Below are 140207 nucleotides of genomic sequence, written 5' to 3'. Positions count from 1 at the left end.
AATCTAAGCGAGATGAAATAAAAGCATGAATAACCATTTCTAACTCAGATTTAGACAGCAAAGTTCGCAGTTTGGAGGTGTTTCTTAGCTGAAAAAGGCAATTCCTAATCAACTGGCGAGAGGGTTGTTCTAGGGACATGGCAGAATCAAAGATCACACCAAGGTACCTGAGGCTCAGGTGAACAGATGAGCCAAGAGAACCAAGATGCTGCTTGATTAGAGATATCTGGTTGTCGGGGGCAATAATTAATGTTTCTGACTTCTCAGAGTTCAACTGTAAGTAGTTGTCACCAAGCCACTGTTCAACGGAAGCTAAACATTTAATTAAAGAGGACAGTTTATGGACTTCCATTGGCTTAAAAGAGCAATAGAGCTGAATATAATCAGCATAGAAATGATAACACACCTCAGGGAACTGCCTATATAAGTCCTAGAGGTAACATGTACAAAAGAAAAAAGAATAGGACCCAGAACTGAACCCTGCGGTACCCCACATGTCAGATCCTTAGAATGTGACATAAACCGATTTGCAAAAACACTAAAAGATCTGTTGGAGAGGTACGACCGAAACCACTCCAGAGCCAGACCGGACACACCGACTATGTCCCGGAGCCTGTTAATCAGGATGGTATAGTCAATGGTGTCAAAGGCAGATGTCAAGTCCAACAAAACCATGACCGAGGATGTTCCAGAGTCAGCTCACTAGAGACTTTAAGTAACGCGGTTTCTGTTGAGTGACTTTTACGGAAACCTGACTGAAATTTGTCATAAATTTCGTGTTTTGTTTTTTTTTTAAAGTGGTAAATTGATCTGCAACTACTTTTTCCAAAATTTTCGATAATAATGGAAGGTTTGAGATAGGCCTATAATTCTTAAACTGAGTTGGATCCAAACTGCTCTTTTTTAATATCGGCTCAACAACAGCATGCTTACAGAACCTAGGGACCACACCTGTTAAAAGAGAGGCATTGCATATCTCTACTACAGAGGGGCAATCTTGAGCAACTGACAACATTCCTGTAACAAGGTAGAAGCCGCAATCAGTTTTTGGCAGTGACTTTTATGTATCCTTTAATTATGCAGTTAAAAAAAATATTTTTGACTTTAAAAATGTATCTTTTAAGAGTAATCTAGCCAAGAGGACAGCTGAAATTGCAACAAATGCAAAAATAGTTGTGTAAACATAAATTAAATGGACAAAAGGGAGCTGATTGATTATAATGTAAGTACAATAACACAGTCACAAAGATACTTGAGAAACAGGTAATTTTTTAAATTTTATATATCACCCCTTTGTAATACCTGTTCACCAAAGTCTGTTTAGCATCATACGTAACGATATTACACATAAAAAACACACGGAAACATTGGAAATCAGTTTTTGGCAGGCAATCAGTTTTTGGCACAACACTGGCATCTAATAACCAGCTCGCAAAATAAAACTAAATAAAAACAAACCAACAAACAAGGGCTGTCAATTTTAAAGCCGTCATCACATTTAATGCGATTAGAAATTTTTAATGCAATTAATCCATTTTGAGCGCAGAATGACTAAAAATCCCTTAAATGTCTCTGTCAACGCATTTTAGGCAGTTTTTCCATTACGCATTAATGTGACAGCCCGACAACAAACACAAAAACTGAAGTTATCATGATATAGACTTATCATTTGCACCGATGTGTTTTCTAAATTCTATCACACACATATGCCCTCGGTGCGCCTGCTTGCATGCTGAAGCCTCACAACCTGTCTAAAGTGGAGGGGCCGAGCTGCTTTCAAATAGTGCACATTTCCTTCATAATATTGTCAATCCAAGCCCATTATTTATTATTTTCCTGAGTTACGTGAAAAAAAAACTTTATACAAGGTGTAGTTGTATTAGTCTATGTTGTGGGGTTGTGTTTAGTGGTTGAGAGGAGGCGGTAAAGAATACATGTTCACATTGGCACTGTGTGACTGTTACAGTGTTGATACTGGAGTGCAAAATTACTGATGGAAGATGAACAAGAAAAGGTCAAAGCCATCAGCCATCAATAGATGAAGTGTGTTCGCGCGCACTCATCTAATGTCAGCTTTATTATCTAGAACCCGAGAATTCAAACTGTAGACAGACTTTCGTCGTGAAGAAGTTTCAGCGGTTAATCAATACTTGGAAATAATTTGAAAAACGTGCAGTTTGCAATTGTGCTAAACGGTAAAGACATGACAGAATTTAGTGAAGTGAACAGAAGGAAATCTGTGGAAATCATTTCGTTGCTCCAACCGGATAAGGTAAAAAAAAACAAAAAGCGAAGGAAACAAAACAAAGTTGAGCATTTAGCACTTTTGGATAAATGACTTTTATTCCTGATCAAATAAGCTTCAGTACATTGCTATATAAAATGTCAAATTGTTAATATACTGTATATCAGTATACACTGGATACAGGATACTGGATACAGGATAACCACTGCTCATCTACCATCACAATGAACACCGGTGTACCACAAGGCTGTGTGATGAGCCCTTTCCTCTACTCCCTCTTCACCCACGACTGCAGACCTGCTGATGGTTCCAACACCATCATTAAGTTTGCAGATGACACCACGGTGATTGGTCTCATCAGTGACAACGATGAGGCCGCCTACAGGGAGGAGGTGGATCGTCTGGCTGAGTGGTGCGACACAAACAACCTGCTGCTTAACACCGAGAAGACCAAGGAGCTCATCGTGGACTACAGGAGGAATGCTGACCCACATCCACCCATCCACATTAAGGGGACGGCTGTGGAGCGTGTGAGCAGCTTCAAGTTCCTGGGAGTCCACATCTCCGAGGATCTCACCTGGACGACCAACTGCTCCAAGCTGGTCAAGAAGGCTCACCAGCGCCTCTTCTTCTTGAGGACTCTGAGGAAGAACCACCTGTCCCCAGACATCCTGGTGAACTTCTATCGTTGCACCATCGAGAGCATCCTGACCAACTGTATAACAGTCTGGTACGGGAACTGCTCTGCCTCGGACCGGAAGGCGTTGCAGAGGGTCGTGAAAACTGCCCAGCGCATCGCCGGAGCACCACTTCCTGCCATAAAAGATATCTACAGGAAGCGGTGTCTGAAAAGGGCTGGGAAAATCATCAAAGACCCCAGTCACCCATCACATGGACTCTTCACCCTCCTGCCCTCTGGGAGGCGCCACAGGAGCCTCCGGACTAAGACCACCAGGTACCGGAACAGCTTCTTCCCCACAGCTGTCAGACTCCTGAACTCTGCCTCCTGACATCTGACCCACGTTAAACTCATGGACTGAACATACACACACCCACAATGGACAACTGTACCCTCAAACACACAATAATAACATGGACTGAACCACCACTCACAACCACTAGCACTTTATATAGCCTCTGTAGAAACTATCTACACCCTCACTTATCTTAACTGCACTACTGTATAGCTCTGTGTAAATAATCATTCTGTACATTCAATAATCTTTAATCCTACAACTGTTTACAACTTGCATAGTTCCCATTTCTGTATAGCTGTATATCTCAGATTTCTGTAAAGTTATTTATTTCATATTCTGTATAGTTTTTCATATTTATATCCTGTTCATATCCTGTACTGTGGGGATGAACAAAAAGTATTTTATCAGCATAATATAATCTGCAGTATGATCATTGCTTTAACAATGTAACAGATAGCTTTAAGATGGCCTTAAGATGTTTATGATGATGTTAACTTTGTATTCCAGGTGCAGTTATAACTATTTTATACATATTGCATATCTGTGCTTATCTGAGTTGATGTTCAGGTTCATTAATGGTTGTGAGCTTCATCCAGTGAGAGTGTCTAGATGATCCATGTTGAGGGAAAACTAGAACATAGAAGGAATTGCAGTACATGCTTACACAACAGTTCATTTTAATATCTTTTATATGTTCATATTCTTGTATTAAGCTTTAAGTAGGGGTTCTTGATTGAAACATTTATTTAGTAGAGGACACATACATAGTTTCAGTTGTTGCATATCAGAGTGGCTTCTGTCTCTCTGTCTGGTTAGAGGTTAGGAGCTAGTCGCGAGGTGAAACAGGGTGCAATTGTGGTTAGCACACAGACACACACTTAGTTAGAGAATCATTTATAGGTGAAAGTTTAATCATGTTTTGCTGGGGTTGCAAAAAGAGTTTGTTGCAGAACTGCTGCTGAGGTGTCAGGATGACAAGCGAGCATCCGGCAGTGACAGGAAGCACCTGTTGTGAAGATAGGAGACAATTGTTCTTTTAAACGGTGTCAAAAGTCGTTGTGGTTTTGATTTGATCTATGTATAAAATGTATCTGTGACGTTGAAGGGGCGTCATTAAATTTAAGCCCTGATGGTATAAATATCTGTTTAATGCTTTGAGTAAGTTGAAGATCAATTGCTGTTTCCTTTGATCTTCCCACATGTGAATTAAAATCTTCGTTTGACTTCACCCGGCCGGACCAGTGTGGTTATTTTTCGATCACCTCTTGTACCCTTCCTCAATTTTTGAATCTTAACAGTACATAGCTTGTACTCACTACAGCCTGTACATACTTATAGTTATAGAATATTCACAACATACTTCATACCGTGTACATTATAACATACCATAATAGACCCATTTCTGTAATATACTTACATATCTATACTATTGCTAATATATATTGTAATATACCTATATCACTAAAGCACTTCTGGATGGATGCAAACTGCATTTCGTTGCCCTGTACCTGTGCATGTGCAATGACAATAAAGTTGAATTCTATTCTATTCTATTCTATATTGTTAGTGTGACATATCACACATATATTTTTGTCTTATCAGTTGTTGGATTTCATTAGTGAACTGCAGTGCAAAGCATTTAACAGTGACGATTTTAAAATCCCATTGCAGAACATTTTGTTATTGTGTCAAAGATTCCTAAAAACCTGACTGCCTTTTCTTTCTAGATGTTGGAATTGGATTGCAGGCATTTGAAATTGCCTCTTCTGACGCTGGAAAATCTTGGAAAAATCATCACCCCCTATGTGAAAGATGTTTCAGAGGAGTAAGTCACACATTTAAAGCCATCAAGCTTACAAGCAGCAAAAATGATCACTAATACACACATATACTCTGGTTAAATGTTTGTTTTCTCAACTATTTATCTTTTTTTCATCTTTTAGTCAGTGGGCGTCCTTAGCCAATGGTGACCCTGGATCAAAAGCTGTCATTCTGTTGTCCAACATGTGCCATGCGATTATAGAAGAAATTAGCGCCTTGGTCCTGGAGGTTGTAGAACCTCAGGTTCTTGCCAAGGGGCACAATCATGCATGTGGAGATAAGGTAAGTTTGCAGGATGGGTGCAGCTGCTGCAGAGTAACAGAAAATAATATTCAAGCCAGCTTCAGAAACACCCTTCATCACTGTTTTGGTGAAGCCCTGTCCACGGCACAAGGTAAGTCCCACAACTCGGATATATTAGTAAAGCTGTTTCAGCAGAAATTACTAAAAGAGTCAACACGTCGCTGGCTCGTATCACAGGGCCAGCTCCTACCCCACAAACCCATGACTCAGTGACAGGTATGAGCATTATACAAATGGTGTATAATGTGACTGAGAGTTTTAAATGCATCTTGAATGTCAGCAGAAAAATCACAGACAAGGCATCTGACAGCATGACATGCTCAGACTCTAACTGTAAGCAGACCTGCTGTCTAGATGTGGAGGAGGAGGAAGATGCAGAAATCCCACAAATAAGTGACTGTTCCTTAGAGAATTCATTGTGCACGGATAATCTGAGTCCTCCTCCAACTCCAGAGCTCCCTAAGTATTCAGAAACATTTGTCCCTTCAGCATTGATTTTAGCCTACCAGGAGAATTCTTCACCAAGTCTGGATGCTGTTAATTTCACAATTATTCTGTTTGTTGTTAATTAAAAAAGTAAATAATAATCTAACAGTTATAGCAGTATTGTGCAAAAGTCTTGAACTACCCCATTTTTTTAATAGAAACATAAACACACATACATAGTTACAATGCTATTATGATACATTGTGAGACACCATTGTGATCTGACATTCCATCCTATACTATGACATTGTCTTTGGTGCTCAGCTGAACTGTCAATAGTACACGATTGAGGAATTTATATAAAAATATTTGCATATAACTCATAAATGTTGGCACTCACAGTGGCCTAGGCATTGTTTAGTTAAAGTTTCATCTAGATTGGGTCACTTGTCTTGGAGGAAATAGGGAACATACAAACATATAAGGCTAAAATATGTTTTGAGACTACAGACAGAATTTTTGGGTCGAGAATTGCTTTAAAAGCTTTTTTAATAGTAAAAGACGACATGGTTTAGTCAAACAGTTTTGTAAGGATTATAACTAAACACTAGATGGAGACAAACACAAACTGAACTTCATGCCAGACACTGGTTTTATTAAAGTAAATAAAATTTAATACCGCGAAACTTCACATTTATTTGTTAACTAAAACACGGTTTGATTAGTGTCTAAACAACCTTAAAGTTTTGCAATGAGTTTTGGAAAAGAAGACAGCAAGATGAACATTATGAACAATATTTATGCTAATAAGATATAATGTACTTTATGTAACTGCCACTGAAGGATGTCAGAGAGGAATACCTCAGGATCTTCCAAACTCCAGGGATGCGTGCCAAAGCTCTGATGAAGATGATGGTATGACAGAGTTCAGACAGCAGTTCTGATAATAAGAATGTCTAATACACCTCTTCCTGTAGACAATGTTCCCTCTCACTTTTCATGTGTCTGAGCAAACACACAAACTCCCTGAGCGGTTGATGGACCTGATGGGCCTGGGTCAGGGCTCATGCATTGTTCTTGGGTTTAATGAATATTATAATTTCTATCTGACTATGTGGATTGTTTATTGTTGTTGTTGGTGTGATCTGCTCCTGGTCCCTTGTTTCCCTGTCTCTGTGTTTGGGTGTGTGTGTTGCGGTGTGTGAGTTTTGCTGCCATACCAGGCCTGGAGAGTCTTCAGCCTTTGAGCCAGCCACACCTGGTGTAATCAGCCACCTGTTGCCGATCGTCAAGGAAACACTACTCAAGAGAGGATCGGAGAGGCAGCCAGCGCGGGATTGTTAAACTAGGAACATAGTCAGTGCTCCTGCTCACAGTTACTGTGGTCGCTGAACTTCTCCTGTTGGAATGGTTAAAGTGTTTTTGTTGGCCGGTGGATGGGACGGTACTCACTGTGGACTCTCTTGTTTCCAGGTGGATTGTGGAAACGTTCTGACTTGTATTATGAGTATGAGCCAGTGTGTGAAGCTCCTGCTGTGGTCTGGGAGAGAGTCCTGTAACTCTTTATATACTCTATTTTGCAGAAAAAGACATGATTATTTGCATTTCTACTACTCATAAACTAGTGACAGTGTTATACTCCCTGAGTACTGCTGTCTTCCCAATCTGCCTCAAGGCCACCATCATCACTCCTGTGCCAAAGAAGTCCTCTGTGTCCTGCCTTGGTGACTACTGTCCCGTTGCACTCACACCCATCATGATGAAGTGCTTCGAGAGGCTCGTCATGAGGCTCATTAAGACCCTGCTGCCACTCCACTGACTATCGCCCCAACCGGTCAACAGAGGATGCCATTACCACCGACCTACATCTGGCCTCACCCACCTGGACAATAAAGACACATATGTACAAATGCTGTTCATAGATTTCAGTTTAGCGTTCAACACGATCATTTCTCAGCACCTGATTGGAAAACTGAGCCTGCTGGTCCTGCACGCCGCCCTCTGCAACTGGATCCTGGACTTTCTGACGGAGAGACCTCAGACAGTCTGGATCAGTAACAGCATCTCCAACACCACAACACAGAGCACTGGAGCCCTTCAGGGCTATGTGCTCAGCCCACTGCTGTTCACTCTGCTGACTCACGACTGTGCAGCAATGCACAGTTTGAACCACATCATCAAGTCTGCTGATGACATGACTGTGCTGTGTCTCATCAGCAAGAAAGACGAGTCAGCATACAGAGAGGAGGTGCAACAGCTAATGGACTGGTGTAGAGTCAACAACCTGTCTCTGAATGTGGACAGAACAAAAGAGATGATTGTTGACTTCAAGAGAGCACAGAGATATCACTGTCCACTTAACATCGTTGGATCCTCTGTGGAGCTCATTGAGAGCGCCAAATTCCTTGGTGTTCACAGAACACCAAAGCAGAGAACCTGTCCTGGTCCCCCAAAACCAGCTCAATAGCTACGAAAGCCCAATAGCGCCTCTACTTCCTGCAAAAGCTGAGAAAAGCCCATCTCCCATTAACCCCTTCTCACCTCTCATCCCTCTATCACTGACACCCGCTCCATCCACAAAGCCACCATTGTGGAGGACCGCACACAACCTCACACACACTCTTCATCCTGCTGGCTTCTGGCAAAAGGTACCAGAGCATTCAGGCCCTCGATGCCAAACTGTGAAACAGTTCCTTCCCCCAAACTGTCAGACACAGGAACACTCAGGTTCTGGACTGACACAAACACACATACCTTCATTCATGTCACTGGCTCAAAAACGTATCTGCATGAACACACACACACACACACACACACACACACACACACACACACACACACACACACACACACACACATACACACACACATCCCATTACTTCAAGTACTTTTTGCACAACCCGTTGTTGCACTTTTCTGCTGCACTGTTGTGTGTCTCTATCGTTCAATGTTTGAACACTTGCACTTCATGTAGTTCTGTGTGGACTGTCTATTATATGTAGCACCATTGTCTTGGAGGAACGCTGTCTTGTTTCACTGTGTACTGTACCACTGTACATGGCTGAAATGACTACATAGCCACTTGATTTGACTTGACTTAATTTTATCTTCATTAACTAATGTGTTAAACAACTAATTGAGTTCTTCTTCTTCCACCTGCTCCCTTTAGAGGTGACCTCAATCTCACCCCATCCCTTGCATCCTCCTCTGTCCCATCAACTTTCTGCATGTCCTCCTTCATAACATCCATGAATCTTCTCTGTCTTCCTCTTTTATTATTTCCTAGCAGTTCCATATTTAACATATGTCCAAATGATCTGAAATGTACCTCTCGTACTTTTTTTTCAAACCGCTCAACCTGAGCTGTCCCTCAGATGTATTCATTTCTATTCACCTGAGTTGGCTCAGGTGAATAGAAATGACTTTGGTGATGGGCTGGTGAAAAGTGACTTTTTGGAAAATAACTGTAATGTATTCACAACATTATTTTGCAGTGTCGCTGAGACAGTGCCTGATCTTACGTCTTTGTGTTAGTATTACACAATGCTGTTAGTACTACACACGTAAAGCAGCTGTAAGAGACCAGCACCAGACCACCACCAAACAACTTTTCTTTGTAGGGTAAACTTCTCAGGATGAGGCCAGAAAGTGTAGACAACTAAGTAAAAGTAATTAAACTCAAAAACTCTAAAATTTAAGCTATATAAGCCACTTAAAATACGTATGGACACTGTTTGCACTCACAAATTAACATGATCTAACTCATAACAGAAACACCAGTAATCTGGACAGATAAGGTGGTAGCCCCCTTTTTGGCACATAAGTTCCTCCTTTTTGTCCTCTCTTTCTTTACATCCTCCTAATAATCATTCATACTTATATATATATTGACCTCTATGGCAGAGTGAGAGCCACATAGGCAGTTAGAGTAAACCAGGCCCTTTACCTGTCACCTGCATATGTTTTCTATGTCAGTGAATGATCAAATATTCACATTTCTTGTGCCCCTCTACCCCCCACACAAACACTTTTGAAAATTCTCTAATCACCCCGATCTACGTAAACTTTAAATTAAGAATCAAGTCAGGATAATAATAAAAACTCATGTCAACTGAATTATTATTTTATTGCAGAGAACATGAACTACAGTGCACACACAGCCCATAAGGGGCATTTACAGCTTATGCAACCAGCGCAGCGTCATCCGTCAGATTAACACAGCTCGTTTCACCTGCTGTACCGTAAAACTCCCAATATTTAGAGCTAAAATGTAAAACGTAAAAGCAGAGAAGCATTTATTATTATTATTTTTTATTTAATGTTTTCAGAATTTCAATGATAATACTGACTGTCCTCTGCTGTGTGTCCTTCACTTGAACAGAAGAGGTCGGGCACGCTGCGGGTTTTATGAAAGAGGTGGAAAAAAACTGAGCTTAGAAAACGGGGAGGAGCGACGGTACCACAGGCATGACAGCGAGGGAGGGAGACCGTCTCCTGTGTCCAAACACCATCTACTTATAGGAGTGATTTAACAGCGAGCTATAAGGAATATTTAGTTTGTTGATCTTGGGATGCTCGTCGCTGTGAGGCTCTGAGAAGGACTCGCCAAAGGGTTTGATAAATATTCCGGCTTAATGGCCAGCTAGCATAACAAAGCTAACTGCTGTTAGCCGCTGGAGCCGGAGAAGTGTAGAGCCGAAGAGGGAAATGGCATGAGTTCCGTCGGATAGCCCTCACAGAAGAAACGACCACTGACAAGAATCAACCTGTTAACAACATTTCTTTACCTTTCTAAATCACAGGTAAGATCCGTTAATTTGATGTGTGTCAAGATAATATAATATCGACTTATAAAGTTAGGCTAGTCTCAGCGAGCGCTGTTTGTGTGGCAGCTAGCAAGCCGTCGTTTCAAATGCTGTTAACCACTATGAGTCAGTACCAAAATCCCCATCTTTTTTTTCTTTAAAAAATATTTGTTTAATATTTTTTAACAGTGTTGAAAATTGAGGACAAAAAAGTCAGTTTTGGATTAGTTAAAACTGTGACGTTACAAATAGTTCCTTTAAGCAGAAGACCAAAACAAGCTAGAACAAAAAACAAAAACGAGTAAACCGTGAGAAGAGGCTGCTTAAAATCAGTGGGAAGCGATCAGTAAAGATGGTTGGGTACTAAACTTAACGGGCATATCGGTCACTGAAGTCTCCTAATTAGCACGTTCTGAAGTCATTGTCTTGTTTGTGTCTTTGAAGTTGCCAACAGATCCTGAAGCATGACGGTAATTATGTACTGCAGTAGCAATCGTCAAGACATGTGGTATTTAGCAAAGGGATACTGTAGCAGTATGTATCCTGTGTGACCTAGACTGGTTATTATTAGTCTGTCCGCCCTGATCCCTTTATTAAGTAGTGCAGGGACGTTGGCTCACACCCCTCCTTGCAGACATATACCCATCAAAGCATAGCAGGAGTTATAGACATGTAGCAACACGCTGAGCAAAAACACATGAAATCCAAGGACTGATCTGTACTTTTTTTTTTTTATATATTTAAATTGACTCTCATGCTGTTCTCTCTGTGTTAGTGCTCTAAGTCAGGAGTGTCACACCCAGTTTGTGGGTCTCAAATGGGCCTGACAAATAACACAACAGAACTCCTGGGTCAGATTCAAACTTTAAAAAAAAAACAAAAACAAACTGCAACTATAAGCCCATGTGAAAGACCTCTTACCCTACTCCTCAGAAAAACAAATGCCAGATATCATTAGTTAGTACTTGTTAAATCCTTTTTTTAAAAAATTTTTAAAGCAATTTTTTTAGACAGTGGGAGAAATCTCAGGTTTTCCTCATGTCACAGCTGTAAGTTACAGTTCAAAGAAGTGGAAATACCCTGGGCTGCATATGCACCACTGCTCTAGTTGTTTACCTTACCTTGCTGTTTTGTATTTAAATGGACAGGATTTTTTTTTTCCTGTATTAAAACTGAACTGGACTAAAATATATTTTTATCCATCTTGGTGATTTTCCTTTGGAACCCCAAAGCTTCTCTGTTGTGTACAAACATTTTTGATGGGTAGGGAAAACCCTGTTAGAGTGCTGTCATGTGCAGCTTTGACCCAAGCTTCTGCAGCTGATGTTAGCATAGTTATACTCCTGTAGTTTGCAGTGATAAGCCATTGCAGCAGCACTGCTTATGTGATAAAGTAGTAAGAAATGCTGCATCCATTGATCAGCGAGGTCCTTGGTCAGGAGAGTTCCCTTCAGATAAGGAAACACACACACACAGCAGCACCTGGCTTCACTCGGCATCACGCCATCAGTCAGCCAAAACACAGCTCATCCTAATTGCACATCAAGCCTCTCGCTGAAGGACCAGATGCAGCTATAATGCTGTAATTTTAGCACTTAGCAAGTGGTTATTCTAAAGAATGACTCAGATACAGCCCCGCTTCTTAGATTTCTTCCCCAAATGTCTGTAATCACTGCTGATTGATTTTGATCTTATGTTCTTCTGTTCAGATCGTTGGCATAATTCCAATCATGGTGCAGAAATACCAGTCACCTGTGCGGGTGTACAAGCATCCCTTTGAGCTGGTGATGGCGGTAAGTGTTTTTATCTTTACTCGCTCTACCACCTGTCCACATGTATTTTGTATGCAATAGATGCAGTTATGCAATGTACACAGGTGGTTGCTTCAAAGGTTTGGAGTTAGTCACTGAATTATGCACCTTGCATGTGAGTAGCTCAGAGATTGAAAATGCATGCAGTCTGTTTTGTGTTACGGTCTTTAAGAAGCCAATGATTAACTGCAACGATAAACTGTAGCGTAGCTAGAAGAGAACATCCTCAATAGCCTGTTTAGAAGGTTTGTAGACCTCTCCGCAAGGTTTTTACAGACGTAGACTTGGTCGTTTCAAAGTAATCCTGTGAAGAGACAGATAAAAGGCACTAAATGATGCCTCCCACTCAGCTTTAGATTTGGTAGATAATTAGGAGGTCAAACCCATGCAAGGAACACTCACACTCATGGGCCATGCAGCCCCCCGAAACAGCTGACTGCCTCATATGGCTTGTCATCTTGTGGTTTAAGATCTGTTCATTTGTTCAGTAAGATGTAGAACCACTGTGCACACTTGTTGGTAGCTGAATGTACAACAAGACTGTGTTTTTATGGCAAACTGAAAGTCCCACCAGTCTTTGTGCCGGTAGTCTGCTTGCAGCATAAAAAATTCACTGCCCTGCTTTGCTTTTAGTGTGTTTTTTGTACACTGTCAGCCACGAGTGCCTGTGTCAAGTGCACAGAATGGATTTACTTGTTCCTCTCTTCTTTTTGCGCTTTTCTAAATGTCTTAGAAGTGTTCCTAGTGCCATTTGTGTTCTCCATCCCTCAAATTTGGACTTGTTCTGTTACCCTTTTTTGGCATTTAGCCTGTCTCACATATTCACTAATCTCTCCTTGCTGGAGAGCTGCAGGGGCAGGAGATGGTTGATGTAAGAGTTTGTTCACAGGAAAACAGAACTGACTAAACCCCTATGGTGTAATGTCTTTTACTGCTGTGGTGTAATGACAACTCTGGGTCTGTAACATGAATCAGATTCACTTGTCATAGCAATGGTCTGTCATTTAAGTGAGACCTGTTTTGCTTTTACACGGAGAAAAGAATGAGGCAAACTGCTCTGTAAAAACAAGCCCAATGGATGCTTTGCTCAGCAGTGCTTTGACCTCAGCTGCTGCTTGTCAGTAATGTGGTATCAGTACACGTTTGCAGGCACTCGCTCTGATTATACAACCACCAGTTTTAGACAAACAGCTCTACTGTGCTGATAACGTCAGCAATATGTACTTTTTTCTTAATTATCTATTTAAATTCCTGCATGAAGTTGGTTTGTAGTTTCACCTCCCTTCAGCACTGTGTTGTGCTGCAGGTGCAGTTTTCTTTAAATGGAAATCAGCTTTCGACACGGACAAGAACCAGGATGCAGGAACACTAAATCTCCTTAGCACAGGCTGGACTGAGCAGCAGGCAAAGAGATGGCTATAAATAGATGGCCCGTACCCACACCTGGTTGTACGCACGCAGCCAAAGAGGGGAAACGGTAATAATAGTGAAACTGACTTGTATGTAATTTGTAAGCCCCAGATAATCCACCCCGTGTGCTTTTTGAAGATGGGACAAAACTAATGGAGTAACCCCTTGATGTTTTTAAACTAGGCCAGCAACAGACGGCGGACCTCTTTAGCTTTTAATTTTGTATTGTGTGACATTATGACTCATGCACAATACGGTGTTGTTAATTTGAATTATTGCTGGGGTAAAATGGACATTGCAGTCAGTTTGAAGCTGAGTTTGCATTTGGAGTCTCTTCCCCTCCCTGTGACTTTTCTCTGCAGTGAGTGTTTTTGCAGACACTGCAGAGCAGACTTAATGGTGCGTCACAACCCTTGGTGGCTCTTTTTTTTTTTCTTTCTCAACCCAGTGAAACCTCTCCTCTCACTTCCGCTATAGTAGTAGGTCTGTCACCACAGCAGTACAGTTATGCAGCAATAAGAACATCCTGGGCTTGTGGGAAGCCAACATGAACACCGATGTCTACTTCTGATGCACTGTACCAACACAGACCAGGTTCTTTGTGTGAGGACCACTTTCATTTTTGGTTTACATCCGTGGTGTCAAACAAAGTGTGGGAGCCAGTCTAACAGATTTTTATTTGCTTGCATACAGTTGTATTTTTTGCAGCGTGGAAAAACTGGGACATATTTAACTTGAGATATGTCAGACTGCTCATCAGGTTTGTAAAGATAAAGACATGTTAGGGTTATCTGTGTGTACCTAAACATATTTACAGAAAGAGAATCAGTTTAGAGGGCTTTTTATTGGGTATTATGCAATGGATGTAGTGTGTGGCCCACTCAAAATCAAATTGGGATTTCTGTGGCACACAGATTACAATGAGTTTTACACCCATGCTTTACATGGAATTATGCAGGGTATGTCCAAATAACTAACATCTGTTCATTTCCCTGTATTGACCGTGCTATTCGTTCTTATGGTTCCTTTTGCCAGAGGCTTCTGAAAAATTTGCCAGTAATGGCTTATTCTTCTGGTCTGGTAGGGGATTTGACACTTAGCTTTGAGGAATTTGGTGCTTTCTGTCCACTTGAGTCTGTTGTTTGGGTACTGTTAGTGCTTTGAAAACCCTTTTACTGAGCTAAAAACTAAGGCTCCATGTTCTCCTCTGAAAGCCACACGCTGCATTCTTTTTGTCAAGATGAAATACCGCCTCTCTTCTCTTAACCCTGAGAAGCCACTCGGCTCACTGACAGGTGCTATCAGAGAGTTTCCAAGATCTATCTAACACTGCTGTGGCTTCATTGTGCTGTTGCATAAATCAGGCTCGAGTCACAGATGCCCTTTAGCTGTGTTTGTTCTGCAGCATTTACTGCGCCTTCTTCTGAACATGGATTCTCAGTATTCCCAGTGTTGGTGACTTGTGTTGCAGTGTCTCTGTTATTGCACGTATCAGCTCCTGCAGCTCCTTTGGAGCTGGAATGCAATGCAGTTGACCTTAAATGTGCAGTCATGCCCAACTCTGCTTGTTGTTGTTCAAATCTGACTTTAAATCAGTCATTTGAAAGTAACTGTTAAGGGAATATTGTGCATCGTAGAGTGGTGTTATACCTGTTTTGATTTGTTTTGTTGGCGCTGTGAAGCACATTGCAGTGTAATTGCCAAAGATTATCCAAATAAACTTGTCAGAACTACACATGGCAAGTAACAAAAGCTTCAGCTTTATTCTCCTCCCTGATTTTTAAGAAATTGTGAGTCACCGGTGAGAAATGTTCAGTATGCATCCTAATAAAACATAATTAACTTCTTTTTTAGGTAACTCAATCAAAAAACCTCTTGTCCGTTGGAAAGCACAGCTCAGTTGGTGGCTTTGTATCAGCAATTGCCTACTGGGTTTGTTTGAGCTGTCTAAAAGTACACAAACATTGATGTGCATTAGTATTGACCTTGATAACCTTCTTATCTCTCCACAAAGTTGGTCTGTTTTTCTATTACTGAAGTAAGGAAATATATCAGCTTTTTTTTTTTTTTTTTTTAAATTTCCCTTGACCACAGCAATCCCTTGTTTCTCTGTCCACATCTCAATAACAGGAAATATAGTTGTTGCTGCTGTTATCGCGCCAGTCCAGTCTCAGAGCCTCCAGTTTATCCTCAGGGAGTCACAGTGGAATGTCAAAAACGCAACGCAATACACCCCTTGCTGCTGTTTTATGCCTGCGGGGAGGGTTGTTTCTAGAACACATCCACAGATGAAGAATGACTTCAACAGCCACAGGAGAAATAAAAATTTGGCTGACCCTGGAGTAGTTATTATCCACTAAGTCCGTGCTGTTATAGTTGAGCTTAAAGGACAATAACTATTCCTGAAGTCCCTCAGCTCCCAGATTAATACTCATGCTACAGAGGGAGAGAGGGTATTAAACGAATGAAAGCCCTTCGTTAGCCTGACCTGCTCCATGGAAACACATGTGTCTGTGGCTAATCCACAAAGACAAAGTGCTTTGGTCCTGTTCTCCAATCCCAGCAGAGTTTCTGTGGAGAAAAAACAGGATGTTCCATGTTGGTACAATACCTACTGGAATTACAGGCAGCAACGACGGGGGAAACGTGCTTCTTAGTGACTTAACTCTCCTTATTAGTTAGAGCACCAAAAAGATACAGTGTACTTTAGATAATTAATGTTTTCACGGTGAGCTTCAGAATGAAATTGGATTGTTTTAAAGATGATCAGAATATGAACAAGACATTTTACAATTGTCAAAATGTGGCATAAATGCATTACAGAAAGTTTTGTAAACAGATCATACAAAGGACGAGAGGTAGCAGGGTAAACTAAACTTGCGGGTCTTAAAGGATGCCACAAGAAGAAAGGGGGGAAGAGACTGAAGAGAAAAATGAGGGGCCCGGATGGTGTTAACTACTTACTAAACTGAACTTGACCTACAAATACAGTCACCTAGGGCTACAGCAGCGTGACGGCCGATTCTCTGAATTTCAGTTTTTGTTTTTTTGCTCGTCTCTCTCTGTGGGACGAACACTGTTAGAGTCGAAGGTTGAGGTTGGAGAGTGAAAGCATGTATCGCACACTTACTTCACTGGTACTCACAACACAAAGGTACACCGGAACCTGGTGTTTGTTGTGTGAAGCTGGTACCTAATGCTCCTTAATGAGGCCCTTCGTGTATGCCCGAAAGTGCTGTTTATCTATCTCTTTGGTGTTAGTTATATACGGGTTAGAGCCAGCAGTGTGACACACATGACATTTAAACAGAAACCTACTTATGAAATGAGTACCCCCTCTCACGTGCTGAGCGGTGCGATCTAAGGACCGTAGACTGTGATGACCTGGATGACTGAGAACCTTCACACACACGAGTGGTGCGATGTTATTTATTTTTTAATACACACTTGGGGATTTTGCATATAGTGGCTCATAATTAACTCAAGCCTATACATACATTTTGTTTATCAAATGGGCAAAAGCGTCAAGTAAATGCACAGAATTGCTGTGCACCCAAAGAAAAACCAGAGTAGCTCTGTGCAAGTCGAATACTTGCTTCCCTTTTGGTGTCCCATATTTTTGCTTTCCTCCTTCTCACCGTCTCTCCTTTTACTGTTTTTTTTTAATTTTATTTTTATTTTTTTTATTTTTTTTAGGGCCTTTCTCAAAAACTGGTTCACGAAACCTTTGCCAACAGGGCACATGAGATGAGCTTTCAAATTCGATGTAGGAAATAGTTCAGTCAGTCTCTTCTTCCGTTATGCAAATTGGAAATAAAAACGTTTTATTCAAGGATGTCCACTGATGGTTGCATAACACCACCAAACCCACATGTTTGAGATAACAGTGCTGCAGAGTGTGAACAAAGCAGGCGTTGTTAATGAAATGTTATAGCTTTTAATTCCCTGCAAACAGGTGATTTATCCTTTGAGCATCTTGTGCTTCCTCTCACAGTCTGGATGTAGGTCATTCCTAACACGTTTTTCCAGACTTGCCAACACACTGTTTAGTGAGTGTTTGCTCATCCTAAACTTGGCTCATCCTACTGTCCCCCTTCTCTCTGACTAGCCTGGCTCGTTGCAGGGCAGCTCTGCCAGGGTGGTGTCCTATCCTACCATGCTCTGACCCATTTACGATCAGTTGTGGTTAAAGGATTTTTCACCCCACTTCTTTTTTGCAGAAGCATCCTGATCTTTAGTCTATTGTTTTAATCCCTGTTTGAGCCATAGGATTGACTGTGGCTTCTATCACTTAATGGTCTCACATGTAAAGGAATCTACTTGTATAACAAAAGCCCTTCTTTTATGTCATAGTTGAACAGAGGAATTGGGTCATTTTATTAATTCACCCGTTTTCTTTCTTTCTTTTTTCTCACATGACATATTTCTGTTGAAAACGAGAGCACAGTTAATTCATTCATGCCGGCAATTTAGACAGTATCTCAAGGGAGATGCATCAGAACAGAATTTAGCCTGCACTAGTGAAATGTTTGATTATTGAGGTATTTAAAAATGCTTTATCATTAGCTTTTCTCAGCATTGCGCTTCTGATTCAGTATTTCATCCACTCCTACAGTGTGTAATTCAGTTACTCGACTAGATGATGTTTGCCAGAAACAGTGAAGAGTTATGGCCTGCGTTGGGCAGAGGCTCTTATCGTCCGGTGTGCTGCTTCAAACGACATTAATCGAGGACCATCAGGCACCACCATGTGACCGTGTGAGCCAATGAGAAAACTCTGCCGCTGATTTCATTCACTGATCATCAAGACACTCATTCACCCTCTTTCCTGCTGCAAGGTCGAGATGCTGCCCCTGTAGCTTCCCTCCCCCACCCTGCTCTCCTTTGCCAGATGAACGCGCTCAGTCATACTCTTATACAATGACCCTTTTGCCTGTTTAAAATGCAGTCATCCTGCAGTATGGCAAGAAATTGTGACTCAGATTTGTGTGGCAGAGATGTGACATTAGGAGTATTTGTACAGTATATTATAACATTTTTATTATGTTTGTGTTCACTGCCATATTTCCTCATAATTTTAGGGACTGGGTAAAGCTCCTTCTCACTTGCAAATTACATAATTTTAATGTTTAGTAGTCCCGCCCCCAGTGAAATTACAGACAAATAGCCCAAGAAGTCTTGCTGTGAATGCCTTTTAGCTTTCTTAACACGCACTGCAGTTATTTCAGCCATGTCTAAAATAAATCAGTGATGTTTTTTCAGCATTTACAGAAATTGCCTAATAAAATGTTAATTTGCATCTTTCACCCATGATAGGAGAATGAGCAATGGCAGCAATAAATATAATGTGCCAGCACTTCTTTCTTTTACTGTAAAGTGGGATGTTAATAAAGCTTCAGTTTCCCGTAACCCAGTTTTAATGATTTCTCATAAGCCTTTATGCAGTGCTTTCTACTTCAAATAGTTGGCACAGGTAGAGGCAGATTTCGTCATCTTTTCACTCTTCATTTCAGAGTCAGCTGCTTGTAAATTGGTGTGTGTGTGTGTGCTTGTGTTGGGGGAGGAATGACCTCTAAAAATAATGTGTGCTTCATATTATAATAGGGGTATCTTTGGCTCAGGAGGTAGAGCAGGCCATCCACTAATCAGTAGTTGGTCTGCCAAATATCATTGGGCCAAGATGCTAATCCCAGGATGCTCTCTGATGCATCCATAGGAGTGTTAAAGCACTTAAGCATAGAAAAAGGGCCTCTTTTACAAGTTGTGTTAAGCACTTTGAGTTCTCAGGTAGAGCAGAAAAGTGCTATATAAGAAGCACTCCATTTACCATTTACTTGTAATGCAGGGCCAGTCAATTTTAATAGAATTTTTAATTTAATTTCTCATCAAATAAAAGTTGATGTATCAAATTTGGCTAACAGTAATCTTCCTATATCTGTCTACCCGTCCAACAATTTGCAACAATTGCTGCTCCTCCAATTAAATGATGCTCATTGAATTTAATCAGACTTGAACACACTGATCACCTAATGCGTCTTCACCCAAACTGCTTAAGGTCAATGTCTTTAGTTAATTGCAATCTGAAGAAATGGGTGTAGGAAATCATTTCTTTTTTTGGTCAGGGTAACTGTTATTGTTTTTACATAAGTTATAGTCTACTCGTAACGTTCAGTGTAGACCAAACACGGAATACATTGTTGTGAAATGTATTATCATTTCACAAAAAAGTCTTAGTAAGGGGTTTTTATAATTTGACACATAATTGTTTCAGCACTTTTTGTATCTCTGAGTTGACAGTGTTGAAGCTTACTTGACAGATTTGTGTCTCAGTAATTCTTACACAAGCAAAATATGCCTATAGCTGAGCTTTTCTTATTTTTTTACAGTGATGAGTTTTTGATTACAGACAGATGGCCATCTGCTGGTTCCTCTTCCCTCGTGCACGCATTTAACAAGCCATGCATGCACACCCTGGCAATACAGTTTAGCATATTATTTAGGCCGGCAAAAATTTAGGAGCTTTATGTAAGGTCTGTGTACTTGGCAGATTTCCCCTCCTCCCTCCGAGTTGGTAGTTCCAGGCGGTTCTGCCATTACAATGCACACAGTGAGATCACTGCAAGGAGAGAAGTGGGTGGTATGGCATGCACGGACCAAAGGCTCTGCTGTGTTTTCAGTCAACAGCTTGTTCTTGCTCCTGCCCCTCATGAGACTATACCTAGGCTCAGACTTTTAACCTGGCAATAAAATAAGGTAAACAAAATCTTCATCAGCATCGGAGACTGAACTCATGGAGGAGGTTAGGAAACTGCAGGATAAGTTTCCAAGAATGCTTTCACTTACTTGACCTCTTACAAACTATTCAAATGCTCTATCTGTACATATGCATTCAAAGGGTAACGTGAGTCATATTTAAACCAGTCTCACTGAAAGCTCTGTTTCACCAAACAAAAAAAAAAAAAGTTTTACTAAATAATAATTAAAAAAATAAACTTTTTTGTTTTATTTTTTCTGTGCTTTTCAATGTCATTGATATACACTGGACATATCTTCTGTACATCTAAGCTATTACTCACATGCACAGAATTGCTGTCTTGTGATCAAGAAAGAGGCACCTGTTGAGTTATAAGACCCCATCAAGTAGCAAACATGGCTGTTATTGTTTTCGTTAGTCTCAATTTATACCAGTCCAGACTAAAACCTAAATGCCTGTGGTTTTAAAGTAAGAGTCAAAAATGCTTCGACAAACCCTGTTATTGCATACATCAAATTTTGAAAGTGATGCCTTTCAGCAAATTTACATGTTAGATAAAATGGTATAAAATCTCTAAGGTGAAAGTGAAATTTACTCTAAATTCCAATCATAACTAATCATAATCTTCTTTCTCTTTCTTTCTTTCTTGCTTTCTGAGCTTCCTGTACTTTGATGTTTCTAAATAAACTGAAAGATTTAAAAGCAATCACATTGCAGACATGAAAGAGATTCTCACCTTGGTTTTACTACAAAAAAAATTAAGCTTCTGTTAGCTATTATCTCTAATCTGTGCATCCCTAATGCACACTCTGATTTATTGGATGTAAAGTATTTATCAGAGAAAATGATTTTTAAATATATTTTACATTGACATTTTTTTTCCAGCATCCCCTGTGGCTGAGTTTGCAAGAAGAAACCCACAATTTTCAGGCTGCCTCTTTCGTAACTTTCCTCTTTGGTAATGACCCAGTTTTAGCTTAAGCTTTGCTCTCTGAAGTAAAATCAGGATTTCTTTTTTCCCCTGTTTCCATTTTCCATTCTTCCTACTTCATTCTCCGTCACCTAGTCACCTCAAATTATATAAACGCAAGTCAGCAAGGTCTTGTGCGTCAGGGCCATTATTTTCAGGGGCAGGTTTTGGGTTTCATTGAAAACTTGTCTCATGAATGAACATGACGTTATCTGTCATTTGGCAGCACTGGCATTTCGTCAGTGCCCAGTAATAGCCACAACTGGAACACTCATCTGCATCCTTAATGGCTTTCATTCAAATGGTTTTTGGTATCCTCTTTGCAAGGAGCGGCAAACATAACACGACCACCCCAATTTAAATATATATGGATGTGGTGGGCAATGTCAAACAAAAGTAAAAAACACGGTTCTGGGCTAGGATGTGATGTCCACCGCTATATAATGACGTCCATAACGGGTCAAACCCCGGATAGCCTGGGGTGGTGGGAGGGAACCCTTAATGATTTTTGCTACCAAATACAGGCTAACCAACGTCACACCCGTGCCAGCAGCCCTCACACAAAACCAGGTTTTGTTTGTCTTACGTCAAGGGTGGTGTTTGTTATGCAACATGTATCGGGTCTTTAAGAGGAAACCTTTTGAGAGTGGGCCTCATAAGCGTGACTTAAATACACAGAAATGACAGAAGAAAAAACTGTGTTAGTCATTGTAACTGAAGAGGAAAAGAGCCACAGTTTACTGTGTGTACGCTTGAATGGCCCTGTGAATAAAACATTAAAGTGGTTCTTGTGAATTTCCTCTGAGGCAGCGCAGCCAGATTAGCTGCTGTATGTCAGCTTTGCTGTGCTGTGTGTGCTGGTTTGTTTTGACATTGTCTCTAATCTGTCGTAATCAAGTATCTTAATCTTAATAATGCAGCCCCCCACCGTGCCCCACCTCCTCAACGAAAATGTTCCCATTTTCCCAGACAGCTATTAAAAATAGCCGAGTCTGACCCTTGAGCGACTGTCGTCTCTGTTACACAACCATTTTCATAAGCTCCAGAGATGTGACACTACTGCTGAGGAAGCTGGAAGTGTTCTCTGATTAGTGTTAGTCCCCAGAGACCTACAGGCCAAGCATTTTCGACTTAGTCTTTAGCAGATTGACCCTAGTGTCTCTCAGGATTGACAAGGTGCCATTTTTATCTAAGACGCAGAACACCCAAGAAGTGGGATTAAGCCATGTAAAATCTGGCAGCTAAAAGAAAATGGTGTCAACCAAAAACTGGTCGCTAAGCCCTGAAAGCTTGATGAAATCCGATACACTAAAACATTTAACAGGAAATTAGCTCTTGCTTGCTATCATCTGTAATTTACCTTTATTTATTTATTTATTTATTTATTTTAAATTAGAGACTTAAGTAGTTAGAAACATCGTGCCAGAGCTATAAAAAATATATTAGCCAGTTGGTTAATTTATGTCTTTTCATCCAGTTCAGTACTAAGCATTTTCTTATGTTGTGGCTAAGAACGTGACTCTATGTCATCAACATGTCCTCTAGTCTGCACCTGGGCTTTCGCTGGCAGATAAAGTGATAGTGCTGATGTTTTTGCGCTAAATGTTCCCAGTCGTGTTTCTTTTCCAATCTTAAGAGCAAAACTAGGTCATTTTCTGCCACCCTTGATACTTATGCGTGGTTTCTGCTAGAAAAGTTGTTAGACTCAGCAGCTTTTATTGTGTGGGCGTTGAGAGATTTAACATGGCACTATCCACCTGCTGCATGTACAGTCTGTGTTGCACAGATTGAACTGCAGATCTGTGTAGGTAGAGATCTCACTGCTGATAAGAGGAGAAAGCGAATCTCTCTCTGGTGTAAATGCATCCGAACGGTCTTAAACAGTCAGAGGCAGTAGTCAGTTTGTGCAGAAAATAAAGGTTTTATGTGCTGCAAAACTTTCAGGCTTGAATTTATTAAATTGTTCCTGACGCTAACAACATACTGTAACAAGATATAACATGATTCTGTTTAGCAGTATTGTTTTAATCTTACATCTCCGATCGACCTAGGTCAGTAAAGGTAAAGATGTGCTAAGTTAGCTATTCATTTTCAGCATATCCGAAACTATGCACACTGGGCATAAAATGGGTCAGATGTCAAAACACCTCTTCAGCGCTTCTGCACAGTCGCTTGTAATTTGATTGTTGAAGATATTTTGGGAATTTTTTTTCCTGATGTTTATGTGCCAAATAGATAAAATTGTTTGAGGAACTGGAGCCAAATAAAAGAAATAAGACAACAACAAAGGCAGATTAGTCAGGTGGTTAACTACTTGACTTTTTTCCTGAATTTGTTTGGATTGGATTTGCAGCTATATTTAAGGGTTTTTTTTGTCTTTTCTTTTTTTTTTTCTATATCCCACCATTAAAGGCCAGATAATAGCTGGGCTACCTGCCAGAACTACTACTTCTTGCCTGGTATTATATTACACACACGCACTATGTGGTCCTTTGTAGTCTTAAAGTTGATTGTGTACTCCCCAGAACTCTTGGAACTTCCTGAATCTCCCTTCCTGTGCAGGATTAGCTTTATTTTCCAGACCCGTGCCTTAATCAACACTGCTGTTTTTCTCCAAAGGAGAAACTGTTTTGTGTATGCAGGAAGGATGTAAGTAACAGTATATTGTTATATATTTTCTCTCATTCACTCCTGGAAAGAACAAACAAATTCCAGGAACCATTACTCAGGGTTTGGCCACTTGAGGTATGTCTGATTCTCTAAACCGTGGAAGCTGGTGGAGGAGGGTGTCCTTAAACCTGTTCTTTAAAATACCTGGAGTCTGGAAACTTGGAAATATTTTGTTCTGTTATGTTCCAGGAAAGAGTATTGGCAAAGGGCAAATGAATATTTACAGTGGTGGAGTTTGGTTGCCATGTATGTTTGGCTTGATGTGTCATCAGTGCCTGCTTTTTATTTCAGTGACTCAATCGAGGGCGGGAAAATGTTTGTCTTGTTCCGGCTGGTTTGTTTTCTTACAGAAAACTTCTGGGTTTGGATTTCAAGTGCTGCAGGTATCAGCTTTAATAAAACACGCATCATGTTGATGGTTATACATTGTTTTTATACACTCAATTGAAACATCTAGGAAAGCCTCTTATCTTTTACCGGAACACTGGACAAGAGAAGCCCAATCTATTGTCTCAGGGATTACAAGTAGATACACTGAAACTACTTTAACCAAAACTTTAACAATATTTAATATAAGTGTCCACCGCTATAACAGCGTTGCAAAAATATATAGAAAAGCTTTTTCAGTCCCCTTTAATGGAATAACAGAAGCCAAACTATTTGTTAGCTTTCGATTGTAGGTTAATGTAGAGCAGAGTAATCATCAGGATAAATGCCAAATAGCCTGGATGTTTACTTCATGCTGGCACACATGTGCATTTAGCTGTCATTTGAGTCATGCGTGGAGAGCCAATCGTAACATGATGCATCATGTGGTGAGTTGGCACATCCGAGATAAGCTGTAGTGTTTGATAACCTCAGGCACTGGTTCTAGAAGAAGATGTTTTGGCCTTTGCCTAAAGTTTTTATTTTCAGTCCTGCATCTCATTGGTCATGGTAAAATCTTTAATTATTTATAGTTGCACCAGTGTCCAAAATATTCAGTGTATTACTGGCTTTCTGTTTAAGTATGTGATTTTTTTCTTTTTTCTTTTTTTGTGTTAGCCACACATTATTGTTGTTGTTATTATTATTATTATTGTTATTGTTATTATTATTATTATTGTTATTATTGCGATGCATAACTGCGCACAGAAGTGAATTTACTCACACTAGTGGAGTCACTTTCTTCTGTGCAGCAAATGGCTAACAACCAATAGAAAAGAAGCCCTGTTGTTTCATGCTTTTAGCAGTCAAGAACCATCAGCTTGAGCTAAGATGCTATCATGGTGCCAAACAAGCCAAGGAGGTATTTAGAATTTGAGGATTTCTACTGAGAGAAAATTGGCCACCTTGAAGAGTCCTGGAGCCTTTGTTGGACCATGTGAAAGTGTGATATGGAGCTCTATGCTAGGCGAGCTGAAGTGCTTTTACACATGGGCAGTAGAAAAGAGAGTTGCCATAATAGACCACTGGCCTATCTGTTTTTGAAACCTTCACATTTGTTATTGCCATCTTGGTGTTTGAAGCTGGACTTTATGAGCGAACGGTGGATTTGACTGAGACAGAAGTCACCGTGCACTCATTGTCTGATGACTTGTGATTTGCCAATAAGCACACCAGGGTAATCCTTTCTTCTGATTCTAATAATTGTAATTTACAAAACGAACTTCATGATTCATTTCATGACCTGAAATTAACAACTCATCAGTGATGTATTTATTGAAGTCGCAAAGAGAGGGTCTTTCCTTATCAGCCTGTACGGTCTTGGAGCCAAAGTGATTGCTTTTTTATTTTGACTCTTTTTTTTTTTTAGCTGTGGACGCTGGAACTATTTTTTGCACCGTCTATGCGCTCACATGCAATATCCAGGTGCTGATTTAATTTAGGATGGTGTCTGATTTAAAAACTATTGTATTTTTTTTCACAGATAAATCCAGGCCTGAATGTCCCTCAGTGAGCCTTGAGTTAAGACAAGGTTTGAAAAGCCCCGACTTACCCAGAAGGAAAAAAGAAAAAATGTTTTCAGGAATAACCTAGAATCACGACCCTTCTGTTTCCTGTTTTTAATAGTACAACAGCCTGGCTATTTTGGGAACACAAAGCAGTTAAAAGCTGGTTTGTTTCCGCATGAAGTGAAGGCTCTGAAGAAAACGTATTCCTCTTCATGGTTTGCTGAATGATCTGAACCATACAGGATCTAAGCCTGTCGTTGGAATGAAACCTAGTGCTGTTTGTGAAGACGTGACATTTGTGGTTGACTTTGTTGACGTATGATTTTTTTCTTTTCTTTTTTTCTTTTCTTTTTCTTTTTTAAAGGGATGAAATTGACATTTACAGTCAGTGATGTTGTGCTGACGGCAGGACAAAAACCAAACCCCCAGTGTTCCAGAGCATTGGGGCTGAAAAACAGAGCTCAGCATTCATGCAGTCAGTGCACGGTGGGCAGCTCCTCACAGGAATGCCAGGAGCTCCTGAACCCCACTGGCTGCCTCCTCCAACACAAAACTGCTGTTACTCGCCATACTAAACATTCAAAACCTCCTCTTTTGTATTTTTTATATTTTTAAATATAGAAAAGACAAATATTTTAATAGTGAATTTCGAAAGCAAATGGCTCAGTGTTTTAAGAATGTTAAACGTGAGCTTGAATTTAAAGCCTATTTCACACCAATTTGCTGTTCTATGGTTTTCAAAGGACCTCAGGGTTACTGGTTGTCCTTTGCTCCACAAAATAAAGCTCCTTTTGTCAGAGATTCAGCTGACATCCAACTCCACCAACCTCAAAAGTCTTGTGAGCAGCAGTTGATCTTCCAGTTGATCTTGTAAAGTTTGTCCACAGACTTGAATTTCACTCTATGCTTGGATATTTTGAAACCTACGGGCCATGTCTTTATGAAACGGTAAACATGCTGTGGATAGGTTTGCACCACCACATTCCCGACATTGTGTTTTCCCTTTCCCTTTGTTTTTGGTTCTTTCTTTCCTTCTTTGTGTCCTTTTAGTGTGTGTGTGTGTGTGTGTGTGTGTGTGTGTGTGTGTGTGTGTGTGCGCTCTTTGAGTCATAGATAAATGCTCCCATTCATATTTTAGGGAATTAAATTTCAGGATCCAGTTTCAGACAGTACAAAAGAGGAAATATCACGTTAGTAGGATACGTGACAAGGGAGTTTCAGGCTAGTGCAATGTTGTGATAAACTTGGACTGTCTCCAGCACAAGTTATCTGGAAGATCACTGTTTTTATTTTAGACTTGCCTTTCCAGTCGTCTGTTTGGACTTGCTCCTTGCGCAACCACAGTAATCATATCTAAGATGGATGAATGTTGACGATAGAAAAAGAAGTAATGTTCCTGCACTTTGTGCCAGCAGACTCAGTTGTATAACAGCTGGCCGGCCCCTGCAATAGAGCTGAATTTGCCTGTGTTTTGCATTTATGACTAAACGCATTATGGAGCCGGTGTTGTGTTCAAGTACAAAAACTGCTATTGTGTGTTCAACCCTTTGTTGTAAAACAACTGAAAAGCGCTTCATTTGCTTTGATGCCACTGTGGTTCAGCTCAAGTAAGAAGTTTGAAAGTGTACAAAGTTGAAGGAGCTTTATTTAGCCTCTCACCTCTGCTCTACCCGTCCCACCTATTTAAATTCCTCCCTTTTAGAATACATGAAGTGTTTTCTAATGGAGTTCATGTAAACTGGCTGGTGCCATTGTTGCTGAAGTTTTCCTGAGCCTCAGTTGTTTAATTTGAAACAAGCATTAGTGCTGTTCTCTTTCCAAACTGCTGTTTATAAGCCAGTCAAATATCTCTAGTTAAGATAAAAAAAATATTCAACAGATTTTGATATACCATGAGCCCTATAATAGATGTCAGGCACTGTCGACTAACGAACCTTAATCTCTAAACGTGCCGGTGTATGAATATGTCAAATCTGTAGGCAAGAGATAAGCCCTTCGGGTTTTCTATTTAAGTCAGGCTTCTGTTGACTAATCATGTCTAGATGTCAGTTTGGAGAACAACAAAGGAAAAACCCTTCTGAAAATTAACGAGTCAGCAGACTGGAATTATCCTTGGAAATCTAAAAATGTGTTTCCAGCTTAAAAGCTCTGGTGTTAACAGGCTATGCATTTCCTCTTCTCTTTCTCAGGCTTATGAGCGCCGCTTCCCTACTTGTCACCTCATCCCCATGTTTGTGGCGAGTGACGTTGTGAATGAGGAGACCAGTGAGGATGGTTCCACCCAGAAGATTGAGCGCCGCTGTGCCCTGGATGTGGATGCCCCACGCCTTCTCAAAAGGGTTTGTTGTACTTTAGATTTCCAGCAATTGAGTATCATAAATATAGCTTTAATGCTTTACTAATGACTTTTAATATTGTTTTGAGAACAATACATTTCCGTACTCGCCATGATTGTTTTCTTTTACAGAATGTATTAGTGTTAATTTTTGCAAAGGTAGTTTTATCTTTTATTTTCAGTGTCTGTGTTTCATGCCAGTTGCATTTATAATACAAGTTCTATTGTTTACAGATTGCAGGTGTAGACTATGTCTACTTCATCCAGAAAAACACGCTGAACCGAAAGGAGAGGACTCTGCACATTGAGTCCCACAATGAGACCTTCTCCAACAGGGTTGTCGTCCACGAGACATGCTGCTATTCGGTATGTAGCATACTATGGCCTGCATTGCATTTGTATAGCGCTTTTCTAGTCCCTAAGGACCCCAAAGCGCTTTACACTACATTCAGTCATTCACCCATTCACACACACATTCACACACTGGTGATGGCAAGCTACATTGTAGCCACAGCCACCCTGGGGCGCACTGACAGAGGCGAGGCTGCCGGACACTGGCGCCACCGGGCCCTCTGACCACCACCAGTAGGCAACGGGTGAAGTGTCTTGCCCAAGGACACAACGACCGAGACTGTCCAAGCCGGGGCTCGAACCGGCAACCTTCCGATTACAAGGCGAACTCCCAACTCTTGAGCCACGATCGCCCCTTACTATCAGCAATAGACATTTCAAGCAAAGAGCAAACTGTTAAAATCCCTCACTAATTTTAATGAAAGTCATTTCTCACTTGTTTCAGTGCAGCTGCTGTTTTTATCTTTAAGTAGAATCCACTCTCCTGGTTTTGCTCTACACCTAGCATGCTAACTTCTGGCATAGAAACTCAACCCTTTCACTGAAACTGCTGGAAAAATGCTCAAGAAAATGTCTTTCATGACCAGTACTGATCCTTACCACAAACACTGAGTTAGTTCAGAAAACAGACGTTTGAGGATTGTACAGGTGATCAATATGGGGCTTCCAGAGTGATCTAAAAATAACTGCAAGGATTCTTTAATCCACGTGTACCAGAACCTTGTGTCCACTTTTTTTGTTGGTCCTGTACAGCCAAGGTGCATTGCAACCAATTTACATTACCATTTCCTGGTTTAAAGTAACATATTCATTTTAAGGTGGGAGAAGTGTGTATAAATTATACAAAGCAGGCTGTAACATGAAAGTGTGTATTCCTGGGGCAGGTTTTACAGAGGCAAACTAAAACCCAGATCCTGGCAGTGTGACACGCTCAACCCGTTTGGCTATTTAGGCTGACTTGTGCATACAGACAAATGAGCAAACACTGACATGTTCTGTAACGCTGTTGTTCACCTGCTGAATGGCAAGCTGCCACCAGCACAGCCATGTTGATGTTTGTGCCTCCTTTAATCTCTTCCCTGCATCCATGATTGGACTACCACTGAGCCTGCTTCTGTTTGTCTCGGCCCATCTTTCCTTGTGAATTATTTAGTCGTCTGCATTCTGCTTGGTTACTCACAAAATACTGAAATGAAACCAGCATCTCTTTACTTTCTTTCTGCACTATGCGAAACTGTGACTCCAGATGAGCTTATTTATGAATGCATGTGTGCTGAGTTAATGAGGTCAAGCACATTGAGTTAGCCTCCAACCAACTGGAGTGCTAATTTTAGGTCTAAGGCCAAACAGAGGCTTATACTGTGTACTTTAACATGCTGTGATAACAGTAACCAGGATGGACAGTGCTGTTAGACTGAGCTAATGGACCGGGCTAAAGATGAAATATTTTGGTAGTCAAGGGTGAACACGTTACCATCATTATGGCTTTAGAAGCGTGTGACTCTTTATTTACTGATATTGTAGCTTGTGACAAAAAACATTTTTAAATGTATTTCAACAAAAATGTCATTTTGATTCAAGTGTCATCCTAACAAATCCTTCTAGAACCATCATAGATCTAAGATATATGCAGTGTAGAGTGCTATATACTGGCCAGCCAGTCCTTACTACTGCAGTTTGGCCTGAAAACAACACTTTAAGGATTGTGCATAAAAGTCTAGCGGACAAATATAAAATTATTCAAGTCACTGAATTTGATGAGTTTGTTTATGCTTATGTTTATGTTTTTTTATGTCCCTGACCCACAGAAACTAATGTTGAGTTTCTCTCCCACTCACTTTAATAACTTCAAAAAGCCATAACTTCAAAAAGAAATAAATTCCAGCTGCCGAGCATGATTGTAGAATGATTTTTGCTATTGCCGAAGATGACCTTCACACAGCACTGAGGGAAATGTGTGTATTTCAAGCTTCATGACTGTTCATGTGTGAAATGCTGGCTAATTTTAACATGGACAGACTGACACACAGACTCCCACTCACAGTGCTCTGTGTGAAAATTGCTTTCTTTGTGCGTCATCATGTAATGAAGCTGGGTGTATGGTTACCATAGTAACATGGTTATGCGGTTCTGTGTTGCTTACAGCTTTAATATAATGTGTGTGTGTGTGTGTGTGTGTGTCCAGGTCCACCCGGAGAATGAAGACTGGACGTGTTTTGAGCAAACCGCCAGTCTGGACATCAAGTCCTTCTTCGGCTTTGAGAGCACCGTGGAAAAGATTGCTATGAAGCAGTATGCCAGCAGTATCAAAAAGGTGTGTTTGTGTGTGCTTATTGTTTCATCCCGTCATTTATGTGTGAATGTACCGATGCACAGTAACATTAAACAACACAATGACTGCGTTATGAATTATTCAGATCTCACTCTGTCCTACGAGGTTAGATGTTTCTGGAACATGACTCAGTCCATCTCACACTGTAATTGCATAAATAAGCTTGTGTAAACCTTTAGACTGGACAGGGCTCTTTTGTTGTGGACCCAGTGAGTCATCCACCTTCATTAATGAACAATGTAGAATACAGTCCTTTCATTTTTTCCTTCTGTTTTCATTAGCTGATGCTTCAGTTTAAAATGACGCTTTAGTTGGAAAATGCTAAACGCTACATGGCCTTTCTTGGTTGAATAAAAACACATGTAGATCATGTTTTTCGGTATTCTCACACTTGTTTTCCTTCCTTCTAACAGGGAAAAGAAATCATAGAATACTACCTAAAGGAGCTGGATGATGAGGGGCTCACTCATGTGCCCCGCTGGAGTCCCTCCTCTCATTCCCTGCCTCTCTCCAGCCCCACCAGCCTCTCAACGAACCAACCTGAGCTTGGAATCGTGCCTGCCGATTCAGTCCCACTGTCTGCAGATGCCAGGGATGGACCCTCACAGGATGCAAAGCAGGACAGCAACTTGCTTCAGAACGACAGCCTCGCAGAGATTCTGCCGGGGACACCAGAAGGTCTGTACCTGAAGATTCAGAAAATGAATCCTAGAAGCTTATTTTAGAATTGTGTATATAATTATATTCTGCAAAAAATGGCTAATATTGAAATCGTATTGTGTAACTAAATTTGGAGGGACATTTTATTTGGTTTATACCACTGCCGCAACAGTTTGTCATCTGCAAGCATCGTTGGAAAAAAAAAAACAACCAGTTAGACAACTTTGGTGAATAATTTAAATAACTGAGGAAAAGTAGTTGCTCAAGAATGGGATGGGTGTGGGAATGGAATTCAGCGTCTTGAAAAGTTGTTTACAGTTATGGATGTAATTTCTGAAAAAACATATTTCTTATTGTGAATCGTGACATCCAATTACATATCTGTTGACAGCTAGGGCAAGGCCTTGTTTACAGAATCTAAGATTTTCATTAGAATTTGTGATTTATTGGTGATATTTCAGTAAGTTTATTACACATTAATTTACTATCCAGCAGTCTAACTTTTTGTGTTTTTTATGTTGCAGACAAGCTGGATGCAGACTATATCAAACGTTACCTGGGTGACCTGACACCCCTGCAGGAGAGTTGCCTGATCAGACTGCGCAAGTGGCTTCAGGAGACACACAAGGGAAAGGTACTGCACTGTTTCTCAAAAGGAATAATAACAAAACATGACTGGATACATTATTGATACATTTTGATACATTTGAGTTAGTTATTGCTAAAAGTAATATTTAGCACTACTACTCTATCTTAGCTAGGCTACTGATAATGTTGTATTTTACATTAACTATTCACAAATTAGCTTTATAATGTCTTTAAATAACAGTGATGTGTTTTATGGTGGCAAGTGTAACCATTTCCAACTCTGTTCAGATCCCTAAAGATGAGCACATCCTTCGTTTCTTGCGGGCCAGAGATTTCAACATGGATAAAGCGCGGGAGATCTTGTGCCAGTCTCTGACCTGGAGGAAGCAGCACCAGGTGGACTACTTGCTGGAAACCTGGAGCTCCCCACAGGTTCTTCAGGACTACTACACCGGCGGCTGGCACCACCACGACAAAGGTGGGTTGGTATTTACAGCCGCAACTAAAGATAATTTTATTAGGCATACTGAAATCTTGCATGTGCATCAGTATGGAAACACATGATCTTATGACTTGTGTAGAGCTAAACTTGCACTGTTCCGTAGAGGAGACTCCACTTACACAATCATGCAGTCGTGTTTGCAGTTTTTCAACATAATGTTTTCTTATGTGACTTTACAGTGTAAACAGATCTCAACCATTCTTAGCAACCCGCAGCTCTCAGCCAAGTGTGTAAAATAAAAATGATCTAGCTTGTTGGTGCTACTTGGTTACCCAAATAGTACACACACTCTCACAGTGACAGTCTTCTTTGGAGTAGATTCCTTGGATTCCTTATTTGGGAAAAGAATGAACGTATAAGTCAAACAAAGCTTTTATGTTGCCACACCAGAGCCTATTTAATCTTCTCATTTCCAATTTTCCACAAGTATTAGCCTTGTATCAACAGGGACAAAACATGAAAGCATTCCTCAGTGTACACAATAACTTGTCTTATGTAACAAGAGCAGATGGCCAGCAATGCTGACCTTTCCACTTAGCTTGTAGTCTTTGTGGAATGTAAATCATGTGATATACCATGTAAACATTTATTTAATTTTTAATTTTTCAGACGGCCGTCCTTTGTATATCCTGAGGCTTGGCCAGATGGACACCAAAGGACTGGTGCGCGCTCTCGGGGAGGAGTCTTTGCTCAGACATGTATGTAAAACACACTGTACTGCAGTTAAGGTTTTGTGTTTGTAGTGCAGGTTGATGAGTTTATAGGTCAGACAGGGTTTCTGCCACAATATTTGTTAACTCCTGCTTCTTTGAATTGCACAGGACAATTTGATAACGCACTCATTAATTTACCCCTGTTATCACCCTGATGCTTTGTTCTATTAGTTGCATTTCTACACACAGTTTGTGCAAGAGAGAGAAAAAGTGGGCAATTCAGGCCAGGCAGGCCGCTGGGTTTGTAATACACGGGCGGAAGCGCTGGGTCAGGTCGGTTTTGGATTACAGGTTAGGGAATTAATGTCCGGTGGCATTTCCTGACAGGTAAATTAACACCAGGCTATATACAGAACACAGGCTGTGTAAAGGGTGCTGATTTATAATGTTGCAGTCACTGTGGAGTGGAGTCTGGGAGCCAAGTGTGTCAAATGTACAATTCATGTCACTGCAGGTGCTTTCTATCAATGAGGAGGGTCTGAGACGCTGTGAGGAGAACACAAAGGTGTTTGGTCGGCCAATCAGGTAAACCTTTACAACCTGTCAATATGTTAGATTGTTGAAAAAATCTTGGACCTCTATTATTCACAATATTTGTAAACCAATATATCTCTGCCTCTCAAAGGTGATACTACGTTATATTCCACTGGTCCTTGCTTTAAATCTGCAGACTGTCTTTGAGTTTAGTTCAAGAAAAGAGTAAAACTGAAATGCATCACATATTCAAACAGGGCTTTGACTGGAAGCTCAATTCACAAGTTGTTCCTTGTGGAACAACTCAAGAAAACTGAAGATAAAGACCTGATATAAATACATATGTACTATATACAGAAACAAATTGCTCTTTCTTCTATTACTCATAACACCGTTGTACAATTTCCTGTTTTGTCTGTTTGTTTATTGTGATGTTTTATATAAATATAAAACCTACATTTGTTAAACTGTGCTGTGCTTCATCACAAGTGATACTTTTCTCGCTTGATGTTACATCATACAATAGTTTGATAGTCCTCCATAACAAACAGGAGAGTATCCCTGTGTGACGTTGACTTAAAAGGCTCTATTTCAAAAACTGTTATCTCTGCTCTCTGGTTACTTTTAAACACAGTACCTGGTCTCACATCACAGTATGACAGAGGCTGCGCCTCTTATTCACAATGACCTTAGAAAAACTGGTCTCAATTCTTTTGCTGCTTCAGAAAAGTAATGTACTACTGAAAAATAATTTATTAGAACATTTTAAAAGGTAACATTTACATGTCATCACCCACGATTTTCTTAATTCTGAAAATTATTATTTTTGTACTATTTCTGTGTTGTTAAGATTGTTTTTTTTTTTTAATTTTGTTTTTACTTTCATGTATCTAATACCTGTTTAGCAAAAATTGCTATTACTCTTTTTTTAATCGGTTGTTGCATATGAAGGAACCATTTCAGCATACTTTATTTCCAGCTTCTGGAGTTTCAGAACTTGCAGGTTTACTTGTTTGTTTGTTTGTTTTTTGCTGTTTTTATACATTATGCCAGTCTAAATTAATTTAGATGTTTTTGTTGTTTTTTTTGTTTGTTTTTTAAGAAGCCTCCGTAGTGGTTCAGAGTATGAAGACAGAATTCACTGCCTGTGATCTAGACAGTTAATATGAACTAATAACACAGTGTCAGTGTTGACAAAGAAAAATAATCAGCATCAGTGGTAGGTATAGTCCAGTGCTTGTGTAAAACGGCTTTGAATGTGGTCATAGGTGAATATAAATGCAGGTTAAAAGCAGCTTAAAAACATGCAAGCCGTTTTAGATTCGGTTCAGCAGTCAGAACTGGGCACAGGTACACACACAAACACACACACACTATGAGTGAGTCCAGAGCAGAATTTATCTCCCCCAAAATGGAAAGCGCACATGAGGCTCGACTTTCAGGGGACTCATTCAGATGGCAACTGACAGAGTGAGCGGGAGGGAACAGAGATGGTATCTGTCATCTGTCAGCTCTCTGAAGCAGCAGCAAGAGGAGGAGGAGGAGGTGCCTGGGATAAGAGCTGCGCAGGAAGGCATGTGAACTATGAGAGGCTGTCACGTCACAGCACTCTGCCAGGACAGATAGAAGGAAAGGAAGAATGTGCTGCAAGGGTTGGAGGGTTCCAGAATTAGCAAGCACTGCCTTCACCACTTAAGCTTCACTTCAGAGTGACAAGTGCTAAGTGGTCAAAAAGAGGCCGTAGCCCATTTATGGGTTTGTGGCTGTCCTTATACACACACATCCCTAATCCTCTCATGTCCTCTTCTCTAGCTGTTGGACATGTCTAGTAGATCTGGAGGGGCTGAACATGCGTCACCTATGGCGACCAGGAGTCAAGGCGCTGCTGAGGATCATCGAGGTCGTGGAGGCAAATTACCCTGAGACTCTAGGACGGCTGCTTATATTGAGAGCTCCAAGAGTCTTCCCAGTCCTTTGGACACTGGTGAGACCCAGGATAAGACTAACTCAGACCCTGTGGGGTCATCGTGTTACAGCACCGGATTATGCATACAGTGACTTTTCAGTCTGTTTCACACCCTTATTTTGACACATGCAGAAGTTGCCAGTATTCACAAATGTGTAGTATTTGCTAAGCAGTGGCAACAGCAGCATCGTTGGCCCCAAATGGAAATAAGAGCTTTCAAGTCCCGGAAGTTCTGCTGGGTTCTACTTAAGGTGACAGGATCCCAGCAAACAGAGTATGGTTGCATCTGGTAGTGTGGACAAGACAGTTGTGCAGATGGACTGAAATTTGTAGGTTACAGGTTTGGCATGTGAAGGATCGCTTTACTCTGGCAAAAATGAAGAGCCACCTCTAAAATCACCTTCTAGCTGTTTGACCTGTATTTCTTTTTAATTGGTTTTCCATCATATTGTGACAATACATGTCTAGGTTGTGGATTTGAATTGGCAGGAGTCAGTTTTCCCTGTTACACATAGCTTAGGCGGCAGAAGATAGGTTACAGGTTAGCCTGTACTTGATGCATGATGATAACGTTCCTGCTTTCTTTACAGTCTTTGGAAAAGAGCCAAGCTTTGTCCTGCAGTGTTGACTTTTAAAATGGTTCTACTTTTTAAATGTAGAGCACTGACTCAATATGTAGAATGAGGGACAAGGGATAAAAATGCTGTGCAGTCACACATAAAATAGGACACCTGGTCACCTAGCTCTGCTGCCTATTGACTGCTCATGCAAAAAGCACGTCACAAAAGACTTCAGTTTGTTTTATAGTGTTTACCTTCCTGACTTAATTAAGTCATGTATTTTAAACATGGGTTTGACTGGTTATTTAAAGGTAGAATTGTTGCATATTATTGCATTATTACATTATTGCTTTAATTAACCAAGAAACTGGTTAAACAACTTCCTTGTTTTAGCATTTATAAGGTTTAGGGTGGGAAAGGAATGTGGATTGTTATCAAACACAAGTTTCATATGCTGCACCAGTATTTCCTCATGTTACTGCAGGCATGTCATGCATTTAATATCTGCCTTCTCCCTCAGGTGAGCCCATTTATTGATGAAAACACCCGCAAGAAGTTCTTGATCTACGCAGGCAATGACTATCAGGGTGCTGGAGGTCTCGTGGACTACATAGACAAGGAAATCATTCCGGATTTCTTGGGAGGAGAGTGCATGGTGAGAGTCACTGTAAGATTTAAACTCAGAGTAAAAATTGATCCTAAAACATGACACCACCCACATCGAGTTTTCCTTTACTGACCCAGTGTACACGTGTGCTTTTTTCTTTGCAGTGTGAGGTACCGGAGGGTGGCCTGGTTCCCAAGTCCATGTACCGCACAGCCGAGGAGGTCGAGAACGAGGACATCCGTCTGTGGACTGAGATGATCTATCAAAGCGCCAGCATCTTCAAAGGAGCTCCGCATGAGGTGAGGCTGAATGCACGGAAAGTAAAAGAAAACGATGGAAGGCCTGTGTAGCTCTGATATGAATAGTAGGTCAGGACAACAGAGAACTGCACAGTGCCTCTGATGGAGGTGTTGTGAAACTTTCTGCCACCTAGTGGTTGTAACTTGTTAAACGCATCTTAGGTAAATTCTGAATTCAGACGACGAACACATGTAGCGTGACTTTGAAATATAATCTGCCTGCAGTGATGTGGCGTAACCTCGTGTTGCATGATTTATACCAAAGGGACACTGTCAAACATAATCACCCAGCTGGAAAGGGCTTTGCTTTTTATCTTAATGGTCTCAGACCGTCACGCAAATGAACCATTTTATTTCACTGCTTTTGGTAACTGAGTTCTCTAGTTTGCTGTTTACCTGAAGTTTGTATATGGAAAGTCATTTATAGCCTTTTGAGACCCAGACTATTCATGCATGTCCTCTGTAGTGGACACACAAACTGTTTTTTGTTTTCTCTGTTCTCAAGAGGATGTAGTATTTTTCTAAGCTTGATGTTTCAAGTTGCTTTTAGACTACAAGCCCTTAGGGGTCCTTGGGGACTAGTAAAGCGCTATATAAATACAGGCCATTTACCATTTTACAAGCCAGTTTCCTCCTAGTAGCAAGTTTGATCTTAATCTCAGCAGTCACCGGGCCTAAAAACTGCATTCATATGTCATATGTTTTAGATACTTCTCTTTCCCCTCTTGAAGTGATACCATTTTCCCACATATTTGAGTATATACATATTTTACATATGTGCACAGAGATTAATGGATGCTAACAGCATCAAAACTAGTGCTTATACCAGGGTGTCCAACTCCAGGCCTCAAGGGCCGGTGTCCTCCAGGTTTTAGATATCACATTGGGTCAACACACCGGAATCAAATGATTAGTTCATTACCAGCCCTCTGTAGAGCTTTAAGATGTTGAGGAGGTAATTTAGCCATTTAAATCAGTTGTGTTGGGTCAAGGACACATCTAAAACCTGCAGGACACCAGCACTTGAGCCCTGGAGTTATTATTATTATTATTATTATTACCGGTATTATTATTATTATCATTATCATAAGTGTGGTGTCCTGGGGTTGGACACCTCTGGCCTAGATCATCAAAAGTGACAGGTAAAGAGTTATTTTCCCACACGTCTTCACAGCCGTACTTCTTTTTGCAATCAGTCGATTCACTTTTAATGCCAAAAACATCATCTTATACAGCCCATGCACTTTATGTAAACCTGCTTAATATCTTCCACCCCCATCAGATTGTGATCGAGATCATCGATGCCTCCTCGGTTATTACCTGGGATTTCGATGTGTGCAAAGGCGACATTGTTTTCAACATCTACCACTCAAAGCGAGCTCCGCAAGTACCACGCAAAGATACCCTGGGAGCCCACGGCATCACCTCCCCAGGAGGCAACAACGTGCAGCTCATTGACAAGTCCTGGACGCTGGGTCAGGATTACAGCATGGTCGAGTCTCCGCTCACCTGCAAGGAGGGCGAGAGTGTGCAGGTTGGTTTATGATCGTGAACTTTTGATGTCTTCTTGGATCATTGTTACTTCTACAGATCCTCATTTTTGCTTGTTTGTACTTTGAATCCTTCCTCAGGGTTCCCACATAACGAGGTGGCCGGGTTTCTACATCCTCCAGTGGAAGTTCCACAACATGGCGGCCTGCTCGGCCACCAACCTGCCCAGAGTGGATGACGTGCTGGCCACCCTCCAGGTCTCCTCACACAAGTGTAAAGTCATGTACTACACTGAGGTGTTGGGGTCTGAGGACTTCAGGTTAGTGTGTGGGTGAACGATGGAGACATTTATATGCGTCTGTGATGTGTAAATATGTCATGTATTCATATTTTGTTTTGATAAGGTTTTTATTTTAGACATCATCCATTTATTACTGCTCATTTTCACTCCTGTCTTCTTTCAGTTTTCCCTCTCTACAATCCTCCACATAGTGCCACGTATGACATTTGGTACTTGAATGAATGAAATCTTTAATGTTGCTAAGATGACTGAAATGCCTTTGGAGTATAATGAGTTTTCCAGACCCACAGTTTTGAGATGAGGATACTGTTCCCTTGCTTGAAGACGACTTTAATCAAGCTTTTTCTTTCCAATCCACTCCTGTTCTATCGCTCACAACCCCCTCCTCCTGCTCTGTCTTCTTCCTGTGAAGAACGGCTTGCTGTGATGTGCAGAGTTTGTAAGTGGCTCGGTGTTTGCCCCTTTTTCTTTAGCACTAGCTCATCATCATCGCTGCTTTTGGCTGCTAATCTGAGTGCCCTTCTTCTTCCCTCCCTCCATGGCAGTCTTGCTTCTGATGCTGCAAAGAGATGCTAATTTGCATCTGTTCTTGCTTATGACTTTTGTTAGCGTTGGCTAACAGGATGTTGTTGCTTTCTTCACACTGAGGAAAGAATCCGGTGCAACCTGCTGGCATTAATCACCCTGCTTGCATAACTAAAACTCTCAGGATTACTTGATTTGGTTAACTTCAGCAAACAGCCGCCCAACTGACACGCACATACACACTGTCATTTTCTGACTTGTATTTGCTTTTCTTCACTCATCACATTGCACTACCAGCTCAGTCTCACTTTGCTTTCAATGCACATGCTGCTTCAGTTTATTTTATCTTCAAAAACAGACTTGGCGTGATCATCTAACTCATACTAGTAGTTTTTAACAAGATGTTTTGATAAAGGTTGATATTTACACTTCTGAGTATGTGAAATGCCTTCTTGAGTGAAGTAAATGTAGAATTTAGGGCAATATTTCTTCCCATGTCTGTAATGTATAATACATGCCATAACAGTAAGTCTCTACCTTTTTATGGCTCCTTATATTGTAGAGTTGGGAGTTAAAGGGTTCCTGTGAACTAAAGTCATCCTCGTTAAAGCTGCTCTTTTTATTCATTTTTAATTCTCTGGTGAGTCCCTCAGACTTATCTAGGTCTGTTTCAATTACTTAGGATGGGTTATTACGGTTAACAGTTAAAAGGAATCAAAAATGAATAACATTTATGCAAGTTGAGGTACCGCGGGTCATAATCATCCATAACCATTTTTATGGAGGATTTAATAACTTCATACAAAATGGATGAGGTTAATAAAAGTGCCATGTGTCATATTTTGTAAATTATTTTAATTTGGCTTCATACAAGCCAACCTTTTGAATGTATTCAGGCACATATTAAACCAAGACATTGGTTTTGTCAATGCACATAGTAATTTTATATTGCATCCATATAAATCCAAAACCAGTCTAGCTACTACATGGGAATTAATACCTAAAGTTTCTTTTATTCATTCAAAAGTAATAAAAGAAAAATGGTGCCTCATGCTTTGCCACAGGAAGCCTCATTGAAGTGGCCGGTTTCGCTCATTTCCAGCTGCATATTTTATTTTTAGATTTTGCTAGAGTAGCTTGTAGGATACGGTTTAGTTTTGTTTACCTTATACTGGGCCTTGCTGCTCCTCCCACTTTCAAGCAGCTTTGTTCTGATTGGTGCCTTTTGTAAACAGACAGTTTGAACAGCACGTGGGTGTGGCTTCTGTGCCTGAGATGACTGCTAACATTACAGTGTCTCGAGCTTCCAGGGATTGTTATATGGACCTCTCTTATTGGAAAATGTTGCCATATTTAACATGAACATCCACCCCCAAAACTTTTTTAACACAGATATGACAGGAAATGATAAAAGAACAATGGATCCCCTTTAAGTGGCTCCTGCCTTTAACGAAATGCCCTGACCTTTGGTTTTTTTTGTTTTGTTGTTGTTTTTATTCATTATAAAATTAAAAACAGTGGCTGGTGTAAAACCGTTCCCTGAGTTGTTGCAGCCTGTGGCAGGGCCTGTATGTTGTAGGGTCCAGAGTGATTCTCCCTCCTTTAGGTTTGCTCTGACCGCATGGTTCTGCATCATGAGCACGGGTCATGCACACATAGTGCGCTCAGTTAGTGCCAAGCAGTCTTAAGGCTGCACAGGTGTCGTGTACACATGAAATTAGCTGAAGTGTGAGTTTTGTGTGCATTCACGTGTTCACCGCATGTTTGTTTCTTCTCTCAGGGGGTCGATGACCAGCTTGGAGTCGAGCCACAGCGGCTTCTCTCAGCTTAGCGCCGCCACCACCAACTCCAACCAATCCCAGTCCAGCTCCATGATCTCCAGGTAGAAACTGGTGTCAGAGGACTTCAATTCCCCAAACCCACGTCCCCCCTCCACTGCCCATACCGTCAACACGGACGCCAACTTTTCCTATCCCCATACCCTTAAACCATCATCTTTGGACTCTGTTCCTATTGCACAGCCAGTCTCTGTGGAACTGATGCATGCTTGCACAAACGGAAGACAAAGAATTAAAAAAAATTCTGAGGCAAAAAGAAACTAAATGTACAATTTAAAGGGCTGATTTTTGCACAAAGGGTCATATATTTTCCATGCCTGGCATCTCAACTGGGCAGCAGTTTGAATAAGACCATCAGCAGAATGTTTTGTGCACGATGGAGCGGATAAAGGCCAGGAGGTGAGGAGTGGTGCCTTTCAGGCACCAGAAGCTGACAGAAAGCAATATTCTCATCCTACGGAACAGGATGACGACACTGGAGACGCTGTTACATATATGCATTTACACGTGCACACACATACACAGTACCGAGGCGACGCATACCTCATTCATGTGCGTCTGCTGATAAAGACTGGATGAGCTGTTACATACGAACGCCACTCGGGCACAAACGCACACGAGAACGTTTGACATGGAAAAAAGTTGACAGTGTTTGCCATATTGTTACTGGAGGGTTTATTGTCTCTGGGGAGCTGTATATAGGTCAAATGTGGGTGGGGTGAACATCTAATAGATCTGGGTCAAATAAGATGAGCTGTCTGTATCACAACAGTACAGGTGCCAGTGACTTCGGCAATTGACAGGTAAAATCTTCCCGGCGTGCTCCTGTGGCTGAGTTGAGCTTTCTGACACTCATTGCATTGCTGTACAGGTTGCATCACATCTTTTGAATATTTGACCCAGATCTGACGCTTAGCAAAGTAAATCCACTAGAAGCAATAACACAAGTTTGACTTTCTACTGTGTGAAATATTTCTATTTAACGTGAAAATGTATGAGGAGAATAATTTACGGTGGCCCCAAGGTGCAAAACGCAGTAACAAAAGTAAAAATGCTACATTTCAGAAAACAGGATGACAAACCTTATACCAGTAACATTTCTGAAAACGGGACATTTGATGCATTTTTTTTTTTTTTTTTGAATTGGCAGAACCAAAGTACCTGATGTTACAGTGATGTCATTTCCTGTTTCAGTAATACTTTCAGAGGTTTGATATGAATTTAAAGTTTGAAAGGATGGAATAAAAAAGTTGATAAAGGACATTCAGAAATGAGTATTATGAGAGTCAAAGACTTCAACTATCAAAGCGATGTAGGCCCAGTGCTGAATAACCAAAGATAAAAAGGCAGCACTCACAATACTTCAGGCGTAAGTTGACAGATCCCACATTTTCTGAGTCATTCCTGTCATGTGACTAAACTTGACTCATGTTTGACATGATTGGTAAAGGTGACTTATTCCTGAGGTCTTGTGCGAGTGCTACCTTTTTGTCTTTGGTTATACAACACAGAGACCGTACTTTGCTTAAGAAATGTTTGCGCTCTGGCTACAGTCCTAACCAGCATGCACACGCCGCCCTGTTATCTCGGTGTGTTTTCAGGGTTTGCAAGGACATTTTAAAGTCGCGTCAAAAAGTACATCATGATTGTCCTTTCACTTTGGTTCGGGTATTTCAAAAACAATGTCTTTACCTCGTCTTGTGCAGTGAAATGTTGTCTTTTTCTTTTTAAGTCTGCTTTGCACCGCTGGGCCAACGTCATCACTGGTGCAGATTGCAGATGAACTTTTTCTTGCGTACAGGCGCACAGACGGGCAAACTCGAGTCGGTAAACGGCTGAATTCTGTGGCACCACCGTTTCTCGTCTACAGACTTTTTGTCAGGAGTGAAACAAAAATAATTTGCCAGATTTTCTCCTCGACACGTGCTCTGTCCTCGTAGTAAGGGATGCACTGACTGTGAAATACTAGGCCGTAATCCAGCACTGATACTGACATTTTTTTTTTTTTTTAGTCTTTATATTGTTTTTTTTGTTCCAGGTGAAAGAAAAAGAAAAAAAACTTTATTTAAAAAAAAAAAATGCATGTGTTTTAGCTCTTCATGGAACAGTTTTTGAACATTTAGCCAGCGCAAAAGTCAGTAACGCCATCTTATCAGCTGATACTTGGCTGATTCATCGGTGCATCCCTACCTCATGCTTTGAAAATATATGTATAAAAATAATCTTAACGTGGAACGGCTGCAGTTCGTTTGCTTTCTGTCGAGCGTCTGCACATTTGAGGAACTCAAGTTAAATGAAGCAGTCAAGGAAATGCCTTGTCACTGATTGGTGAATGTGCTACTGATTGGTTAGCAAGCGCCAGCCAATGAAATGCCTGAATTTGGATGGTTGTGGTGAATTGGGCGGAACTGCCATCATTACGTTTCCAGAGTGATGTAGATTTCAGTGTGCTTTAGGGGTGAATGTTTCTTTTCGTGATTTATCATTTGACGGCGCGCCAGTAGACCACATTGATACTGTACAAGTGCTAGTGTTGGTTTGTTTGTGTTTTGGAGACACTTGATGGGTGAAGTCACGTGGTGATTGGGTTTACGGATCTCTTATTTAAGATTTAAGATATAGCCATTTTAAGAGCCATGTGTCAATAAATAATACCATTTTAGCCTTTGTAAGCATCACTTAGTCACCACTGTAACAGACAAGCGATCGTGAGTCAAATGAACATTTCATTTTCTTTTTTAAACGTGTTCTATTTGGTTGATGAGCATTGATGACTTCGCACAGATCAGACTCCCCGTCGAGGGCAGAAATGTTCAACTTTGCCAAGAGTCATTGGGTGCTGTTGCCATGGTTACACAGTGCAGCTGACAACAACGGCAAAAAAATAAAAGCGGGGGGTTTTTCCTCATAGATATATACACACAGATGCCACACTGGTTGTTGCTCCTCACTGTAATGACTCCACGCAGCACCACGTTGCTCGGGGGGAGCACACATCTGCACACGATCACTGATTGTTGTACCTCGCTGAATTTTCCACAGATTTTCGAGCAGTGTTTATGATACATGTGCTGAAACGGTTAATAATGCTTAAAATAACGTTACAGTCCGGCAGCTGCTTCTTTGTGACACTCTGCTGTAAAAAGCAACAGGATTACTCCATCACTTTAACGTGTCTACTGTCCCGTCAAAGTCTGACTTGAAAAGAGAGCTGCAGATGAGCCAGTGTTGGTCTTTCTCTCACTCCTGCAGTCTGTCTTTATTCTGTGGGACTCTTTAAACAAAACAAGTCCCACCTAAAGCAGCTCTGTAGGTTTCTGTAGCTACAGTTCAGGTATAGGTCACATGGGTTTCTAGAGTCTTTCTAGAGCATGTTGGAGCTCTCGGACCGAATATCAGATCAAATATTTAATGATAAATAAAATACGAATCTCCTTTTCTTTAGCTGGTATATGACAGTGTTAGCTTGGGACTACTTTTTAGTATACCAAATTAAAGACATTTGTAACGGTAAAACAAGTTCTCGTCTGTGGAAAGTTTTAGCATTTCTTTCAGTGAAACATCAAAAAGAAGCACAAAAATTTGGCGTAATTTATAGGACTGGATGACAGGAAATGCTCAGAGCTCGTGAGCAAGACAGCTGTGGCATCTGTGTTCATATGTGTTTTCCCTCCTATGGAAAAAAGGAAAAAAAAAAAAAAGGACCTTGCCTTTTTTTGATACACAAAACTGCTTTTTTTTTTTTTTTTTTTTAATAGTTACTGGTTAACTTGTGGTATCTACATGTCATTAACTGCAATAACATGAATTGTTTTACTGAGTGGCCCTCTTCGTGATGAGGGCTACGGGTGTGTGATGGGGTAAAGGGGTGAATGTTAATTACAGTGGGGGGAGGAAGATGCCTGTAAAATGTGTTTCTCCACTCTTCTCTCGGCACACTTGACTTCACCTGGTTATTCCTTCAGGCGATTTGATCTTCATCTCTTCACAGGTTTGACTGATGAGGCAACAGTTCAAACCTGACTACTGCTTTATATTCCTTTTACTACTCTCACACTTTCACACTCCAGTTTTGTGTGTAGATCTTAGAAAGCAGAGTGGACCTTTTTCTTTTTTTTAAATTGAAGCTGTAGGCATAAATAAGTGTGCTCAGATGGGATGGGTTTTCATTTCCATTTCAGTTAATTCTCTTGAACACAAGAAGTTTAACCTGCTTCTCTGACTTTAGCTGTTGGAGGGTGAGCGCCTCTCACCAACATCTCACTGAAAAATGAGGGCTATAACTGTCTGTCGTGACTGTTCATCACATTCGTCAGTCTCTCTGCTCCGTGTTCATCTTTGCATATCTTCTCTTTACCTTTGTGTGAGATATTGTGTAAAAAAGGATGTTTGGATTAATGAGAAAATGGTGGCTTTACATTTTTCAGCATTAAACTTGAATTATAAGAAACTGCAGACTCCTGTCACGCTTTTTTACGTTCTGTATCAAAATGTTTTCATTGCCTAGAACTAAAAATTGCTTTCCCATTCCTTGCAATCATCTGTTAGTGACATGGTTAATCTGTGAATTTACAAATACGGGCCTCATGCTGCATCTCCAGCTCCACTAATGATCAAAGGTTCTCTGCACTGAGTGACCTGCATTTCATCACTGACAGTTCATCATCTCAGATTCTGTAAAATGGAAAATTAACGTCATCACGTGGTGCTTGTTTCCTTTAATGTAAAAATAATGTTAGAAAAAACAGAAATGGATACATAAGATTTTAACAAGATGAAGGAATAGAAAGTGTAGCACACAAAAATGTCCTGGAGAAGGAAGACCAGATGTGCTGTAAGTGTGAGCATCACCTCAGCACATTGGATTGCAGACCAACTGCATCTAGTGGACATCTAGCATTACAATTGCTTTTAAAGAAAACAAAACTAAATGGAGACGCGTCAAGGTTTTCATGTGTGTTCGCATATTTGTCCTCAGCTTGCTCTTAGCCCATGACTACACATACATCATACCAACACCACTGTCACATTTGCTAATAATGGCACGATAGCAGGTGACGAGTTCAACCTCTGACTGTGTGATGTTGTCACAATAATCTGGACTTAAACCCAGTAAAAAGCAGAGAAGCAATGTAGCCTTTAGAAAACTGAAGCATACTGAGCACTTTGCTTCAGGCGTACAGGTGGAGGAAGTGGAGAGCTTTAAGTTCCTTGGTGTGCACATCCTGGTCAATCTCACCCACACCACACATATCTCCCATCGGGTGGGGAAAGGCTTTACATCCTTAGGAAGTTAAAGATCATCTCTCATCACCTGCTGACCAGCTTCTCTCAGTCAACAACAGCGGGCCTCGTCATCTAGTGCTGCATGGTGTGGTTCATCACAAACAGAAAAGACCTGCATGGGTGGTTCCAGACGTGTGACACTATCGCTCGGTGAGATTTACACAGGATGAGTGCCAAAAAAAAAAGAGCCACCTGTAAGTTTAATGGATTCATCATCTACATCACCTGAAGCGATGCCACAGTCCTCTGGAAATAGAGCTCAATCAGAAGCAGAACTCACAGATTACAAATTACAAAACAGCTTCTTCAAACAGGCAGTCAAATACATCCCCCCTCTTCTTCTCCTATTCTACCGCAATAAGCCCCTACCCCGAGAACTACAAGTGCATTAACCCCTGTCCCTCTCATTCTTCATTTTTTGCACTGTATATTATAATCATCATCCACTATTATTTTGCATATATTACCTCACTGTTTGTATCTTTATATTTTCATATTAATGCTCTTGTCTGTTTTGATGTTGCCGCGAAAACTAGTTGTTTTAAACATTAACAATAAGGATTTATTTATTAATTTCCAAATGTGCTGCTTTTATGTGCACATTACAGATTTATTGTTGTACAAGTGTTCATCCTGCAAATCTTTCAATTTCAATTCTGTTTAGCCCCTTAAAAAATAATTGTTATTATTTCTTATATTATAGAAAATATCAGATTGCCTCAAATGTTCAATGATAGAATAAAGGTTCATTAAAATAACTATGTTTGTCAAAAAAAATAAGCAGTTGTAAACATTAGAATGACACCATCACCTTTTCAGATCTGGCAGGAGCTCCTTTGTGTTACTTACCTGGTGATGTGAGGATTGTTCTCTTCAAAAACAGATCTTTGGTGCTCTTATTTTGAGGTTTTCCCCCAAACTGACTGTAGAGGGCAGCATGTCCCATCCCAGGATACAGCCTGGCGGTCTTTCAGCAGAAGAAGAAGAAACTATTTTTGCCCGGGTTGCTAAAACATCACTTTTATGTTATAGACGTCGATCAAACCAGCGCTAAATGATTTGTTTTTTGCTAACCTAACGAGTGTGAGATACCTGAAGGAGACGGTGGTCGCTTCCTTGTAAGTAAGAACGTGTTGCTGAACATTAATATTCAGAGATCGTGTGTCAACATTAGCCATCGTGCTAGCATTAGCGGCTCCGGTGTGATGCGTTTGTGCTCCTGTCAGATCCGCAGGATGAAGGTGAAAATCAAACAGTGGAACGGGGTTGCCTCCTGGCTCTGGGTGGCCAACGATGACAACTGTGGGATCTGCAGGATGGCCTTTAACGGCTGCTGTCCTGACTGTGAGTATCAGAGCTAATAACATAGCACTAAGTAACGAGTGGCTGCATTAAAGATGCAAACATAACAAAACAAGATTGTTCTTTGGTGGGTTTGCTTCTAATACATATAACGCTTTATGTATTATCCGACCGACAATATGCCAAATTTATCCTGGCCCTCCTGTTTATACAAACTAAGTAGTGAGAACGGTGGCAGAGACGGGCAAAAAAATCACCACTCTACAAAAAAACGCTTCTACAAGCTGTGGAACAATTTTAGAAAAATGTTCTTCAAGATAAAATTGCAATGCCTCAGAATATCGCATCGTCTACAGCACATAATATCTGTGTGAAGGGGTTATGGGCAAAAATCAATATTGGATACCTGTGATCATTGGGCTGTACTGCATTTAAAAACAGACCCGATTCTGTCATGGAAATCACTGCAAGGGCTCAATAACATTTCCAGAAATCACTGTCAGTGAAGACAGGCATGTCCAACTGGGAGGGGGCCCCGAGTTACGATGAAGAGCTTGACTGTATCACTGATAAGTGGTGGTGGAAAATGGATTGATGGCCGCTCCAGTGACCCATCTTGGAGATCAACTCCAGCTGCAGTATCTTGTGGTATTGCCCGTAGGTTCTTTAGGTTGATATTGAAGACCGCCACAACAGCAGCTAGGCCTGTGAGCCACTCACTGGAGAAAAGGCAACACGGGAAAGGTCACAGGTAGCTGATTAACAGCAACTGAACTTTCAAAATAAGAGCAAATGCCTAAATTGATCGGGGATGGCACTGATCACACAAATGGATGAAATGAGTTCTTAAATATACTTAAGTGGTCTGTGTGGGGAAACACTTGTATCCTGTTTTAGTATTACAAGAGGATATCTGCTAATCAGCAACTGAATGCAAAATCCTGCCCAGTCTCTCTAATGTGTGTTTTTGTTTGTTTGTTTGTTTGTTTGTTTGTTTGTTTGTTTGTTTGTTTTGCAGGCAAAGTGCCTGGGGATGACTGCCCGCTGGTCTGGGGTCAGTGCTCCCACTGTTTCCACATGCACTGCATCCTGAAGTGGCTGAACTCACAGCAGGTCCAGCAGCAGTGCCCCATGTGCCGGCAGGAGTGGAAGTTCAAGGAGTGAACCTGTGGAGGCGTCGCTGCCACAGAGACGAAAGGCTCGCTCGCAGACTTTTATGTAGACTGTAAATAAATCTGTGTTGGTACTTCTACTAATGCAGAACACACGCTGAATATGTTTTACTGTAGTGGATTTGTGATTAAATTAAATAAGAAAAAAAATGCGTTGTACTGAGTCTGTCTTGGAGGTCTGGCTGATTATTTCCTTGGATCGTGACGTTTATGACTTTGATTTCATGGCAGCTCCACACTGATGTATTATTTCTTGTTTGTTTGTTTGTGTAGCTTTTCATATTTCAGAACCTGTCTGGATAAAAATGGACAAAAAATTTACAAGGTTATCAAAACAATGCTACTTAGATATCTTCTATTCAATTTATCCCTTAACTCTTGAATGTCTCCACAAACTAACATAAATTGTTTAAGTAAGGTCTTAAATAACTTAAATAACTTCAGTGCTCTTTAACAATTATTTTCTAATTCTGCACATCTAATGGAGCCATATAGACCATTCTTCCAGAACATATCCTCTTATTTACTGACACACTGGGGTTGGAGACATGTTTCCTGTAGATGAGCTTAGATCTGGGGACAATGAAGGCCGTAGCAGATGATTCACATGATTTTCATCCTCATCAAACTATACAGTGACCTCTGCTGTGCTGCGGTGGGAGATGACTCCCATCCGGATCCAGTTGTTTTATCAAGAACAAAGGTCCAACATGATCACTGTGTAATGATTTGTACTGACTGTTCCTTCCAGTGCTTTTTATTTCACCCCTCATTTAAGAGCCCATATATTTTTTCATCAATGATTAATAAAATGTTTGTACTGAAAAATTACAGTCAGTCATTCTAGATTTGCTCCATATTCTCACCTGGCTAAAGTAATTTAGTTTTATATTTTAGCTTTTGTCCTGTTTTTTTTTTTTAAGTTTAGTTTCACGTAGTAACTAGAGAAATTTTTCAAATACCACATTTTGTGGAGGACGTGAACATGTCATGTAGTCATCATTTTTAGTTTCAGCTGGTTTTAGTTTCTATTTTAATTGCAGTTAACTGTAATAACCTCAGTCCATGACCATCCTGCATGGCGTCTGAGGTGGTAAAAGGCAAAATCACTTTTAACTTCAGGGATATTAATCTGTTCAGTTAGGAAACGGAAGCTATTGCGAGTCCAACTGCAAACCTGCTGTCTCAAGTATGTGGAGAAGGTACCGGAAGACAGCCGAACAGGGAACCTCTGAACTGCCACATGAGGAGCCATATTTCGGACATCCTGCTGCATGCGGTGTGAGCAGAAACCTGATGTAGTTAACAGTTTAAACCACTAGGTGGCAGCATTTACCGGGATAGTCCCAGTGACCCCGCCCTCAAAGTCGCGTCAGCAGTACGGAAGTAAACAGCCTGCTCCCTGCTGCTGTCAGTTGGTGTTTTCTTTTCTTAAAAACAGTAATTTCACAGCTGGTCGTGTCTTCATTAGCAGGCTGACAGATGTCCGCTTCTCCCGCAGAAGATCTGCTCCAGCAGTGGGAAAGGTCAGAGTGCTGTTCTGTCTCAGCTACTCACAGCACACCTTAAATACGACCCAGTTTTTATTCTGCAGTTAAGTCCATTAGACTCGTTTTTCTCCAAACGTTGCTGATTCTTTATCTTCAAAGTTTTCCAAAGTGTCCCATCCAGAAGAAGTCAGCTTCAGTGGATGGTGAAATACCAAAACAGCACCAGTGCCGTAGAGTGTAACCATATTAGGCTTTATAATCGTTTAACGCAAGGATACAGTTATAACGACCTCATCCATATTTTGGGATCCTAAAATGATAAAAATTCAGCTTCAAGAGTGATGATATCTTAAAATACCAGAGGTCTCTATTCTTTAAAAATACATATTTTCAGTATTTTCATTACCATTATTTAATTTCATCATGATTGTATTTATTTCCTGTTTATATTCTTCTTTTCTCTCTGTGTCTCTGTATCTTTAAGAACTCAGTGTTTGTTCATCCTACATTAGAGCAGCAGTAATTGTTTGACAGTAAATGGTTTTCTCACCTGTCTTACTAAAGTTTGTAAAAATGTCGTTTGTCAGTAAAAAGCAGCGACTGTGCTGACAGATGCTGCTGTGCAGGGGATGCAATTTCTGTCAGGGCCAACTGCTTTGGCACGACACAGGCAGCTCTTGGAGCTGAGCCACCTCCACACCTCATCAGCCTTTCATTGATTTACTTGTTTGTAAAGACAAGACCAATGATATCATCATGTTAGTCTGTATCATGTCCTGATGTCTCTGATTAATGTGAGCGTGTGGAGCTCCTGCTGTCCTGCAGAGAGACACAATTACAACATTTACAGATATTTACATTTCAACAGTACAATACAATCAGCTGACTGATTCTTCTTTTAGACATTATTAAAAATTCACGATGTGAATGTCACTGGTTTTGAAAGCTCTCGAGATAAGCCCTTGTTTTGAATAATTAAATTAGTTGCAGTTCTACAAACCACAGCAGGAGGCGAACCACCTGGGTTCATCAAGCCACTGTGAGAGTTTCAGATTTGTTGCTGTTAACAGCCCTTTTGTCTGCTATAGACTTTACATGCCGGCCTCATATTTTTTCATGAAGTAATTGCCAGCGAGTGTGTTTATATTTGTTTGTGTTTATGTTTATATATTTGTTTCCCGATGCAGTGAGCAGGCACGTCTGAGGCAGCAGGTGCTGGAGGACGACACAGAGGACTGGCAGAGGAGCCCAGACTTTTCAGGTCTGGAGCGAGTTGGTGGGGTGGACCTCTCCTTCATCAAAGGGGATGACGTCAATGCCTGTGCCCAGCTTGTGGTACTCAGCTACCCAGATCTGCAGGTGAGCTACAGAGATAAAATAACCCTGTAATGCCAAATGTATCATATTTCATAAAACATTAGTGTTATTTTATAACCCTAACCCCCTTTATATGTTTTTGTTTGTTTAAGATAAATAAAAGATTACAGATTAAAACTCATATATGTAAATTAAAATTTAATTTCCATTTTTCAACTTGTGAGAAAGTTCAATAAACACTTGAGTTAAAAACATCGAAGCTTTTCTGACCTCTAGTGGTGACAGGTGGGAACAGCAGCAGTGCTTCGTGGAGAAGGCTGAGGATCAGAAATTGAATTCCACAGGCTGCATTTTTTTCACCAGTGACACCTTTAATGAAAAGGAAACACATGACGATACAAAATGCTATCCTTAAAAAAATGCTTGGCCTTTGAAGGCTTTGTAATACGTGCAGCTGGAATATTGCGCAAGGCCAGCTGTTAACCTTTAAAGTAGTCTCATTTACTTTGTTTGGGCACTGAATACAAAGTCCTTATGGGCGTTTTTCTCCTCTTGCTTCCTCGCCTTGAAGTCACAGCTTTTTTTATGACTCCTGAAAGCTGGCGGCATGAGGAAGAAATTATTCTTGCTCTCGCCGGGGCTGTCGGTATGTTCTAGGGAGCCGCTGAAGTGATTTTAAATGTTTTACCCTCACCTTTTGATAACTTCTCCTGTGAGCTTCTGCCTGTGGGGCTTATGAACAGTCATATGCCAACAACGTTATTTTAGGCATATTAGAATGCAAACCCCGAGGAGCGCATATTTGTTTTCCTCAGAGCTGCTGCTTTCTTCTGTTGGCTTTCTTTTTTCCAAGACAAAAATTTTTTTTTTCTTGGCCTTCAGAAAAACATTTTGATAAATATATACGTTTATGTCAAGTAATTACAATGTTAAATATAATTAAACTTCATGCATAGATATAGCTTCTGATCCAGTTGTATAGAAGAAGACAATAACCTTTCGTTTCATTTATAACCTGAATAAAATCTTTCCTGATGAGTTCATGCACTCAGCCGCTCCTTTTAATTTTTCTTTAATGCAGCGTGATCTCTGATTTTGTAAATTATGATCTGATTTAAAGTAAAATAGAATTGTAAACACACAGAAAAGCTGTATGTAGCCTGTGTCCCTATTTTTAAAATATACACATAAATTGAAAACAGTAGTCTGGCAGTGAAAGTGTTAATATGCAACAGAGCTCCTCAAAGTGACCTTCCCAGTCCGGCTTTTCATTTCATTTACTTTCCCAGCAGCCTTTCACCAGCACTGCTCCTCGCAGTTATTTATCTGTGCATTAACACGGCCTGCTGGCAATTTCCAATTATAATTAATGACATATGTCACCATACATTGTTGATACATGGACCCAGTGAGGCTAATGAAATGTGTTCAGAAAGTTGTTCAATAATGTGATTATGTTCCCTGCTTGTTTTCAATTTACTTCAACATTGCCACCTGAGGCTATTTGGGGCTCAAAAGAATGCTAGTTCCACGTTCCACAGTGTGCTCACTGCTGCTGCAAGTCACACAGAAAAAAAGCAAAAGTTGTATAATTTTATTGTTTCTCACTGAATAAATATGCCTGTGAGGAGATGAAGGTCACGGCAGTCGACAATGTGACAATGACATATCCTGAAAGGTGTTCGGCATTTCTAAAGCCAGATGACAAGGCAGGTATTCAGAAACGTTTCTGCTGTGAGCCTCTGCGAGCTCGACTCGGCGGACAGCTTTTGTGTGTTTTATTTGTAGCTCATGCCCGATAACAGCCTCGATAACACGTGATGCTGTTAGATGTTACATCATTCGAGATGTGAGCACATCTCTTCGCTGTGAGCAGAACAGGATTTTATATGCCGGTCAGAAAGTTGCGACAGCTTGTGCACCTGTAATCTGCATAAGGTCTCAGAGGGTCTCCTGGACCCTGCTGGTACCTCACAGGATACTCGGAAGGAGATCATGGCAGACATGTTTACCTGCGGCGATGCTGCTTAAAATAGACAGGACAGCGAGGGAGGTACATACATGGATCCTGCCAACATGGGAAAGGCTGTTTACAGTATATATTGTGCTGATTTTACAACCCGCTGTGGTTCTAATCAAAATGTAGTCTGCATGGCAATACTAAGACTGTTAATTAGGCAATATTGATAGTGTTTTACATAAACAAAGGGGCTCTTTTCTGCTCCAGATTTGTATTCATGGACACATAAGTATCTTTGTATTATTCAGTTCAAAATAACCCTCATTTATCTTGTGCCGGTGCAGCTCTTGAGTTCAGTCTCCTATTAAAAACTAGTTTAGATCCTCTTCCTGTAAGCTAACTTTCATGGAGCATGGAGAAACAATGTTGTTGCTCTTGCTTGGCTCGTATGTGTTGAGCCTTATAGTTGTGTATTCTTCTGAGACCTCTCCATGTTCATGATTGGTGATCCCCGTTTATTTTGAACGGGATTTAGAAAATATGGGCTGACTCATTACAAGTTCATGTGGCCTCTTGTGGTTGTCAGACAATGAGTAGATATCCTGCTGTTGAACTCGCTCTGCACTACAGGCTTCCCGAGGATGAGATTAAAAATTAGATGTACACCAAAATTTTAGGAGTTTATACAGTTAAACTGTAACTGTGTCCACTTAATTGACCAGGTCACTTAAATGAAATAAATTGTCAGATGTTCAGAATATACTCACAGCCTTTAATCAACAGGGAGCAGATGTTTCATTTTGTGCCAGATGGGCGATGTTGGTGATTATCTTGTACAGCTTCTCTGTGCCTTTGGACTCACCCTTACATATACACTAGGGTGGACGCATTTGTCCAAAGCACCCTGACAGTGTCCCTGACTGACTCATTTATGTACAGTCATGCAATAATGTAGGTTTTCACAGGACTCTGTGCAGTGCTGTGAAAAGCTGAGTACAGACTTACTGCTTCCTTAGAACATAAAAGGCTGAGAAGCGCCAATGCTGCTAATCAAATGCAGCACCTCTGTTAAAGCAGAAGTTTGGGCGGTTTGCTGGTCTGTAGGATTCAGGTGTGTGTTAACACAATGCCATAAACATCCCAGGTGTGGATGTCACAGCAAATTCACCCCAAGGTCAGACCATGCAATCGTCAGTGAAACTGCAAAAGCCCAAGAGCTCCATCTCAGATTCTCAAGGCCTCAATTAGCATGCAAACGTTATGTTAAAAAAAATGAACAAAGATTTTTTTTTTCAAATGGTTGCCAAGAGAAATCGTCTGCTCTCCAAAAGTCCTCAAAGTTGCATCTGAACAAACCACAAGAGTTGCAGAACCAAAGTAGAGATGTTTGATTATAATGCACAGCACCACATCTGGAAAAAAAACAACATATCAGCACAAACACCCCATAACAACTGTAAGCACGGGGATGGAGGGGCGATGATTGTGCTTGGGCTTGTTGTGCAGCCACAGGACCTGGGCACTCCGCAGTCACTGAGTCTACCATGAACTTCTCTGTATACTTGTGGTCATCTGACTGACTGAAATATGGATATCCTGCAGAATTATCCAACGTGGCTTAAAGGTTAATAACAGTAACACACTCGTTATGTCAGCAGAAGTGGCACCTGGAAGATACTGGCCTGTGTCAGCCCACCTGTCAATCAAAGCAGCCATGCCCCTAACAAAATTTAAAAAAAGATGGGTTATTAAAAAAACAAAAAAAGGTTTTATGATGAATGAAGGTGATGAAGATGTTAGTGTGGGTGTCTGTGGAGACTTTGGAGATTGCTGCTTGCAATGGAGAAATGAAATATTGTGATAATCCGACGGTGTAGTAAAATTCAGTCATAAGAAATGAAGCAGTCTCTGCTCCCTCCTGCCAGGTGCTGTATGAAGACAGTCAGATGGTGACCCTGACGGCCCCCTACATAGCCGGCTTTCTGGCATTCAGAGAAACTCCTTTCCTCCTGGAGGCTCTGCAGAGGCTGAAGAAGAACCAGCCCACACTCCTTCCTCAGGTCTGGACGTGCTAGAACTTGAATAATGACCTCTTAGTGCAGGGGTGGGCAACTCCAGGCCTCGAGGGCCGGTGTCCTGCAGGTTTTAGATGTGTCCTTGAGCCAACACAGATGATTCAATGGCTGAATGACCTCCTCAGCATGTCCTTAAGTTCTCCAGAGGCCTGGTAACGAACTAATCATGTGATTAAGGTGTGTTGACCCAGGGGGATATCTAAAACCTGCTGGACACCGGCCCTCGAGGCCTGGAGTTGCCCACCCCTGTTTTAGTGACTACTGAAATGGGTTCTGTTCGTTTCTGTCAGATTAACTTCTCAAAGCTACACAGACAAAGGAAAATATATATATCTTTTTGCATTTTTATTTGACCAGGAAGTAAAACAAACTCTTTTTCCATTATTTTGTTGATGCTGATGGTTCATATTCACAATAGAGTGAAAAGAAAACATTTTAGTTTGTGCTTGTTAACCTTAGTTTGCAGTTTTGGCATAATTCCTACAGATAAAGTTAGAAACCTGAGGATTTTGGGCAAACTAAGTAATTAAAATTTCTTCAGTAAGATCTGAGTGTTATTATTGTGATAACTATTATTATTATATTTATGGTAGCAGTACTAGAAGAAGTGATATAATTCCCATCTCCAGGGCACAGTGAGCTGGAAATGTTTTAATAACCGATAAATCCTCCAAAGTGGAAAAAGTTACTTATGAATCCAACAAGACCGACAACCTGCTAACGTTACTGGATTTGGACAAGTGCTTTAAAACCTCGCATCACGTTCATGCACATTAAGTGAAGCTCCTCTGTTTGTCCTCTCGGTTTTTTGTTTTTCTAAAGCGACGCCTCTTGTTCATCTTCACCCACTCGCTTCTGTTTGTCGCAGCCCACACGCCTCCCACTCTGTCCCTCTGTCGTCCTCGTGCACGCAGGTGTGCAGAAACACACACATTCACACTTAGAAATTCATGCACACACACACACACACACACACACACACACACACACACACACACACACACACACACACACACACACACACACACACACAAGCTCAGATTTACTTCCAGTGACATTTAGCTCTGGACAGATGCAGTCACTGCTCCCTTTATCTGCAACCTTTCAAGTGAGTGTTCCTGGTGACTTATGATTCAAGCAGAAATATGTCTGCGGAGTCACCTTTGGCTTTAAAAATTCATCGGTGTGTTGGAGCTGGAAGCGTTCCAATATCAGTTTGAGGAGCTCTTACTAACTTCGGCTTTTGAAGATCTTCTGCCATCCCAGGGTTATAGACACAATAAATAACAACAAAAATCTTTCACTCTGGACATTTTAGTTGATCATATCATTCATAGCACAGGTAGAAGCAAAAGATTAATAATACCTCTGTTGATGAAGTAGCTCTGTTTATTATTTCACCTGTGCTTTTAGTCCTCAGACACGTGGAAAAGTCTGCTGCGGAAAAAGCGAGTAATATCGAGCTTCCTGCAGTCGAACTCATTTCAGGTGTGTTCTCTCTGCAGGTGGTGTTTGTGGATGGGAATGGTCTCTTTCATTACAGAGGTGAGGCGACTGACCGAACAAAGATTTTAGATTTTCTGTTTTTACTTTAAAGATAACATAATGTAATAAACTTTTAATAACACTGATAAAAATATTAACAGTTCACTGTAAAAAATCGAACAAACAACAAAAATCTAAAAACACACATTTAATGAATAATGTGTTTGTTAGTTTCTCTGTACCTGTACAATCATCGCCCAGTTTTCCCTCAAGGTCATCTTCTTGTCCATCTGGACCTATGCGATTAACGCTGGATTCAGAGGCGCCACCAAAGGGGGGCCAGGAGGGGCACTGGACACCCCTTAAAATTTGCTGGCCGCCCCCCTGTCGCCTCTGTGACCTCTGTGTTGGTAATAATTTTAAAAAACGTGAACACAAGAGTGAGGAAGAATCTTTAAAGGGATGGATGGATTTTAAAATCTTATTTGGTTTTCATATGTACATATTTTGAGTGATATCAAATCTAATAGCAGGAAATAAACTAGGTATATAATTCAGTTTTTTCTCTCTTTTTTTGCCATATTTTTCAAGTAACCTATATTTGACAACAGCAATAAAATTGAAAACCCTGTTTTTGGTGTGCCACCCCCACATAGCCACCCCTATGAAAAAATTTTGGAGCGTCCCTGGTTGGTTATATCAACACTTTCAGCTTGAACTTAATTTTGTGACATAAGAGACAGCTGTAGGGATTCAGATCTGTCGAGGGTGGAGGGAAGTGACCAGCGGTTGTATGTCTGTGTGGCCAAAGAAGTGACACACATAACCTATGTCCAATGATTGTTTTCCATGAGCCGGCTCGGGATGTTAGAGTACACTCATCTCTGTGAAAGGAAAATGGAAAAAATGACGTGCATGCCGATGCTGCTGTTCGGTCTCTGGGTCGTACGTAGCATGACACTCGTCAGCAGCGCATCTTCAAAAAAAGAGACAGCTAAAAATTTCAGTCTGATTTTCACTGATCATTAATTCACAGATTTGCATTCAGCTCCACTCGAGCTTGTTAAAAATACTGAATTCAAGGTGAGTCTAGCGAGGTTTGAGGACAAGCTGTATAAACTTTGGCTTTCACTAAAGGGACTGTTGGGTGTAACACCTGATAAAATCAACCCTGAGTGAATCACCGTGAAGCCCTCTGTTGTAACGTTTCTTTGCATCACACAGTTCGCTGAAGCACGTTTACTCCCCGCTGTTTAATTTTGGATGTGACTTGATTGTCGCTGTTTGGATCGTTGCAGAGTTTGGCTTGGCGTGTCACCTGGGAGTGCTGTCAGGGCTGCCCTGTGTGGGCGTGGCCAAAAACTTGCTGCAGGTGCAAGGAGTCAACAAGAGTGAGGAGCATCAGTCACAAGTGAGAAAACATCATCTCTTTTTTAAATTTAAGATCTTTTTTGTTTTAAACGTAGATTCTGTAGGTTTGATGAGTCAATGTGTGCACTTTGTTATGCTCAGGTCTCCAGTCATACAGCATTGTTGTATCCATTGTGGTTTTCAGTGTTATAAAAAGGCCATTTCAAAATGACGAGTCTAAGACTTGAACGTCTGTTTCTCCCACCGAGCTGCAGAGCCTCGTCACTCTGCGGTTTGGCCTTCAGAGCTCTTTGATGTAAAAGAGATGAAGAAAACCTGCTTCATATTTAATGTTTCTTTTAGTTGTGTACACATGTTTCTCTTGTAAAAGAGCTCCCAGTGTTGACAGGAGTCACTGGATGAATTATTTAAGTTTTCAAAGTGTAATCGCTTTCTCTGCTCGCTGCATCTAAAGAGAAAAGCAAAGAAATGTCAGAGAGGGACGAAGCAAAGGACAGAGTTGTTTTTCAGTGTGACTTTGTGTGTCATCTAAACTCACAACTTCTAATTCTACGTGTGTGTGTGTGAGAGTGCGCTTTGTTTGCGTGTATTACTGTTCTCACTGTGACTTTTATTGCGAGCCAAGGCCTTGCTGTGTCGCTAACGCTAATGTGACTTTTTGAATACAAATCAAGCTGGGACAAATGTGCACTGGTCAAAGTATACCTGTGGGACAGCAAAACCTGGTTTTCATTAATATGCAAATGCTCCCTTTGTTCCAGTCTGCAGCTCAGCGACCTGCTGAGGAAAAAAAACAAAACACTTTAAAGTTAAATCTACCCGATGAAACGAGCAGGTGCGTCAGTTATCATTTCACTTCAGGCCAAACTGAACGGAAGAGGGACAGACCAGTGAAGCCACAGGAAAATATTAAAAAACTGTTCCCTCTTTTTAATGTAATAAGGATGAAAAGCAACATCAAGTCAAACCTAATGCAACTAATGAGTAGGAATGAACCAAAAACTACATGTGGCATAGACTAAGGAACTGCAACAAAACCAGCGCAAACTGAGTAAAACAACTTATACAGTCAGAGGTTTTTACAGGAATCTGTGTAAGTACACCTTCACTCCATCCATAGAAATTATAGGAAGTTATTGGTACTGAATCATGGAGTTTATTTCGTTTTTCAGAGAACTGCACAGTCCTGTGAAAACTGTGAAAGCTATTTCCTTTTTGAGGCGGGAGGAGCAGAAGGCGGTCCGACCAAGCAAAAACTGATACATCAAAAAGATCAATAAAAATGCTTTGTCTGAATCTTACATGAACTACACACATTCACATGCTCATGCAGCTCCAGGAGATTATTTAAGACTTCATCTTCCTCGGAAACTTCCAGATTCCTCACAGAAAAAGCTCGAACCCTGTGGCCTTCTTGTCTGAGTTGACAGTGAATTAGCTGAGCTTAAGTGTGGTCACTTCTGAAAAGCCATTATGCAAATTCTAAATAGAATCTAAAGGTCTGCAGTTATGAGCATTTTAATGCTGAGTGGTCCTCCAAAGTTTTGGAGAGGAGCGGACAGACATCTGATCCACTTCTCAGTTAGCATCAGATACATAGTGTGATTACAACCCCGGCAATCTTCATGTAGTCGTGTAAGATGCTAATTCAATTCTCTGCAATGTATCCATCTCATGAATTAGTGTTAGTGGCTTTGGCGTCAGAAAAATTACGCCCGTCTTTTCCCCCTGGGGGGAATCTGATCTTTGTTTACACCTATCATGGTCACCCCCGACGATCCAGTCACACTTATCTACTGAAACAATATGTGTCCAAATACATGTGGCTCATTTACTTTCAGGATCAGGTAGCACAGACATTACACGGCCATGCTGCATGTTTGGCTCAAGCTATTAGCTTTGGATCAGCGTGAAATTTTAGAAGTCCCTTCCTGCCCATATTGATGTAATTGTCACTCTCTGGGGCTCTTTCTAATTTGTCTACAGGCACGCACACGATTGCGGCGCTTCAAGGGAACACCAGCTTTGGCGCTTGAGCGCTTGGTGGGAAATTAGCTGTGAAGTAATCTGTGAAACACAAGCTATATCAGGCTTCCTACCAAATTTCAGAAAATTAGCTCTTTTGAAACAAGATTAGCCATTACTGGAGCTACGAGCACACCGCCACGTACCACTGACGAGCGATACGCTGCCATACTCGATTAGATCAGATGTCAGAGTTTCTTTCAACATTTCCAGCAAACAGAGTTTCTGAAAGCCAATATGCAGTCTGAGAAGTGTCTCTCAAGGTTACAGAAGTTTCTCTTAGTTGCGGCAATTAAATGTGCAAACCTTGAAAGTAAAGGTGTGTATGTGCGTCTTTATCAGATGGAGCCTCCTTGGAAAGGTGAAAATGAAACACTGTATAGCACAGGGATTGTGTTAATGTACGAATGCACATAATATGTTGCAGGATGAGCCTGTGCTCAGAGAAACTATAATGTACATAAATTTTAAAGATGCACTGTAAAACAAATATATTTTTGCATGGAGGTTTGAGTTTCATTATAGACATCTATTCAATTCAATTCAATTTTATTTATATAGCACCAAATCACAACAACAGTTGCCTCAAGGCGCTTTACATTGTAAGGTAGACCCTACAACAATACATACAGAGAAAAACCCAACAATCATATGAACCCCTATGAGCAAGCACTTTGGTGACAGTGGGAAGGAAAAACTCCCTTTTAACAGGAAGAAACCTCCAGCAGAACCAGGCTCAGGGAGGGGCGGGGCCATCTGCTGTGATTGGTTGGTGTGAGAGAAGGAAGACAGGATAAAGACATGCTGTGGAAGAGAGACAGAGGTTAATAACAAGTGATTCTATGCAGAGAGGTCTGTTAACACATAGTGAGTGACTGAAGAAGAAATACCCAATGCATCATCTGAGATGAGAATATTAAAGTCACTCCAATTTTATCTGTTTATTTTGGGCTTGATAGCAATTAGTGGTCTTTGTGTCACCCAAAGTTTGTCAGGTACAAAATGTAAAAGGTCACACCTGTATTACACCTGTATGTAGGTCAAAACATTTTCACCATTTTTTTACTTAAATGTAACTTGTTCAGGGATATTTTTTCTGAGTTTGGTTGCCTTTAATAGAGATTCATAAAATTATATGAATTCTGCTTTAATAACTTATTTAAAAGTTTCATCAATCTTCTGATTTATCACTCGGGGAAAAAAAAACAAAACTATTTTGTAAGAGTGATTTAAATCAGTTTAAAAATTCAAAGAAAAGAGCCTGTAAACGAATGTCAGCCTCCGAGACTGAAAACAGAAACAGGGAAGTGCCAAAAACTGCAGTTCATCAAATGACCGCTTGAGGCTGAATACAAAAGTTAGACTTCAGTCTTAAAATCATATGATAAAGTTAGGAATGGCCAACATGACATCAGCGATTAGTTAGTAAAGTCCCAGCCAATGTGAAAACTTGTGGATGAGACCAAATATTGATGGCTGTTAATCACAAGGTATACCTTCCTAAAGCTCAACTTGCTTTATCATCCTTTTTGAGTCCTATGACGACCTTAATTTACATCAAAGACATCTTAAACTCATCAGTAAAGTGTTTATTGATGTGAGCAGGAGGGGAATTTCACAGTTTTATACAGTCAGACTTTAAACCGGAGGAGTCACCCTCTGCTGCCCTGAAAACAGTGGCTTCACTCAGACCAGAAAGCTACACCTGCCTACAGTACGTGGTTAACATGCCAACTTTATATTTGAAGCTTTATTGCACATAGAGTTGTGTTTTTTCTGTAACTCACCTATTTAAATTGTATTTTAGGTATAAAAATAGCATTTTGCTTCACCTCATCTAATTTCAATCCCAGTCGTGTTTGTGCACTTATCTGCTTAATATGGCTTGATTTGTACTAACACACCGTCTAACCTCCAGTTGTGGAGAGTGAAATTCCAGTGTTATGAGCAGTGCTGCACTTATAGATTCACTTTGCTAATAAAGCGAACGAGTAAGCATTGGCTGATTTTTAGACCTCCAGCCTCTTGTCAAAAGTGTGTCACCGAAGAAAACAACGGGCAGAATGCCAGATGCGAGGCTTTAAGACATTAGTCCACATACAATGTGTGACTATGATTAAGTTCATCTTTTATATACAGTAATAGTCAGTAAAGCAAAGTAACAAAGGCCTTGAAAACAGACAGCTGTTTGTTCATCTTTAGCAGTGAATAAGAACAACGGATAACTTGTTAAGATGGAGAATCATTAGGTTGTATTGACTGCCTTCTGTCATCATTAAAGCACATGCGTCCCCTTGAAGTGTCTGTGAACATGAAAGCCCTTCTCTCTCTGCTCGCTGTTTTTTTATTTGAAGCTGAACATGATGTCCCTGTGCTGGAAGTGATGCAGTGGGCCTTTGTGTGAGCCGAGCTTTAGACAAAAGAGACAGGATGAGAGAGGGTAGAAAATGTTTCTTTCCCTCCTTTTTGTCCTCAGTACACTTTTGGAAAATTTTATCTCTGTTGAAGTTTTGTGTTGCTCAGAGTCCCTCAGGTCTTCGTCGCCAGAGGTGTGGACTCGAGTCACATGACTTGGACTCGAGTCAGACTCGAGTCATTAATTTTATGACTTTAGACTTGACTTGAAAAAATGTTGTAAGACTTGTGACTTGACTTGGACTTTTACACCAATGACTTGGGACTTGAATTGGACTTGAACCGGTTTACTTGAAAAGACTTGATATTTTACCCCAAATATAAAATTTAACATGCATATTATATAGAGATTGAAAATGTGACGTCATTCACGGGTAGAACCGCAAAGGATTCTGGGAACTCGTGGCAAGCGGTACTAGCGCACGCAGGCTTTCAATTAAAATCAGTTACACAGCGATAAAAAGAAACACAAAAATGTCAAGAAGCTGTTGTATTATTAACTGCAATAGCCGGTCGCATGACAGCCACGGGAAGCCGACGGGTAAAGAGATCGGTTGTTATCGGATTACGTCGTTGAAGAGAAATTGTTCAAACCATGTTTCCGAAGTAACAAAGAGGCGACTGGATTGCAGCCATTCTAAGACCAATTATAACGTCCCAGAACACTCCAGCTCACAGGTTAGTCTGCTCCAAGCATTTACACGAAGGTCAGTGTTTTTTAGTAGTTAATGCGTCATTTTCTTAACATAATTGGTGATATAGGTTACAAGCAAGTCTGGCGCTGAACAGAAATTGTCGCGCTATGCTCCTTTATTTATTGTGCATAAATAGTGAATTGTCCTGACACAATATTGCGTTTCGCTTCTGTTATTATGGTACATTGACAAAAACATATACTTTTATTCACAGGATAAAACAGGTTTTTTGTATCACTAATTGCCCAGTACGATTACAGCATACAGTATTATTGTCACTGCTACATTTCTGTAACGCGTACCAGAAATTATTTCCACTACTAATTAATTACCGTTGAGCTCAAAGGTCCTATTAATAAACGGTTAATGAATGTGTATTTATGACGACGATTTGTGAGACTGGTAAACTTATGATACGTACGATGGTCTTTCGTTCTACACGGTGCATTTCAAGGTCCTGCACCCATCCGTCGGTAAACTGTACCTGGGCTTGTTGCAGTGACCTGAAGTTACTAAACTTCATGAGTGTATGCACTCACTCCAAGAACCGTATGATTATAAATATGCATATAAATATGCTACGATGAGATAGCTGACTTCATCTAACTAGCAAATGTTGTCCAGGCTACGTTGGTGATGCAGTTTTTTTTAATGTGTATGATATTTTTGTCATGCGATTTTAAAGCTGGTCCTACAACCGCATCCAAGAATAACATGCAGCTTATCTCAGAACTGTCGGTGAAAATTATTCTTGGAGCTAAGTTTAATTGAGCTGCATTTTAAAGAGGTGCAATTTCACAATTTGTGTATATTTTCTACGTTCACTTTTGTCATGTGTTGAGAAAAACACAGATTTAAAATTACATGGTCTAATATTTACATTTAGCATAACTGCAACATTATTTTTTCGTTGTTTTTTTTTTTTAAAGACTCGAAAGGACTTGAAATTCAAAGTTTCAGACTTGTGACTTGACTCGGACTTTTACACCAGTGACTTGAGACTCGACTCTGACTTGCCTGACATTACTTGAGACTTGACTTGAGACTTGAGGATAAAGACTTGAGACTTACTTGAGACTTGCAAAACAATGACTTGGTCCCACCTCTGTTCGTCGCCTCTCCTCTCTTTCTTCCTCTCTCCCTTAACCTCCAGTTTATCGGTCCTCCTCTCATACTCTATCCCCTTTCTCGCTTTCATCTCCTTCTCCCTGTTTGTCTCTCTTTGTCTCTTCTCTCACTGATAGCCTGGCTGTAACTCAAACTAGTGTGTTATTGATGACTTACCCCGTGTTTCTGACTTCTGGTGCCCTGGCTTCAGTCCTATTCCTGTCTTTCACAGACACACACACACACACACACACACACACACACACACACACACACACACACTATTGGCCTCATCCCAGCCGGGATTGGATGCCCCGTGCGGCCCCTCCTGTCTCCCTGCTGGCTGCTTGCTGTAATCAGTCATAGTAGAGCAGACACTCCATCCATCATGGAGGCTAAACTCCCTTCATCGCTCTGGCCCATAACCCAGAGCACACCTGTCAACAGCAGCCCGCATCACTGCATCTGACTTTGCACCGTCTCTTTGACTGTGAGAACAAAACTTTAGCTCTAACAGAAATCAAGAGAGAGGTCATTTAAAATCTTTCTTTGAGTCCAGCATCCTTCAATCAAAAATGGAGGCATCTGGTCTGGGCTCTCATGAGATGTCAAAGATGAGCCAGTTAGTACATCAATAATTTTCTAGTCTTTTATTAGAGTTAGTTCTTTTTCTTTAGGTTTAAAACTAGCTTAGTTGGAAAAAATATATACATTTAAAGGTTTTTCAGACTCAAGGACTGTTTCTATGTCTGGCTGTTTCATTATATCTCAGTGACACTTCAAGTCTAACGCCTGAATGATCACATCAAATGTTTGCTTTTGCTGTCTAATGTGTCTGAAATATTAAGTCCAAACTTTATAACATAGATTAGGTTAGGACAAATGTTCTCATCACAAGTATTTTAGCCACTGTTGAATCGTGATTATATAACACCATTACTCAGAGAATTTGGAAAATAATATTTGAGTCACCAAACTTAAAAAACAAAAGACAAAAACTTGTCTTTTTAACAGAACGTTTGCTTGAAAAGAATTGTTTGGTAAAGTAAACATGGCACAGGGTGGCAGTGATATGAAGATCAATGCAGGCAATGGAAACAGCTGGGTTAGGAGAGACAGGTGAAGGCAATCAGGAAAGGATGGGAAGGAAGTGAAACTATAAACAAGGCACAGGACACAAATAACTACCAAAATAAAACAGTAAGGAAGTAACTCAGTAACTGAACAGGGGAGCAAAGAGACATGAATCAGCTTAAAAGAGGGAAACACATAGAAGAAAAAACATAACCTCTATAAATGCAAACAGTAACTTAAACTAAAATATAACCCGGAATAAAGAAAACCAAAACTTAGACAGCAAACAAACTGAGAACAAAGAAACTATATTCCATCAAAGTGGCAGGAGGGCGACAGAAGGAAATGAAAGTTGGAGCGGTGACAGAAAAGAATGAGCAGATTGTGGCACAATAACCATTTTATCTTGATTATCTTATTTCAATAATTGATGGCAGACAACATTGCAGTTGAAATCTAAATTCGATCTGTTGCACGGTCCTGCTTCAGGTTGTATTTAACAGCTTGCACAGATGGCATATCCAAGTGATTCTGACAGAAGACCGTCTCCTAGCAATTGGTGGTGAGTGACATATTGGTAACTAGCTGAGTCAAAATCTCTCTCTTTGAATCTCATGCATAATAATTATATTTTTGCACGATCACATGCTTTCGTTTCACAAAACTCAAACACAACTTGAAATATGGTCTTAGGCCTCTAGTTTACTCAAACTCAGTCTGCAGACTACTGTAGATATGTGGCGGTTAATTGAAAATAAGGAATATTAAAAAAATGTCATGAATTTGAATTTGTTGAGACGAAACACAGTTTTAGAAAAAAGATTTTGACATTTTTCCAAAAAGAGAAAAAGTCCAAATAAAGTCTTTGCCTTCATTTTTAAATGAATTCATTGATAATTTTATTCATTTACTTGTGAAAAATGAGATAACAAAGATAATAAAAACTTTTTTTTTTCCAAAATACAGTTTATTTAATTGTTCTACTTGGGGCAGGGATAGCTCAGTAGGTAGCGTGGGGGCCCCATGATCGGAAGGTCGGGGGTTCGAATCCACTGAACGGCTACACTGAGGTATACCTGAGCAAGGTACCGTCCCTACACACTGCTTCCCGGGCGCCCAATGGCTGCCCACTGCTTCACTAAGTAAATGGGTTAAATGCAGAGAGGAATTTCCCACGGGGATCAATAAAGTAAATAGTACATTGTTATTACATTATCATTAATCTGTATTAGGAGTTTTATTATTGTACCCTTTTATGCCAGATTAAAATTTAAAACAATACTTTTTGTGCAGTGCTTTTTTCTGGGAACAAGACTGTCTGGATTTTCTTTTTCAAAGTCATAACCCACCGTCCTTTCAGTGGAATAAAGATGTGGTCCTGTTTTAGCATTTTGAAGCTCTAGTTGGACAGCAAAGTGGGGCCACGCAGAGGTTAGAGACAAAGTGATGCGAGTGTGAAGGCTCTGCAGGAGGTTAATACTTTGTTTCAGCTTGCTGCTATTTGTTTTGGCATCTGTACATCTGTTTTGACTTTGATTTTTGTTTCTTTGCCTCCACAGATAGCTGCTCTGCAAAGAGGAGGAGACAGCTTCCCACTCATAGGCGCCTCAGGCAAAGTGCTCGGAAAGGTGCGGCAAAGGACAGATGCACAGAAAATAGAAACAAATACCTCTGACAAAGGTGTTGTGTTATTGCTGCTGACTTCAAAGAAAACCCTCGCTGCTGAAAGTCAAACGCAACAAATTCTTTATGATGATCACAACTGGAGAGCGAGATGAATGCTGAAAAGTTACAGCAGACTTCTGTCTTTGAATTTAGGCACTGCGAAGCTCTGACAAGAGCTCGAAGCCAGTGTACGTGTCTGTGGGCCACAAGATCAGCCTGGACACAGCTGTCCGCCTCACACACGCATGCTGCCGATACCGGGTCCCTGAGCCAATCAGACAGGTGGGCCTATGTGCACACACACACACACACACGCACTGTAAAAGTGCATTGAGCCATCATGAGTGTTCAGCAGAGCAGCTGCAGGAACGCTAGAAGCCTTTTTTGTGAACAGTAGAAACAAAAGTTGAACTTCTCATCTTAGAAGCAGAACACTGTTTCAGGGAGCGAGCAGTGCTCACCACTTGTGTAACAGTGTCCTGCTGTGAAGCGAGGAGGTGTGAGCATCACGCTATGCAGTGCTTTATTGGCAGCAGGGCCTGGGAGACATGTAAAAATGGAGAGAAGAAGAATATATGCAGCCAAATTAGGGATGTTCCAATTTTGGCTGTATTTTTATATGAATTCCAGCCCCGGCGCAGAAAACTGTGCAGACAGTTTCAAACGATAAGATGATGCCGGCTGTCAGACACAAGTGCAACAAAGCTATAGTGTGACACTGAAGATATTTTTAACTGCAAGGCAGACAGGATCTTCGCAAAGTTGAAAAGTATATGGTTCATACTTTGCTATTATATTTGAGATGCACAGAAATGAATGGATGATGAACAGAGTGAACTTTTTTAATTAGGCCAATGATATTTTGCTTACTTTAGACGCTCCCTATGACCAACAACAAGTAAAAGCTCTTTTATTCGACTAAGAGCCATGTAACCATGCTTTGGTTACTTAAAAAAACCTAAAATCAGCTGTCATAATGACAGCTCTGTAGTGCCACCAGTTCACCACATTGACACAGAGTGCATTGTGCTTACAAAGTAAGCCTTCATAGATTAAAATATGCACTCAATTATCTTTTTAATTTAAATTTTAAATATTTATTTATTTAAATATTTTAACTGAGAGAGAACATTTTCATTTTAATTATTATTGTAATTTTTGATATGTTAAAATACTTTTTTTTCCAAATACTTTTCATACTTGATATCAAAATTAATAAAATAAAATAAAAAGGCACAAATATTACAGTTGTTTTGAGCATAACTGGTATGTTATCTGTTGCTATTTAAGTTACATTTTGTTTGTTTGTATTTTAAAGAGTTTCCTCCTGGTTTGTGAATATTGAGTCTTTCGCTAATTATAGATGCAAAATGATACATTTGTATAAAAGTGTGCTCCCCTCACCACTAGTCAATTTCCTTCCTCCTTTACTTTGCAAAGGTGAGACGCTGTTTTTGTTCTTCCATCACTCCTTAAAGTGAAACATAAATACAGTTTAAGCCAGAGTGCATTTTATCACACTGTCATGAGGCAACCGAACCTTTGATTAAATGTTTACGGAGGCTGGAGGTGTGTCCACAATCAACATTTTTTTTTAACCTGATTTCAACTGTTTTTTCTTTTCTGATAGACATTACTGATTTCCCATGAGCCCTCTGCACTGATTGGTTTTGGTTTTGAAAATGCCACCGATAAAAAATATTTATGCGTGAGGCTCAATGTGCTGTTGATTCCTTTTGTTTAACTGCAGCCCGCAAAAATTTAAGACAACCCAATAAAGTGAGCTGAATTGTCGCCCAGTGGTGGCGATTAAGTTCACTATGAACTTTTTAGTGTCCCTTTTCTCTTGTTGCTCAGCTATATCGTACTCTGCCTCCTGCCCAGTGCATGCTGGCACTGGTAACGGAGTAAGTTGGGATAGAAAGTTAAGTGCTTTTTTAAATGTCTTAAAAGTTTTACTCACAACATAAAATAGCAAAAACAACCACTAAATGTTTTCCTGAGGAAGAGGAGGAACATCACCTCATCTTTTTCTTTCTGCCACTAGGCTGTGCTGTGCTTCTGCAGTGCACCATATGATTACTGCAAGCCACCTGACTGCACTGTAAACACACACACACACACTCACACTCAAAATCAGTTTTATCAGTTTTTTCACCAGAGGAGCTGCAGTAGCAGCGGCTAACTCACCTCCTCCTGTGTGTGTTTATTTCAAGTGTTTTAGCTGGTGGGGAGAGGGGCATCCGGCAGCAACAGGGACTGACTGTGGACATCAGAGAGAAGCAGGAACAATCTTACCTTCCTCTGTCCAGTCACCAGTGCCTCCCTCTTCATCCTCCTTTCTTTGCCCAACTGCTCTGCTTTCAGTCTCTGACATCCACATTCCCTTCTGTGTCTCCCAGCATTGCCCTCGTGTTCTCTCCCGGCTTCTGCCACAGGTACTTTCTCCTTCATAGATCCAGCTGCGATGTTACGTCTCGCTGGCAGGCAAATTTTCATCCTTCAGGCTTTTGAAATCACAGTCACATCTCATGAAAAAAGCAAAATCAAAAAGAGATCAACCTGACAGGAAGACTGAATAACTGAATACGTTTGACAGTAGAAAATGAAAACAGGTTTTTGTGTGCAAATGTTCATCGTGGACAAACTAGAAAGATGCAAATATATATAACTACCCACACTTAAACAGATTCTGTGTCAGTCCCACACTTGCACATACTTGGTAGGACTCCACATCCAAAGGTTGCTTGGCTGACCATCTAGTCAGCCTCTTGTTCTGCGTCGGCTCCACCTCAGCTCCAGTGAGGGTGTTTTTGCTTCCTTGTCTCTTTACCTTTGCTGATGTTGAGCAGTGGGTTATTCTCTGTGTACCATGCTGTAAGATTATTGATTTCCTCTAGATATAAATCCTCTCTTCCTCTCATCAGTGTTTATAATCTCACCAGAACGGTTGCGCTCTCTGCAGAGCTCACAATAGAGTTCTCTCTGGGTCTCTGAATGCAATCGTGGGAGAACAGTGTGAACAGGATGAGGCTGAACACTCAAACCTGGAGGTTTGTGGTGTGACGCTCCTGTCTGAGGAAGTCCAACATCTAGTGTCAGATTGTGGCGCTAAAGGCCAAAGTGCTGAGTTGAAATCAACAAACAACATACAGATATTTGTGCCTTGATTTTCAAGGCGAAGTGGGAGGAAGTGGAGATCTGATCCTTTGATGGTTCAGCCTGACTGAAATGTTATCTTTAATGTACTGGGCCAGACATTTAAACCATTATCTTCTGCTCATCTCATCTCGTCGGGTTGCTGTAACAGCAGTTTAAACAGCGTATTCCAGATGTCCTTCTCCCCAGCATGGGTTTGCAGTAACTCTTAGGGGGTCCCAACAATATAATCTCTCCAGTGGGTTCCAGATCTTCTTCTGGGTCTTCAAAGTGCCCAACAAAACCTCCAAATGGAAGTGCGCTGGAGGCATCCTGATCAGATACTGAACCGTCTCACTTGGCTCCTTTTAACACAAAAGAAGTAACAGCTGAGCTCTCTGTGGATGTTTGAGCTCCTCATCTGTAAGGCTGAGCCCTGCCATCCTACAGACAAAACTCATTTCACTTGATTGTATTCAAAATATATTACACATTACTTGTTACTTTTCTTAAAAGTTGTGCATTACGTTGCTTAAAAATTTACCTGAGAAAGTAAATTGTTACACTAATTATTGCATTATTTTGATGTTACTCCATAACATGACCTGAAACACACCATCACATAGTTACTAGGTAACAATATAACCATTATGCTACATACTGCTCACCGACACAAACCAGTGTCGTATTGAGGGCACACATACGACTTTTCTTTAGTGTTTACATGTGTACTATGTCTCTACCTGTTAAAGTTCAGGCTCTGGCTGCTGGGCTGGGGTCAGCATGCACTCAGGTTTAACATCATTCCCAAGTCATAAACTGCTTCACCATTTTCCTCCCCCTACCAGGCAGAAAAAGACGTGTTTTTTTTGTCCTATCCTCCCATCGTGCAGATAACTAATAAACTCTTGTTATACAAGTAATAATAATTGTAACTATAGTGTGATTACAGATTTTTATATTTGCATTTAGATTATTACGTCACTAAGAATGGTGATTGCAGTAACGTGTTACTTTGGAGCATGTGACACACAAATGTTTGTGACATTAACTGGTCATACCCAGATGTCATGACCATGTGAGATGGTTGGAGTGAAAAACTGCTTGTTGGATGTTACAAATAATTCAAGAAATCCCTCTCTGTCCACCTGTCTTTTCTTCTTGTAGCTTAGCAACAGTTCATTCGATGCACTGTGTGTTGCTGGGAACTGCTGTGCTGAGTTTGATGTTATTTAGATAAGAACTTCTCATAATTTGGCTAAAAGTTGTCCTCTATAACCTGTTTTTCTCTTTAGAGTGACACGTGCTGTCTCCACTCAGTATGTAAAGGGAAGGACAAACATAAACACACAGGCCTCAGGGGATATTCACTAACACGAGTCCAAGTTTTCCAAGTCTCTCGCACCTTAACGCTTAAAAAGACTGAAGGGTGTAAAATATTAATGAGCGCCTGCCAAAAAGTTCTAGCATTTAGAAAACTGCATCACTCACTGGCCCTTTCTCAGAAAAATAGGTTGACACGTTTGCCTTTCATTGTATTTATTTTTTTGTCTTTGCTGTCACCAATGATTTCAGTCACTTGTGTTGTTTGGACGAGCAGTTCCTGAATAAGCTGCAACCTACAACGAGTTATACATACAAACAGATTTTAAATGTCATAAATGTAGCTGTCCTGTTTTCAAAACAGAGTTTATGATAGCCTGGGGTGACACGTGTGACACTCTTCCTGAACAGGTGCTGCATAACTGTTAAAAATGTCAGTATAAGATCAACCAGGGCATTATTGTGAAAGAAATGCAAGATTTTTACAGTCCTTAATATTTGTACCAGGAGAGGCAATAAAGGTCAGTCAGCTTATGTTTAGTAACTTTAGCGCCTCTGTCATGATTCGGCCGTGTGGCAGGCAGGATGAGGACCCAAATTGCAAACTCACAGACACGGGGGATAAACTCAAAATGCAGCTTTATTGCTGACAGGTGATAAACAATAACGATGATACAAAAGCAATGCAAAACTACACTAAACTGGGAAAAGCTAAAGTAACATATACCGGAAGACACGGGGAGAACCACACACGGCATGAGGGAGAACGCGACGCCGAACAGAGGGAGACGCAGACAGAAATACACAGAGGGTAAACGAGGAAAGTTTGAACACACGGGGAACACAGGTGACGCTGATAATCATAACGAGACAGGGCGGGGTGAACTGAACATGACATGTACAGGCGTGAGAGTCACAAAGTAAACAGGAAGTGCACAGAGGTTCAGACAGGAGGAGAGAGAGCACGGGGAAAACACAGACATAACGGGCTGGGGAAACATGGAATAAAACATAAGGAGAGACGAGGGCTCAGATACACAGAGGGGCACACAGGGGGAAGAGAGAGCACGGGGAGAACTTAGACATAATGGGCAGGGGAAACATGGAATTTTTCGAAAAGATGTTGGCTCATTTGGAGCTGATGATGAAACTGGACTGCTTGATATCTTCTGCGGGTTCTTGCTTGCCGTCTGGTGGCTGAAGGTCAAAAACTATGATTCACATCATCCTCAAACTGTTCAATAAACATGGAAGCATCTGCATTTGTTATATTTTGCTTGCAAGTGTATTCCTGAGAGCTTGCTTTTCATTCCTATTTCTTTGGCTTGGTTTTATCAAGGTTTAGCATGTATTCGAGAGTTGTTTTGGCTCTTCTGCCTTTACCAATCTGTATGTAGCAAAAAGAGAGGAGAGCTGAACCAGACGGAACATGTTTAATATTAAGAGATTCCTTCCTTAGTTTGTCCTTGATGCTGCACTTACAATTTTATTACTGACTGGGCCTTGAGATTATATATTTATAACACGACCTCCATTACAAGTGTTTGCAATAAGTAAGAATTAAATTCCTAAGGAGGATTTGATGAAAAACATCCTTCACTGGTTTCATTTTGACAGGGTTTTTAAGGGGGACCAGTTGTGCTTTTCTTTATTTGTAATCAAACATGTTAAAATGGTGAGTGATCATATTAAACATGGCAAAGGACCCAAGTAATGAGGTCAATGCATGTGCAAATACTGTGAGTCCTTTGCTTGTCAGTGAGAGCTCTGATATGGTCGGATCTGTTCAAATGTTCTGCTTGTGAGCGTTTAATCAGAGGAAAAGCGTCTTAGAGTGAAAGGAGAGGAGCAAACTGGACCAGCATGAGATAAATATGGATGATTTTAAACTGTTAGTCATTCAAAGTTGCTCTATGAGAGTTCAGCGATAAAAAAAAATGAAGCTGGAAATGAGCATAATGTACTGAAGGTCAACTTGAGCGGCTGATGGTGCAAAAACAGACAAACTCAGATCTCCTCTATTTTTAAGCTGGGATGTACAGAAACATTAAAACTAACTTTATTTATGGTATTATGTTCCTGTAATTGATTCTTAAAGGAGTGTGCACCTCGTTCAGTTGAAGTGCTTGAACTTTCTCTTTTGAGGTCATTGTGATGTTTTGGGGATTTTTAATAAATAAAATGTAAAAAAAAAAAACACAAACCCTTGATGTTCATAGTTTTCTGTGCACACAAAGTCAGTTTAGCATCTAAATGCTTTTTATATATATAAAGATTTGCATTCAGGCTTCCTTTTATTTGGTGTGAGCTTTGTTAAAGCTGTGTAGACTGTGCCATTGGTTACATGAATCACATATATCAGGCAGTGTTAGAGCTGACTAGCTCTGATGTGCTCCAAGCTCTGTGAATTTGTTTGATGGGCTCTGTGACATTTTTTCTGTGTATCTCCCTGTCTTTTGTTCTGGCAGCTGATTTACAAATTAAGCACAGGGCAGGAATATGGATAATTAGATGAAGAGAACGGGTGAAGAATAGATGCTGTTGTACAGTGCCACAGAGGCATGGAGAGAGAAATGAGAAACCTAATTACTGATTTCAGTCTGATCCATGAAAACTACAAATGTGAGATAATTCATGATTTCAGAGGATAAGAGGATGTGCTTCTTGGCTTCAGGACAAAGGGCTGGTCCTACATATTTCTTTTATTTTGTGTCCCCAGTTTAGCAACTCTATCTTCACTTTTAGACCTCACAGTTTTTTCCCTCCAGTGATTACAAAGAACCACATTAGAGTATTCAAATTGTTTTTTTGTTGCAATGGAAAAAGTAATGTGTTGATTGTTCTATACAAATAACCAGTTATTTAATTGCTTACAAATTAGTAATCAGAGAGCACAGCCTTTATGTTAAAGTCATGCTAGGAAAAACAGCAATTAGATGTCAGTCTGCTATCAGTTTTCAATTAAATAGGGACAAGTTAGCAGTTACATCAAATTTGTTTGTGACAAACAGTAATAAAGTGCAAACTTCTTGTCTGTTACAAATCAGTTGCTGTCTACGTGCACAGAAATTCATATTAGCCACTTAAATTCAGACTCTAGTTACAGCTTCATTAACTTGAAGCAAAAATTTAGAAATACGTTCACAAATAGTGATATAGTTGCTGCACAATGGTGATTTATCTGCAAAAAATGTCTTATTTAATGAATCATCTTATTTAATTAACTTTTTTTTAAAAATATCAGAATACAACCTGTTGACAACAACATGGCAAGTTGTGCTCATCAGTGCATATATGTGTAAAAAAAACATATATTAAAAAAACACATCTATAGTTACATGTGGAACGTAACCCTCAACTGGGATTTCCGATTTCCATTTGCAGAGGCCCACCAACCCTGTGAACGTAATAAAAGTGTAAATCTGTTAAGGCACTGTTGTGTATTTGTAATTCATAAAGCCACATACAGACGCTGATCAGTTTATCCACGAACATGTTGCAGAAAAAAGCCATTATTAAGATTGTCACCACATAGCAACAGTTTTTTCTAATATTGTTAACCTGAATCTAACTAGTTTCTTTACTTTAATTAAATTCTTGCTGGCATGTCTGGCAATTAATGGTTTGAATAGTTGCTCTGCATATTTTGTTTAATCACTGATATATTATTTTGTGCTATTCAATATTATAAATATTGCAGATTTTGTGCTGTTTAATCATTAATGATCCATAGATGTTGATATAATTTATCATGCTCCCATTAAAAATGTAATTCATCCATGCTCCTCTCATTTGAATTGTATTTTTCATAATCATGTCTTAGCTGAAATTGTGCCTACGAACATCGAAATTTTGTTGCATGTGTACCTTCTAAAAATAACTCTATTACTATTATTCCAGTTTGAAATAATGTGATTCAGTCTGTTTTTTTCTGTTTTCTCTGAGTTAGACGATCAACTGATTTTTATTTTCGCATTGAATCATTTAATTCAGAACTCAAGTTATGTCCACCTCCCCAAAATAAAAAAGTTTTGCACTTCTGAATATGAAGTCATGCAGTGTGGAGGTTTAGGACCTGAATGCAAGAGTTGAGGTAGAATTTTGAAGAACAAACCATTTATTTTGGCTGATTAGAATCCAAAGCCTTTAATAAGGGAAACAGGGAAACGAGCACCTGGGGGAACGGTACGACTGCACAACGAGCAAATGAAAGATAAGGCTACTTATGCGAGAACTACTGAGGGCTGACAAGGAAAATGGATACAGCTGGGGAGCAAGAAACATGTGATGACAAACAAAACACTGAGACAGGAGAAAGTCAAATTAAACAGAGTTAAACAGAAGAAACTCATTATTAATATAAAACAGGAAGTGTTCAATATCAACACAGAAATGAGAACTTAACAGAGGGAGAATACCGACAACTGAAATACTAAACTAATACCAGGAAAACAGAGAGAACTAAACATAAACATATTGTAAAATAAAAATTCAGGTGATAGAGTAAGATATACAGAGGACACACAGGAAGGCTTATAAATAAAAGGAAAGAAGAACCAAACGTTAACATGAGTAATATCAAACTGAAAGACTGATAAACTCCATCATGACAAAAATGGTCCTTTTATTTTTAAAAACGTTAAACTGAACTGTTCTTTTTAGCATACAATGATGGAAAGAGGCAGCAAATGTTCTTATTTATGAAACTAAAGGAAAGCCGATTTTAATATCTGTGGGGCTTTTTCCCATTTCGTTGGTTATTCCAGTTATAAGTCTGTAAAATGACCTTGGATTTTTTTATGTCTTCAAACTAAACACAAGCGCATCTGAATCCTGTGTTCTATAATTCTTGTGTTCTTCTCTGTTCTTCTCTCCCGCGCCTGATAAAATCCTCTCACCTTGCATCACGACTGAAATAAACCCCGCCTTCAGCAGCTTTAGAGATTCACAAAGAAAAAAGTTGAAAGGGAAAGATGACATCATGGTTGGATTCTGCAGTGAAGGCTCATGTGTGAATGCACTGCAGCAGAATGTTAGCGTGGAAAGACTTAAACACACACACAGAGCTAATTCACGCCTCAGCTCAGTTGTGCTCCCTCACTCCATTAAATTCTCACACTCCTTTGGTATCCCACGCTTCAACATGTGATGGAGGTAAAAGACCAGCAGACACCTGCCTCAGCTTATCCCCTGCGGTCACCATGACATCAAGAGCAGAGCAAGCAGAGGGCAGATAAAGGAGGCTAACACATCAGAGGGATGTTGCAGATCAAAAACCACAAATCTAATCTAATGTAAAAGCTTTTCTGGGTTTCGTTCATTGTCTCGTAGAGAACTTCACTGTAGCTCGTGGATCTCTAGAGAGATGCAGCTCACTCTAATTCGCAGAGATTGCAGTGTTAAGATGTATAGCTTCATATAGAGCGGGGGAAATAATTATTTTATCTCCGGCTCAATTTGATTTCTGCTCACTTACAAAGACATGAACAGTCTCTAATTTTTATGGTAGTTTCATTTTAGTCAAGAGACAGAATATCAAAAATCATATATCATCTATCATATCAGAAATACCAAAAATCCAGGAAAAATCCAGTACGTAAAAGTCATCAATTAACTTGCATGACAGTGAAGTAAGTATTTGATCGTGAAGCAAAACATGACCTAGTACTTGGTGGAGAAACCCTCAGCAAGCACAGGGGTAAGACGTTTCTTGTAGTTGGTCACCAGGTTTTCACGCATCTAAGGAGGGTTTTGGTCTTAGGTTTCTTGGCTGACGCTTGGCAACTCGAAGCTTCAGCTTCCTTCACATGTTTTCTGTAGGATTGAGGTCTGGTCTATTTACACGTATTCACACTCCAGTGAACACACCGGGAGCAACTCTGGGTTCAGTATCTCGCCCAAGGATACTTTGGTATGCAGACCGGAGCACGGATGATACCACCAACCTTCCGATTAGTAGATGACCTGCTCTACCCCTGAGCCACAGCCACCTCTACCCACCAAGTGATTTAGTTCCTGTTTCTCTAATTAGTTGCAGGTTTGTTTGCTTCTTTTATATAATTAAAGCTGAATATGTTTCAGTTTTGGACTGCTGTTTTAAGAAAGCTAGACCAAAAATACCATAATGTAGAGCTCGGGTGCTATAGTGGAGCTTTTTTCTTATTTTTTGACATGTTATGGATGAAATGATGAATGGAGACAATAACTGGGAGGTGCAATAATGGATTGCATTTATTAAATGATGAATGAGAAACATTAATTACCACCGACCTAATGATTTCTGAAACTGTGAGTTTTGGCAGACTCCATTTCATGAATATTCTTGTCTAAGGTGATCTTTTGTGCTTTTTCACTCTTTTTAGTGTCATATATTATGTTTTAAGAAAACATACCTTTTCAGGCTCTTTTATCTTTCATCTTTTATGATGCTTCATTCACCAGTTGAGCTTGATAAATAATTACCACTTCTAATATTTTCTTTTGACTTGTATTCACGTCATGCTACCCAGAGAGAATATAACTGTAAGGACATTTCTCTGTGAACCAGCAATTGTGTTTGCATCCAAAATAATATAAGTAGCTTTAGTATTTAGCTTCACTAAGTATGTTCCAGTTAAAAGCAAACTGAAAAATCATATAAAAATCTATTAGGAAATCCATTAATAAAAAATACAACCACAGGAGCAGCTTTTTCTTAATGCATCTGTGCTCACACTGCTGATGTCTTCGCTCAGACGTGCTGTATGCAGACACTAAACATACATGCACACACACATCCCTTGCACATACGCACAACAGGTCGATCTCCTCCTCCTTCCACCCTTTTCCTCAGCAGTCAGTTAAAAGCGCTAATGGACAACAGTGAAACCTAATGCTGCTAATGCTCCATGACAAACATATTTATATCCTGTCAGACGGCTTCACTCGGATGTAACTGGCCTCTCTGATGCTTCCTTCTTATTTTGGTACAACTATTACTACTTTTTGTACTACTATTAGTAATACAGACTAGTGGTATTACAACTATAAAATGTGTTAATCACAAGCTGTTAGCCAATGAGCAAACTTTGCCTTATTCTGAAATTGTAAATGAACATTGTGATGTTTGAAATCTTAATCTTATCACGTGTTCAAGTATTCACTGAGAGAATAGATCAAGTACTGTAAGATATCAAGCTGTCATCACTTCAGCTGGTGGTGATGGTGGTGCTTTGCCTCTATTGCATCTAATTTGGTGGAGCTGCATTGAATTTTTCAAACACATCACTGAAGCAATGGTATATGTTGTTTTCTTGAAAAAGTGATTGTTGGACTACTTCAAATCCCACTGTGGCGAGACTTCCAACATTATCCAAGGTTATCCAGCCCCGTATCTTTCATTTTGGCCGTATGGTTGTGTAGCCATAACTGACAGATTCGGAGGATGATTTTTAGGCAGAAATTTTGAAAAAAAGGAAAACAAAGCCTACTTGAGGGATTGAAATCCATTATTATGCAGACTTTCCTCCTCCACACACTAATGGGAAGACATCCACTGGTAACAGGATTCTGTGGATTTGGCTGAGATGTACAGTAACAGCGAGTTTCCAGACCTCTCCTTTCCAGGATGCTTTACAAAACACACGTAGCTAATTATGTTCCTGCTCCTCCTACAGATGTTACATCTGACTTGCTGTGTGCTTCTGTAAAACTTAGTTAACACAAATAACATTCTTAAAAGGCATCATAAAGTTTGTATTATTTCTTTTTCTTTTTCTCATACAATATAATTTTATTTACACTACATCTGAACAGCCTTCCTGCAGAGTCAGCAATGCTAATAACATCTTCCCTGGCAGTCCTATACTCCTCTTTGGATGTAAGATGCACGCATTTCCCATGCTAAGAGGCGCTATATGTGACTCCACGCTCCAGTTTCCCTTTTGGGTTCTGATATATCCCCCCGCGTCGGCCAGGGAGACAGAAATGTTTGACAGCTGTGCTCCCAGATTGCAAAAACAGATGGAATTTCAATGTGAGTGATTGGCAATGGGGAGCCTGCATGCATAGAATAAAAGAGATGGAGGAAGAGAAGGAGGAGGTATGCATGTGTTTGAGAGATATTGCTGATGCATGGTTTGTGTGCAGTTATTGAAACCCAGAAAGATTTTGTGTAAGAAGTACAGAGATATAGCTTTATATTTTGTTTTTTAAGACCTTCAGTCTACAGATGCATGAATTTATTCTAGACCCTCTGCCGACTGCAACAAAATATGTTTATGGCATGTGTGTTTTGTGCTTTTGACGAGTGCCCACTTTCTCAGCTTTCTCGCTTCTTGCTCTTCTTGACTTTGTTCGTCTTTGCTGTACTTGTTTTTTTTCTTCTCCCGCCACCACCTCTCATCCATCCATCTACCTCCAGCCCCCGCCACCCGCAGCTCTGTCTCCACTCTCTGAATAATTCAGGCCTGCAGAGCTAGTGTATTTTTGGTTGTTGTCACCTCAACAGTAACACAAATACACCCATACGCGTGCATGCACGTACACACATGACTATGCCAGCACACCCGTGCATGTCGGTCCTCACAAACGATGCAGACAGAAAAGAACCAGACTCTGTGAGACCGCTGAGACTCGCTAACTAAGAAGAGTCGTACTTACAGGGACTTCACATCATCACCGTGCTCCACCCTGTCTGTGCCCTGCTGTCCCAGCGCTGAATAATAATATGTCTCACTTTTCTCTGTCTTCGAAAGTTACACAAAGTTGGAGTGTTGAGTAATTTGTGGGGAAAGGAAAAACTCTGAAACTTTCAGTGCCTGCTTTTGCTCACATGGATTTCCCTTTACTTCTACTTGTTTTCGTGCATGTGCTGACTTTTGGGTTTTAGGCAGTTTCTGGAATAAATTTAGAAGTCATTACAAGCCAGGCTTTGGTTTTATAAATGTAATCATTATTTGTCTTCATTAGTTCCATTGAGATCAAGAATCTATCATTAAGCTAAGTGTAAAATCTGCTGAATAAAGCAACACATTTACATATTATTTAAAGGCCAGTTTTGAATTTGTAGGCAACACTAAAATATTTGAGTACATAAAATGCTCGAGGCTTCACTGCATCCTGTGGATGTCAGGAATCATCGAGGGACTTTTTGGCACATCCTGAAGGGGCAGCATAGACCTCACATGATAATGCTGTAATAGTGAAAGTATTCATGGAGTCCAGTATCCAAAATGTTTTCCAAGAACTTCATGGAAAAATACACAGAAAAACGTGTCCGGGGGGGGGGGTACAAAACCAATCTCTTTGGATGCTGCTAGGTCTTGTTGTTAGGGGCGTGGCTGCTTTGATTGACAGGTGTGCTGCACAGGCTACCTCAGCCGATCGCTGTTTGCGATGCCTCACCTTCCCTAAATCACATCACTAAACTTGACCTTTTGGAACATTTTATATCGAATTATCTAACAAACAAAACTGCTTGTTTGGCGTTTGGTGGTGCTCCAGTTTAGTAAATGAAATTCTAGTATTTTATTAGTTTGTTACTTACAACTAATTAGCAGATAGTCAAAGGAGCTTGCAAAGAAAAGCGTCTGGACTTCTTTAAGTTACTTGAAGACGTTTCACCTCTCATCCGAGAAGAAGCTTCTCGCTTTTCTTTGCAAGCTCCTTTGACTACGATGACCTGGATGACTGAGAACCTTCACAGACTAATTAGCAGATACACGCCTCTGCATTTCACTTACAAAGTGTATTTATGCAAGTAATGATGCTTTTTCACTGCACATTAAATATGGGCACTTCTGGCTCTAAACACCACCCAAAAAAACAGACAAACAAACGAAAACACGACAGTGACCAACAATGATAAAAAGATACTTTTCCCACAACAGATTGATCCACATGCTTAATTTGGCACAGATTTTGGGGATGCCCTTCCTGACACAACCTCCCATTTATCCTGCAACTGGGTTTCTGTCTCTTTCTGGTTTTGATCTTACGCATATGAGGCAAATGTGTTAACCAGTACAAAAATGATAAGGACAAGTCGTCAAAATGCAGAATCCAGAAGGCAGTGGGTGGCGCTGTGGTCCAGCGATAGCTAAGCCCATCTTTTACATACAGTCTGTAATTGACATGACACACACTATGACTGCTGCTTTACCTTTACACATGTTGTGGTATTGTTTAGTGTTTAGGTGCTTTAAATGTATGTGATCGAATGATTCTAGAAGTTGCAAATGTTTAACAAAAATGCAGACAAATGCGATTCAACGTGAAACCCACGCTCCTGGTTAGAAAGTATGTTTTCTACAACACAGCGTGTCTCTGCACGATCATCTGTAGGGCTGTCGTGCACGGTAAAGCTTAATTTATGTGCAAACATTAAACTATTCTCATGCAGGGTTTCTGGTAGATAGCAGATATAATACTTTTTTAGTTCCTCCGTTCATTATCTCCATTTAGCTCAATTAGGGGATCAACACAGTTTTTCAAGCATACAATTCACAATAGTTTATTTTGGACTAAGATGGTAAACCAGCTGTTTGGCAGTCTGACAGAGACTCAAATGATTAATCTTTCTTTCTTTGAAAATTGAACATATTTCAGTTTGCTTTGCCAAATGGGTTAAATGGGTTGTGTATTTTTTGTTTAGACATTTTATGGCTCAATTAAAAAAAAATAACACAACCTGACAGATTAATCGAAGTAAATAACTTCATAGTCCAAGCATGAATCTCCTCATTTGTTCTGCTTTAAAAACCAGATTCTCTGTGGAGCAGCATCTCATTGACTTGATAATGATAGCATCACAGCACGATGTCTTTAGTGGAATTTGAAGAGAAAAGAGACATGCCTGTGAGGAGAAACTCAGAGAACGAGAAGGCTACACAGCCGTAAAACAGTCACGTCGAACAGCTGACAGGATAAAACATGGGTGAAGATTGACAGCAGAGCTCCACCGGTGCCAGCTGTAGCAGTCGGACTGTGCAACTTTTCTGAATGTGCTGAGAGGATGTGACTGTTTAAAATTGGAGCTCCCCTTCGGGCCCTAAGGCTGTCTAAATGTTAATATATGGCTGTCTGACATTCTGGTGCTGCAGTCACTGGACTGTGGACCTTCATAGACAGAAACTGGAGGAGAGTTGGAAAGAAGCATAAGAGGAAGCCCTGGGGTGGACATGAGAGAGGCGTGGGGGAGAAAGGTTGAGGTTTGGAGGAAAAAGTTTGAGTAGAGTGATACAAAGGATTTGGCTTGATGAGAGGTGAATTCCAGGTAGAGGGAGGATGAATTGGTAAAGGAAAGATGGATTTCAAGGGAAGACAGAGCAGAGCATGCAGGCATAGCTGCAGGGCTTAAGGGCCTTTGGGGCAGTTGGAGGATAAAGACCTGCCGTGGGCCACTGGACCAGAGCCTTTGCTCTTCTTGTGTGAGTGTTTGTATATGTGTGGCCTGAATGTATCGAAAGCCCCTGTAGAGAGCCAACGGTGCACATCTGTTCACCTCTTGAGCTCCCACCTTGGCAGAGCTGTGGCCAGAGCGAACCAGTTTTAAACTGATTCTTCTCTGCATTTTTACTGCCGTTTTCTGTTGATCAAACAGGTGCAGTGTGATAATCATACGTAGAGCAGGAAATGCTTGGTTTATAAAAGTTAGGGATGCTCCTTGAAACTCATTTGCTTGCTGATTGCATGAGAGAGAAAAAATCAGAGGGCTCAATGCTGTAAAAGTAAGAAGACTGTGAGAAAACTTTCCGAAGTAAATTTAATTACTTTTCTCAAGTAATGCCATCAGGGTGTTACCCATTCTTCAGCGTAGTATATGTGTGGCAGTTCATAAGAACTGCAAAGAAGGTGATCGGCCGTCCACTCCCCTCCCTGGACTCCATTGACAGTTATAGATGTCTCTCCAAATCCAGGGCGATTTTAAAAGACCACCTCCATCCTAACCTCCACCTATTCAACATCCTGCCCTCTGGAAAAAGGTTCAGATCCAACCAACAGACTAAAAACAGCTTCTACCTTTGGGCTGTCAGAACTCTCAGTGCACCAGAACACTGACAAACCTGCGGCCTTCCCCTTTGAACTTATGGTAACCTGAGTGTGTGTATGTCAGCGTGGGTGGATGTGGGTGTGTACGCGTGAGCAGACCCCCATACAGTTATTCTGTGCAATATCTTGGCAAATGTGCAATAATCCCATTTTTCTTTGGTAACTTATACTTTTTTATTGTAACTTATACATCGTATAAAGTGTATATATATATATTGTGTATTGTGTATATAGTGTTTTTATATTGTTGTTTTGAAATTTGTCACTTTCTTGCATATTTGTGGTTTTGCTACCTAATTTAGTTGTGCAGGCAACTGTACAATGACAATAAATTAAGTTCTAAGTTCTTATGAAAAAGGATTAAAGCACTTCCTCATTGGCTTCACTGTTCACAGCTGGAAGCCGCCTACATCCATGCTAATAAACCATCTGTGAGCTGTTAACATGAGCTACACTCCGTGTCTGTTCACATATAAAGGGTTATCTTTATCTAACACTTGAGAAAAAGAATGTCTTTTGTGGGAGTGTCCTACAGGAACCTAGCAGGTGAAACTGGAGCCCAGTAGTGCAGCAGTAGTGGATCAGTAGTGTTACCGGTTCATCAATGTGATCAGCTCCTTCTTTTCCAACCACAGTCTGAACACACAGCTCCGTCAGAGTGGCTGGACGACTTTGTGGGAACTTTCAACGATCGTCTTTCAACGAGCACCATAAAAGGGCAACAGATCCACAGTTCAGTTTGGAAAAGTGACGTCACCACATTCAGATTAGATGAGCGTGCCGATGGCTAAAATGCCTTTAAGTGTAGCCTTAGGCAGCATGAGAAGTATTCAGCAGAGTGATAGAGGTGATTCAGTTATTAGTTTTCCAGTCTTAAGAAAATCCCAGCTTTACGGTAAGCATGTTGCACTGGGAGAAACATAATGATTTACATTTTGTCAAGTGTATTTATTTTATTTTTTATTTCGTTTGTCTCACACTGCAGCTTCACTTTTGATTTAAAAGTGCTCGTCTCCCTCAACACACCCACACTCCACCGCTTTCCCGCAAGTATTTCACATCAGTGTGGCGTAATGAACTGAAACAGCCTCACTGAATCAAAGCGTTGATCAAACGCTGGTGAGTGTAACTTCTGTTTGATGTGTTGGAAAGAAGTCACAAATTAACCAAAAACTATCAAACTGAGGTTTTTGTTTTGTTTTTTTATCTTTTCTTTCTTTCTTTATTTTTTATACTTTTTGCTGTTATGTCAGGTAACACTGCTATTCTTCCAGTGTGGGATTGATTTATTTGTATATCCACAAAACACACAAATTTAAAAAAGGTATGTTCAAGTCACTTTTTAGACAGAAATTTATGCAAGTGCAAAACAAATAAACCAATAATCTGATGAATATACCAAGATGCTTGAAAAAACGTGAATGTTAAACCTTACCTCATAAACTCATTTTCACCTATTTTGTTTTGGTATCGTCTCACATTGAGACTGTGGCTGTTCTGAAATAACATGTTTTCCTGCAGAGTATTAGAGAAAAATGTGTCAAGGACATGTGTGTGTACATTTAAGTGTTATAAAAACATTAAACTAACAGTGACTGAACACCCCCACCCCCAACCCCCCGACCCACAGCAAGGTCAAATCAATTTTCTTTCTGTAGCACCAGTTCCCCTTAGCAGTCATCTCAAGGTATTCTATAATGTCAGCAGCAAAGACTCTATTAAAGAGAAAACCCCAATGATCTCCTGATCCCATCTGAGCAAGCACTTGTTCATGAAAGCGAGGAAGAACCCCCATTTAAAAGGAAGAGACCTCTGGCAGAACCAGGCGCAGGGAGAGGAAAGAGAAGACAGAAAAGAGGGGCAAAGAAAGGCCATGAACAAAAAACAGAAAGTACAGGAGAGTAGACACAAGTAAATGACAGAAAATAGAAGCGTTAACCAAGCCTGGTTTTCCAAGTAGGGAGTGTTTGTATCCTAAACCCAAACTCTGAGCTGATTCCAAAAGAAAGAAAGGAAGGAAGCATAGGCAAACCTGCACTTTGAAGGACAATGAAGAAAAGCTTTTGTGGTGTCAGATAATAGATCATGTCTCATTTACATATTTAAATATAAGATATCAGATTGTCCCGAAGTAACAAACTGGGGAAGTTTTTGGCCCCTTGATCATATTGCACGTGTTGTCTCTTCTGTTAGTTTAGTCAGAGCTGCTATTTAAGAATTGGAGATTTTAATTCACCCAAAACTAAATTTCTGAAATCTAATGATGTTTGAGAATGCTGCCTCAGAAACGTATGTGCAAACAGTTGCTGTATCATTTAGCTTGTTTGCCAGATTTGGTAGCAAACAGAAGAGATTTGTACAAAGTCAGCATCAAGGCACTTAATTTTAACTTCAAACTTCTGAGGAATGACTTCGGGGTGTAAGGGCGTTCCTGCTCACCTCGGATCGCAGCTCCGCTGCTGAACACAGTTTGGGACATTGTGTTAAATGTGGAATCTCATTTTTTCTCACTTCATCCTCATCTTCCCCCTCCTCCTCCGCAGGCCGACTGTCGCTCCAGAGAATACCTTCGCATACACTTCCCATCTGCAGATACGTGATTCAGAGAATGAGGTAAGCGTAAAAATCTTACACGTGTGGGTCTCACACTTTGTTGTACACGCTCACACATACACACTCCAAAGTATGTGTAGTGACTTCATCGCTAAAGTAATTTACAGTCTTAAAAAAAGCTTTAAAGCCAGTGACTCAAAGGAAATTCCCCAAATCCAAAAGTAAAGCCCAGATTGTTGGTACAAAGCCTCATCATTCTCATCTAATTTGCTGCCGGAATTAAGCAAATCTATTATGTAGATGAATAAACAGAAGATAGAGTTGTCTTCAGAAAACTGAAATTGTCTCAGAGTCAGTTTTCTTACTGCTTATTAGTTCAAACATTGAAGGGAGAGCGGCAGGAAAGAACCCGTAAAACTGTTCCAAACATTTATGGACTGCACGGCACAAATGCCGATGTCTGTAAGAAAATATTTGAGCTTTATCCTTCATCCTCAGGGAGGTCAGAGGTCATCTACAGTATTTGTGAAGCAGCAGTCCTACAGCTTGTCTTCTGTGACAGGAAATAACTCCATCCTGCCACAGAAGAGTGGACAAGTTTATCTTGAAGAGCCTTTGACGGGTTCTCTGCATTTTCAGGGGGGTGTGGACAGGCCAGAGGTGAACCAAGGACACTTCAGGTGAAGCAGAGACACACAGGCAGTCAGAGAGAGGCAAGGATGAGGAGAGAAAAAGCCTTTGATCCTCTGATTCTCATCTGAAATAACAGGCAGCGCTGCCGAATCTTACCCTACCTTCCTCATTACGGATCAAAGCTGCAGACAGTTAGCACACTCAGATGCTTCGAAAACGCAATCATCTTTCATTTTCCCGAGTATTTTTAATCGTGCACAGAATCAAACCTTTAGGTCTGGAGTGCAGATGCTCGAGCGAGCTCACACTCACGCGCTTGAGGATGTGTGCACCTTCACGTCCCTTGATACCCTACTTGGAAACATAATGGGATGTCCGTGTTCATCCGCTCAGAAGCTTCCTGACTTTGTGAATCCTCTGAGCGCGCTCCACACTTTGATCACCCTCTCTACAAAGAGACTGAGACAGCGAGAGAGGCTTTGTGCTGAGCAGGCAGGGCTACAGCGGGTTCCTCCAGGCCTTAACCCAGCTTTACCCTCTCACTCTCTCACTCACTGCAGGCACATTTGATCAGATGCACTGTACCTTAGTGGTTTGAGCTGAAGTACACACTTTAGGCAGGTAAACGCTTCATTTAAAGAATAGCAAGACTATGATTTGTATGCATGCTGAACATTTTGTAGGAAATTGCTACTTTGAAATGTTTTTCTATCAGAAAAAAGGGATGTTGCATAGGAGCAGGTGAGAACCACCTTCCTAACACCACACACAGACACAATAGTTGCTGTGCTCTTTATTTGTTGCACAGTGCTCGGATTGGGCGTTGTGCCTCGATACTGAATTTTCAGCTGCCGTCAACTCTCCTCCTCACTGTAGCTCCTCCACCTGGTCCCAACGTGCTACTGCATGAATAGAGGAGGCTGATTGGACGTTATGTAACAGGTGTTCCACGCAGCATCCCCTAGCAGTGCACCCTGAACCACCCGCCCCCTCTGTCCTCCCACAGCTGAGCCACAAACCACACCCCACTACCACAACACTTAAGTGGATCCACTATGCTTTCCTTATTGTCTGTCTGAGCATCAGACTGATTTCAGTGCTCGATTTCTGAAAACTTTTTTACTCCAGGATCTGCAGGTTTCCATCGCTTTTGTTTTTTTAGGGGCAGCCAATTGAAAGAGTGCTCGTTTAAGGTTTAAAGCTAAAAATACACATTTTTCAAGAGCATAATAGGTTCTTTTTGATGCCAGTTTTTAATTAACTAAATAATTTGTACTGTTTGTTCATCCATCCATTCATTTTCTTCTGTTTTGTTTTTGTTTTGTTTCTCTTCTCTTTCCGTTTGTGGTGGATCAGACGTAATGTGATCAAAACATAAGCCTAAAATATTTCATCATCCAATTTTGTTTTTTATCGTTATCATTTTTTATTTTTGCGTGACTCCAATGATTTATGAGCTCTTTTCCAAGTGTGTTTGAAGCTTTAGACTTGTGAGGTATTTCTGTTCAATATCATTTAAAGGAGCTCTCTAATTTTGACCCGTTTTGGACACTTACTACTCCGGCAGTGCTAGTCTATCTGATTTAAAATATCTAACCTTGTGAAGACTCTGTCCCTGGGTGGCAGAGGAAGAGAAATAGTCTCTGTGTCTGTCGGAAAGAGGAGAGACACATGAAAGATGGAGCAGCAGGAGAGGAGACGAGGAGATCCAATAAAGGAGGGAAACAACAGGAGCTGCAGAAGGAGAGAGACAGAGCAAGAGTGTGGAAAAACAAATCAATGGCTGTGTAAGACAGAAAAGGAAAGGAGTCAAGGCAAGACGATAAAAGCTTATCAGTAATGTGAGTGATAGCGAGATATGCTGGATGTGCTTACCTGTTGTGATTTACTCTGCATGACAGTTTGCTTCTGCCTTGGCTTCAGTTTGTCTTTCTGCTGTTTTGCCGTCTGAGTTCTGCATTTAAACACAGCACAAAGTAAATGACAGTCATCATAACAGTATCCATTATGTTTACAGTAGGGTTTTATGTAACCCTTCATCTATGGGCTGAGGGGGCTCAGTGGTCTACTTGGTGCTGTGTATTTTACATGGGAATTACTGTAAAAATCCAAGTCTGGATTTAGTCTATTCCAGCTGCCATAGGGCGAGAGGCAGAGTGTACCTTGGACAGGTTACCAGTCTGTCACAGGGCTAATACAGAGTGACAGACAGCCATTAACACTCACATTCATGCCTATGACCAATTCAGAATCACCAGATAACCTAACCCCATGCATGTCTTTGGACCACCCAGAGAATTGGGTCAGACTATAACTAGTGAAGTTTCTGGTGAGCATTTATTTTTTGTGCTCCATAATAATGTTGTCGATTAAAACGAGACAGAGAGAAAACTAGTTTAGTAAGTAAAGTTTAAAGGGAGCAGGGAAAGCATAGCTTGTTTCAGAAAAATTATAAACTATGTGGATTCCCCAAGTCCCCAAGTATAAGATTAATATAGATTAGTTTGATCTTTTGATTAATTCAAGAACCAGGAGGAGCACAGGGTGACACACAGGTGGGCTACATCTTATGCAGAAGGTGCATTCTGAAAAAGGAGACTCCACGGTGGTGTCAAGGGAAGACTGTATCTAGGCAACATTTAATGACAGTCTGTAGGATGGATTCGGAAATCAAGAAGAGGAAGCAAGTGAAGGCAGACGTTAAGGATTAAATGGTGGAAGCTGAAGACGGAAGAATGTTGTGCAAGAGTCCAGGAAGGACTTGAGACAAGCTCTGAGTGGTAGGAAGGAGTTGCCAGATGACTGTGAAAGTACAGCTGATGCGGTGAAAGAAACTGCCATGAATGTGTTTGTTGTATCCTCTGGATAGAGGGAGAAGCATGTGAGGCTGGACACTAAGGAAGGAGAAAAGGACTTTTGGCTAGGAAGAAAGATTGAGCTGGAAAGTATGTGCATCTCCATACGAGAGAAGATGACAGAGGGAAGAAGCTGATGAGCCACAGGCTGAACAGGTTGAGTGCTAGTATTAGTGAGTTACAGTATGTCCAGGTTCTGTTGTTTCATCTTCTGATAGCCCCGTTGTAGCATTGTCACAAACTTTCAATAAGCCATCTGCAAACTATTCAGTTTGAGTTAGTGAGATCAGTTCAATCTACACCCTGCTGTTAGACAAATTTTACTGCCCTTTACAAAAACATTTCTAAAATGTCAAGGATAATGTTGGAGAACTAGTCGGGCCAAGGTTGGGCCGATGAGCTCTGTTGGGAGCAGCCGCACTCATTAAAAACTTATAGCAGTACAAGGACACAGCTTGTTGCTGGTAGTATTCAGCATGAGTATTAACTGGAGGACGGAGCTACAGAGGCATTTGGTGTTTCTATTCTTCCACCTCAGAAACACAGGTACCACCGCCCATCACCGGCTGTCATTCTGACATCTTTTAAACACAATCACTCAGTCTCAGCTCACTTTGGACTGATTAACTGGCCCGTCATGAGCGAAGATGTGTGTTTGTGCCCAGACTGCGTTATATTGGAGTTAAGCTAACATCTTTTTTTGAGTCTGGCACGTGTTAGGAGAGATTTTTTATGCTTCTTCACACAAATATATCTTTGTAGAAATGTACTCATTTTTAATGTGCCGTACTTAAAAAAGATACGTTACGTGAACTTAATACTTTAGCAAAGTAAATTAGCTCTCATTTCTCTTCAGCAAATTAAAGTCAGAAAATATTAGTGTAAATGGCCTAAATGTTTTTCTTAGAAAGCTAAGAATACCTGTGCAACATTTTAAAGAGCATATGTAAATGAGTTAAGTGGATTTGTATGGCTGGTGCAAAACGTAAAGCGCCATTGCTCAGATGCATCTTAACACCTTATGGCGCTGTAACCACCCAGATTTGTTTCACTGGACACTCCCCATCGCCTGACTCTAAACCATGTGCTTACATGACCAGCCCATCCTTGATGGTGCCGCGGTGGCAGATGTATATGTTCATGCAACTGGTCGTTTTTCACATTTTTCTGCTCTTTGCAGATTCTGTAAGTTTTACTGGAACTTTAACTGCTTCACATCGTCATGTCCTATCACAGCAGACCGTGGGGTGGCTGAAGTTGTGTCAGAAACCTCTCCTCTGTTTCTAGTCTCAATTAAGGTGGCCTGTTAATAACTAAATCTTGCTAAACACTACTGTTGGCTACACAAGCCCTAGAAAATGCAACGAAAATTATGAAATGAAACAATATGCAGAGTAAACTGCTCTGTATGTGGGCAAAAACTACAGTTAACTCACTATAAGTACATAAACTCCACATTTACCAATAGGTTAAAGGGACTGAAAAACAGTAGCACAGGTAGAGGAGTTTCCTAATGTTAGCTAACTTCAGTTACTTTGAACTGTAGCATCAAAAACCTCGAGTCCATTGAATCAAACAGGGATTTTTTTACTTTTGAAACATGTCATTTGTGACAGAGAGATTATTTTAGATCAAAAGTCTTGCTTTAAGTTCAAATTTAGTATCATTGTTAGATTTCAGGTCGACACAATATCCCAAAGTTTGCTTCATCATTGCGTGCAGAGGGCGCCGCGGCTCAGTGTGTCCTGCAGGACTGTAGCCTCCGGCTGTGTGTGTCAGGCGCTCGGCCCAGACTGACCCAGACTGTAGAACAAACACTTCTTACGCCAACTCTGCTTCTGAGGGACAGTAAATAAAACATGTTCAGGTGAATGAGGGGCACAAAGCTGTAATGATAGTTTTTTCCTCTTACTCTCTGTGTCCATCTGTTCCTCATTTTCATTCTCTTTGCTGCACGCACACCATCAATTTACAATTTAAGTTAATGTGAAGGAGTACAGTTAGAGATGATTGTTAGTGAGTAAGCCGATATCATTTGTGAGCCACTGATTTACACGAGCAGAGGGTTAAACAAGTTTTCAGCAAACCAAAAGGCTAAACATACAAATTGGAAAGAGAAAACGGAGACGTAAACACAGTTTTTTCCCGTGCAATAAAATTTATTGACATTTCAGCTGTGCTCATTTTCTACCTCGAACTAAAGTGATATAGATAGTCTAGCTGAACAGTTGGCTTTTTAACAGCCAGTCTGATTGTGTGCTCACTTCTGTTGGGTAAGATTTCATTGCTTTGTTCTCGATGCTTTCTCAGACGTGTCACTTTGATGAGTACATGACACACAAATAACAACCTAAGTTGTCAAAAACCAGTGTCATCTGTTAAAGCTGCAGTAGGGTTGGGTTACAGCCTCCTCTGTGTGATTCTGCCCCAAGCAGCAAAAAACACTGATTAATGCTGCCTTAAACCTGCATTTTAAAGCGTGCAGTGTGTTCTCGAGGCTTGTTTTGTAGGCGTTCACAATAACTGCAAATCCAAACATTTGGCCATCAGATTTTTCATATTTCTTCTGTTCATAATCAAATATATGGAATCGTGTTTTTAAGTGTCCAATGAGCTGCCCAGCGTGTATTTACAATCTCTCTTTATCTCTAACATCCCCAAATCCAAATATGCTTTGTCACATCCTGTCGGCGCGGCGTGCAGAGTAGTGTCACCGCATTATTACTGTTTGTTGGGCTGTTTCTTTCACCGTTTCTGTTTTGCACTTTTTCTTTGTCTCTGTGTTTTGTGTGTGCATGCAACAGAAAACAGAAAATGCTCCCTGTTGAATTTAATGTTGAAATTGAAGCTGGAATTATGATGAAGCCATTTTTGTCTGAATCCCCCGAGGACTCCCTTCTATACTTCTCCTGTTTCCTTTTCTTATTAGGCTTCATTTCACAGTCCCCACTCACTTGTTCAAGTTTCACTGGCTCAGCTTCATCAAAATTTATTTGTGCTTTGTATATATTTAGCTCCCTCTAATCCGCTCTGTGACTCCTCCTTTATCTGGCAGTCAGATGCAATCACTGGCACATTCTACTCTGTGTTGAGATATTAGCAGATGGAGTCATTAGTAATTTTGAACTAGTGAAGGGCAACCTTCAGCCAAGATTTTTTTAATAACATGACTCTCTGGCATTTTTTTGGTATCCATGTTTTCCTTCTCTTTTCTTCTCTACTTGTTATTGCTTGACTCTGGGTTGCCTTGATGTGTGTTTCCCTTCCTGCACCCTTCCCAGTGGAGAGAGTTGCACAGCTAGCCTGAGGCTGACATAGTACAGTAACAGTGAAGAGTGTGTATACTATGAGTGTGCATTTCTGTGTTTATGCATTGATGGGGTGATAAGTAAGAAGACAAATTGCAAAAGGGTCGGGCAGTGCAAGGATGGCCAGGGGTTTGCGTGATCAGATTTAGGAGGTTGTGAGCAGAGATGATGGGGAAGGAGATGAATAACGAGATGATTTGAAACCTAAAAGCTGGGAGGAGGCGAGAGGAAGAGTTGGCATCATTGGACTATAAAAGAGTTTCTCTCCTTGTGTATTTCCCATTTCTATCGGCATTCTGTCATCAGTTTCCACGTCAGCAGAGATACAAATTGCATAGAAAACAGAAGAGAGGGGAAAGTAAAAAGGACACGTTGCACTTAAAGACTGACTCCCTGGGATAAGAAGAGGAGGAGGAGGAAAGAGGAGAGGAGTAAGATGTCGAGGGAGTTTCTAAAGGAGAAAAGCCGATGCTTTATGTGGAATTCTGCAGATAGAGAAACGACCCTCCCCTCTCTGTCTTTTTCTTCTTCTTTTTATTTATCCTCCCTCCCGTCTGTCTGATGCATCGGAGGAGAAACTGCATTAATTCCACCATGGTCGCACACAGTAAACCCTCGGCATCGCATTTTGTGCCGCCTTGCCTACCTCTGGCAGGATGCCGCTCAAGTACTGATAAATTGCCACCACCCACCTCATTTTTCACCGCAGCCGTCTCATCGTCAAACACACTGACACAAAACCCCTGTATGCTCCTCAGCAATAACAAGAACAATCGCTGAACCCCAGGAATCAGAGACGAGGAGATAGAGGGGAAGGACAAATGGAGAGGTGGATAAGTAGGTGTGTTCTAGGAAGGGGGCAGAGAAATGAAAACACAGCTGCAAACATTAATTTAGTTTTAGTTTAACATGCTTTGGGCATCATTTTCACATTTGTCAGCAAACATAACATAACTTTGTGTTTGGAGTTTTGATTTTTACATTGAATATATAGGATATACTGGATTCCTGTTTTGACATCTTTACCGTAAGCTTTAGTTTCATTGTAATATTTGAATATGTTTTTACTCTTCTTCGTTTAGAGTTCTTGTTCTCTATTTAGCTTCAGTTCCTTTTCTGAGTTTATCTCTTGTGTTTTTAGTTCCCTCAGCTTTTCCCTGTTTGTTTCTCCTTTTGTCTCATCTCTGTAACAATGCCTTAGTCCCCCCTGTGTTTTTTAAGTGTTCATTTTTATGTCTATGTTGGTAGCCTTTAAGTCATTTCCTCTGTGTTCCCCCATGAATGAATTCATTTCTGATTATTATTAATCTTTGATTTTTGAGGGGCTCCTTGTTTCAGTATGGTGATTGCTCATTTTCTGCTTTACTTTGATATGTTTCCTCTTGTTTGCTGCTTTGGGTTTTGCTTCCTCCTTGTCTGATGGTCTTCACCTGTGTCAATTGCCTGCACGTGCACCTCGTTCCACAGCTGTGTCTAATCCCCAATCAGCCCTCAGTTAGCATATAGTCCAGTCCTCCGTACTCTGTGAAGGTGTGCAAGTTCTGTGGATTTTCTTCATGCGCGATCAACTGCTTGTTTTTTTTCCCCCCCTGCCCCTTATTTTTTCTTTTGCCTCCTGCATTTGAGTCCATCTCTGAAGTCTAACTAATCATTTGCGATAGCATATGAAAAACAACTTCAAGACACTGACCAAGATAAATCTTTCCTCAGTCCTCTAAACTGGCCTTAATTTCCCCCACAGTTGCCAGTTCTGATTTTATGTCTTTCCGTTGCTTATTTCAGGAAAGAATGGTGACATATATTTATTTATTTTTTGCTTAGCTCTTTTCTGACTCTGGGGACAAATGTGAAATATTGTTAGTTTAAAGACCATACTGATTTTTACACATCTATGTACAAAGATAAGTCAGAAAATATACAGAGACTGACATTTAATAGCAGAATAGAGAACAGTGATGTATGGGATCCACCGCCAGTAATAAAATATATATAAAAAAGCACAATGGTAGGTTGTGTCTGACCTCTTGAGGTTGTGGTCAGGTGCATTTTTAAGGAGCTGATCATTATGATCCAATAAAGGTGAAAAAGTTGCAGAAATCAAGCATTTAAAAAAAGGGGGTGTTATTATTAAAAAGACATGTAAGTTTCAGGGTGTGCAGAATTTTCAATGAGAGTTTTAAATGATGATCAAATCCTGATGTATAATCATGTTTCCATACTTACATGTTGTTCAGCATAACAACGCAGGACAGTATCATTTGTATGCATTACATCACCGTTGCTGTGGGTAAACATGGTCGCCATGTTATGGCAGAATTTCTTTGTGTAGTTTTAAGTAAGTTAAAGGTAAAATACAGTTTTATATACACACACATGGTCATGTGAATAGCTCTACTGTCCCCACATGACACAATGTTTCACCTACAGGAGGATTTCATTGACGTCGAGGTTTCAAACGGTGGCACAAGAGGATTAAGGTCTTTTTTTTCAGCTGCTGATGAGTTTTGAATTTAAGCTGTGTCACTGCACGACACGACAAATATTTGTTGCCTGCTTCCGTATCCCAACAGTGCCATCAATTCCAGCCACATCACGGTAAAAAAAATTCCCCCAGGCAGTCGTGTTGGAAGGTTTGAGTCACACCGCAGATTCCTGCCGCATACTGCTCTGTTCGCAGGACACCGGTTCGGCAGGAGAAAGGTCTTTGGGTGACTCAAAGATGTGGAAAGACACATAGACAAGTTAATCCATTTCTCTCTGCTGCCATCATGCTTTGACCTTTTCTGCTGGTGAATAATGTCAGTGAGAGGGAGTCATGCCTGATATCGAGGTTCATGCACTGATGAACCGCTCCAACAAATCACTGGGTGGAAAGATCTTGTTTGTCTGTTTCTGAGTAAAATGTGGGGGTACATCACACCCCCTCTGTGTCTCCATATGCAGGAAGAACTATGACTTGGAGAAATTAGAGGATTATTGGGGAACAAGACTTGTATGAAACTACTGCTGTGCTTTTACTAAACTTGTGGTTAGTTTTGTGGGACAAATAACTAGAGACAGTTTTACTAAATGGATAAATTAATTCCCATTAGTTCTGGTATAACATTTGTTAACAGTGATGTTAAAATAATGTTTTTGATTTGCATGAGGTGCGATAAAGTTTTACAATTCGACTCGCAACTTGCAAGATCAAGTGCATCTCTGTACCACTTCCAGCTCAACCTCCATTTTCGATGTGTCGGTCGTGTGAGCTGAAACTAGTCATCTGTCAACTGGAATTTCATTTTGGTAAAGAGGATATAGTTACGAATCTTCAGGGAGGCAGGAAGCCACACTTTAGGTTGTTTGCACTGAAAGTTCTCCCTCAGATGTGTGATGATGTTACAGGAGAGGAGAGTGCTGACAGTCTCACCCTGAGGGATGAAGCCGAGGTGCGCAGCCCCATCAGTCTTTAATAAAACAGAAAAAACCAAAAAGCTTCCTGGCAACATTGCTGATCTGTTGCACTGTGTGTGGACACTTTCACAAAACCGGACAGTTACATTCTGCAGTTATCTGTTATGTGCTTTATTATAAGTCCATGTCGAAATTGTAGTATCTGGTCACATGTTATATATAGACTGGAAATAGAAGCTCAAAGGTGCACAATAAGATAACCTTGAAGTGGATTTGATCTAAATTTGGGTTGAATTTTGCCACGTTTTGACTGATTTGCTGCTTCACTGTACAGTAAATCATGAGTTAAATTTAATACCAGGTGAGAAATTTAATGTTATTTCTCTCAAAGATGAATTCCAACAATTTTAACACAGTACGATCAGTTTACCTTTGGGCTCTATAGTCTGAAACTATGAGAAATGACTCATCTTTCTTCAGGTATAAAATGTCTGAGGAACATTTCTAAATGCACTGAGACAAATAATCCAAAGGGTAATTTTTTTAAGTTTTCTTGGAAAATTCCTCCTTACTCTGTGGATATACAAATACTACTGAATCATTAGAGTAAACTTTGTAAGTTGGAGAACTGTAGAATATTTTAGTTCCTGAAGACATATGAGTCAAAGTGATAAATCACTGTGCCTTTAGTCTGAACAATCTAGCCATGATTAACTGCTTGGTTCTTATTGTGCAGTAAATTATTCTCCCTTTCATGCGGATATGCTGTTCCTATCTTCAATGCCGTGTTAGAGGCTAATGATGAGGAGCTTCAATTGAATTTTCACAGCATCTAAATGTAAAAGATGAATGTTCAGAGAGTGTGTTTGACACGGCCTTTAATGACACTTTTCTTTATATTTCTGAAAGGCTAAACCCAAAAAGAAACCCTATCTGGGCTTTGTTCTGTTTCGTATTCATTCTCCCAGAAATGAAAAACAGTGTCTCTTTGACCTCGCACCGTGTCTCCACCTTTATCTGCAGCCTCCTGCTCTGTTGTGGCAACCTGACATGTGAGTGATTGATAGACGGTGGGGCTGACACCGCCTGGTGCTTGACTTATAACGACAAGTGCTCTGCTGCAGCATCGGACAAATTGCCTTGTTTACATCCAATAGAAGCCTTGGCGCCAACACAGCCATCCACACCAGCATCACACCTGTGTGTTTTTACCCCAAGCAGGTGTCTTCACCATCAAACTTCTCACATGGCCTCCCTGTAAACTATAAAATCAATTGGGCCTTTTTTTCCCTGAGGCTTCTAAAGACAAATCAATTGAGGACGATCCATTGTAATAAGGACGTATCAGCCTTGGACGAGGCAGACGAGATACTGGGGGTTATTTGATTTTCCTGCGAGGGGGAGAGAGGCTCAGCTGACAGGGCCAAGGCTTTTGTTTTCATTGAGTGGCTATTATGTGAAGTCCACCCCGCTTAGTGGCTCCATCGTTGCTGGCAGCAGACCGCTGCGCTCCCACTTGTAAGGTGCTTTAGTCAGCAGTGATGGTCGGCTTCGTCAAGAGTGGGATTAATTCTCTCAGAAGCCTTTCCCACCGACGTGGACGTTTTGGGCATTAATGAGATTCCCACCTTAGCTTTGTTGCATAACATTGAACTGTTGTGTTAAGATAAGATAAGATAAGATAACCTTTATTAGTCCCACACGTGGGAAATTTGTTTTGTCACAGCAGGAAGTGGACAGTGCAAAAGTTATGAGGCAAAAAGACCATCTAAACTATTGAGTTGTGTGTTCACTAGGGTGCCTGCTGGTCCATGATGAGGACGTTAAAGTCCAGCCATTTATGTTCAAGTGTTCAGTGCTTTCGTTCAGAGAGCAGTAGCTTTATTAAACCTTCCAACCAATGTTGGGGCAAAAATGAGCTGAGCCACCATTTAACCCATCGTTTCCTGAGTATGACAACATTTTAGCGTAAACTTTGAGGCTTGTTTGTTGTTTTTCAAGCTTTAAATAGCTCTGGATGATTTAAACAGATTTAAGTCATAAAACCTTTGTTTTAATTTAGCTTTTAATGAGTGCACCAGTTTTTTATTTCGCTTTATTAGTTTCTTTTGGACTAATAAAAATTTTAATAATACCTTTTTGGCTCTTTTCTATTTTTTAATGAAGTGTTTAGTTCTTCTATTTTGTGTTTCTCTTGTAATTCTTGGATTTTTATTTAGTTTATTAACTTTCGTTATATGAACTGTGCTGTATAAATAAATTGATTGAAAAGTAATTTCGTGTTGTGGTTCATAAAGAACTCCGAAGTCACTCGGGGCTTTTAGCAGCTGTGGAGCTGTTGTTGATACAGGATTGCTGAGGCACTTAGTTGCCTGTGAAAATCTTTGCACTTAATTTTCTTTTGTTTAACAAACTAAAGACTGGTTTGAAAATCTATACCGTGCTAGCATGTCACACACACTGATACCTCCTCATCAAACATCTGCCAGAGGTGTTTTTTTAAAGTTTGCTTTTGTGTTGGATGACCCTTTGAATTCTATTTATGTAGTGCCGCCAGTTCACAAGAAGCACTTATATTTGAAGGCCCAACAGTTTTAGAGAGAAACACCAAATCAGTAAGATTTGGCAACAGTAGGAGGGAAAAACCTCTTTTTGTAACAGGAAGAGATCTTCAACCAAACTAGATTCAGGGCCAACATCCAGATCCATTCCAACTTTTTATTAATCCTCTAAGCACAGCTGAAAACTACCACTGACTAAGTAAAAGATAAATTAACTGGATTCAGAGCATTAGGAGATTCTCCAAGAGAGGAGACGGGACATCCACGCCTCTGTGTTGTTGTTTTGTTTTTTTAATTACTGACTCTCCCACTTTACAGCTCTTTGCAGTTTTGCATAAGTTTGCATAAGTACCCAGTGTGTGTCATATCAGATCGGATGCACACATCATATTACATCAGATGCATTGACACTAAACTTTTTGTTGGTAAGTCATCATTATGATGAGGTGCTGCAGTGGTAGGACTTCAGGCCGGTGTTTCTGTCCCCTTTCACTCTTTCTGTCATATTTACCCACATACACGCACACTTGACTTTAAACTCTTCTATAACATATGCACACACTTATGCCCATGTACACTCATTATAACCTCTGAGGAAATATAGTTTGAAGCCTCTGAAATAATCACGTTCTGATCTGCAGCATCAGCCTCTCATATTGACATCCCACGGTGCCATTATCCCCTCTCGCCCACGTGTGGCTCTTCACTCACATTTCCCACATTTCCCCTGAGGTTCCCACTGCAGGTATGTGTTTGAGCTCATGAGTATGGGCTTTCCTATTTATTTATCTTGCAATATGCCGTCATGCTTACACTTCACCGTGGGAAAAAGCTTCAGCTTATATGCACACACACACACGCACTAACCCCACTTGCTCAGTCACACACACATTAGTCACTATAAAGAACCCACAGGCTCTTTCACTGCAGCCCACTGTAATGCTCCGTCTCACAGGCCATTCATAAGCCAGAATGTGCTTGTTGGTGCAGAGTAGATCAACATGAGTAGTGGCGGCTTGTATTGCCTGCAAGTTTCCTAAAGAGATCCTGTTCCATGCATCACGCCCACTGCAGCTGATTTGCATCAGAGTAATATGGTGTTTTACTCCAGGCAAGAGGCAAGGGTGTGATTTGTTGACGAGATGAGCAGTGAATCAGCTATGTTGGTATTTGATTTCAAAGTCAAATGTCACACACATGCATGCAAGCGTCATCTACTCTACGTTCATGAATTTATGAAAGACAGCTTGTCACAGTCAAGTCAAATTTATCTGAATAGCATTATTTAGACACAGGGTAATGCAGAGGGCTAGAAAGAGGAATGCAAAGAGACAGTTACAATGTATAAACAATATATCTGTGCATGTTGTTAAGTAAAGCATGCACAGGCAGTGATGACAGAAATGTAACAACAACAATATACAATATACCGTGTGTAACCACAGAAAAACACCCATTAGAAATTAATATAAGGTTAAGAGGAGGTTGCAGACATGGTTTATTGATAAGCCTAATAAAGATTTAGTTTTAGCTGATCTCAGGGAGCTTGTTCCACAGGTGAGGACCATCAAATCTAGAGGCTGCTTCACTTTCTTTTGTTCTAATTCTGGCAACACACAGAGGGTCTGTTCCTGCTGACCTGAGAGTTCAGGATGTTTCGTAAGGCAAAAGAAGATTTGAAATGTAGCTCGGCCCTTTTAGTGATTTGTAAACTAGTAGAAATATTTTTAAATCTATCCTTTGGGACACAGAAAAGCTTGAGAATAGGAGTAATGTGCTTGATCGTTTTAGCGTTTGTTAAACTACAGAAAATGTGGCAGTAGGGCTGATTGTTATAGGTGCACTGTATGCATGTTATGTTATGTCAGTTCTCTTCACTGACAGGATGTAACAGATGGATACTTCATCTTTTCTCCCCCTTCTTATCTTGGATTCAGTGTCAAGGCTCAGCAGCTAAAACCTGACGTTTAATGTCACACCTGCACCTCTGCCCATCCTGTCTCTTTATCTTTCTACTGTACATTTCTTTTTTCTTTCTAACTTTTTCCTCTTCTGCCTTTCAATCTTATTTTTTTCTTTCTCCCTCCTTTTTTCTCCACATCCAATTTTGTCCACCGTTCAGATGACTTTTTTCCCTATTATCTTTGCCTTCCTCTTCTTCATTTCTCCAGCTTCAGTCGTCTCTATAACTCTGCCTCCTGTCCATCACCTTCTCACTCTGGTACACAGCTGTCAGGAAAGGCAGTGAATCATATCACACTGTGCACTGGCCCAATCAGAATTCAGTATGAAGGAGCATCTCTTCAAAGCGATTGTCAGCTATTGGCAAGCAGCTGCTGTAGAGCAGAAACCATAGAGACAGATGGACAGCAAATGGAAGGACTGTAACTGAACTTCTTGCTGTTCACTGATTCTCTTTGACTGATTAGTCAAGAAGCTGCACATGTGGTAGGGACAGTTCAGCCAAATGAGTCAGGCTAGGTATGGAGATGTAGTGTAAGTTATTGAATCCTGAGCAGAATTTAAACACACTGTCAGCTTTTATTAGCCGTCACAATAGTGCTCTGTTCCTGTTCGCTCTTCCACTGGCTGAAAAGGAGAGAATATTCCTTTTTTTGTAAATAATTTCTTTTTGGAAAGGAGCCAGTGGGCTTCAGCAGGCAAGCTGTTGATGTTAACACTGCCAAAAGCAGTCTGTGGTCTCTGCTGCTAACAATGCCTTTACATGTTGCTAATAGCAGTAGACCAACATAACACCTATTGTACTATTACTAATACTACTGTTGAGCTGATTTCAGGATAATCTCATTAGGATCCATTGTTTTCAAAGGAGTGCCGACAGTGTTTCATTATCGACTGCAAATGCTAGATAAACAAAAACCGAGCGAGAGCACAGAGAAAGAAAAAGCACCAGAGAATAATTTGTAACAAAATCACTTTTGTGTTACTAAATTCAAAGCATGAAAAACATTAGTTACAAAAAGTACAAATGCTAAAAGAGATCAGATGGTGACATTAACTACTTTTTTCACGTGGTTGTGACTGACATGAGGCACATTTGATAAAGAAATGCCACAATTTAAACAGTCCAAAAAGATTCAGTGTTTCAGTTTGGGCATCAAGTTAAATGTGTTCTGCACAGGCTGTGTTTCTCTCACACTCTGAGCTCCGTCTTTGCTGCTTTTCACTGGCACATTTCTGTGGATCCTTGTGCATTGCCTCCACCACTGCATCAGTATTCCAGCTTTAAACTATTGGCTGAAATTCGAATTGCATCATCTGCATGCTCATTTATATCTATATTTATATCTTACTGCCTTGGCCAGTGCATCCTTATTTATCCCGTAGGTGCAGCCTCCTTTTTATCGCCCCACTTAAAAACGTCTTCGTTAAAAACTTATTTCTGTATAGCATAATCCAATTAATGATAACCGTAAACTTATATATGAGAAGTTTAATCTGCAACATTATGTTTTATGCACAGCTGATGCATTTGCAGTGTGCAAAGTCTGCTCCTCTAAGTTTCTGTCATAAATATTTGGAAAAAGTGTCAGCTCCTAATGTGCTGTTGATGTCATTTTGAATCATGAAGGCATGAGTTCTTACAAACTCAGCCTCTGATCTTGACTTGTGGCCTGTCACCACACCGCAGATGTCAGCCATAAATTTTGGTGTTTCTACATTTTTTCTTCCCCCCTCCATAAGTCGGTCAGCGTTGTGCGTAGGTAGCAAGCATCTCCTGGGGACCGGCTCAGTGCCAGGTGTCCCATTCTCTGTCACACTGCCATGTCCTTATCAGTCAGGTTACTGCTAACGTCACAGTGTTGATCTGAGGCCTGAAAGTGCATCATCTCACATACTCCAAGTTCTATATTATCACGGGATACCTGTCAATCATCCTCTCCTCTCTTTCATCTGGATACTTCATGGGTGTGACCAGTAAATACTTTTTTAATTGACTTCTTCTTAACGGAAACTAGTTCAGACTAGTGAGAGTAAGACTATTCCAATGATTTTATAAATATGAGATAAAAAAATGAAAACTCTTGCACTCTTTTCAGCAGCCAGAAAAGAGTGCAATGCTGGAGAAGAGGTGCTGCCCCAAGACGAGGAATTTATCAGGATGTTGTTCATGATTGGGGGAGAGTACACTTTACCAAATCTCTGTAATAAAGAGACAGCTGACACTCCAAAGGGTTCAAGTTCTAAGCCTTGGAGGCAGAGAGAAGAGCTCAGAGAAGAGCTGCTCCTCCACATTGACAGGAGTCAGCTGAGGGGGTCTAGGCTTCCGGGACAGACCCAGGACATGCTGGGGAGATTATGGGCTAGGTGTATTGGCTTAAAAAAAGTACTGTAATTATTTACAAAGAGAAAAATGTGACAGGATCGCATGTAAAATGTAGGAACTCTGGGATTTTGTTTCTCAAGATGCAAAATATAGTGAAGAGAGAATTTAAATCAAGCGCACAACCTGAGTTACAAACATTTGTGAGGTGTGAGGGAGGTGGGGGATGCCAGATCGGGGGGCTCCCTTCCAGCTCTCCTCTCTGCTCTCTCCTATCTTGTCCCTTTTGTCTTACTTCTCTCTATCACCATTTCTTTCCCTTTGAAGAAGTGAGGCTCCAAAAATGTTAAAGAGGTAAGCATTACTTTTCAGTTGCAGTGAAAATTAACTGTAGAAACTAAACAGAAGAAAGAAAAAGAGAAATAACAATTTAACATAAACCAGTGACACTCCGGGGCCTGATCAACCCTGGCAGGGCCTCCTTAGATGAGGGTGTCTAGTGATAATGGCCAAAACACCCGATGAATCCAAGGCCCACTACTGACGATGTGTCCCAAATTTTAATATGATAATGTAGATCAGATCTCTAATCCCTAAACCTAACCACGAAAGAAAAAATTGGCAGATTAGGTTGGGTAAAAGACTGAAAGTTGAGGTACACAATGATGTGTCCCCCTGGTAAAGTTCTTGGCTGGAAGCAGTGCTTAATCAATGGAAAAAACACAAACTTTGTCCAAAAACCTCTCATGTTTAACTGTTTTCCACTTTTTCTTTGGTCATTTTAGCCTTTTTGGCCAGGGTGAAGGGAGTATCTGCCATCAAACAAGAAGACAGCCGCATGTAGCTATGATGATGTTTGCTAGTTCACCTTACATGCATTAATTTAATAACGTGGTTAGCCTACTCAATGTAAATTACACACGAACAACATTAAGCTCCTCACGCAGAGAAGAACGGCTGCTGCTGCATCATCACCCGTCATCATTTCTGCTACACTGGCAGGGCTAGGGGCCAGGACTCTATTCTTCGGGTTCTTGGGGGATGTTGCTAACTCCCGGTCCGATAACAGGCAACCCACCTGCAGTAGATGTGCTCGGTGTGAGGTCTCGCAGCAAGCTATCAAATACGATGCATTTCTCGGCTTTTAACAAAATGCTATACGTCGCCAGGTGTTTCATCAGATTCGAGGGGTTACCTCCTTTGCACAGCATCACCTTAAAGCACTTGTTGCAGGCTGCTGAGTTTGCATCTTTTGCTGTGAAGTACAGCCAGACTTTTGACCGCTTCGCTTTGGACATTTTTAATCTGCTCTAAAGAACGTACGTACCTGGGCCCGCCTACTACACTTGCAAAGGTAAAATGATTGGCTAGAATCCAAAGTGTACGACATCTCAGGGGAAAAAAAGCACCGAAATAAAGCACCGAAATGTGCGCTGCTTTTCGGTCTGGTTACTACCGTTTATGTCAGAACCGGTGCCATCATGGCACCGGATACCGGTACCCCTCCCTAGTCAGGGATTGTAACATCTAGTCCTTTTACTGAATCAGAATGTGATACGCATGTCTTATTTTTTGCACTTGATATTGAAATGAACTGACGGCGCCTGTGTTTGTAAAGAATACAACTGTAAATCACCTGTAAAACTAATCACACCTGTCAGCACTATTTTGGAGATTACCCACAATCCCCAGATCTGGCCCTATGACTCTTGGCTGGCTTGGGAACCACTGAGCCTAAGAATGTGAGGCTGACTACAGATACAAGAGGTCTGAGCAGTTAAAGGTGAAAACCGATGAAGCTGTAAAAAATCTTGACTTTTCTTAAAGTGAAAGAACCTAAAGTAAAAGGCTGAACCTTGATGTTTTTATTTTTAAAGGTTTTAAATAGAATATATGTCTCCACACATGAATCATGTATCTGCACATAAACTCTTTTACAGTGCACATTGATCTCATTCAAACTTCAGATGAAAATCGACCTTGCTGCACTTCGATTGCACAATCTCAGCTTTCATAGTGACGGATTCATAGGCAGCAGTGCTTAATACCTACACACACTTTCTGTAATTCACTTTCCTGAGAGACTTGCCCATCAGTGACACGTGAATGTGGTCATACTGCCACTCCCCCAAAAAAACAAAACAAAACATAGGATAGTGTAGGGAAAGAGCTCAAGGTAGGCGCTGTCTTGCGGTAAATGACAGCTTTTGTAGTTATTTATTGCACTTTTGTGAAGCTGTTTGAATTTTAATTGAATGTGAGCATGAGATTTACATATTCTTGTGATGTTTTCTAAATGTGTAAACACTGAAATGGCACAAAGACGGAGCGATCAACAAACTGAACAGCTCCACATTCATATATGGGATATTAATATGTATACTTACATAATGTGCTTAAATGAATAAAGATACATGAGATAAAATAGTCAAGAATCATATCCAAGGTCATGTATACTGCTTAAGGGACACCTCAGGATTCATTAAAACAACACAGATACAAAACTTTAGTTCTGTCATAAATTACTCATAAAAGTGAAAATACATTTTCACCATACAGAAAGCATATTTTGGTATGGTACAGTCATGGATAAGTTTTGGGACAGTAACACTTTTTTGGGTAATCTTGTCTTGGATGGATTGAATCAAAACAATCAGAATGTAAATGAGGTGCAGACTGAGCTTTAATTTAAGACCTTTAACAACAACACTGCACAACTGTGTAGGAATTACTGCCATTATTATGCAAAGCAAGAAAGTTCCAGTATAAGACACGTGCAGTCTGCAGTAAATTGCATGCTATGAATCTTAGTAAATCACTTCGTATGATTCATTTGAATGCTCTCTTCCCCTAAACCTGTGTACACATTTCAGGCACAAAACTGTGTCCATGTAATGCATCCAGCACTTAACACACTCATGTTGTTCATGGTTTGTAAAGTCATTATGGTACAGATGTAACTGGGCCATAAATTACATATTGTTATAATTACACAAAATGGGTTCTAGACCCCAAACCGTTCCTTTTATACCTGACTTTTCGGACTGCCAAGCCTGTAGTTATGTTCATTATCAGTTAGAGCCCCTCCTCATCCTTTTCCTCTTCTTCTGTGGTGCACCCCTATAAGTTCCGGAGTACCCCTTTGGCCTCTCCCCATATCTACCATTCCCCTGTGGGAGAGGTTGGTGTCATTTCTTTTCCAACACTGTATAACACACATATACTGTATATTTAGCCACCCTGATGTTTCTGATTGTGTGTTTTTAGTGCAGTTATTGTCATCAGTATGCCTGTCTTTGCTAGATGCTATAAATGTGTAGTACTTGTGCGCCACATATGTGTTCTAGGCACCGTCAATGCTAGTATGAATGGATAATTCTTGCTAGCTTGGAAGTTGTTGGGTTGAGCTAACCCTCTTCCTGACTTGGTTGTAGAAGCTGGAGCGAGTTAATTACTTGGAGGTCTTTCTTTCTTTTTACCTTTCATCGTCAGACACAACACAGAAACACACTGGTTACGCAGACAAAACAAATAGGAAATAAATTCCTCAGTTAAAAAAGCAGTTTAGTTATTTATTGTCTGTCGCTGGACTTTTGTGAAGTATTTGTGGTATCAAACTGCTCAGTTCTGTTTTTCCTAGCAGAATGTTTACTTGGAAAGGTCAGTGAAAGGTTTAACAAGAAAAGGCCAAACAAAGTAAAAACTGTCAGAATAGATGCAAAGCAAAACACTGGAAGTGGGGCTTTTTTTATGTCATGATGGTGGGTCAACATCGCTCATTTTTATTGCCTTTAGAGCCCTTTGTGAACTCAACCACCCAAACACTCCAGATACCCACACAGGTGACGTGGGTTAAGTGTCTGATGCCATTATGCATTAGTGATTAGGGCTCAAGGTGAAGATCTTATGTGTGAGTCTAGCTTCTCTCTCTGATGTACAGCAAGCAAATGTCTGGTTCGCTAATTTAACGTTATGATTGTCCCATGCAGCTGAAAATAATCATAGTAAAATACGACAAGAGGAAAAAAGCAGTAATTCAACTCTCAGTGTAGCAACAATACAAATTGACTATTTCATTAATGTATGAGACATATGGGAGCACATGCATCAATAATTTTGGTTTCTTGGTACTTTTGTAAAGTAATAGTTTGAAAGTGTGCTCGTGGTATGAAATAAATAATAAATAGGAAACTACAGCCAGCAGCTCATTAAAGAAATACTTATTTTATATTTTTGTTTCATTAATCAAAAAATACACAGAATATTAAGAAATGCATGAAGTAACCATATCCACCAAGAAGTTTATACTTTGCGTACTGTACGCAGATTTTATAGAAGTACTGTTAATGTTAGTAATTGAGCCTTAGAGGTACCACTCTGTTTGTAGCTTCTCCCCAATCACAGCTGGGACGGCATCAGCCTCTTTGGATGGATATTTCTGTGGCATGTCCACAGGAAGGAAGGATGTCTGTGTTGTTGATACGAGAAAACACATTATGACAGCAAAACATAGCATAATCTAAGATAATTATTGCTCCTATATCAACTGAAAGTACAATATGTATATCAGCCGTAAAAGGTGACCTAAAGCTGTTTGGAAAATTAGAGGTCTTTACACAAAACAGTGACCTCATATGCATCAGTGAAAACAGCTCAGCACCTCCACAGGCTGTATCTGTAAGGCCCACAAACACTGTGACCCCATCCACCACGATTCATCTCCCTGGCACGGTGAAGTGTAAAGGAGATTATTACCGGTGAAGGGCTGAAGATCTACTGCTCTCCTGCCTGCCTTGCAGAGGAAATGGGAAAATATTGCTAATGTTTACAGCTGTGTGGTTGTGTGTGTGTGTGGGTGGAGGAAATCTTGTGTACGCTAGTAATGCCTAAAGCCTGACCAGCATGGCAAAGAAGCTCGGAGGCTTGTTTACCATCTACAAATGTGCTGACTTCAGAGAGTTTTATGTGCAAATGTTTCTACACACGCGGATGCATTTTCAGAACTGTGTGCGTGTGCGTGTGTGTGTGAGACCATGGGTTATCAAATGTAAATGTATTGTTGTACATTAAAAAACACCCAGAGACCAGCTGTTGTTGACTGCTGTACAGTATGTTTCATAAGCAGTGCTTCTCTTCTTCCTCCTCTTTCTTTTTTAATCTATATGGCATTTTCATCTTGGTGTGCAGTGAAAGGGAAGCTGACTAATGTTCCACAATAAATCAATGCCCATTTGTTCATGTTATGTAAATTAAAGGTCAGTGTCATTACTTCCTTATGAACACATATAAAAGATGTAACCACCATCATCCTGTTTGTTTCTGGACTCCACAGTTTGAAGTCTCAATGTCAGCATTTGGCTCCTGTTATGTTGAGTTTTTGGTGCTAGAAGTGACCGTACTTGGATGAAAGGGTGAGGTACTAAGTCATCAGCTAACCCGAGTAAACATAATTAGCAAGCTGCATCTATAAACTATATGGGTGCAATGCACAGACACACATATCTGCTAATCACTGTTACTTGGTTACCAATTAAGTAGCAGACTAATTACTCAGTAAAGCTGAAGAAACAAACTTCTTGGACAGTTGGTGTCTCACAATATGCCATAATGTTTAATAGATATTTACAGATTCTCAAAGGCATCAACAATACAAACATGAGTTTTTAGTTCCAGTTGAGTTTCTCAAATTAGTAAAAAGGAGACAAACAGCAACTGGCTGCAGCTCCTTGTGTCAGGACACCTGTGTGTCCATGCAGCCATACCTCTATCTCCAGTATCCAGATGGATGTTATATAAATATTCACCCACCATAAAGCTGTTAAGAAGGAAGAATTATGCATAGAGACCAAAATCATTTTTGTACTATGCAGCAAACATGTTTATTTTTTACTGTAAGATTGGACCTGTGGAGTTTGGCTTGCTTTTGGAGCCAGCCTCAAGTGGATATCACGCAACTACATTCAGTTCAAAAATCTCTATGACTTAATAATGTCTTATACTTGTTCTTTAATGTTTACTTAATGTTGCTGTTATTTGCAGTTTTTGCATGCACGTTGTACAAAGAAGGATGTGCAGAGGCCCGATTCCTTTTTTTAACCTCTTTCTGACAGTCAGATCAATACTGTGCAGTTTGAAATTGTTTTCAACTACAGAAATAAATATTACACCCCCCTCATAATCAGCAAATAACAAAGGAGTATGATTTATCAGATTTGTGACAGGTACTCACAATGCGTTACATGTCAGCTGAAATAGCTGCTCTGTGAGGCAGGCAAAGCATGTGCATCTTATTTAATAGCAAAGCTAGCATACTGGTGTTTAGCAGGTATAACTATCACAAAATGTCACAGCCTTTAGATATGCATTATCTGGCAAAGATACCGTGCCACCGTGGTTAGCACTGTTGCCGCACAGCAAGAAGGTCCTGAGTTCAATTCCACCATCAGGCCGGGGTCTTTCTGTGTGGAGTTTGCATGTTCTCCCCGTGTTTGCGTGGGTTCCCTCCGGGTACTCCGGCTTCCTCCCACCGTCCAAAGACATGCAGCTTGTGGGGATAGGTTAATTGGATAATCCAAATTGCCACTAGGTGTGAATGTGCGAGTGAATGTGAGTGCGAATGGTTGTCTGTCCCTGTGTGTTGGCCCTGCGACAGATTGGCGACCTGTCCAGGGTGTACCCCGCCTCTCGCCCTAAGACAGCTGGGATAGGCTCCAGCACCCCCCGCGACCCTGAAAGGGATAAGCGGAAGCGAATGGATGGATGGATGGATGGATGGATGGATATCTGGCAAAGCTGATAGCAATGTCAACTTGCAACTTTGTAGAATGGGTTGTTAATGGGTTTTAACTGTTGTTACTTAGGTTATGAAATAGGCATGCAGTTTGTGTTTAAATATGCTGACTGGAAAAAATGTTCTATAAAAACAAAAGTAGACATGTTTAAAGTGAAAGAAAACCAGCCACAGACTTGTGCAGCAGGGTTTTCTAATGGCAACAGACATTTTGGCTCCGTTGCCATTAGTTTTCACTGGCACGCACTAAGAGATCCTGTCTCATTTCCTCTGATCTGCTCTCATTCTCTGTCCACTCTTGTGTGTCTGACATACAATTAGACTGTGGTTGGGCAGTGAAACCAGATCTGACTCAGGCGGATCACTAAACACACGGGTCAGACAGGTTAGCAGAGATGGCACCTGGCTGCTAATGTCAAAGGTCAACCTTTTTATCTCTTTCCTTCCTTCTGTAAGATCAAAAAACCACTTAGTGAAAGATAGCTCTAAAGTTCAGCTGAAACACTCCTGTACAGGTTTAACACTGCCCTTTGATATTGAATCAACTAGGAGTTTTTACTCCAAGTATATAAAAAAAAATATTGAAAAAGAGAACAAAATGAATAAATAGGTTGGTTTTAATTGAAGATAACTTCAACATCAGCAACACTGTATACTATACTTTAAATCCTAAAAGCCATAAACAGTCAAAAAAGATGTTACAAACTGACACATGGTCTTGTGCAAGTTTCAGATTAGCTGTTTTTTTTTTTTTGAAGAATTTTCATAAAATCTTTTAACCTGATTTGCTTGAAGCAGAGGTGTCAAACTCATTTCACATGGTTCTGTAGTTCAGTCCAGTTTTTTTGTTGTTGTTTTGTTTTAAACTGTAAAGCAGAAGTTATGGAGGTTTTATTAGAGACATGCTTTTTGTAATTTGGCATGATTTGTGAACGTTGAAATTTCTTCAGTACTGAATAGCAGAAATTAGGCTTTCTTGCCAGAGGTCCTTTTTTGGCAGGTTCAGTGAATTTTGGTCAGAGCTAGACGAAACCTGTGGTTTTAGAAACTGCTTTCAGCACCTGAGGGCATGTCTGTGCCGTCAGGTGAACGGGTGGGTCCGTGCTTTGTGTTTACATCTTTTTGAGGAATCTGTCTTTAATCGTTTGCTTCTTTAGCTGTTTGGTGGTTGTTGAAATTGTTTTGTGAGCTTTCAGCTGAGATCCTGACGTCTCTATGGATACCACACATGTCTATATTTAAATAACAGATCAGGCGCTACATCACGTTAAACCAGATGTTCTCCCTCTCGCCCCCGGTAGCGTATGAACGTTTTTGTCCTCCACAATGGAAAATGGCTGAAAATAGAAACAGGTATTACTTTATCCAGCTCCTAATTTTATAAATGCTTTCCTCCGCTTTGCAGTCTCCACTATCATTAAAATGCAGCCGGATGCTGCTCATTTAACATTTGTGCTCCTTTTGTTGCTTTTTTCTGACATGCTTGCATTTAAATCCAGCTGCCCCGTCTCTCTGTGTACCTGGCCTATACAACTACACTTGCTGTCTTGGAACATCTTCCTTCTTTCACATAATCATCCCAGTCTGCCTTTGCATGTGATTGGCTGCATGGTGTGCCCATCAAAATTAAGTCCCACCACTGCCTGCATGGATTCTCAGCAGGGCTGAAGATTCAGCTCCCACATACTGACAGGCCATTAATAACTGACATATGAAATTATCCCAGCTGGATGTGGCCCACAAGCCGTACGTTTGACACCCTTGGCTTAAAGCTTTAGGATGCTGAAGGATATGAGTGCCTTGAGACCTTAGAGGCTGAAAGTGGGTCTGATATGTTGTTTAGAGCCATTAAGGGTCTTGGACACTGGGAGAGCTTTAATTGATTTGAATACAGAAAACTGAAACAAGCAGAGAGCAGATTTCTGTGGTCAATAAATGCTTTTTAGTTCAAAAAGAGAGAAATGGAGTAAAGAACTTTGTGTAAAATGCACTGTAAATCACATTAGGGCTAAGAAGCTTCTGATATTTCTTTATTATCAAATTAGAAATGTCATTATGAAAGTGCAGCTTACCATCTATAACAAGCCCTGCACAGTCTCTAAAGAGAGTCTATGGAATTTTATCATTAGGGACACGGAAATGAACAATTTTATGTCATCAGCAAATATATATAACTTTGTGTAGCCAAGGGTTATGAGATATAAATACATTGTAGATGGGTTGATTATTATACTGACTTGTTATCTGAACCTTGTTATCTCTGAATATAATAACAGTTAGTTTTTTGTTTAAACAATGCTCAGAGTGTCGACTGACAATGATTCTGGTAACACGGTAACAGCAAATGTCGAGCGCCTGAAAGTCTCATTTTAAAAAAAGAAATTGGGTTTTTTTGTATATATTTATTTGTTAGGTTGAACAAAAGTGGTCCCAATCCAGATCCCTGTGGGATCCCACTTAAAATGACACTGCATTATTAGAATAACAGTGACCATGTTTGATCATTAAATTGAGTCAAACCAGTATTTGAAAGAACTTTTTCCTGCTTGTCATTGGCACTTGTGATTGATTTCAACTCTTCCTGAAAAATCAGGCCTAGCAGCTTTGTTTACTCAGAGTTTCTATATTATTTCAAAAGTTACCTGTAGCTACAATATCAATAATTTGGGACTCAGTAGATTTCCTCTTCCTTCATCCTTCAAAGAACCTCAGGGTTTCCCTTTTGAAAAATGGTACAATATTGGTTGACACAGCTCATGGGGTGTCTGACAGCACAGCAAGGAGGACTTAAGCAAAGAAACCCAAGGCTATTGGCTGAACCTGAACACAGCCAGACACCTGCATGCAGACAGCACAGGAGTAAAATAAAAGTACTACCTTCATGTTTTCTGTTTGTAAATGCATCAAGTCTGGGTGTATTTAAAACAATTAAAGTGGCCCCTACTCATAATTAGTGGTGCATCGCTACAGTATCCTCTCATGTGTTATCATGTCTTACATCTATTTAGAAAAGATCCATAACAGCCTATTAGAGTAATGCTCTCCAACACTAATTATCTGAGCCATCAGCCATCAAAGTTCTACTTTGTCAGTTCCAACACTCATTAAGTGTCTTTAATTAACAATCACCTTTTAATAGACAACACATGCAATGTCAAAATGTGTTGCTGCAAGCATGTGTTTAAAAAAGATTGAGGCCACACTCAACAGCGAGGATCTTTTTACTTTAATTAGTGTCTATAATAGGAAAGGCCTGATGGGACAGTAGAGAAATACAAGATGAAATGGGAATAGGTCACCTTGCTCTTTTCAACTATTCTATGTCAGTCTGACATTGTCTGTTTTTATTTTTACATTTTTATAGGTAAAAGCCACACGTGAAAAGCAAAACAAAACATGTTGTTCCTCAAACTGTGAGAGACAGAGCCAGTGCTTTGAGGCATGTGAAAAATCCAGGTGAATTCAAATTAATCTTCTGATTTATGAAGGGAAATTAAACTAAGTTAAGATGGAGTTGCAGATGTTATCAAGCTGTTCATTTTTTTTTTAAATCAGCTTGGATTTTTTTTTTATTGTTAATCATTCATACAGATTTTGGGGTTGTGGAGCTTAATGGAGATGTGATAAACAGTTTGAAAAACAGACAGAAAAAATAACAATAAGAAAGCAGAAAATGACGCCTTTTCCTGTGATACAGATCAGTCACACTGTCCTGAAAGTGCAAATGGAAACTGCAAACAGTAATCCATCTCATTACTTATTAATAAGCTTTTGAAAGCAATTAAACTCTTTGTCAAAGCCCATCAAATCTTTGTCTCAAATCTTGTGCTGTTTTCTACAATATTGAAAACAAACTTTACTGAGCTGTCAGTGTTTAGGTTAGGAAGCTGAAGTTATATTTGTCTGTGTCAGGCTTCCTGGGTCGTTCACACAGTGTTTTCAGTTTTGGACCTTTTGCCATTGTTTAGTGACCCCATACCTGCTTCCTGTTTTATTGTGTTAGTCTCTTGTCAGTGTGCATTATGTTTAATTTTACTTCCTCTGTCCCATTGATTAGATTCAGTTGTTTGCAGTCCTCTTCATTATCAAGTTATTTAAGCACTCAGTTTCTCTCAGTTCCTTGTCTCATTATCGTCAACTCCTCTCCTGTTTCCCGTCATTCAGTCATTTATGTTTAGCCTCTCAGTTTAGTCAATAAAGTCGGGCACTTTTTCAGCAGTCCTGCATTTGGGTCCTCTCCTTCCATTCAGCACACACCAGTACGTGACAGACTAACAGTGGCCTGTCAGCATAGGTAATCACTACTGTTAAATTGGATGACTTTCTACTAGATACTGTTTCACTGCTCGAAAGGTGTTCAAGCACAGTGGCCATAATGCACCAAACCCGTCATCTCCAGAGCACTTAAGGTTAGCTGTGGTGTAAAGATGTAAAATAATTATAGAACAAGCAATTTTATAATCAAAGTGTTTTTATTGAGTTTTCGTAGAACAAGCAATTTTATATTCTCATAACTATTTGTGTTAACCTCTTTAAAATATCATTGACGCAATTTCCTCAAGCCAAACCAGTCGTGTCATACGGCTGCGTCTCCCTGACTCTAGTCTGCTACGGTTTCTGTCCTGTTAGGAGGAAGTTTCTCCTTCCCACTGTCACTAGGTGCTTGCTCATAATTATTGTAGATCTTTACCCTACAATATAAAGTGCCGTGAGATGACTGTTGTTGTAATTTGGTGCTATTCAGTTCAATTTTATGTACACAGCGCCAAATCACAGCGCAGTTGAGTTATGCCAGGAAGTCAAGTATTCTGATATGAGGCTTTGTTTTTCAGAGGAGCCACAGTATCCAGAGTCGTATGCAGCGAAGATGTAAAAGTAGAAGTTCTCAGGAAGCAAGAAGCAAGGCATTAGTGAGGAAATAAAGATGACCGATGGCACAGAGAGACTGATTTTTTATTCATACCAAAATCTTATTAATTTCCCCCAAATTATATGATCATGATGTTTAATTCCTTGTATGGACCTGCAACTGTGTGTCTGTGTTTGGGGGGGAGTGAGTCCTGAATATGCTGCTGTGTATAAAAGGAGTAAGAGTAATCGATTATATGTCAGGCATCTTGAAAATACAACACAAAAGTCAGCTTTTATTGACTCGTCCAGAATAAAACATTGTAAATGGAGGGATTTGCTATATGATGATATGAAAGGTACTAGCAGAAATGATTTTACTGGCTGAAAAAAATTGGGGTTGTGCTTTTTTTTTTTTTTGAATAAAAAATCTATATACTTATAATTTGAAACATAACAAAATGGACTGTACAATTTTGGAGTTTTGGCTTGAAACTGTTACCCAGTTTTGCTCGTCTACAGGGCTTTGTGATGGTCACAAGATGGAAAACTATGAATATATTCATTAACACAGTTATTCAGTCAGCCAATTAGAGAAGCTCACCTGCAGCTCATTACATGCAAAACTATCCCAGAGGGATCCACAGGTACCTAAAACTCATAATACAGAAATGGGTATGTCTAATATCTGGCAGCTTGTATTTGTTGCCCATCTGCCTTCCGTGTGGTATCTCTTGATAGGTACACTATCTTTGTTACTGACAGAAATTATGGACAAGTTGCACTACACTGGAAATATCATTTAATCCTGCCATTGAAAGTAGGATTGCATGGAAAAAGTGCCAGTAATAAAGTAAATTAAAGGCTTCTGCTAGAAAAGGTGGTAACCCTGTCCACTTAGCAGCTCAGAGGGAGTGAGGATGGAGCAGTTTAATGTCGATGTGTTTAATGTGTGACCACATCACAATTAACATTCATATACAGTAAAAATGATCTAAGCCACCCTAGTCCATAATCAGTAGGCATAAGTAGATGGATATCCTCTAAACAGGTTAAGTTGTAAAACATTTGATTACTAAAGCAGGCTAAAAATGGCTCAGCTGTGACAGACCAGTTTTCAGTGAACTGGAATATTTTTGTCTATAAAGCTACAATTTAAAATAAGAGAGAAAAAGAATCTCTTCTATTTGATGTTGTGCTATTCTCCCAGGACAGACTCAAGGGTGCTATGTTAATTTAACAGAGCTCCACCTACAGAGGTAATTTTCCAGGAAGCAATATGACCACCAACAGAACTAATAATACCTCTACATAATTACCAGCCATGACATAATGTGTCCATGTCTAATAGCTAATATATCCGGTAGTATATTAACACCACTTCCAGTGGGGGCCGTCACTCACTGATGCAGACACAGCGTGGGCTCATCTTCTTTCCTCCAACTGAGACCCTGGTTCAGCCTCGTGTAATGACCAGATTGCCATTACCACTCCATTACGATGCCCTTTTATTACCCATTCAGCACCTTGACCAGCACGGTAGTCACCTGTAACGCGATGACAGTTCTCCATGTCCTTCTCCATCTGGCTCTCGCTTTTGTCTCTGTGTTGCTCTCCTTCCAGTTAACTTGCTGATGCTGATTGACTCTGTAATGCACTGGAAATATCCTGGGTGGCCATTGGGAGCAAATTGCTTTGTGTAGTGTTGCTATAGGGCCCAAACTAACTGGACTCGAGTTGCAAGCTAGGCCTCTGCAGTGAGGGGGAAAAATAATGACACAGGCTGCTAATGGGCCTCGTTGTTAGGTTCCAGTTTTTGCTGCTGCAGCACAGAGCTGTGGTAGGATGCTATAATGTGAGCAGTAATATATGATGAATCCCCCTGGCAGAAAACTGCCCTTTAAGTAAAATCACTTCTCCACCATCAGGATACTTTCCCGGGAAGTGAATGGGGTCCGTATTGATCAGAGGAACATTACTTTGGTTGAAAATTCTTGTTGTGACATAGCTAAGTTATGGTTAGTATGGTTTCTATACGGGTTTAGTTTGAAGTTGTTCTGTTATTTTCTTCCCATGCCTTCTGTATTACTCTCTCTGTCATAAGGTTTACTGATGCCTTTCATGAGAGCCTTTGTCTTCTTGTGGTTGCTTCCTGTTTTACTTTAAGGCAGGGGTCCCTAACTCCAGGCCTCGAGGGCCGGTGTCCTGCAGTTTTTAGATGTGTCTGTGATTCAGCTGATTCAAATGGCTAAATTACCTCCTCAACATGTCTTGCAGTTCTTCAGAGACCTGGTAACTAATCATTTGATCCAGGTGTGTTGACCCAGGGTGAGATCTAAAACCTGCAGGACACCGGCCCTCGAGGCCTGGAGTTGGGGACCCCTGCTTTAAGGGTTTTCTCACTTGTTTTGGTTTTACTTCCTAATTTTGTTCCTCTCTGTTTGCTCCACAATCATTTATTTTAGCTTTTAACATTGTGTGTGTGTGTGTGTGTGTGTGTGTGTGTGTGTGTGTGTGTGTGTGTGTGTGTGTGTGTGTGTGTGTGTGTGTGTGTGTGTGTGTAGACTTGACTTTCACTTTGTCAGATCATCTGTTTTCCCTCCCATGAGTCTCTTCTACCTCATCTCTTAATTGCCCCTTGGGGATAAATAAAGTCTGTCTGATTCTGATTCTGGAAATAGAGTCCAGTTCCTTGTACGTGTTGTCACAAACCTGGGTATGTTGACCCAGCATTTTGAGTTTTAGTTTATTTTGATGTTTAATTTCTTTTCTAAGGTTTTCTGAGTTCATTTCTACCAGGACTAGGTCTTCAACCCCTGTGTTAAGTCTCCCTTGCCCTTCATGTGTTTCATGTCTGCGTGTCTTGTGTTGTCAAGTTCTTGTTGTCATGTCTGCGTCTCATTATGTTTCCTGTTTTATTTTGGAGAGGTCTTGTGTTCCTATGTTCAATGTGTTTAATTTTACTCTCCCCCTGTGATGTTGTTATGTTCATTCATGTGTTTCCACTTCTCCTGCTCACCTCATGTGTGCATTTAGTCTGTCAAACATTAAAGGTTTTTTCATGTTTTAATCTTAGTTCACCCAGTTTAGGTTATTGTTTAGTTTCATCTTTGCCTTTTGTTTTGTACATTTTTTGTCAGCCTTAATAAATGGCTTGTTTTTGTCACGCTCAAGTTTTGTTTTGTCTCTTTGCGTGTTGCTCATGGGTCTGCCTCCTCACTCCACACAGTCAGCTTTGCAGCCAGACTGTGACATGTGTACACAGATTTGGTCAGTAAAGCTGATTCTGGTTCTGATACCAGTTTACCAGTTTGTGTTTTTCACTTTTCTTTCCATTGTTTGTTGGACTTTAGTTTATCAGCTTTTCAATAACATTCACTTTTACTTCAGTTTCAGATGTTTTTGTCTTTGTTGGTCCACCTTCAGTCCAAATCTTGACTAAATGTAAAAAAAAAAAGAAAAAAAGAAAACCCAAATCACTCCAAATGTATCTGCAATTATAAGTTTATTGTAAGACAATGGTGGCAAAATATTATTGAGGAGCAGATTCACTCTAGAAATTAAAAACAATCATCCATCTCCATGTTTCCTGTCTTCCTGTTTACGTGCCCGTCTAATAAAGGTAAAATAGAGAAGCTTTTAAAAAAGTGATGACCGTTGTGGATGATTCATAAATCAAACTGTTCACACAGCTGGGCGTCTCAGTATGAGCACTCTACAACTTAATTAAAAACAACCATGTGATACATTTACTCAACAGTTGACTTTTTCTGAAGACACCAGAGCGCTTCTGTTTGCATATGTTAATATCATTATATTATCATCATCTACTAGCTTACAGTCCAGGGATGCACCAATTAAGAATTTCAGGGCTGATACTGTTTACAGTTTGTTTCAATGATGTTAACTCGTTTCTTTCTTTTGTTCTCCACACTTGGTGCCAAAGAAGAACCTTTCATTATGAATAATTAAATAACATTCACTACATTGCCAAAAGTATTCAGTCACACATCCAAATTAGAGGTCTGCATTCCCGCGGCTGTCCCGCGGGAGCCGCGGGACCCGACCAGATTTCTTGCGGCGCGGGAATAAATTTCCAAATAAAATGCGGTAGCGGTCGGTAACTCTGGTGTAATTTGAACGGGAGCGGGCGGTCTGAAAATATAGCGTGCCCGACATTTTTTCGGAACAGCATATCTGTGATTTCCTCATTCTAATTGAGCACTGGTACAGCCAGTGCTCACGCCTGTTACACGCACTGAGCGCATGGATCAGTGCTTTTTGCAGTAGGCCACAATGCTGTATTCGTTTTTATTTATTTTATTTTTGCAACACGTTTTCCATGTTAAAAGATAAATGTTGCATGTTGACAGATAAATGCATCTTGTTTAAGAAAAATAAATACAATCATTGCACAACCTGCAGTTTTATCTGTTATCTCTATTTTTTGGTGGTACCCCATTTAAATGTGAGATTTTGGAAACCAGATCTAAATTTAGCGGGAACGGTCGGGTCGGGTAGAAAATTATTCTAAGCGGGCAGCGGGTGAACAAAGACTGAATATACAGCGGGAGCGGTCGGGTGCGGTACAAAACCTTGCGGGAGCGGGCGGGAGCGGGACTAAAAAAACATTCCCGCGCAGACCTCTAATCCAAATCACTGACTCGTGAAAAAAAATTATGAAAGTGAATTGCAGATGCGAGAACCACAAACTAACACCAGCCACTGTAATATGTTCAAAAAGGTGAATCTCAACCGTCAATGTTAGGTTGATAAATCGATTAATGCCGATATATATAAAATCTACACATAATAAAGTGCTAATATTTTCTGCATGTCACATTTTACTACTAATATTTATAAAGCCGGAGCTGTAGGAGAAACCAACATGTGACCAAAATCTCTACTCCTCTGCAGCGCAAAAGAGCAATGTTATGCAGTCTTCCAGCATAATGAATACCTCTCACATCCCACTTAGTATGAGTGCTTTTAAGTTTGAGGTTAATTTTCAGTTAAACTTCTAGGAGTGATTCTGAAATGCTTAATAGGCAAAAGCTCAAGTGTTTTTTTAGCAGTCTGAGGTGACACTGAATGCTAAATGACTTTCATTTTAATGTGACCATCAGTTACGCTGACTTAAACGGCTTTTAAGATTGTTCTTTTTTGGTCTTTAATACTGTTGACTCAGTGAAATGGAGTTTGTATTACGTGTCATTGGTTAAATGGTTTGCTCTTTGTCTTTCTTTCTCTTGTGCCAGGTTGCAAATGATGCAGAGAAGGATGTCAGAGATAAAAGCCAGCAAGTACAGAAGACACCTTAGAAGTCCATCAGTGTGTGTGTGTGTGAGTGTGTGTGTGTGTGTGGTAATTTTTAAAAGCAAAGCTGTTTTACTCTCTGCCAAAAAGACACTGTCAGATTAACTGTATCTTTTTATGTACTTGCCCCATATTTTAATTGGATATGGGTCAGCGTGGCTCTTTTTATGCACTGTTCTCATTACATTTTTGGGTCACTCCGTTTTTTACTCTGGGAACCTTGTAAATAAATCATAAATGTCCTTGATCTGCCGCAGAGTGCTTGTCAGCTGTTAATATGTGTATAATATTCATGTTGAATTATGTGGTGAGCTACAACGGCTGCATGTGGTAACCGCACACAAACATCACTTTGGCCATATCCTGTACGTGTTGTCGCTGAGTGTCTCTCTTTAAATGAGTTGGACTTGGCAACCTGCACCGCTGTGCCAGCCTGGTCCCAGCGAGGCAAGCGGAAAAGGGCAGGGGGGGGAAGGGGGCTGACTCTGCAGGGATGTGGCCAGGAATAGAAGTGGTCAGATGGGGCAGTATTGATCAGCAGGAGGGGTCGGAGGATCAGCTGATGAAAACCGCAGACTGGACAGAGTGAAGTATGTATCTTATAACACTGGACAAATACTATACTGTAGATACACAGTGAACAGACTGCGATATCATATCCTTGATGACTGATTGCAAACTAATAATGTTTGCTCTCATTGATATTGCTTAAAAATTGCTGCAGTGATTGCTGATGAGATCAGGGATCTCAGGGAATTCGAAAGCCTCATCTATAAAAAAAATACATTGAAATTGCATTCTGGTCGTGAACAGAGAAACTAGGAGGTCTGAAAGGTGTTTTGCTACTAAGAGGTTTCTGTACATGTAAACACCCAACCTGCTGCTTATCCAGGTTTGAGTTTCAGCCATCTCTTCCAAATTAACCGGGGCTTTCCCAAACCAACTGAGAGACACAATCTCTCCAGCAAGTCCTGGGTCTGCTCTAGGGCCACGTTGTACTAGGACATGCCTAAAACACTCTCCCTCCGGAGCCTCTGGTGTCTCACAGGCTAACCAACCCTTTATATGACTCATTATTCAACTCAAAGTCCCTAATGAATACAACTGAAGCTGTGCTGGAGGAAGCAATTGAACATCTTGTGAACTGGAGTGTCTGACAGAAGTTCCCAGCACACCCTAACTAAATGCTTGGGTACAGGGGATCTAGTTGATAGCTCAGCTGCTCAACCAGCAATTAAACCCATCAGGTAGATGTCTGCTTAGGAAGTAGATTAATATTCTGTTAAACATCTATAGAAATTTCAACCAAAGTTCAGCCTGAACTTTACAAAAATGATGGTTTGAGGCACCTGAGCATTACCTTTCACACATAAATTCCTACTTGTGCCTCTCACCTGGTCATATTTTAATGTGGGACTACAGTCTTCCATAAATTGTGTGAAGGTAAGGCTTTAGCGGTATAAATGCTACTGGATGTTTTCTTCTTTTGGATTCTGTCTTCAGTAAACTGTTGGTACTGGAGCATTCAGCTTCACTGGTCAGGGAGGAGCTGACACTCAGAGAGACAATCTGACAGTTTCTTCTGCAGTTCTTTGTTTGCTTCACAGTTTTCCCATCTGCAATCACTCCATCTTCTCCTCCGTCTCCCCTCTCGGTCGCTGTGTTTCAGAGGCACTGAGCAGGCGGGCATCTTTGCTTTTTCGTTATTTAGCGCCCGAGGACTCTGACAGAGGACAGTGATCCTGCAGTCCTGTTCTGACAGCTCTGCTATTGTTCTCTCTGCAGCATTTCTGTCTTCTCCATTTTCCCTGTTGTTTTTAAAGAAACAAGTTGTTTGACTGAACATAAACTATGACCTTTTTGGCTTGTTTTTATTTTAATCTTTGTATAGTTCTCATATTGGCCTCTTCTCCAGAGTTACATATCTTGCTGCATATGAGTTTCTGACTCCACTTAGTTTTTAAGTTCAGTCTTAACCATTATTTGATATCCCGTACGTCACCAACATGATGTCACACACTGCTTTTTAACTACAGATTTTGCTTGCCTTCATGCAGGAAGCCTTAAAGACATAAAGCACTTGGGTGACCTTTAATTTCCTGCTTTTAAATTAAGATTAAACTAAAGTTATTGAACTTGGCCCTAAAAATCTTAGAAATGTGGTATCTAGCTAGATGCTTACTCTGAATGGCATTACTCTGGATTCGAGTAACGCTGGGAGGAATCTGTATTTTTGGTTCCTGGGGTATTTTAAAGTAGAATGTTACGCCACAATCGGCCTAGTCTGCTGGGAGCTTCCTGTTGAAAGGGAGTTTTTCCTTTCCACTGTTGCCAAGGGGGTGTCTGATCGTTGGGGTGTTCTCTGGTTTTCTTATTGTAGGACATTTACCTTACAACATAAAGCACCTTGATGCAACTGTTGTTTTCATTTAGTGCTGCATAAATAAAATTGTATGGCATTTTTTGAAGCAACATTTTATCAAATGTCAAAGAAAAAATAGACTTTATTCATATGGTTCTATGGTTACAATGTACATATATGCAGTGGCTTGCAAAAGTATTCGGCCCCCTTGAACTTTTCCACATTTTGTCACATTACAGCCACAAACATGAATCAATTTTATTGGAATTCCACGTGAAAGACCAACACAAAGTGGTGCACACGTGAGAAGTGGAACGAAAATCATACATGATTCCAAACATTTTTTACAAATAAATAACTGCAAAGTGGGGTCTGTGTAATTATTCAGGCCCCTGAGTCAATACTTTGTAGAACCACCTCTTTTAGGGTCTGTCTCTACCAGCTTTGCACATCTACAGACTGAAATCTTTGCCCATTCTTCTTTGCAAAACAGCTCCAGCTCAGTCAGATTAGATGGACAGCGTTTGTGAACAGCAGTTTTCAGATCTTGCCACAGCGATCTCAAGTGGCCATTAGAGGAACTGGAGGTTTTAGCACATCCACACTGGTTTAATTTTTCAACCACTGAGGTCAGGAGAAAATACAGACGATAAAGCAATGGACCGTAATCATCAGTGGAGAGAGGAGTTCCTCTCTTTTTCAAGCCTACACAGCAAAAGGAGGAACTGTCTTTAAAAGCCTGGAACAAGAATAAAAGGAAGTGCTAAAGAGTCAAACTGTTGAAGGCACGACCAGGATAAATGAGTGCAGGCTTTGCTGCAGCATTTCAGCAGAACTGCAGCAAAGCCAAACAAAAATGAGATGGAGGTGAAGGCTGTGGTTTTCTGAAAGAGAAAAGTTCAGCTCTCCTTTGTGTGGAGTCATCAGAGATAGAAAGTGAGTGTCTGCGGTGAAGTCTGCAGCAGGCTGACAAATTTCTTTACAGCTGTGAAGAAAATCAAATCCACCAGAATGTGAAATACAGAAGGTATGTTGTATTTAATGACATTTCTTTTTCACAGATATTTATTTCAGTGACTAAATGGTTTTTTTAGCATTTCCTAGAACAATCTCTAATAAAATACCGTACATGCAGCTAGTTATAACAACAAATCAACAGAGAGAGGTAACATCCTTCAAAAAGTCTTATATAACAGTGCCGCAGATGCAGAATGGCCTTTTGTTGTCAAGATGGAGGCCGTGTCTGACTGTTTGTGTCTTTATTTAAACTTTAAAACTGCCAGAAGGACTGAAACTTGTCTTTGTTTCTACCTTTTGTTTTTGTAACGAGCTTTTAATAAATGCCTCTGTCATGTGTTTCATTTTTCATAGAAATAGCCTTGTTTGTGAAATCATTAGAAAGATTTCTAAATAATTCTCTCTCAATGAAACAAATCATGGATTCACACACTGGCAATTTTGGAAATATTGTGATTCAAATTCAAATTCAAATTTTATTTGTCACACACACACACAACCATACACAGTATGACATGCTTGTAGCTGTACAATGCCCGACCATTAAATGACAGAAGAAAAGTTTTACAATATTTACAATTTACTACAAAAATTTACAAATTAACTTAGGAATTTACAGTAAAGAATGTGATAACAAAGTATTGGGATAGCACGGGAAAAATTGTGCACATGGAAGTAATTTGAAAGGCACCAAATGAAGATGTAAACATATTTTGGAAATTTCTGGTGAAATTACAGGCTGCGTGTTTATCTTCTTTAAATTAGGTGACTGGTTTATAAAGGATTTTGCTAAAATTCAGTCTAATACATGTAATCTGGTTATTCTTGTTGATCAGGCTGCTCTTCACAAATGAATCACTTGTAGGTCAATCAGTGCTCGTATGACAAAAGGCTGCTGGGTGCCACCAGTGGGTGAGATTTTCTAGTTTTTCATTTCATGTTCATGTTGGTGACGAAACATGTGGTTGGTGTGCACCTCTTTGCCTCAAGCCTCCTGCTTTAATCTAGCCACTATTGGCCAATTTGAACACCAGCACAAGTGTATCAACAGACATTTTATACATCTGATCATCAGCGACTGAAATCCGAGTCTCACACAGTCACCTCTGTGTAGTACAAGGCTTAACATCCAGACCTTTTATCATGTGTAGATGAATAAGACTCCCTTGTTTTTCTTTGTTTCACTGAGAGGTATTCCTTGATATGCTGGTGTCTGTGTAAGCATCACACTGTCACTGATACTTTGTGCAGAATCACAGAAATGGGAAACAACAATTTTTGTGATCCAAAACAATATTTAATTCCTTCAGATGAACGACTTCCAGCAGAAAGAAGAGATGAATTGCTTCCAGTCACTTTTATCCCGAAGGTTTCACCCAGCTGATTTCTCACTACTCGGTTTAACCATCAAACAGTGTTTCATGTGGTCCCCAGCTCTTCAAGAGCTGGAAGTCTACAGCCATTAAATATTAACTGTCTGTGTCTCCCTCCTGGAGCAGCTACTGTATACCTGCACCTTGTGGTGCTTTTCAGCTGGATGGAGATAAAAGAGGTCAAGACAGAAATCATATACAGAGCTGCACAAAAGACGGACATAAAGAACACACCCCCTGCGCCTTCCTGGTTGAGGGAAACACCGTGTGTTCAAGCAGATGAGAATCTGTCTGCATTAGAGTGAAGTGCAGGAATTCTTTACTGGAAACTAAAGAGCTCTATCTACATTTGTCCAGCTCTGTGTCCTCTCTGTGCCGGCCTCTCACCTCTGCAGAACCTCTGTTAACCTCTTTAAGTGTAATGTGAGGGTTCAATCTGTGCGTCAAAGAAAAATATCCTCAAAGTTGTCAAGGACAATCCAAAATCAGAAATCAATGTGCTGAAATTATGTCTAATTTCCAGAAGAGGAGAGAGATCCTTTCTTAACTGTCATGGCCCTGGATATCCCAGTGGATTCTCCTGTTTTCTCTCCCCCGTTTGAGTGAGCCCACGATCAACACCACACACACTCAACTGATCCTGAGTCTATTCACCTGTTGCTCATCACCCACCTGCAACAGATGAACAATCACAGCCCTTTTTAAGGCACAAATGGACAGCCATTCATCACTGGAACGTTGACCTGCATCGTCAGTGAAACCCTGGCTCCTCTCTAGTTGACGTCTCGTGCTTTTCCCTGCAGCTTCCCTCAGTGACTGTTCGTTTTCCTTGCGTGCAGGTGGTTGTCCCGTTCGTTGTGTCCCTGGAGTGTGGTGAGAGAGAGAGTTTCCCCCTCCAACCGTGAGCGTGTACGTGGATGTTGAGGATTGGATGTTTGGACTCGCTATAACCTGGATCTTCCCCCAGATTAACCCTGTTCATCTGTGTGCCCTGTGGTTACCTCTTGTCTGTAAATAAACATTCTAAACGTCTCCAGCGAGCACCGCCTCTGAGTCTGCGTACCTCCATCTGATGTGACATTAACAGATATAAATCCCAACACTAGCTTGGATATCAAAATACTAAAATGCATCACTTGTCACAACATATCATGAGTCTTTTGAGCATTTTCTAATCCAACGCCGCATCAACACATTAACATTTTTCCAGCTACCTCCAATTACATGAATGTTTATATCTACTACAGGATATAAACATATGTAAGGGAAGCAGTATCCTTGTAATGAATCTGCACCAAGTGGCAACCAGTGAGGTTGAACAATGAAGCCAACTCCTAAATACCAGAGCCTCCAGTTTCTCTAATGGTCACTGTGGTATCATCCACTGGTTTGTTAAGTCCTATCTGACTTCCAGGACTAAAAAAAATATCAGAAAATTACAAAAACTACCACAAAAAGTGTCCTCAGCTTCAGTCACTGAAGAGAGGCCTACTGGCAGCAGAGCAGCTGGTTTTGCAAAGGAAAATAAAATTGCAATGTTAGAAAAATGTCAAGAGGTTAAACACACAATACAGGCTGAGCGTAACAAATCAGCAGTAACAGGAAAACAGGGTACAGTAGTTCAGTTTTAAAAGCACTGCATGAATGTTTGTGAACAGGAAAAGAACTTTATTTATAAAGTTTAGCCTGTTTGAAACCAGAAAGGTCAACAACAGAGTATAACACTCATTTAGAGTCGGGGGAATCTGATTTAGATCTGCAAAGACAGTTGTAGTTTTTATGCCGTCAGTTGCACTTACTGGTGGTGTTTAACACTCTGAGAGCAAGTAAATAATAAATATAAAAATATAGTTCAAACAGACACTTGGTCTACATGAAAATTTGAGATAAGACCCAGAAGTATAAAGACTTAACACACCATTAGACCTTAAATCCTCCTATAGTCCGTCCACTCGAGGTCCGAGGGATCTTCAAGGAATGGTGGTGATATTTTCAAGAAAACTGATGAGTACGCTGTGATGTACCCCAGTAAACATCCGGGAAACTAAGGTTAACCCAGAACTTACACGGTTAAGCCCAAATCTGGTTTTTCTAAAAAGTTTTATTACAGTTTAATACAGAAGTTAAATGTATTGCTGTATCAAATATTTTAAATGAGGATGTGAGAAGGTTTCAGCTTTAGTGAGTGATTTTGTCTGTTTGTCTGTAAACTGTAACCAGCCTGAAGGTTTCTGTGTCAGTGTGATTCACCACTACAGTACATGGAGCCACTTTGCTTGCATTAGCTGGTAACTTAGTACTCAACCTTTTCATCTAAAAATGGTCACTATCGGCTCCAAAAAACCCCAAAACAAACCAACAAAAACAAGATGCTGATATCCCGAATGCCTTTTAAGATGATCATGTTGCAAATCCTGCACAACTTAACACTATTAATGAATGTAAAATTTTTTATTAATCCTTTATTTATCCAGGTAAAAAATCTCATTTCCAAGAGATACCTGGCATCATGGCAACAAAAGTCACATACCACATAGGTATATAACATTTAAAACAAGCACATTTCTGACATATTGTATTTTCCACTCTCTGTTTTTTTACTTTGTTTTCAGCCCCATCAACCCAGAAGAGAAACTTCCGACTCCTTCTGCTTTACTCCCTCTATCTTTGATGCTTATTGGGGCGACTGTGGTGCAGGAGGTTGGGAAGTGCATCTGTAACCGGAAGGTCGCCGGTTCGATCCCCTGGCTCTCTGTCCTGGTCATTGTGTCCTTGGGCAAGGCACTTCACCTACCGCCTACTGGTGATGGCCAGAGGGGCCGATGGCGCGATATGGCAGCCTCGCTTCTGTCAGTCTGCCCCAGGGCAGCCGTGGCTACAACTGTAGCTGCCTCCACCAGTGTGTGAATGTGAGAGTGAATGAATAATGGAATTGTAAAGCGCTTCGAGGGTCTCGAAAAAGCGCTATATAAATGCAATCCATTATTATTGTGTTGTGTTTACACTGTGTGTTTGTTCATAGCTGCCTGGTTTGGCTGTAGAGGTTTCAGTTGTGAAAGTGGATCTGAAAAGTAAATTTGTGAACTGTAGAGCTCTTCTCTGCTTTGTCTACCAGCAGAAAAAGAACACGCTTAACCACCCATGTCTCAGCACCACTCAGTCTCTTCATTATGTGAGCATGGTCAATACTAGGATTCTGGATATTGACTCACCTAAATTTTAAAGCAGTACTCATTAGCGCTATTGATGACAAATTGGATTTTCCTGCTATGACATGGCAAAATGTTTATAAGCTGTATAACAGATGCTTCTTGGGCAGAAGCAGAGAGCAGGGCAGGATTTTACTGACATATTACAGTTTGATTCAAATGATTTTTGTCCAGGTTTAATATTTAAAAACCTCCCTTCAGTTATATCATTCCTCCCTTACTTGATGCATTACTTTTTAATACGATAACGCTTGACTCATTTCTCCAAATTGTAACACTCAGCTATCAAAAACCTTTTCGCTGCCAAGGCCAGTAGAAGACAAACTTTGTTGTGTAACAGCTGTATTGGAAACGGAGAGAAAACAAGTCCTGTTTGCAAGAGTGACAAAGTCTGCATAATGAGACTGTAGGTGAGTTATGGTGGCCTAAATTACAAGAGTGTCAACCAGTGGACCACATTTCACATTGTGTATTTAGGAGGTTTGTGTTTTCCATTTATTTGTTTGTTTTCACTCACTTTTCAGTTTATGTACTAACATACTGCTGGGTTACGAGTACAGACAAAAAAATCCCATTGTTAGGAAAAAGATGAATGGTTTAGGTTCAAATAAATAATGTTTTTATACATGGAGGCTTATTTGCTTGTTTTTCTGTGTGAAGGTCAGTCTGAGACAATTAAGTGGAATCGCAAGAGATTTCCAGACATTCCTTTGGGATTTGGGTACAACACAAGACCAGAAGAAGGATTTTTAATGAGTCTTTGAGCTACCTGCATGTAGCTAACAGGAGAAACAGACACAGGATTCAAGCTGTCTTTGGGTCAGCAGTGAAGTCATTGATGAGGGAGACTTGGAAAAGCTAGCTGGCCTTATGTTCAGCTGCCTCTAGTCATATGAAGATGCACAGCATCAAAAACATTTCATTTAGATTGCTACATAAGCAGAAACTTATGTTCATTTTTATGATTCTATCCTCTTTGATTTTAATCTAAATTCAATCCATGTGTTACTAATAAATGTTTCTAAATGTGTGATGCTGCTTGGGAGCATTCATTCATTACAGTATGTTGCTGTGAAGAAGATGCTGACAGTTGTTTGGGGTAAAGTTGCAGCACAACATTAATATTAGACTCTGGGCCTTTGACTGAAGACATGTTTTTTAGGGTTGTTTCTCAGGACCTCTTCCTGTGATGGCCTTAGACCATCAGATTCCCTCAAACAGTTTTCATCTAAAAGCAGATGTTCTTTGCAAATATGTATGTTTGCTTATGTCACTCAAGACTGGGGATAAAACTGAGTTATGGAGACTCCATGATTGATTTTCATCATTATAAGTAGATTTAACATGACTTTATTAAATAATGTGCTTTGTGCTACCATAGGATGAACTAAAATCATAAAGAAGCTAGCATCAAATTACTGTAAGGCCATTGTGGTTTTATATTATAGAGCATAGTGCTTTTGGTTGTGCATAAAGTATTACCAGAAGTGGGTTTACTTAAATTATGTGATGCACTTGGGTCCCGAAATAGTTGATTGCATTTTGGTGTCCAAACTCAGATCAACCAAACCTGTGTTTAATGAAATTAAAGGATATAAAACATTTTTATTTTTTATTTTTTTCATTTCAGCAAATCCCATAAAAAAGCTTCCAACATCAGCTGCTCTGCTGCCAGTGGACCTGTCTATGGTGACATGCAGATGCACCCTGCTGTTCATGTAAGCTGCTCATCACTAGACTGATAAACCCTGAGTTAACTTATACACTTAATAAAAACCTTGCCGATGTTAGGGTAAATGAAGTCAGCCAAAGAAAAAATATGCTGGATATGGTGAACTTGCTTTGTAGTACAGGCCTCTGTTCAGTGACCTTAAACTGGTGACACTGACCAGCTAGTGTTCCACAGTGGCAATGGTTGTTTTGTTTTGCCCACCACCATGCTGATGTTTAAAGTAAAATGTGACAGTTTTTGGATGAAAAGGGTTTATTAATCAGTTACCGGTAGCTAGCATGCTACTACAAACTACATCCATAAACTATATTAGTGCAATGAACAAACAAATACTGTATACGTGCTAAATAAAGTGAAATTACAGACTAATAAAGTGCTAGAATTTCACTCACCATACAGGTGCACAGACTTCTGGGATAGTCTGTATACAAATAGTAAGGTATATTATTAAACTGCATAGTATTAACAGTATGGATTTTCAATACCAGAACAAACATTCACCCCATTCTCACTCCTGACTAGTAACAGAGTAATATTTGGTCAGGACCTGTTGCACATTGAAAAAGCATTAGCCAAACCCTGCGTTAAATCTGGCATTTTTCACCATGCAGTGAGGTCTGACAGACTTTAACACACGCCCTTCATCTTCTAAACTGGAAAGCAGGAGGTTTTCTTCTTTCTTCATCAGAATATTACCCTAAAGGATACAGGCTTAACATTAAAATATGACAAGGTGAGGTTCCAGGTAATGTGTTAGGCTGGGATGAGTTGAGAGTGACAAAGTGTTTGTTATACTGCAGGAGATTTTTTATTCCACCTTCGTGTCAACTCAAAGAAGTGGTTCTCAAACTGTGGGCACAAAGCCACTGCAGGTCAAGCAAAGAGTATGAAGTGAAACTAACGTGCTACTTTTTTCTAACTGAGCACTCTAATCCACATAATCTGTTCACACTGCATTCAAACTATCCTGCACACACTTGCACAGATGCATTTTGGGTTTCAGTATCTTTCCCAAGCACACTGATGTGCAGACTCACAGGATCTGAGGACTGACCTACCAAACAATAAATAATTACACCCAAAGAGTTTGAGAACCAGCTGTTCCAAGACATCACCTTTATCCTACGGTGACACGTTTCTATTCCGGTTGGTTCTTACAGTAGTAGGCGGTGTAGTAAATAGTACACCTATGGACAATTAGGATCATACAGCACTGCCCACCATCATCATCATTAAAACTTCAAATGAGGGAATATCTTTTTGAGAAATGGTTTTCAGAGTGGAGAGGATTGTGGAAAATCAATGCTAAAGAACAATTAATCATCATACTATCATTTAATACCCTCAGTGAGCACTTAGCAGCCCACTTTGGGCCGACATAAATGTCCTCATTTGAGGGTGTGCACAAGGCTGTGTGCAGGTGTCCTCTGGAATTAGTTGTGACTACATGGACACTTCTCCCACCACACTACAAAGGCACCAGTGGGGCATGGTTTCTCTAAGTGGGCTAGAAAGCTTTCTTAACATTTCTCTAAAAGACTCCAATGCACAATGCAAGGATGGGTTTACAGTTTAATGAACTGTGACAACTCAAAAATATAATGCAAGGTAAATGGGGAATTGGGCAGGAGTGTAGAGAATCCACTGGTCCAACACAGTTTCCTTATTGTGAAGTCAGTTATGAGTTCAGAAGACAGAATACAGGGAACCAAGGGAGAGTTTGCTGATATCTGCGAGTCCTTATATCGAGGCAATTTTAGTTGTTCTAACACTGATCTATTGAAAAACTTAAGCAGCTAAAATGCACAGGAGGAAGTGCTGCTAAACAGGCTACTCATAATAATTGCAGGCTTCATAGAAGCAACATTTAGTTACACTTCTAGGGAGGTGCAGATCAGGTGACGGTGTAGGCTACATCATAGGCTTTCAGAAGTTGTACAGCTTAGATTTAACAGAGAAAGATAAAACCTCCGGCATGCTCTATCACACCTGAGAGCAAGAGAACGAAAGAGAAAGACAGCACGCCATCAGTCTACCATAAAATGCCCCCTGGCTCATATGTCTGTGACCTTAGTAAACACATCTCTGATGAGTTTATAATTTCAGCTACAACTTTCACGTCTTACTGGATGATTAATTATGGCCCCATAAAGCAGGCAGGACATGATTTACCTCGTCCCCAGACTACTGCTCTGTAATATCTCTCTGTTTTTTATTAGCAGGATATATTTACTGTTATCCTGGTCGTCTTGTGGGATTCTAGACAATAAGCAGGAAATCAGACGTGATGTTCACATTCAGTTTAAGAGTGCTGCTGCTTTATCTACTCTGAGGACAGTGGAAGATATCACCATTTCTCTGAAATGTTTGGAAGATGCAGGAATAGCATTGAGTACATAACTGATGGACACAGCCCTTTTCAAAAACAATGCTGTCGCTACAGCAGCATAAAGGGAACTCAGAGAACTCTGTACATAATCCTTTAACTATTCCCCTCGCCATCACAGCACTGAACGGTCTCATGGCACCTCTCTTAGCTTAAATCAACTTATCACCCACGTCACAGCTACATTAACGTGTTCACGCAGTACAGTAGTACTGCGTGAACACGCTTATTAGAAACACATAAAACGATTGTTCCATGCTGCGTTCTCTCGTCTTTCTGAGGGGAGCTCCTTTCTTCCGGGTTGCATTTGAAGCGTCTTCTCTCTCTCAATGCTGTGTCACTGCAAACTTCGTGGCCACATGCCTTCTGTTTGGCTTTCACTCCACTGCTGAATCATCGCTTTGATTCGGTTCTTTCTGACTGTTTCCCTCCATCATCTGCCAGCTCTCAATCCCCAGCCGATGATCCAAGAAAAAGTTGCTGCATCTCTGCACTTGCTTATGTAATTCCAACTTATTTATATGTTATATTATGTAATTATTTTTTTTGCCGCAGCAGCAACACTCAGAACAATATCCGTGCCAGTGAAGCTTTATGCAAAGATGAATCACACTGAATCGAACAGTCGTCACGACTAGTGAACAACGGTGTGTTGGTTATTACCACGAGGCATTCATTACACAGTACACTCTAACTGTCTTTGTGAACTTGGTTTCACTTGCTAACATACACTGAGCAAATTACCAAACGTCATTCAGTTGTAGAAATGTTACTTTCATGTTCCATAATTCTTGGATCTTCCTATTTACACAGAACAGATGTCTCATTTAGATTTACACCTGGAGCCATACAATTCCCTCTAGAAGCTCACTTCTGCATGAATAAGTAGAAGAATAACCCTTGTGGTGTTATCAAGATTTCTTAGCTTTTGCTTCAGGGAAGAAAACAGGAGGTCTGCTTTAAAATCTAGGGAAACTGGTTTCAAAAGTTATACTCCAAAGTGTGCAAGGAGGTCATGGCTAAAAGAAGCCATTATGCACTTAAAAGTTTTCCTCTCTGTTTCATCGGAGACAAAATTACTTCAGTGACAGCAATGACTGAAAATGTAACTGCTTCTACAAACTACGGATACAAGCCAACAAAATGGGAAACAGCATGAAAATATGCAACCGTACTGTGCAGTGTACTACTTGAGTGTTTATTTATTGTTTTGCACCATTGTTTTAGTCGCATTGTGGCTTTGGGGTTTGCAGTGTGTGATCAGTTTTCTCAGTTCACAACTTTTCTCTTTCCCAGGACATCTAATACTTTGTCATAGCTGCCGGCGTCTCGCAAGTTCATGTAAGCTGTACTCTGGCATCGGTGCAAAGAAAGTCCAGTTCATCACACATGTACGCTTGTGAATACACATATTTTGACCAAAATCACAGTCTGCTCCTAAATCTAATGAAGGAGCTTCTATTACCTTAAACTAATTAAGACATGTTTGTTGTCTAAACCTAACCATAAATAAAAGAGAAAGTAAAACTAAACTAAACTGATCACCAGCTCAACTCTTCTCAACTCAAAACAAAACAAAGGTCCCAAACTGCACACAAACCCATCTCCTGGCTGACAAATTTATGACGGGACCATTATCTCCCAACAATCCCAGCAAAGTATTGCCAAAGCCAGGGGGGATGCCAGAGGACACCATTCGCCTATCTCTGCAATGCCAGCAGGACCTCACGGAGCAGCAGTATTTATTTATTTATTTTTTGCCTAAAAGGAATCAACAGTTTGATCAAATAATTAAATAAATAAAGAATTTAAAAGACATCCCAGAGTATGAATCCTAAAGGTCTCCGTGAGCCTCAAACTTGTCATTTGTCCTTTTCCAGTATTTATGGCAGTATACCTGTAAATCTTGTAACATTTCTATAAACTTCTGCCATCCTTCAAGATTAGTGTTGAGGGACCTGACAACAAAGTAGGTTGCCGTACACCACACTGGTGCACCAAGCTGTGCTTTAAACCGGCTGCTCAGCCGGCATGTTTCACCTTTGCAGTATAAAACTCGTTTTTACTGCTTGGCTGTGATGTGATATGACCCTAATATTCTTATCACAGGGTTCCCATAAAGTCTTAGAGCTGATACTTTACACCCCAAACATGGCAAAATTAGACACCCAGAGTGAACTGTCCTGTTTTACTGTGTGATGAAATCTGAGGTTAGAGATTAGTGGTATATGCCAAATGTTTGCCAGCAAGAAGTTTGTGGTTTATGTTCTGTTTTAAGCTTGTTTCTCTTTGAATGTTCACTTTCACTCACTGATAAGGTCTGTGTAAAAAAAATATACTCTGTTTGGTTTGGGGAAAAGTGTGTTTGGGCATGTTGGGACTTCATATGTTCAGATCCCAACATGCTTCATTTATTGCATGTTGAGATCTAAGCATATATATGACTTTTTGTCCCAGCACCAAAGGACACCACATGTGTATCTCTGTGCTGATCAGCTGGTTTGAGAAAACCAAAAAAAGTATTTGACACCTTTGATATAGCAACAGTGTTTATCTTAACTGTTGAAAAAAACTTTATTTGTACAAAGTCTTTGTATATTATTACAAATTCCTGATGCACGTGACCAAAAACGTAACAATAAGGAAACAAAAAATCAACACAGTAGTGATCACTACAATGATCCATGAAGGTGTGTGTGTGTGCGTGTGTCTGTGTGTGTGTGTACTGTATACCTGTTAATATGCAATTGTCAATTCACAGTTGACCTAATTACTTTGAACATCCCTTGGCTCTGTTCCCAGATAGAGGAAAGGCGAGTCGGCAGGTGTGTGAGGGAGAGAGTGCTAGTTTAATGTGTCACTTATGCTCTCTCGTTCCCAGGAGGCCACATGGAGGGGCGAGGAACCGGCCTCGCTGAATGGCAGATTTGGGCCAATTAAGCTGGAACTGGAGCATGCATACACAAATTCTCTCACACACACACGCTGCAGCTGGAGCACAGGCCTGGCCTGGCCTGACAACACCCTGTGGATACACCCTCCTGTCTGTCCATGCGCACACACAAACACATTTCCCTTCTGTTCCACATCTCACAGGCACTTAAGCAGGTACTCAGCCTGTTTTATCCACATAAACACACACAGTTATGTGCACACTTTTGTCCCTCCCTCACACACACACACACACACTGCAGTAATCTTGTCTCTTCTTTCCTCTTGCAACACACATATTTGCTGCAGTACACTTCCAACTTGTGCCCTTTATGTGTCCCCCCCCCCCACCCCCCTCTTTTCCACAGTGAAAGCTGATTGATCCAATCCTGCAGATTCCCCTCCTGTGGCAATCTGCTTGGGAATATTTAAATCAAACATTGCCTGCTCTCCCTCTCAGACCTTGACTCTGAACATGAGCTCAATGTCATACAAAGCTGCTAAAGGCTCCAGTACATGTGTAGCCGAATATCCTCCTTTTACTCAAATCCCAACAGTGAGAATGTAACACAGGCGACTTACTCTGCAAGCCATGGAAGCGCATCTGTGCGTATCTGTGTGTGTGTTAATGCGCATTCAAGGTTACTCTCACATTTATAGTTATGCAGACGGGGCAGTCAGGAAATGTGTTTGTGTGTTTTTATTTTGTTTTTGTCATGAATGCCAGCCTCTCCGCCTCACCAGAAGACACAACCGCAACAGAAGTGCTCAATCCCGTTTCAGGCTTGTTCAATTATTCATACTGCTATTGCGGTGCTCTGGCACAGAGAGTGAGAGAAAGAGAGGGAGGGATGGAAGAAGCAGCAATAGAGGAGAGGCAGAAAGACAGAGCGGAGAAAGAGGGGGGAGTTTTCTATGAAACGCAGCATTATAGATGGAATATGTATGTAGCCAGTGGCAGCATCTCCACGGTTTCACTGTCGTCAGCCCTGCCCTGCTGCGACTGCCTCTCACAAACTCAACCATCTCTGCTTCTGAATTTCTGTCTCTGTCTTTTTGTTGCTACATTTGATCTTTCTCCTTCACATCTTCTAATTTTTCCTCTTCTCTGCCGCTGCTGTTCTCTGTTTACTTTACACACCGGTCCCTGTTTGTTTGTTAATTAGTTAAGCTTAAATTTCAAAACTTACATTAACTACTGATTTTATCTACTGTTCTGATTTTATCTGTTTTGATTTTATATACTGTTTTGTTTGTTTGTTTGTTTGTTTGTCAAGTGGGATGAGAGCTCTGGGTAGCTCCCCAGCTGGGTCTAGACTGGGTCTAGAGAGTATTTTAAATTCAGGGAATTTAAAATAGAAAGTAGCTCGTCCACAGAAGGACTGGTAGCTCCCCTTACGATAAGGGTTCAGATCGCGCGAACAGGTGTGAAATGTGTGTGTTTAGTTAGTTTGTTTATTTGCTTGTTTTAATCAATTTTAAATCATGCTTTTTATTTGTTTTTGTTTCTAATGTCTCTGTAAAACACTTTGAATCACCTTGTTGTTGAATTGTGCTATACAAATAAATTTGCCTTGCCTTGCCATAGACCCAATTTACTACATGGAAATAGTTTCTGGCTTCAAAAGTGAAGCCAATGTTAAAGTGACATAAATCTCACTGCTTTGTAAGGCCAAGCACAGGGCAACTCTTCCAGACGTAAATGTAGACTGCAAATGTCTTGAGCCATTTTTCTTTTTTCATCAACAAAGTGATTCCCAAATATTTGAGGAAATTTGACAAATGGAGAACAAAATACGTGGCAGGCTTAAAATACTAACCTATAGCCGCTGTATCGAAAAGTTGCACCCTAGAGAATCATGAAAAAAGCAGCAAAGAAGTGATACAGGACTTGAGACACTGATCCATCTACTGCTCACTCAAGTCTTATCAGAAATGGTGGAAGGGTGGCTGTCAAGAAGCCGCGTCTAAGGAAAAGAAACAAGTATAAAATGATGAGGTAAGACTGAAAATCAATGAGAATAGGTTTATCTGAGTGATGAATCCAGATTTCAAAGTTTTGGTTCATACATACACAGCCACTTATTAATACGAATTAAGAAACCAAACCAAAACAAAGGAATTTCAGTCACCAACACCGAAGCACAAACTGGTTATCTGTCAGTAAATGCAGTAAAAAGGCTCAAAAAAGAACCACAATGATAAACACTATGTTGGGATAACTGGCTTTAGGACTCAGTGTGTTCAGTTTTGTTTACTTTCCTGTTATTTTCCTTATATTCATATTCTGAGGTTGTGTTTCTCATGTAGTCCTGCTCTGGGTTTTTGTTTATTTTGTCTCCCTCGAGTCCGTTCTGTATTCTTGCCTCCCTTATGTTCCTGTGTCGGGTCTAATCCCATTTCTGTGCTTTGTCTCACATCCCTTTGTGTCAGTTTAGTGGTGATTACTCAGTGTTTAGCCTCTTGCTTTGTCAAGTTTTTGTCTGTTTGTGAGTCCATGTTTCGTTACTTCCACTTGTACTTTAGCAGTATTATGTCTCCTGTGCATTTGTGTCTAGTTTTACTCCCATTGTCTCACCATTTCTGATTTGTTCCCAGCTGTGTTCCTTGTCGTCTCAGTCTCATTTCCTTTTACCCTTTTGTCTTCCCGTGTTCCCCTCGTCTTCTCCTCTAAGCTGAGGGTTGTTCCCTGCTCAGTTGTGTCTGTCTGGTCCATGTCCAGTCTCTGTAGTTCATCTCATCTCCTCAGTCGGTCATGTTTTGTTTTTTTCTCTGTCTCTTTCGCAGTGTTAGTTTCCTGTTTTACTTTGATAGTCCCTTGTCTCATGTGTGTTATATTCAGCTTAAATTCCCTTGTCTCCTCCCCTGTGATTAGTGTCAGCTGTTTTCCCACCTGTTTCCTCTTCCTTTCTTACCTGTATATACTGTCTCAGGCTGTATCGCAATTCAGGGTCTGCAGCCTTAAAGTACGCAGCCTTAACGGTCCACAAGGGCCGCGTACCTAAAGACCGCTAAGGCCAGAAGTGCGAGGCTTGTGAAATGGGATGGTCTAGCCTCCCTCGCGCTGCCCAGGTTGCCTAGCAACCGTGATACTAACAGCTGGAAACGTGTCATACAGCTTTGTTTGACAGAAATGAAGGAGAAAATCTTTTGTTCATTTGTTTGTTTCTTTCTACATGAGCTTTGATCATTCTCTGTAAGATTAAGCTCAGCTATTGAACGGCGTATATTTGAAAGTAAAGGCTTTAAAACCAAGTTAGTACAAACGTCACTAATGTCACATAACTTTGCAGACATGTGGCCAACAGTAATGTTTTAATGTTCTTCGTTATTAAACATTCGCACATAAATAAGTGACATAATATTCAGTACTTAAAGTTTACTCTTCGGGCGCCCCTCATCCGCCGTTATTTTTCGGCAAAATTATCCACACCCACCACTGCGCTATGCATTCTGGGATATGTTGGGCCACGAAGTCTACACCGCCACATCCTTAAAATTCAGGGAAATGAAAGACGCATTTGAGGGCCGCATTTCGAGCAGCCTTTGAATTGGGACAGCCTTCGGCGCGCCGCTGTGACGTAATCGGCCTTGCGTACTTTAAGGCTGCAGACCCTGAATACAGCCTCAGTTTATCTCTGCTATGTCACCCCTCATTTCCTCTTGCTGTGCACCCTGTGAGTTTCATGTTTCTGATATAATTTTCAAGTTAATAAGTTCCTACTTTCTGTCCAGCTTAAGTGCTTTTATATTCTATATTGTGGTTCTTGTGAAGCAGTGATAAAGCTACATTCAAGTTTAAGTCCTGTCTCCCATTTCCTGCATATTGGGTCCAGAATACAGAGCACACTGAATGATGTAACTATAAGCCTTACTAAAATAACTTCACGATGAGTTATGAAAAGTTAATTGGCTAATGGGACTGACTTGTTTTTAGAGTCCAGTGGCCATTAGAGGGACTGCAGGTTTTGGCACTTTCTCATTGGCTTTCTCTTTCACTTAAAAAGTCAAAAAGCAAGCAGCCAAACAATGTACTGCAGTGCATCGTCTTTGT

At 40.5% G+C, this 140207-nt stretch overlaps 3 protein-coding genes across 9 annotated transcripts; all 3 read left to right on the top strand.

Annotated features, from left to right (window-relative positions):
* Positions 1-10200: 10200 nt before the first annotated feature.
* On the top strand, positions 10201-42929 carry LOC113023616 (SEC14-like protein 1). 5 transcript variants are annotated; one of them, XM_026169808.1, is made up of 18 exons: positions 10201-10574; positions 11022-11047; positions 12287-12370; positions 28316-28465; positions 28696-28827; positions 30998-31126; positions 31558-31822; positions 32329-32438; positions 32681-32870; positions 33504-33592; positions 34062-34132; positions 35894-36065; positions 37128-37262; positions 37379-37513; positions 38796-39047; positions 39145-39323; positions 39718-39744; positions 41611-42929. In XM_026169808.1, exons 2-18 carry the CDS (start codon positions 11042-11044, stop codon positions 41714-41716), a joined length of 2232 nt encoding a protein of 743 aa, XP_026025593.1. In that variant the 5' UTR covers positions 10201-10574; positions 11022-11041; the 3' UTR covers positions 41717-42929. The 5 variants fall into 5 exon arrangements, with proteins under 5 accessions (XP_026025593.1, XP_026025592.1, XP_026025595.1 ...); XM_026169807.1 differs by having other exon boundaries at positions 37128-37274; XM_026169810.1 differs by lacking the exon at positions 11022-11047 and having other exon boundaries at positions 37128-37274.
* Positions 42930-47854: 4925 nt separating this feature from the next.
* Positions 47855-49569, top strand: anapc11 (APC11 anaphase promoting complex subunit 11 homolog (yeast)). Its single transcript, XM_026169219.1, has 3 exons — positions 47855-48072; positions 48181-48298; positions 49275-49569. Exons 2-3 carry the CDS (start codon positions 48190-48192, stop codon positions 49418-49420), a joined length of 255 nt encoding a protein of 84 aa, XP_026025004.1. The 5' UTR covers positions 47855-48072; positions 48181-48189; the 3' UTR covers positions 49421-49569.
* A 1224-nt stretch (positions 49570-50793) lies between these two features.
* On the top strand, positions 50794-121390 carry LOC113023615 (endonuclease V). 3 transcript variants are annotated; one of them, XM_026169803.1, is made up of 11 exons: positions 50794-50954; positions 52106-52277; positions 56121-56255; positions 57776-57815; positions 59054-59166; positions 68002-68070; positions 68261-68389; positions 70155-70211; positions 70324-70545; positions 87142-87211; positions 121086-121390. In XM_026169803.1, the coding sequence occupies exons 1-10, from the start codon at positions 50911-50913 to the stop codon at positions 87196-87198; spliced, it is 1038 nt and encodes a 345-aa protein (XP_026025588.1). In that variant the 5' UTR covers positions 50794-50910; the 3' UTR covers positions 87199-87211; positions 121086-121390. The 3 variants fall into 3 exon arrangements, with proteins under 3 accessions (XP_026025588.1, XP_026025589.1, XP_026025590.1); XM_026169804.1 differs by lacking the exon at positions 121086-121390 and adding an exon at positions 87791-87864; XM_026169805.1 differs by lacking the exons at positions 70155-70211; positions 70324-70545.
* The last annotated feature ends 18817 nt before the right edge of the window (positions 121391-140207 follow it).

Source organism: Astatotilapia calliptera, chromosome 6 (genome assembly GCF_900246225.1).
Source record: "Astatotilapia calliptera chromosome 6, fAstCal1.2, whole genome shotgun sequence".
Classification (NCBI taxonomy): Eukaryota; Metazoa; Chordata; class Actinopteri; order Cichliformes; family Cichlidae; genus Astatotilapia; species Astatotilapia calliptera.
This window is presented reverse-complemented; position numbering and strand designations above follow the sequence as displayed.

What these genes read in the sequence shown, in the direction of transcription:
- LOC113023616 (XM_026169807.1), top strand. An exon ending in TCTGCCGGGGACACCAGAAG is followed by an intron (nt 31,823 to 32,328) that starts GTCTGTACCTGA and finishes TTTATGTTGCAG; the next exon opens with ACAAGCTGGATGCAGACTAT. An exon ending in GTGTTTGGTCGGCCAATCAG is followed by an intron (nt 34,133 to 35,893) that starts GTAAACCTTTAC and finishes CCTCTTCTCTAG; the next exon opens with CTGTTGGACATGTCTAGTAG.
- anapc11 (XM_026169219.1), top strand. Translation starts at nt 48,190, where the DNA reads ATGAAGGTGAAAATCAAACAGTGGAACGGGGTTGCCTCCTGGCTCTGG. An exon ending in TAACGGCTGCTGTCCTGACT is followed by an intron (nt 48,299 to 49,274) that starts GTGAGTATCAGA and finishes TTTGTTTTGCAG; the next exon opens with GCAAAGTGCCTGGGGATGAC.
- LOC113023615 (XM_026169803.1), top strand. Translation starts at nt 50,911, where the DNA reads ATGTCCGCTTCTCCCGCAGAAGATCTGCTCCAGCAGTGGGAAAG. An exon ending in TCAGCTACCCAGATCTGCAG is followed by an intron (nt 52,278 to 56,120) that starts GTGAGCTACAGA and finishes CCCTCCTGCCAG; the next exon opens with GTGCTGTATGAAGACAGTCA. An exon ending in TCCCTGAGCCAATCAGACAG is followed by an intron (nt 68,390 to 70,154) that starts GTGGGCCTATGT and finishes TTCTGCCACTAG; the next exon opens with GCTGTGCTGTGCTTCTGCAG.